This window comes from Lampetra fluviatilis, chromosome 2 (assembly GCF_964198595.1).
Source record: "Lampetra fluviatilis chromosome 2, kcLamFluv1.1, whole genome shotgun sequence".
Classification (NCBI taxonomy): domain Eukaryota; kingdom Metazoa; phylum Chordata; class Hyperoartia; order Petromyzontiformes; family Petromyzontidae; genus Lampetra; species Lampetra fluviatilis.
In genome coordinates, this window is record NC_136276.1 from 18,226,366 (window position 1) to 18,370,544 (window position 144,179).

The 144,179-nt window shown below is 44.6% G+C and overlaps 1 protein-coding gene across 1 annotated transcript; it reads right to left on the reverse strand.

The window, feature by feature from the left end:
* Positions 1-16,031: 16,031 nt before the first annotated feature.
* On the reverse strand, positions 16,032-104,745 carry LOC144943750 (zinc finger protein 385D-like). Its single transcript, XM_078871548.1, has 9 exons — positions 104,359-104,745; positions 84,910-85,043; positions 46,150-46,275; positions 40,048-40,186; positions 22,726-22,900; positions 21,796-22,004; positions 19,150-19,337; positions 17,611-17,712; positions 16,032-16,601 (listed from the first exon to the last, which is right to left on the reverse strand). The coding sequence occupies exons 1-9, from the start codon at positions 104,366-104,368 to the stop codon at positions 16,398-16,400; spliced, it is 1,287 nt and encodes a 428-aa protein (XP_078727674.1). The 5' UTR covers positions 104,369-104,745; the 3' UTR covers positions 16,032-16,397.
* Positions 104,746-144,179: the final 39,434 nt, after the last annotated feature.

Genomic DNA, 144,179 nt, shown 5'->3' on the forward strand with positions numbered 1-144,179 from the left:
CAGAGGCAATCATATAGGCCTGCTGGACTTTTTTTTTATTCTTCGACATCTCAATCATCACCATCACTGCTGGCTGAAGGCCTGCCCAAGAGACCTGTCTCCAGCACAGATCTGCAGGTGATGATGTCGATGGTTCCTTTAAAGAACTCTCCAGGTTTTTTTTGGGTCTTTCGGTGAAGTCACGTAGATAGGTTGAAGAAAATAACAAAAAATAACAAAAGACTCCAACGTTTCGGTCACAACACAAGCGATCGCCATCAGGAGGAGAAAAGAGAGGAAAGCTGCTGAGGTGTAGCCCAAGGGTCATAATAAACCTTTAAAACAGTGCCTCAGCAGATTTACTTTTTTTTTATCTCATATTCTCTCTTGATCAATGAGATAAGCGTATAACTCAAGTTTTACTTGCTCACTATGCACCATAGGGATTTGTGCCACATTTGATCAAATACATTTTTGAAGTCCGCAGTTGTATGATGGATCTTTTTTGTATGATTTATTTTAAATGCATTATATATCCGTGGTATTTTTACGTTTAAACTGTGTTCTATAGTGCTTAATTTGTATCTGAAATACACTTCCTCTTTTGCTAGTATGTCTTCCAATGGAATATTGGTTTCAATCTGTAAAAAAAGATAGTTTAAAGGCTAAGATGTATTTCTGTAGTTTGAATTACGGTCTTCAATTATATTTACTTAGTGATGAAATTATTTTAGATTCGGTACATTTTTCTGGCTAATTTCATGTTTTCGTAGAGTGTTGAGATTTTCCAGAGCAATATTGTAATTTTTTCATGTTTGCTCATGGGGTTGGCTGGCATGCTATTTATTCCTGCTGCTTTGTCAGTCTTTAAATATCTTAGTTTTTATCCCTCCTGATTTTGGAATGGGGCGTCATCACTGGTGTATTAAGTCTGCTCAGTGTTTGTTCGGCACCACGGTGGGGAGATGTTAACTACCTCGCCTGGTATACAGGAGGTCGTGGCTTCGATCCAGAACCTGACGCCTGTGCGGTAATTCTAGATTTGAAGCTTTCGTGACTGCAAGGAATCATCTTCTTAGGTTTTTTCGGTAAAGTCACGTAGAAAGTAAAATAAAATAAAAACAAAAATCACGACGTTTCGGAGGCAACACAAGTCTCCGTCATCAGGTGGGACCGTCACAGCCAGATTAGCTGTATCAAGTGAGGCAATGATTCAAGATGTAATCCCTTAAAAGCGAGTTGAGGGGGGAGGGAGAGGGAGGGGGGAGCTCATCAGACTATGGTACATTTTTGAAGTCCGCCTGTGCGGTATATTTAGAGTTTGGATGTTCTCCAAGTGGTCGCGTGGATTTTACTCCCTCAACATTTATAATCATGCGTTCAAAGTATTGGGCTGCTATAAATGCAGCTCGGACAGTACATTTCATTAAAACGTTTTTTTTTAAAGTATTTTAAAATATTTTATTCCTTCCCACATAGCGAATGTTTTAATGCAAAATAAACTACTTGGCTGATATAGCAATGCTTACGCAATTCTCTCTTAACTGCCCTCTTGTAACACTGTGTAAAAGTAGCTCCTACATAGTGGGCATTTATTACGGCAATGTAAAAGGTGTCGTATAAGTTGTGCTTCAGAATCTGGGTGTTCTGTCGTGACTGTTGGCATATTTATTCACGTTATAAATGTTAAAATCTGCTCCCGGGTGGGTCAGTTGAAGAACATCTTCTTGACAATAGTTGCTTTAAGGCTGATACCGCTTCCTTGCCTCGTCCCCGGCTATTAATATTCTCCTGATGTGTTAGTGTCACGTGGGAGCAAGGTCCACATGGCCTCTCGCCACTTGTAGCGACAGAAAGACGTGAACGAGACATGACAGGGCCTTACAAGTGACCTTAGAAATGCTTATTTGTTGGCCTGAATCAATTGGTCATGTTGTTTTTTTTGTCAAAACATGTGCAAAGGTTGGGAGTGTATCCCAGTCCAGATGTTTTGCAGATATACTAATGTCTAATACACACACAATTGATGTTTGCCACGAAGTGGTGGTGCTATCATAATTGCATTTTCGTCAGGCTTGGTGCACTCTGAGGCCTTGTCAAGTGTAGGCTTGCTGGCGCCACAAGAAAGACCCAAATTCAGTCTTTATTGGAAGTGTAAACATTTTACAAGTTGTAGGAGGTGTGTTCGAAGATTGGCGAGGGGGCCGGTGGATGGGCGTCAAGGGAGTGTAGCTGAGGTGTTGACAGATCTTATGGAGAAAAAACATTAACCGCATCTACCACGGAAGCTGCTGTAGATGAAGACAAGAATGCATTTAGATTATTTGACTGCTATACATTTCCACGTGATAAGCCACTTTGTTAAACTCTCATGTGTGGTCAGGTCGCTTCTGAAAAGGAACTAATAGCTCAGTGGGCTATACCTGGTAAATTAAATATAGTTGAGTAAAAATGATTTATTTTAGTGATGTGCTTACCTTGCCTATACTTTCCACTACTATCGTTGTTTTGTATTGTTTGCTGTGGTAACTTTCTGACCCGCCCCTACTGGACATCTGAGCAAAAGAGCTTCACAGCTCATCGCATGTCTCCAGGAAATATATTCTGATAAGGCGGCTGAGTGTAACCCATGATCAACATGGGTTTAAATATTTGGAACAAAAGCTGAAAAGTGTCGAAAGAGGTTCAAACGGATGCATACATTACACTGAGAGACCACGGCAGACATGGGTCGATGAGATCCCTCCAGGTGCAGGACTGAGCATTATGACGTTCCAGGACCATGAGGAATCGCAATGGCGAGGGGAGGCCTCGATCCAGCAGTGGACAGACAGTGACATGACGATGAATTGTATTCAAGATGTTTTACAAATTGCTTTGTACACATTGCATGCTGCTGCTCCCACGCCATCTCGTGTAGAAAGCACACCAAATTATGCAAAGAACAAAGCCATTAAAATCCTTGAACTTCAACATACACCATGAAGACAACTCATATCTGTCAATCCCTTATCAGTGCCTACCCTATTCAGACCAATTCAGACCTTATTGGTCACCCCGTATAAATCTCAACGTTCATCCTACAAAGTCCCATCACAAGGGAGAAACATAAACAAATATTTGTTTTACCCTTCTTGAAACGGCTGTATGACGTATGGACCTGAAAGCTCAATTTACATGTTCAAGAATACGGGTACACCGTATGGGTTGACACGTATAGGCCTCGGCAAGGTAAGGTAAATTACCTTTATTACTGGGTAAAAGGGTAAAGGTAAAGGGTAAAGGTTTCGACATGCCAAGGGGTAAGGTAAAGAGTAGGGTAAAGATAGCTCAGAAGAATTACCCGGTAGGGTAAGGGTAGGGCGAATAATTACCCGGTAAATACAGTACCTTGTTTACCGCTAGTCCGTGGCCTCCATTTTAAAGTGATGGCGGAGCACATGGAGACGGTCCACGTTCTTGAGGTCGAGGTACTAGAGGACGAGGATGCCAGCAACGGCTTTTTTGGGGTTGCTGCGAACAGCAATCGAAAGAGGCAGCGGTATGCGTTCCCGTGGGAGCACACACACGATTGGATGGAGGGTCATCCGCATGCACAGCAAGGGAAGTGGCAGTGCATGCACTGCCGCAAGTGGTTTTCCACCCACACGAACGTGTCGGGGTGGAAAGCCCACCTCAAGAAACACAACGTGCTCGCCCCAGGCAGCGAGGTCGGGACGTCGGCGTCGGCGAGCCGCCTAATACAGCAAACGCTGAGCCAGCCAGCAATCCCGGATCTCCTCCTGGTAAAGTTTGAGAACGCGGTGGTGGATTTTGTTATCCAAGGTGCAATCTCTTTGCGAGCCGCCGGCAGCGACAAGTTCAAGACCTTGGTCAACACATTGACGCAGGGATACGAGGGTCCATCGACCTACACCATCATTCGCAGGATTGTCGAGCATCACGCCATCATGCTGCCCATCGTCGGGGCGTTCTTCTCCAACCTGGACGTCGCCATCTCGCTCACCATCGACGGGTGGTCGAACCGCAACCTGAGGGATTTTGGATGGTCACGGTGCACTGGATCGACAGCAAATCTGGTGCGTCAAAATCCATGCTGCTGACAATCCTCGATGTGCAGTCCGGAAGGGGTGTCGGCAAGCGCATTGGGGCCGCTCTGTTTGAGCACCTCCAAAGCCTCGGGCACAATATCTCGACCAAGCTGCTCGCTGTCACCAGCGACAATGGCTCCGATGCGAACAGTGCTGTCAAGACGTTGTTCGCCCTGGTCAACGTGGACGCCGGATATGAGCAGTTGCGGGCTTGCCACCATATTCGATGTGCGGATCATTCCGTCCAGATCGGTGTCGTCCAAGTTCTAAAACTGATCAAGTCAACAAATGCCGAACTGCGCAAGGCGCTCGTCAATATCAGGTGCAGCAAGGTCGTCCGGCAGTCGTACCGCCACGAGGCTGAGATCACCAAGCTCACCAGCAAGGAGCCGACGCACCAGGACTCGCCGACCAGGTGGCATTCGACGTTTGACATGGGCGATGACGCCATCAAGAAGCGTGTCTCATTGGACATTATCATGGCGCGCTTCCAGGATGTGATCAGTGTCGGTGCTTTATCTGAACTGCAGTGGGCAAACATCGAGGGCGTGACAGCATTCCTGCGAATGCCGCGCCAGGTCATGGCCTCGTTGTCGGCGGACCACAATTCGACATTGGATCTCGTGCCGGTGACGATGGAGCACCTCGTCCGTCATTGCGATCACGGTGAAGCCGCCCTTAGAGCGATCGATGAGCCCTTGACTGCGACGGGGATGAAGGCCGAACTGGTGCGGTACCACCACCTACTGGTTCAGGAACCCGCCATCGTGGCATCCTACTTGAATCCACAGCTGCCAAAAACGACAGACCAAGACGAGCTGGCTACACTGAAGGCCACAATACGCTCTGTCCTGCAGCATCGCGACGTGCTCACGATCTCGCCGACGGCAGTTGCTGCCCATATGGAGGAGCGGTCACTGTTCAGCACCCTGTTCAGCAACGTCGGCAACTCCATAGACGACGGCGATGAAGTCGATCGTTTTCTGAGCATGGGCGTCACGACCGCCAGCGCCTTCATTGACGTAATGCAGTGGTGGTTTCTCCACAAAGAGCTGCTCCCCGCCCACTACAAGATGGCCTGCGACTACTTGGGAGCGCCGGCGACGTCAACTCCCTGTGAACGTGTGAATAGCGGAGCCGGGCGGGAGTTCACATGCGTTCGCCAGTCGCTGTCAACGACGCTCTTCATAAAGTCCATGTGCTTGCGCTCATGGATCACGGCCGGCTGCCTGAAGGTTCCGTCTAACTGGGCTGGAGCGGCGCAGGATCTTATTGCCTGTCGTCCGTCCAAGGATGATGACAATGACGAACTTGATCAGGTTGTTGATGAGATCGCCATCGACCAAGACGACTGGGACGAGGAGGTTATGGAGGACGGTGTCATCGACAGCCTAAACGCCCGATTTGAGAGTATTCTATATGAATAAAGCGTCTTCTTGGTTCTTTCGGTAAAGCCACGTAGAATGGAAATAATAAAAGAATAATAATAAAACATAATAAAATAACTCTCACGACGTTTCGGCCACAACGCAAGCAGCCATCCTCAGGTGAAGACCAGGTCTGTCGGGGAGACAGCGTCTGAATGAAACAGCACCATGCTTGGAGCGTATATTTAATCTGGGTTGGAAGGGGGGGAAAGGGCGCCTTGACAAAATAATTTGCATATCAAGAGGAATTTAGCATATTTATGGTAAATGCAGGTATGTGATTAGTACTACTTTTGCCCGTGCATTATGCAGGATTAGCAGCATCAAAGGGAGGGGATATGGGAAATGCAGGTATGTGATTAGTACTACTTATGCCCGTGCATTATGCAGGATTAGCAGCATCAAAGGGAGGGGATATGGGAAATGCAGGTATGTGATTAATACTACTTATGCCCGTGCATTATGCAGGATTAGCAGCATCAAAGGGAGGGGTATGGGAAATGCAGGTATGTGATTAGTACTACTTATGCCCGTGCATTATGCAGGATTAGCAACATTAAAAAAGGAGGGGATATGAGAAATGCAGGTATGTGATTAGTACTACTTATGCCCGTGCATTATGCAGGATTAGCAGCATCAAAGGGAGGGGATATGGGAAATGCAGGTATGTAATTAATACTACTTATGCCCGTGCATTATGCAGGATTAGCAACATCAAAAGGAGGGGATAGGGGTAGCATTAATAAAGGGAAGGAGTGTTAATAGTATGTAGCTGCAGTAACTAAAACCACCACGTAAACAACTAAAGTATAAACTACATAGTATCATGAGTATACTAAATATACTCTACAATAAGCTGAGTTACTAACAGTAAGTAATGCATTACAATTCTACGTCGTAAAAAATATAATATGTTTCCATCTAAAATTTATTCTCTTACATCACACGAGTCTACACCGTACTATATACTGCCATAGACAAACTCAACTTTAAATTATATACTGTATTGCTATAAACCACACAAACTCCACTCAACATCCTGGCACCAGACAAACTCCACTCTACATCCTGGCACCAGACAAACTCCACTCTACATCCTGGCACCAGACAAACTCCACACTACATCCTGGCACCAGACAAACTCCACTCTACATCCTGGCACCAGACAAACTCCACTCTACATCCTGGCACCAGACAAACTCCACTCTACATCCAGGCACCAGGCAAACTCCACTCAACATCCTGGCACCAGACAAACTCCACTGTACATCCTGGCACCAGACAAACTCCACTCTACATCCTGGCACCAGACAAACTCCACTCTACATCCTGGCACCAGACAAACTCCACACTACATCCTGGCACCAGACAAACTCCACTCAACATCCTGGCACCAGACAAACTCTACTCTACATCCTGGCACCAGACAAACTCCACTCTACATCAGGGCACCAGACAAACTCCACACTACATCCTGGCACCAGACAAACTCCACTCTACATCCTGGCACCAGACAAACTCCACTCTACATCCTGGCACCAGACAAACTCCACTCTACATCCTGTCACCAGGCAAACTCCACACTACATCCTGGCACTAGACAAACTCCACTCTACATCCTGGCAACAGACAAACTCCACTCTACATCCTGGCACCAGACAAACTCCACACTACATCCTGGCACCAGACAAACTCCACACTACATCCTGGAACCAGACAAACTCCACTCAACATCCTGGCACCAGACAAACTTCACTCAACATCCTGGCACCAGACAAACTCCACACTACATCCTGGCACCAGACAAACTCCACTCTACATCCTGGCACCAGACAAACTCCACTCAACACCCTGGCACCAGACAAAATCCACTCTACATCCTGGCACCAGACAAACTCCACTCTACATCCTGGCACCAGACAAAGTCCACTCTACATCCTGGCACCAGACAAACTCCACACTACATCCTGGCACCAGACAAACTCCACTCTACATCCTGGCACCAGACAAACTCCACACAACATCCTGGCACCAGACAAACTCCACTCTACAGCCTGGCACCAGACAAACTCCACTCTACATCCTGGCACCAGACAAACTCCACTCTACATCCTGGCACCAGACAAACTCCACTCTACATCCTGGCACCAGACAAACTCCACTCAACATTCTGGCACCAGACAAACTCCACTCAACATCCTGGCACCAGACAAACTCCACTCTACATCCTGGCACCAGACAAACTCCACACTACATCCTGGCACCAGACAAACTCCACTCTACATCCTGGCACCAGACAAACTCCACACTACATCCTGGCACCAGACAAACTCCACTCTACATCCTGGCACCAGACAAACTCCACTCTACATCCTGGCACCAAACAAACTCAACTCTACATCCTGGCACCAGACAAACTCCACTCAACATCCTGGCACCAGACAAACTCCACTCTACATCCTGGCACCAGACAAACTCCACTCGACATTCTGGCACCAGACAAACTCCACTCAACATCCTGGCACCAGACAAACTCCACTCTACATCCTGGCACCAGACAAACTCCACACTACATCCTGGCACCAGACAAACTCCACTCTATATCCTGGCACCAGACAAACTCCACTCTACATCCTGGCACCAGACAAACTCCACACAACATCCTGGCACCAGACAAACTCCACTCAACATCCTGGCACCAGACAAACTCCACTCAACATCCTGGCACCAGACAAACTCCACACTACATCCTGGCACCAGACAAACTCCACTCTACATCCTGGCACCAGACAAACTCCACTCAACATCCTGGCACCAGACAAACTCCACTCTACATCCTGGCACCAGACAATCTCCACTCTACATCCTGGCACCAGACAAACTCCACTCTACATCCTGGCACCAGACAAACTCCACTCAACATCCTGGCACCAGACAAACTCCACTCTACATCCTGGCACCAGACAAACTCCACACTACATCCTGGCACCAGACAAACTCAACTCTACATCCTGGCACCACACAAACTCCACTCTACATACTGGCACCAGACAAACTGCACTCTACATCCTTCACTATACAATTACGATACTATATATTACTTTGTACATTGTATTAAGCATATGAATTTTATACTATTTGTTTTTATACACTGTACCATATACAGCAGTGTGATATACATTAGGGTTGGTAGAATAATACATAGTGTAATATTACAATGTATAAGGTATAGGGTAGTTTATAGCAATACAGTATATAATTTAATGTTGGGTTTGTCTATGGCAGTATTTAGTACGGTGTAGACTCGTGTGATGTAAGAGAATAAAGTTTAGATGGAAGCATATTATATTTTTTACGACGTAGAATTGTAATGTATTACTTACTGTTAGTAACTCAGCTTATTGTAGAGTATATTTAGTATACTGATGATACTATGTAGTTTATACTTTAGTTGTTTACGTGGTGGTTTTAGTTACTGCAGCTACATACTATTAACACTCCTTCGCTTTATTAATGCTACCCCTATCCCCTCCATTTTATGCTGCTAATCCTGCATAATGCACGGGCATAAGTAGTACTAATCACATACCTGCATTTCCCATATCCCCTCCCTTTGATGCTGCTAATCCTGCATAATGCACGGGCATAAGTAGTACTAATCACATACCTGTATTTCCCATATCCCCTCCTTTTGATGCTGCTAATCCTGCATAATGCACGGGCATAAGTAGTACTAATCACATACCTGCATTTCCAATATCCCCTCCCTTTGATGCTGCTAATCCTGCATAATGCACGGGCATAAATAGTACTAATCACATACCTGCATTTCCCATATCCCCTCCCTTTGATGCTGCTAATCCTGCATCATGCACGGGCATAAGTAGTACTAATCGCATACCTGCAGTTCCCATATCACCTCCCTTTGATGCTAATAATCCTGCATAATGCACGGGCATAAGTAGTACTAATCACATACCTGCATTTCCCATAAATATGCGAATTTTTTCTTGATTTGCAAATTATTTGTCAAGGCGCCCTTTCCCCGCCTTCCAACCCAGATTAAATATACGCTCCAAGCATGGTGCTGTTTCATTCATTCCATTCTACATGACTTTACCGAAAGAACCAAGAAGATGAATCCCTGCAGTCACGAAAGCTTTAAATCGAAAAATGAATAAAGTGCTCTAACTAGCATTTATCGAAAAAAAAAATGTCCATGTTTTTACCCCAATAATTACCCTGTAATCGCGAAATTTGTATGGGATAAGAGTAAAAGGTAAGGTAAAGGTAGGCTCGTTCTTTTTTTACCTTTTACCTTACCTGCTAAAGGGTAAAAGTTAGGGTAACGCGATTGTATTGTGGTAAGGTAAAAGGTAGGGTAAAGTTTGTCTTGTTTTTTTTACCGTTTAACTTTTACCTTACCTTGCCGAGGCCTAGACACGTATGACAACTCTTGAAATTGTTCTAAAGCTCCATGAATAGTTTAGCTTAACGTTTATGGGAATTTTAATTTTAAGTTTCGAGAGATGTCATGACAATTTAATCTGAGTAATAGTTTCCTGTCCTCCAACACAATTTTGTCACACGATAAATTAGAGCGAGGAGATTTCCCCATTGTGCTTTCAAGCAAATTACAGTAAGCCATGTTCGGAGCAGTTGGGAAAACAGCCATCAAGTTCAGCGTTTCCAACTGAACTGACCCACACGTGACCTGTAATTAAAAGCCAATGGCAGAGCAATGCCCAATGGACATTGTCGACTGCAAAGGCCAATCGCTCATCACTCCGTTCAACGGATTACCTTTCAAAACTTTCCTTTACAAACGTGGGCATGGGTAGTGCACGGGATGTCATATAAGTGCGTGGGAAAAAAAAACTACAACCCTGCCGTGTCCCCGCTGCGATATTCTAGTTTTGTAAGGCAAATATGGAAAAGAAAACACGCAGCCTAAGTTATTATCTGCCCAAGTTGTGCTGCAGCAGAGCACGTGGCTCGGAATTAGAAGGTTGCAAATACAAATTTGAGGGGTGGGAAATCGACAGTGGCTGTCCGAGAAAGAGACTGGCCCCTACCATGAATGTGGAATATTCCAACCGATGGCTTTTGGCTGCCACGAGTGATGAGTCCGGCTCTGTGCTCGTTTCAGCATGAATAGAAAGTGGATAAATTTTAAATGAAGTAAATTTGTAAAAGTGACGTTTTCGTTAACGCTGGCAGTGTTTGATTATTTTTGTGCTATAAATGTCCAAATGATGGGCAACTTTATTGAGCTATCATTTGTGGCCAGGCCGCTTCTGAAAAATAAGTGAATACCTCAGTGGGTTTTGCCTGGTAGGATGGGGATGGTTTAGATTTATTTATACTAGAATTTCGTCGGCTCCTGCCTACAAAAGAAACGTGGATTCTATTGTATGTAGCAGAGGTGTGGACTCGAGTCATGTGACTTGGACTCGAGTCAGACTCGAGTCATGAATTTGATGACTTGCGACTCGACTTGGACTTGCATAACAATGACTTTGTCCCACCTATGAGATGTGGACTCGAGTCATGTGACTTGGACTCGAGTCAGACTCGAATCATGAATTTGATGACTTGCGACTCGACTTGGACTTGCATAACAATGACTTTGTCCCACCTCTGGTATGTAGGGTGTGTAGGCATAAATGCCTACTAAAAAAGCAATTTGGGGGGGTCGACAATTGTTGTAAAACTTTAAAATAAACTTTTAACCGCCATATCTGGGGGTCCATTTTCTATACATTTCATTCAGGCCTTCTGAAAGGCTCTTATAATGTAGTTGACGGATAAACGGAACGCCGGGATTTTACAATAGATGTGATTTGAAGCTTTCGTGACTGCAGGAATCCATACTCTTTGGTTCTTTCGGTAAAGTTACGTAGTTAGAAATAAAATTAAACAAAAACATTGCTGAAGTGGGCGAGAGAGCTGCTCTCTCGCTTCAGCAATTTTTTTTCTTGCTGTGGTTGTCCCACTTCATGAAGATTGCTTGTGTTGCAATCGAAACGTCGTGATTTGTTTTATTTTATTTCTAACAACGTGACTTTACAGAAAGAACCAAAGAGTATGAATAGATGTGATGTTTACCTTGTATCTTGCACCACGATCATGTTTTTGTATTGTTTGTTGTTGTAACATTCTCACCCGTCCCTACTGACATCTATGATAAACAGCTTAATATCTCCGCCATTATAAATACAGATTCTGCTTCCGAGTGTGCTTTTTCTCCGCGTGTAAATTTGTCAAAGAGCAATGCATTTCTCATGAGGGTATGGGGGTGTGAGACATCTCCTTCCCCTCCCCCAGTGTTGCCTCGGGGTTTACAATGGGATAAGCATGGTTTGCGCATTTTATGCAATTATGTATGTTGTGCTTCTTTCTGAACGTACGTAGCCAACCGTGCTAATTGGAGGTTGGCTTTGAAGTCAACAATTTTTTGGGAGGGTATTTTGGCGAGGCTGACATTGAAGGCGATGCAGTGGAGGGCTCTTTTACACGCTTTCTAATAACTCACTGTCTGTTGTCATATCCTCAAATCTCGTAACGCAATTTTAACCCACTTTCCAATGTGGTATCGACTGCACACTTGCTATACTTATGTCATACTGATGACAATACTATATTATATCATTAAAAATTTAAAATAAATATTTTTTAACATTCATTTTTATATGTTATGTTTCGGCTTAGGTCTAATTGTCCATGCTCAACTGACGTTGGCTGTAAATCACCACGGCCACTTACGTTGTGGCAAGCTTTGTGGCCACTTCCTGGAGTCGTGGAGTTTTGCCATTACGAGTAGGGTACATTTCATTAAAGCGTGTTTAAAAAATAAAGTATTTTTAAATATTACTTATTCCCACTTCTGTTTGTTAGAGACCGAGTATGAATCATCAGTAACCTCTTGGCCCTCCGTGTTATGCCATCTGCGTGCTTGTTTCCATCCGCCATCCTCGTTGCTGTCCGCTGTGCAGACTCCACATAAGTTAAAGTTGCCACGTTGTTCATTTGCTGGCAACATTTTTCTCAAAACTGCTCTCTTGAATGGGATGGGGGGGGGGAAACCGCTCTGCAGCGTGATCAACAAAACAATGGAAATCGCTCCCTTAACGAACCTGGCCAATAGCATTCACCGCACAAACAATTAACCAATATGCTCAATGGGAAAATAAAGCCAAACAAGGTACCCACAATAATTTACACTGTACAATACATATATATTTAAATTTTATTTTAAATACATTTTCTAGTCATATATACGTGTACACCGTCGATAGAATACATGAATATTCGGGATGACTTTCAGATTCAACAATTTTGGGATTTCAGATATATTTAACGACAATTAAGCTCTTTTTTATCTCTCTCTCACATCTTTACATAATTATTTTACTCGTCTTCGTGCTGACAAAAGCGATGCCATGTGCGATACCACGACATGACACCACTTTTGGTGCAGAAAGCGTGAAGGTCATCACTTGCCATCACATTTTCTATGCGGGGGTGAGAATCGGATCCAGGCCCATTTTTTGTTATGCACCAATATTGGTAAATATAACATTTGCATAAAAAAGCATGTCTTTAAGAACCAAAACGTGTTCGGGAGCGTAATTGTAAATTACAATAGTTACATAACACATCGTTTAATTCTACTCGTCATTAAGCACACATTTAAACATAATTTACACCGATATAATTACATTTCGCTCGTGTGTGACAAACACGACATGAGTGATTTTTTTTTGGAACAGATGCTAGTCTTAATAAAAGTCCCACACTCATAAAAAAATGTGAGCCTGGCAGGACTGCCATGGGGTGAGCCACAGTGTTATATTGCACTGTACGTGCAAGACACTGCTTCCTCTCTGTTGACACCAGACCAGGTTTTTTTTTTCGGTTGAAACACATTCCTGCGGAGGGAGCTGGTAGGAACGTTGGGTTGCTCGGTCAATGGCCAGGGTCAACGGCGGCGTGGTGTATTCCGCAAATATTCCCGAATGTGAGGGCGGGCACAAGCCGGCGTGAGTAGGTTAAACGTTGAGTTTTATAAGGGCACCACGGGGTGACCAGCTCCTCCCCACCCAGCCCCACCCCACCCTCCCCACCCAGCCCTTCCCCACCCTCCCCACCCAGCCCCTCCCCACCCTCCCCTCCCCACCCAGCCCCTCCCTGCACGACGGACGGACGGACACAATAATCCCCTGTGGGCTGGTGTAACCAGGAGGTTCCTACCAGTAAAATCCACATTTATAAACTGCTTCATCAGTGATGGAAGAAAGCAATCGCCTGGAAATCATTTGTGGTTCTTGCCCTAGCAATTGATGTCGTAGGAACATGGCAACCGAATCGGAATAAATTTTAATCTGCCACGATTGTGGGTAAGATAAATGAATCCAAATGACATACATTTGATCGAATAATGTCTTAGCGTATGTTTGAATTGGCTATAAATTAGCTTCATACAAAAGTGTTGGATTATAAACATTTAGACTGAAATGATGGTAGCCGACAATGTGACGGGAGTTTGCAAGTGGCAACACACCGTCAGAAGGTTGTGTTTTAACAAGTCATTCAGGGATCGACTCTGTTTGATATTATTACGGGGTCAATGACGTAAGTGCCATGCTGTTGATTGTCAAGAGACTGGCTGTCTTTTGAAAATAAGTTGTCTTTGCAATTAAAATTTAGACATTCCACCATCAACTCTGTTGGACAGGGGGTCAGCAACGTCCACCCCAAGAGCCGCATGTGCCTCTTTAAGGACTGCCGCTTCGTGACGTCATTTATTAAGGACCCACCATCTCGTATTCACCACACCAAGGCCGTAATTATAATATATATTGGGGGGGGGGGTGGGGATACACCCCACCCCCCCCCCCCCCAATATTCAAAGATGCTCAAAATGTCCCCCCCAATATATAGCTATAAAATAGATTTCTGTTTATATGATTGTGGTTATGGTTGTACTTTCTTAATCCCTAATCTCTGCCAATACATACAATGAAACAAGAAAAAGTAAAAAAAGCAATGTATTACAATACACTATTAGACATTGTAAAAAATAAAATAAAAGTCCATCCCATGTTAGTGAATTTTTTTATATTTTAGGCAGGAAATTCGTTTTCAAATCTAGATTTTTTTTTCTGGGGGGGGGGACCCCCAGACCCCCTGGAAGAGTTGGTCCCCCCCCCAATGTTGACTCCATAGCTACGGCCTTGCACCACACGATGCATTGCGACTCTTGAAATATTGAGGGGTTTCCCTCCACCACCACCAAATTCTAAATAAATTGCTCTTTCTGTTATTTTTGGTTGCTGACCGCTGGTGTTGGAGAATGAAGACGAGTCGTGCCCAACGTTCATTTAGCATGACGACTTCTTTGTTCCGAATTAATGCACAGCTTGTGTTTCACATAGTAACTCCCATCAATTCGCCAGACGATCTCCGCACCTCTGATTCGCACGGTTGGATATGTACGGTGCGACAGAAGTGCAACATACATACGTCCATACAGACGAAATGGGTGAAGCACCATTACAGTCATAAGGTAGTTAAGGAGCAAGGTTGTTCTACCCCTGGCACTCTGCACGCAGACAGAGCTGACCAATCAGGCTGTGTGTGGGGAGCGGTAGTGTAGCAGTTTGCGAGCTGCTGCGCTACGAACCCGGCAACCCAAGTGATGATTATCTGAACCGGGCCTGGGCCTCGCCTAGGTCGACTCGGCCTCAAATGAGTACCTGGTGCGGTGTGTAAATTCATCGTCACTGGGGAGAAAAAGCGGTCAGGCATGGTGCTGGCCACCCACCCCCTTGTGTACCGTGCCGGCCTTCATAGGTGCTCGCTAACAGCACAAGCCTCAACAGTCTGTCAAGCCTATACGGAGGATCTTTTTCAAAGATGTGGAATCATATTTGAACACAAAGGAGCAAGTAAGACAAATATAACACACGTTAAAACATATATAACGATGACAGTGAAGATAAATATACAATAAAAAAGATGGAATAACATTATAAATAATATAATAAAGATTTAAAAACGGTTACTATTAATTTTCAGGTTTTATTTCTTCTCTTATTTTGTGTGTTTTTGCTTTATTATTTTGATGTCTGCTGTAATGTAAATTTTGAATGACATTATGGTAGCCTACATATGTCTATGAAATACCTTGTTTGTTTGCTTGTATTATCTCCATTTACGTGTATGGCCACCTTGACCAGGTCGAACGCATTAAGGAGCCCATGTAGGCTCAAGTAGAAAACAATATATCACTGACTGACCCTGATGTCACTTCTCAGAGTGATTACATGGCAGGGGTATAAGGGCATCTGAGCAGGAACGTCACATCATAGTTGTCTACAATTGGTCCATCGACGAGGCCACAACAAGCCATCACTACAGCGCATTGTTATCACCATTGACACTATGGGTGGGGGGGGGAAACCCAAAGCAATGATAGGCAATTACGATTGCCTGTAATCACTGTTGCTCTGTAAAAACCACAACACGTGTACTGTGCTTTACAACACCGATGTGGTTGCTTCACGGGCATAGTTTAAATAAAGTTTCCACTTGTCCTGGTTGTCCCAGGATCACCCTCTCTGTCGAGGTAACTGTCTTGGGCAATACGCAAGTCTTCCCCAGGGCATTAAAAGTCCAGCTTTTTGCCAGTTGCATAATAGTAATAATACACCACTCAAGACAAAGCATTGACATGTAGTTCTCCCGTCCTCTAGTATTTTCACATATTCTTCTTTCCATTGACATGTCCTGGATTTTTTTTGTTACGTAGTTTTGTACTTGAGGAGGTTGGCCACCCAAAGGTTTAAAACGAATTTTGACCGTTCGCAGCCCGCTTCCAGAAGGCGGCAGGGGGGGTTCAGTAGGGCGTGAACAGCATGGACCGGTGAGAGCTGCGGATTGGCCCTGGGGCGGCACGCAACAGCTGCGGAGGAGCCGCTGCCGCCACGTGGAACGTCAGGGTCGAGGCTGGTGGAGCCGCGGCTCCAAGAGCCCCGTGCAGGCCCAGTGGATCCCTCACGCCCGCGAGGGACGTCGGCAGAAATCCTGGAGGCAGTTTTCCCTGCAGGGAAATGGGGGGGGGGGGGTTGTGCAATGAAGTGCCGAATATTTTCAATGTATGTGTGTATATATAAACTCGAGGGCCTGTACTAGACGGAGCTCAAAAGAGCAGCTCTGCTGGAGGGTATTTGGCCTACTCTTCCATCCTAGCCAGACATCTTGAAAGAGGTGCAAGTACCCACACTTTTTATACTAAACTATAAAACATGTTTTTACTTTAGCAGGTAAAGCCCACGGAGCTATATAGCTCTTTTTTTAGATGCAACATGGCCACAAATGATAGCTCAACGAAGTGGCTTATCACGTGGAAATGTACAGCAGCCAAATACAGTATTGCCAACCGCATGTTTTTAAAATCTGGAGGGAAAAACCGGATGACCCGGAGAAAAATCCAAGCGACCACAGGGAGAACGTGCAGACTCCAAATATACAGCAGGCGTCAGGGTCGGGATCTTTCCTCCAAAACTTGTGACCTGTCGATCGACTCGTGTACTCATTTATTCTTCTGGGTTTACCAAGGCGATGGGAGTTGAATGCATGGCGTCAGTTTTATAATTGGGTAGAGGATTGCTTCTGCCGTTTCGCAGCTCAATAAAGAGACTTTAGCCTCTTGAGGGCTCAGTCAGGAAAGTTGAACGGCACGAGAACATTTTAATTGGTCAACCAGCCGATGAATGGCAATCATTTTAAAACGCAATTATATACTGAAGTTAAAATTATCAAGATGCAATCATGGCTGAAGCTGTTGATGTGGTTAACATTGTAATAATATTAAATGCAACAGATTAATCATTGGGGGTTGTTATTTTTTTTATTCAAATTTCAAATGACACGTTAAATTACACACATACAATTTTGCACACTACAAGACATTGAATTTGGCAAGAGCCACATACTTTCCTCTCATTGTTCCTCATTAATGCTAGTATATATTAGGAAGTGTATAATGATGAACAAGCCGTACTGTGATTTTGTTCTGTTCTATGTATAGAAAATGTTGGTGGACTTACCCCCACTGAGCTGGAATGTCCTTGAATCTTGTTGTAAGGAGAGAATTTTGGCTTAATGGGCTTGCCTGCTATTCGGTCTTTGTGTCTTCGGCTTGTAATATGCTTTGCACAGACACATTAAACGTATTTCTTTTGAGCGTTTACATCAAAAGGCTCATATTTATTCGACTAAAAACATGTACAATGTTTTGATCGTAAAGATAATATTTTTTAAACGTCTTAACTCCACAACACGTAGTTCAGTCATTTACATGCTTTATTTGGGAGCGATAGGGAAATGTCCGGTGATAACCTTATTGTTTCCAGTTTTCTGTGGAAGATGGATTATGATGAGAAATATAGGAACACACTATAGATTAAAAACTACACGATAGACAACGATTTCCTTAAAACAGTGTTTAACTGTACAATCTCGGTACGTGCTGAGATGTAACATCCTAATCTCAAGTTACAAGATTACCTGGAGCAAAGCCTATTCGAGCTGCGTCAACGCACTCTTATCTATTAGGCCTTGTGGCATTACCGCCTAACCCACTATCACAAAGCTAAACCAACTCCTCTTCAGTTAAAGAGTCTGCACTGCGTATCTGCCAGGTTTGACACCCAACCTTATGAAGTGAAAAGTAGTTATAGAAAAAAAGGAAATGTGAACGTTATGGCGGTACCCCAGGGTACCATAGTACCCCGGCTCTCACAATGTCCGTGATGCAGTCATTTTTAGTCTGTTGATAGTCGGCGATGCGGCAATCGACTCATCTCTACAAGCTGTACACGATGCACCACTATGGTGCATACGAGTGTTCAGGGTGTCAGCGCAATCGTCCTCGCTGCGTTTCGACATCACAGAGTGGCACCGATTTCGGATTTATTGGTACCCCAGTCGCGGAGTTAAGTACACCCCTGGAAAAAATATAGTGTCCCAGAAATAAAATATTTATTTGCCTCGGCCAGTTTGTATTATTTGAACCCCGGGGTACCGCCATAAGGATCATGCCATGTTTCCTCTTCGATCTAATTAATTAATTATTAAACAAAGGTCGGTCTATGTACCCATGCTCAAATGAGCCATTGGTGGTTTCTCATATAACAATCACGATCTGGATTCAATCGTGGAAAATGCAGTCCTATTCCAGGGACCAGTCGCCTCTCCATTGGATAATAGGTCCGACAAAGTGGTAGAGAATTAACTTTATTGACCACACCTGAAGGATGCTGAGCTTAGTCGACCCTTGACCAGAATGTGAACTTGCAACCTTAGAATGGGTGCCCTAGCACAGAGTGAACCGACTAACTTTTTTGAATGGTGTCCTAGGATCAATAAGTTTGCCTTAATAGGAGAAACATACATAATTAGCAACATTTCCGGCCCATGGCTCTTCTTCGTACAACAATAACAAGGTTCACGCCAGTGAGTTAAGTTACACAAACTAAAACACTTTTGAAAAACAATCATTGGATGTGGGCTAATGGAGTAAACGAAGAGCACACAAAGCAGTCCGAGCACTCGCCCATCTGACGAGTGAACGTTGAGCGACTGACCTGTTTGAGCTGCGTCTCCGAATTGACGTGGACATCGCAGATCTCGCAGTAGAAGGTTTTATCCTGGAGGCCTGAGCCCTTCGGAGTGTTGTCCTGTGCAGAGGAGGCGGGCCGAGAGCCCAGCCTGGGGAAAGCCTTGATGGCACCCCCGCCATTACGAGCCTCCATCATCATCTTGTGCTTAGAACCTAACGTGAACAATAAGGCAATGATTGTTTTTGGCTAATGTATTGCAGTTCATCTAAAATATTCAATCGAAAATAATGACCTGCTCATGATTATTAATGAGGGGGTGGGGGTGGGGTCCACATGAGTGGCGTCATCAACTCATGATTATTGATTAGGGGGGGAGCTCCATGTGGAGGGACATCATCTGCTCATGATTATTCATGATGGGGTTACCCAATGTGGAGTGACGTCACCTACTAATGATAATTAAATAGGGGGGTGCATGTGGAGTGACGTCATGCGCGGAACACACATTCTTGGCTGTGGGCTCACATGAAATAGATTTTTCCAAGACGAAGGTACTATGCAAACCCACTGGCTATCATCAAAGATTTGTCCATGAAGCCATCCAGATATATGAACACAGACACAACTTCAACTGAGAAGATGGGTACAAATTGAGCAATCATTTGAAGGACGTGATTAACCAGGTAAAGTCTTAACCTACTGTGATGTTTCCATCCTTCCTGCCGATGTTAGCTGACTCTGAGTTGCATTACTCGGTTGGAAGTCTTTGTATTGACAGGCTGGATGTCCGACTCGATCTGCCACCGAAACATCATTGACATGCTAATCTCTCACAATACAATGGCCACTTCCACAGCCTCAGGGAGACCATCTCTAGCCCCGCCCTCTTACCCTGAGGGGACTCCCATCTCAGGCCTACATAAGACCTTGTTTCAGTAGCTTTCTCTCTCACCTGAAGACGATTGCCTGTGTTGCGATCGAAACGTCGTGATCTATTATTTTTCCATCTACGTGACTTTACCGAAAGACCCAAAGAGTATTATATTAGTAATAATAAAAATACAAAATTGGCATGAACTGTCTGGTTTTTTTTTGTTCAAGGCTGATACGCACGTTTTGAATTTAGAGCAGTTTTGCAAAAGTGTCTCTAACCAAATAGGCACCCGTGGGCTGAAAAGGCACATAGCGTCATTATAGCAGCCTGTGTGGCATCGCCAAGAGCCCACTGGGTCGGCTACGGTGCAGTGGGCAGTGTTGTCGAGGGTAAACGTGGGTACACATACTTTTACACCCACTTCTCACTTGGGTCGAGGACAAGAGCATAGAACTCACCCGCTCTGTTGCTTACAACGACATCGTTTCTTACGATGTATTTAACACACCTCAAGCACAATCGTCGCACATGAGGCTGGACCACTTAACACCCAATGAACATGAATGATGGCATCGCCAGGCTCCATGAGACACACAATTATTTCTGTTGTTGCTCCTATTATTCTTGCTTCTGTTGTTTTAGTCTTCACGTCTCTCCTTGGCTTAGCTTTCTTGATGTTTTCTGTATCCATCTGTCGGTGGACCTCTGCTTCTGTCTGTCCCACATCTACTCTGTTATCTATGTGCATTCTCTATCCCTGTACTCGACTGCTATCAGAGATAACAGAGAATAAAACAGCAGTCTAGCTTCACCCTCTAATAAAGAATATCGAGATCATCATCAGCAGTCATGATCTATCCACTGATGAATGATGTCCTGCACAAGCTGTGGCCATCGCATGGTCTTGTGATGTAACAATCCATCTAGTTCCTGCACACGAGTTGATTTCATTGTTTCATCTCCTCTCAGGCACGTCCCCACATCACTGGTTATAGCCAACAGCCATCAGCCCCTCATGACGATGCATTCTGCCCAAGCCCGCTCGTCTTAAATCAATACGATGTCTAATCACGCTTGTTTCTTATCGATGCGTTTTATCCTCGTGTCTTTCAGTGCAATTCCAAACATGCACCTGTCTGTGTTACTCTGCACACCAATTCAGCTTTTGTTCCATGTTCATGATTTGTTACTGAATCTCCCACATGGTGTCTAGTGGCCGGTGCTGTTTGACTTGTGTGACGTTGCCACTCTCTCTGGGCGATGTCCAGAGAGAGTGGCAGTGACTGGTGATCACGAAGGTGATGAATGATGACCATTATACCCTTCACCAATTATCACGGAGAGTGGTGGCGTTAGCGGTGATGGCAATGGATGATGACAAAGAACAATGTAATGGAGCAGGGATGATGGTTATCACAAATTTTTGTCGTCATCTTCATCATTATTTATATTATTCGTGGATGGTCGGATTAATCTAACACCTCATTGTATGTGCTCTTCCTATCCTTTAGTAATCCGGGAACAATCCCAGATTGCCCAGGCCTTTCGGACATTTGGAGCTACAGATCAGGCCACTTCTATTGTATGGATTTGCCGAGCCATCATAAACCAATGTCAATACGTTTTAAATCCAGTTGACGGCTTCATGTACGAGCAAACGTACTTGCAAAGGCGACTGATAACAATCGTTGTGCTGCACCTGACACAAACATCGAAACACCCGGCGTCCTCAAGCACCCGCTCGCTAAAGGCATCATTTCGGCATGGGTGCGCGTGTCTTTCCCGAGCGTCTCCACCTTTGTTGTGGGCATCGAGCTGCGACTGGGAGTTGACGGCCACCTTGCACAGCGAGCAGTAGAGGAGCCGCTTGGCACGCTCTTCCTCCGACTCCCCGTCGTGGCCCTGGCCGTTGACTGCGCCGGTGGCCGCTCTCTCTCTCCGCTGAACCGCTCTGGGTGGAAACTCGCCTGGACCGGTGTCCTTGTCCACGGTGCCGTCGCTGGAGCTAAGACGTGGAGGTCAAAATAAAATTTGTTTCTCAGTGTCAGTCAATTAAAAAATGTATCCGTGCTCATATGTTGTTCATCTCTATCGGTGTCCATGCAGTATCTGTGGACTTTCAATATTCTGATGGAAGAGGCCAACCTATCGGACAACCTCTGTTAGCAATTATTGGGCAAATGCTGTGGATTAATGTCCACGGGAGTTTCAATGTTTCTCGACTAATTTAATATTCTGGTGTGGCTGTGAATGTGTATACCTAACGTTTTGTTTGTTGATTTGTTCCAAAGAACCTTTCCTAACTAATGGTGTGTTAATTAAAACAAGAAATAGAAAAAAGAGACCTTGCTATATGTTGGTACATTATTTGTATAAAGGGGAGGGCTCACCATAGCGTGTCCATGTACAACACAACAAAATGCAATTATGATTAATAAAACATCTCAATACATGTATATCTAAAACAACTATAACACGAACAGAAAACACGTAAGTATATAAATAATATGTTGCCAGCAATTGAACAGTTGAAACTTCTATCCTGTTACAATTGTTTAATAATGGGTGATGAATTTATATTTGAAGGTAGTGCATTGGTGGTGGTTGGAATAAATGGGCTGGTAGCCAGCGTTTGTCAAGAACGATGACGGTAATGTTTTTGAATAAATGTTTTACATTTACCGCTGTGGTTGTGTAATGCGAGTATAAAACAGAGTTCTGCACACCTTAGTCCAGCTGCTTGAGAAGCGCTGCTGTTCGAGGCATCGGCGAGGTGCGACAGCTGCTCGGGGAAAGGGCAGCCACTGCCGATTCCATTCGCATTGGCTAGTGGAACAGGGCTACTGCCATCAGCGATGTCACCTTCTGCAGAAATCGTAGACCGCGTGCCTTCTATACGCACTGTGAAAACAGGGGGAGGATTCATTTGAGCACGTGCAAAAACACATTCCTGCGGAGGGAGCTGGTAGGAACGTTGGGTTGCTCGCTCAATGGCCAGGGTCAACGGCGGCGTGGTGTATTCCGCAAATATGGCCGACTGTGAGGGTGGGCACAAGCCGGCGTGAGTAGGTTAAACGTTGAGTTTTATAAGGGCACCACGGGGTGACCAGCCCCTCCCCACCCAGCCCCACCCAGACCTACCCCTCCCACCACCCACACCCACCCCTCCCACCACCCATCACCCACCCAGCCCCACCCTCCCCACCCTCCCCACCCTCCCCTCTCCACCCAGCCCGACCCCTCCCATTTTTGGATGCACGACGGATGGATGGACAATAATCCCCTGTGGGCTGGTGGAACCAGGTGGTTCCTACCAGTAACAGTCCCAACTGATGATCATAACGCGTAGCCATCTCAGTGCAAGTCGAAATGAATATTCATTTACATGGTATAAAATGCCATATTCTTATCGTGGGAGCATCCATATGACGAGCATTGTAGACTTGTATTTGATTAACCGCAGTATTAACCCTGACCGAGATATTGATCTCACTACCTGGTTATGAGACAAGCACTCTGCCACCAGTGCTATCCAAGCCAAGTATGTATAAGAATCTGAAACATTACATTCTGTGCATGATCTGCAATTATTATTTTAAGTATAATAATTCACTTTCCAAATATTAAGCAAAATGCAATCCATTCTTCTCGCATTTTAACTAATGACGTTAAAAGGTTTTGAAGGATTATACTCATCCTCTGAAAAGTGGAAGTAGATCGTGATGTTATTTTTTCTCTTAATTAGTGAAGGTGAACCACATGATTCAGAAACTTTGTGTTAATCATGGCAAGCTGCGAGGCAGCTTTGCTCACATTGTGAGAGTACTGCTGCATTTCTCAGAGCTTATTTAATTTTCCATCTCACTCTAACACACTTTAAAAGACTGGAAAACGGCCAAAGCTATATAAACGCTTGTGAAGGTGAATAATTGGGTCGAGCAAATTTTTTAATCACACTTTTGGCTTTCGATGTCTTGAGGCATCGCAAAAAATGAGGTCTTTGTGAACACGAAGTATATTTAAAAATGCTGTAAATTTTACTTTCAGAGCAATAAATATATTCCAAAGCGATATTTTACTCTGTGTAGCTCTGATAATTTGGTTGTCTCACGTAGGTTTCACCACTCTGTGATCCACCCACAATGCTCTAGTAACTGATATAAGCATTGTTCAAATCGACCTCTGTTGTAGCATGGATCACAAAAGGGGTATATTTGAGTCATGTAATTCTGTGGGTTAATTCGCACATAGCCTAAAATACATAACGCACTCGATACTATAAAACCATCAAATTAAATACTGTAATGAAATGTCCTGATAATAAAAAAAATGTCGGTAAACACGTTAATGCATGCAATCAGGAGTCATGTTTCAACGTCTTATGGTTTGCATCACATACGTTGTTCACGATTACATAATTTCTATAAAGCCTGTGTGTGGATTAAAAAAAGTTTTTTGTCATTGAAATATAGTTTTGTTTATTATTAAAAAGATCGAATGTAAGCTTTAAAACCCTGATGTTTTCAAAGCCTTTCTGATCCGTATGTTAATTTTATATCAGAATTGTTTCGCGCCAAATATAAAAGTCTTTTAAAAATGTGCCTGTTTGTCTACAGTAGCATTCTACTTTATAACAATTTAAGTTCAAAGTAATATTGAGTACATTAGATGTCAACTTGAAAGTGCATCATTTTTACATGCTGTAAAGCACACATTTTGCATCTGTGGAGACAATCACAATACAATTTTGAGCTGTGCTGCAGAGAATCTACAGACTACGTATGCAACAAAAGCACACTGACATCCTAGATATCTTTCCTGTGCAGGTACACTGCACTCAATTTATGTCACTTACAATATATTTGACTAGGTACAGTACTAACAAAGTCAAGGAAGGGCCTCAAATTACTACCTGCAAATTGCACACAAAGATTGCTTCCAGATAGGTCACATGTACTCACCTCCATATATAAATGAATTACGTTTTTTTAAATCAAATACATTGTGTGTTTTGTAAGGTCACTTTGTTAAACCCTACACATTGCCATATACTTTATTTTTGCCTCACAGGTAACAGGCCTCATCTATAAAGAATATATTGGTCACAATGCTCACTAGTTTTGGTAGACATGAAACCGTGTTCTTACCTACAGCAGAGCCAATTCTTAACGACTTAACACAATTAAAGGATTAACTAGCTTAAATAGCAATTATGATCAAAGGCCTAAGCATTAGGGACAAATGTAGGTCCCATGTGTCTGGCTTACTGGAGTAAGCTCATGTATCTAACACCTTGGTTCAAATAATTGTTAAATGCCAAGTGCCCGTTAAGGTTGCTTGCAATAATAAGATGCAAGTACATATGTAGAGGAGTAGTGCGAGCAACCATGAGAGGGCATACAGAGGGAGGTGCGAGCACGTTGACAGCGGAGGATGACGTCATGCCACGGGTGCTGTAAGGGGGTACCTTCGGGAACAAAGGCGGGTCCGAGTTAGGGGGAGGAGCCGCCCAAGGGGTAATTAAGGGGGACCCCGTGACGAGGGCGTGGCCGTTGTGGGAGCCCAAGAGTAAGGATCGGCTGCAGGAGGCCTCTACCGCTCGTCGCCAGACGGTGTTGGCTGAACCCCCATCCGGGGCAGACGAGTGGGAGAGCCAAGGGGATAGCCGAGAGTAGGGCTCCAAGTATTCAGTGAGGATCGGCTGAGAGGGAGTGGGTTCTTCACTCCTCGTTGCCGGGCGGTGTTGGACGAGCCCCGGCCCGAGTGAGAGAGCCCACGGGACAGCCAAAGGTAGGACGACAGTGTTCGGGGGTCCAGGGTAAAGACCAAGAATAGAGAGCACCTACCCCTGGTGTGAGCTTGAGTGCTGAATGTAAGTGTTTAATAAACGAAAACAGCCCTAATAGTAATTTCCATCTCCACGTGGTTCTCCTATACAACACATGTACATTTTGATTTAAAGCTTTCGTGACTGCAGGGATTCATATTCTTGGTTCTTTCGGTAAAGTCACGTAGAAGGGAAATAATACGTGACTTTACCGAAAGAACCAAGAATATGAACACATATGTAGTGTACCAATTCACAGACACTAGTAGGAGGTACTCTTAAATTCCGGCCTTTACAGCCTTGGGGGATAACTACATACCGGGTCATGGCAGCCAAAATGCTGCCAGACCCACAGCTTGAAGAGGGCAAAGACAACGATAATGACAACGACGGAACACCGGATTCCCCTCCAGATCGCAGCAGCCCCGACTGTGAGTCGGAGCTCGCCTTTTATCCTGCCCAGCGTGGCCAGGCTCCGCCCTCGGCCCCCGCACCCCTCTGGATCCCCCAGAGGGCTCCGTGCCTTGCCTACAGGTCCAACTGGTAGAACTGGCTGCTACCCCCAATCCCATTGTCTACCAATCTCCCAGCAGCACACGCGACAGTGACTCATTCAATGTCACTACACATACAAAGCACCATGGCACAGCTGAATACACTCTGCTACGAATGTGTGCATATCACCAGTGACTTAACAAATAGAGTTTATCATGCTGGTGACGCTTAAATAGCTACGCTAAATGTAATGCCTCCTTTTGTGATGTGATGTCCCACAAGAAATATGATGCGAACACGCAACACCACCAATATCAATGCAGGACTTGTAATGCACCAAATCATACATCTGCAAAGCAACGCATCTGGACGCGCATTCAAGAACCTCTTCAATGAAGACAAAACAGACTCTAACAATAGGGCAATTATCTGATGTTTGATTAAACGTGATGAGTAGTACAGCACTGCTGCAAAGGGCAGACAAACGGTAAATGCTGTGCCAACACAACACGAGCTGGCACAACTGCTTCCTCGTGTGAGTGTAACTTAATAGCTCGAAATAATGAGGATCAAAACAGCAGCATAACCCCTTTCATGCCTACCTACTTGAATTGTCGGGGCGCCTTGCACACGCTGTTTCGCAAATATTCTCGATGCGTACTCGCTGTCAGAGAGCGAGCGTCTGCCTGCTGAAACTAACAGTGGAGTGGGGTTCATCTCCATTGGGGGTCTTTAATAATAATACAATTTTATATCGCATAACTCATGCTAATTGCATCCCACAACGCTGTACATTAATTATTTAAGGGCCAAAACCCTATAGATATAGCTACTACCAAGCAAATTACAAGCCTCAGAAAATAAAAAGAATAAACAATTAAAAAAATTTCACCAAAAACAAAAGGCACTACAGAACAACAAAAGTTATCACAACAGAGAAATGAATCCAGTCACATCCCTGACCATGTATGTATGTTGAACTTCTTTTTTACCGTACATAGCCAACCGCGCTGATCGAAGGTGTGGACCAGTCCTCCGTTGTAATCACCCATTCCCATGGCAGATCTCGTACACCTACCTGCCTTTCACTCTCTGTGGCCCTGCATATGACTACCACTGCTAAACACCCATGAAGTAGGTTTTCACATTTTTTCTGGAAACAAAACAGGTGTTGAGATGTTAAAACACCAAACTGAATAGAATAGGAATAGGTTTTCCCCAGAAAAAAGGGGAAAACCTATTCTCATATTTTGGTACTGGCAAAGGAGGTCCCATGATGACCCATGAAGTAGTACTGCACAGTAATACTTTTGTTTACCCTGGAGGAATGGTGGGCTGAGTAAGACCCATAACTAGCATTTGAACTTTTCAATACTCCGATTGTGAGTGTCACACTCTAGCCAACGTGTCACGTTCGTTCGATCAATGGGATGCAGTGACTTTCACATAAATAATTAAAAAGCTCAATATGATTCGCCATATTATTCGGAATAAAACAATATGTATATATATAAAAACAGGTGAAATATATGCGACGGTCCATGAAATGCACATTTAGAAATGTTAAAAGTATAAATTGTTTGAAGCCATTCTCAGAGCTAAGTCTGTGGTTTGCACGAGTAAAGGTCCAAAGTAAGATGTGGAGATGGCGTGTTATGCTTATAAATACATCCTGCCGAACTGGTGGTGCAAATCTGACAACGTTGGACTCCATGGTAACAAAGCAAGACTGGAGGGCAATATCTGGCCCATGACTTCTTAACAAATTAATCATGACAGCAGCCTATGCTTATGGAAAAATTCATGCTTTCGAGTGTAATTTTATCATTACTTTAAAACAAAACTACAGTATATTGCATTTGATGTGATGCCTTCACATGTGGATGACACGTTTGAATATACTGCAACAAAGGACTTTCATTGTATGCTCTTTACTTTTAAATTTGCTGTCCATATTTTGTTTAATGTAGGTGACCAGCATGGCATGAAATCCAATTCTAAGGATCCCCTTTGAATTACAGTGATTGCCCAAGGCTTAGGCAAAACTACAATAAAATATATTGGAGCGCTGAATGCGTACTATGAAAATATTATCCATATATCTACTCTCAAGCTGTAATATACTGGCGATACGATACCATTACCAGATCACATGGTACATTCTACAATAGGGCAGCAAAAAACACTCATAGAATGTGACATCAAAAAAAAATTACACTGAACACTCTTTGATACGAAATTATTCAACAGATAATTTTAAATGGTGGGCGTCTGGCAGCTTCTGCTGTTTGCATTCCCCCAGCACCACTAACTGCCCTTAGCAACTTTTTATTTAACAGAGCTTCTGCTCTTCAGATAGATGTTTGTGTTATCTAAGAACTTGTCCACTGTTTATAATGAATATTGAACTATTTACAAAGAGCATGTTTGTCGAAATGTAATCAGAAACTTTTAAATTATACCACTTCAATTTTCCTATTTTGTCATCCTTGCTATGCTGCTTCATTACCATGAAGTATAACAATGCATGATAATATGTGTACACAGTTGCTCTAATTAGAAAAAACCGCATTGCTACTACAAGGTTAATAAGGGTCTTCAAATTGTTGATTTAATACGTATTTAAATATCTTGTACAATAATATAATTCATGCGAATGTTTAATCTGATTTTAATGTAAAAAAAAATCAAACCCATATGGTAATCACGCATGCTAAGAACACGTAACATGCAATGGAACAATGACATATCGAGTTACGTGTAATGGCAAGGAATATCAGCTATTTTAATCGTAATGAACAAGAGACGCTTCCAAAGTGATCACGCATGTGTTAAAAACACGTGAGTCTACAACTGAGGCTCAATCACTGCTGACCTTTCAGTTCTATCACAGTCAACCATCTCGTTATTTCTTTACTCCAACAGGGGAAGTGATCATTAAGCTACGCTGACGACCCATTTGGCATTTCCTTAGCTCCAAGGCTCAGTAGCCACCAGTGCTGCATTTTAAATACCTCTACCATCCTCATCGGGAATGAAAGTTTGCATAAAAATACAATTCTGAGTACGCGAGTGAACAAGTGAATGACGTGAATTGTAATAGTGTTATAGAAGGGTAAGAAAACTGACATTTGGCACAATCCAAAAAAAAAAATTGCTTTTGGGTACCCCAAAATGGGGGTGAGGCAACATTTGGGACTTGTTTTGAGCCTAGGCTTACAAATGTTTGTATGCCGAGGTACTGAAGAGTGCTACATTAAAATATAATACTAGGTTTTTAAATATTGTAGGTTAAACAAGACAAGCGCTGGATCAGCTTCAACTCACTACCAAATCATGTTTAGTTTGTTGTCCTTCCCCCGCACCTCCGATTAGCACGATCGGTGATGTACGGTGCAAAAGAAGTTCAACATGCATTAATCTTTGTTGGCAAACGGTGTCATTATGCCTGTAATATACACATAACAGTAATGTATATAACCGGTTTTTTCGTGTTCGTTTTATGTTTTCGTGTATTAACTTTACATTAATATTGTTTATTTCACCGGTATATTATATACCGTATGGTTTATTCTTGCGGGTATGCATACCTTGCGTAGACCACCCCATCATAAGGACTGGCACTAGTGTGGCATCTTAAACCAATTCTAACGAGCGGCCTGATGATATGAGCAATAGCCATCCGTGCACACTGAAAGACATAAAAAAATATATATTACCGTGTATGTTCCAAATATTTTAATCAAGAAGCGTGGTTGAGGGATATCACGTCATTTACACAGCGGTCCTAATGGTTTACATGGGTGCAGGTCATGCATATTTTCAGAATTGGCTAGTAGCTCCCAATGGAGACATATAGAATGTACTATAATGGGATTTAGCTTCATCGAATGCAATTCTGAAAGGAAGGCTGACGTTTTTGATAGGTCACTCAAGGCATGTTCCATATTTTTATCAGGTCATGAGTCTGAATTTCACAACATATACAATAAATACCGAAATTTTTTTTTTTTTAAACCTCTTCATGTCAAAGAGTGGTAACCAATATTTGTTGTGTGGATAACATCATGCTACTGTGAGATTATTTTTCTTGTTTTATTTCTCATGGATTTGCCTTGAAAACACTTATACACATTTTTTATAACACTGTTCAATCACATTTACGGGTGTATTGCACCACACACAATTTAGAATATTTTTTTCACCATATAGAAAACCCATTTGATATATTTTTTTATATGACAAATGGTTACTCGTTTTGAGAACGGGCAAATTTCTGTCAACCCAATTGCGTGACTTCACGTCCTCAATAATTAAAGTGGCCCAGAAAGTGCAACTGGTTACGTAACGAAGCCATCTGCTTTCACTGGTACCCATTCCCTGTGACTTGTGAGGAATCACCCTGAGCAGAAGCGAATATTTGGGCCCAACGCAGGTCTCCACCGATTCCCTTTGCATGTTGTCTTTTAGGAAGCTTCAAGAGTGCGACACCATTGCCCCGTTGCTCCGTCTACCGCCCACTTGCATGCCAACAAATCTCGCGGTAGCATTTTCTTTTTCTCTACAGTGAATCCAAAAAGTCGACGGGAAGCCGAAGAAGCCCCACTGTAATTGAAGTTTTGGAGTGTAGCGGTGATAAAATGTAGGCCGTGAAGCTTATTAAAAACGAATATTGTCATTTTCTACTCTCAGCATGGCCAGATGTCAGCTCGGTCAGCCTCTGAAGTAATGTACACCTCGGGCTCTTTAATGAAAAAAGTGTCTGAAGAGACGACAAATGATGGTATTACACTTGCAATCACAGTCAGCATTATAGCCAAACAGATTATCTCAAGCTTTCAGCATATGCTGTTTAGGCCATTTAATTTTCACTGTCGTGTCAGCGACTAGCTTAATTACCGAGCCATTGTTTAAACTAGCAGCCTAGATGCTGCATAGAAAAGACATTTTTATATCTCAAGTAACTGAAATGAAATCACATTCATTTTAACAAAGAGAACATTCATTTTAAAATATTGTAGATAATACTTCATTGAATAACCAATTAGACAATTGCACTCACACAATAGGCATTACAAATTAACTATATATGGTTGCTGCAAATGTACTGTTCATTATTGTACAATTTGCTGATCTGACTGAGAAATAAAGCAATGTATTGGAAAATGCCGGCACAGTGAAATTAACGTCAAACAGGGACAACGAACGAATAATCGAAAAAACAATATAAAAAAAAAGTTACACAGCACTATTTTAAAGCTGTGGATTCAAATCCCAGTCAGGGATTAACTCAGGTCGTAATTCACCCAAGGCTAAATTAACACCTTATGGAAAAATCACCTGCTTTGGTAGTCCTATAGAGAGACCAGCATACAGTATAGAGTAAACAACTTTAAAGTTCAGGATAGAACACGGCAAGCATTGCGTACGTATTAAAGAAGAGGAGGATGTGATGAGTGCTTTATATTTAGGATTGTGGAGGTCAGGTTCCCGAGATGGTCACTGAGTGGGGACATGGAATTAATTGACCAAATGAAAGACATAAAGCCAGATGGTGGGATACAGAAACAACAGATCTTTGATGATGAGTATCGAATTTGGAATGGTTTTGGGATATATACTTAAAGGAAGTGAAGGTGATGTTTGGTGGCAGAGATGCAGAGACAAACGGAAAGACAAACTTAGAATGTGGATAGACAAAAGGAGGTGCAGGGAGAAACTGAGGTACACTACAGAACACACATGCATGTGTAGTAACGCTTATGACTCGTTCACACCGGAGTTGGAGGCACACTTGTTTATTTAACACCACACGTTGTGACATACGCACTGAGGGGGTATCGGCCCCCTCACCCGTCTATCTGAGGACACACCTCTAGGCTAACCCTAGCCTGCCTCTGAGTCTTCCTCTAATGGGCTAGGGGAGGCTATCTTGGCCCGACACTGGTCAGTCGGGCCCGGTACCCAGAGTCCAGACCAGCACTGGCTCTGGCTCTGGTACCACGCCACTGGCTCGAGCCTGCGCGGTCCTGATAAGGACGGCGTGCCAGGGGGAGACCAGGGCTCTATCTAGGACGTCTTCCGTCTCCTCTTCTTAGCTAACACAACACTCCCGAGCCCCTCGATACATTCCCCTTTTATACCCAACCCCTCCCTGAGGGGTGGGGCCCCGGGGGATCATAATGACCGAATCGACCCCCCAGGGTGTCTGGCGCGGACGTCGCAGAGGGCACCTGCTCGTGCACACATGTAGCCCCGCCTACTGTGTTTGTTTACCATAGGCTGCCATGCATAACGGGCTCTCTCTCTAACACCCCTACATCACTCCCCCCCGCATAGCATGCAGCCGTCCCGGCTGCCAACATACAAAAATTTGACAATAAAGGTGCCTTCACCCCCTGACCGCGCGTGTGCCTCACTATTTTTGAACAATAACAGGAACCAGAACAAGAACGCAACAGCAAGATGAGAAAACAACCCGTCGCACCCCCCCCGAATAAATACGAATTCCGTAAAAAAAACAGCCTATATACAATCAGCAGGGAACCCACCACGCACACACAACACACGGTGAAGCCAACATATGTACATCCGAGGAGTGGGGAACACACCACCCACACAACATCCAATGAACACAACAGCTATGTACACATTTTCCGGCCTCACAACAGTTTGCGCATTTTAGCGCGCGTCCTTGCAGCGGGCCCCTCACACGGGGTAACCGCGTGTGGCGGACCATCAGGTGGCAATTGTCCGTCTTGGGGTGAGCATTCATCCGACTCCGCGTGACCCTCGGTATCCGCAGGAGGGGTGATTGGGCGTGAGCCCGTCACTCCTGATGCACCTGAAGGTGGCACAGCCGGCAAGGCATTAGGTGAGAGCGACGGAGACGGACCCAGCGAGTCGGCCGACCCCCCACATGCTTGGCCACGCGCGTGTGAAGTGTGATTGTGTACCGCAGAGAAGGGTTTTAACCTAGAGGGGTGCACGAACCATCGCCGCTTCCCCCACTTGATGCGCACGCACTGCGGTCGTAACACCTCCACCACTTCCACAGGGCCCCGCCACGGCCGCACCAGTTTAGAGGAGGTTGCCAGTGGCACCTGGGGGCAGTGCAGCCATGCCTTGTCCCCCGGCTTCCACTGCAGCATGTGCGCTCGACTCAATCTGAGGCGCTCATTCGCCTTCTGACGGAGGTCAGAGTTTTGCATTGCAGCATCCCGTGCCTCGGTCAATTTGTCCAGATTAAATTTAACGTGGTCAGCCAGATTAGTTTTTCCCTGCGGCACGGGGATCTGCAACTGGGCACGAACAGGCGGGTCTGGTTCTCGGCCGTACATGAGGTAAAAGGGAGAAAACCCCGTAGCTGCATGGGGTGCCATCCGGTACGCCGCCAAGACCCCCTGAATTTGTAGGTCCCAATCCGTTTGCGAGTCCGAAACTTGTTGTGATAACATGGACGTGATGGTGCGATGCAACCGTTCGACCATCCCGTCAGTTTGTGGGTGATATGGGGAGGTCCGAATTTTCTTTGTGCCCAGGAGATCACAGACTTGTCTGAGTAGTTTACCGGAAAAATTTCTGCCCTGGTCGGTCAGCAGCCTCTCCGGAGCACCTTTGTCCAGGACATAACCCTGAACAAAGGCCTCCACGATGGCTGCTGCCGACTGGTTGGCCAGAGGCCAGGCCATAGGCCAGCGTGTAAAATACTCGACACCAGTCAACAAATATCTATTCCCCCTGGGGGTGGCGGGGAATGGTCCCAAAATGTCCAGAGCGACCAGCTCGTTTATCCTGGACACTTTGATCGATTGCAAGGGCGGGTTAGACTCCCGTGCCGGCGGTTTGCGTTGTGCACATCGAGGGCATGATCCCAACAAATCCCCAACATCCCTCGTCATGCCAGGCCAATAAAAATCAAGTTGCAGCAAGGCGAGAGTCTTTTGGGTCCCCAGGTGTAGGAGGCGCTCATGAGCGGCCCATACCACCCTGCCCCGCAACCCAGTAGGGACCACCAGCCGATGTCGACGCGACTTCCCGTCCCAATGCATCAGCAGGCCTTGGCACATTTCCCATGCGTCGGAACCACCTCTTTTTCCCCCCGCCGCACCGCCAACGCGACGTCGCCACCCGAGGAGGGACACATCCTCCATCTGGAGGCGCCCCCAGTCAATGACGGGCAACCCCAACAGGGAATCTTTGCCCTGTTGTTCGATCGAATTAGTAACTACTGTATCGTCGTCGTTGGCGGCCGCCAAGACAGGAACCGATGTGTCCCCTGGAGGTCTGCAACGTCCAGACCCCAGGAGGCATGCACACTCGGAGGTGGTTGGCAAGCGCGACAGAGCGTCCGCGTTGGTGTGGCGAACGCCCTTACGGTATGTGGTTTGGAAATCGTAATCCTGGAGGACCTCCAACCATCGGGACAATTGTCCCGATGGCTGTTGAACCCTCAGGGCGTACTGCAGTGCCGCATGATCTGTGCGGACGGTGAAATGCCGACCGTACAGATATGGGCGATACTGTTGGATGAAATGGACAATTGCCAACAGTTCCCTACGGGTGACACAATATCGTTGCTCCGCTGGAGACAACACCCGACTGCCGTACGCAACCACACGTTCCACGCCGTCAACCACCTGGGAGAGCACGCCCCCAATACCCGTGTTGCTCGCATCGGTGTCGAGCAAGAATGGTTTTGAAAAATCAGGGTAAATCAGGGGAGGAGCGTTTACCAAAGCGTCCCGAAGGGAGCAAAAAGCAGCTTCCTCCTCCTGACCCCAGCAGAACCGAACCCCTTTTGATGTTAAAGCGTGTAGGGGTTTTGCTATAGTCGCAAAATTAGCGACGAAGCGTCTATAATACGACGCAAACCCAATAAAACTCCTAACCTCTCCCACTGAGGTGGGAGTCGGCCAGGAGCTTACACACTGCGTTTTGGCGGGATCGGTAGAAATACCTGAGCGTCCCACGATGTGCCCCAAATAACGCACCGACTCGCGTAACAAATGGCATTTTTGGGGCTTAAATTTCAAATTAGCAGCCCGCATCTTTAGGAAAACCGCCCGCAACCTCTGGAGATGTTCATCAAAAGTTTTGCCAAAGACAATAACGTCATCCAAATAAATCAGGCACGACTCCCATTGCAATCCAGCCAAAACCAATTCCATCAACCGCTGGAAAGTTGCCGGCGCTGAGTGTAAGCCCATCGGCAACCGGTTGAATTGAAACAGGCCGTGCGGAGTACGGAAAGCAGTTTTAGGCTTTGAATCATCGTCCAGAGGAAGCTGCCAGAATCCCGAAAGTAAGTCCAATGTGGAGAAGAATCGCGCTCCCGCCAAGGCGTCAAGCGATTCGTCCATCCGTGGGAGCGGGTATGCGTCGGCAACCGTAATTTTGTTAAGGCGCCGAAAGTCAACGCAAAACCGCAACGAACCGTCCTGCTTCTTAACCAGGACGATCGGCGCTCCCCAAGGGCTGTTGGAGGGAGAAATGATGTCGGCGGCTAGCATGTCATCAACAGCCGATTTGACATGGTCCTTTTCGGCGGGACTCAACCGAAAAGGATTCTGGCGTATTGGCGCGCTGTCACCCGTATCAATATGGTGACGCAGCAGATTAGTGCAGCCCAAATCGTATTTATCCCGACTGAAAACGTCGGAAAATTCCCTTAGTAGTGTCTTAAGACGTTGACGCTCTAAATTTGACAGGTCCGTCGATCCCGCACAAAGCGCCTCGAGCCACCCTTCATCGCTGTCCGAATGTGGTCGCGGTGCAGGGACAGCGCCGACATGACTCGCGACGGGTTCCTCACAGGGCACCGGCGTTGCGTGAGCAAGCACGGTCCCCTGTGGGACCACCACCGTCTGCGAGCCCACATTGAGGACCGCGATGAAGGGTTCTCCTTCCCCTCTCACTATGGTCTGGGCCGGGAGTAAATCAGGTCCACTGACCCCGGCCCTAGACGGTCCCAACAGAACCCCTTGAGCCCCAATGCCCTTAGCGAAGGGCCGCCGAAGTTTCAAGGGAATCAACATTTGCGCCCCCGGAGGAACGCGCACCGTTCTATCTACGAACGCCGGCACCGTCGCGAACGCCGTCCGGCTCGTAGCGGGGGATGGCAGAAACGCCATGCGTCGGCCCGATGGGAGCTCAATGCATCCCTGGTCGATTAATATCCTAATCGGCATTTTGGCCAGGAAGTCCGTCCCCAGCAGGCACGGAACCGCCAGCGAGGAGGAAACAAAAATCGGCCCAGACAATTTAATATCCCCGACACAAATTTGGGCACGAATTTGTCCGATGATGCCAAGTGAACCCCCGTTAGCAGCAAAGAATGGCACGTTAACAGGCATCAAAGGACGGCTTTGGGCAGGGAGAATGTTATAAATCAACTCCGAAATAATGGTCGCCGATGCTCCTGTATCGACCAGGATGCGCACCTCGACCCCATCGATGTGGCCCACAACGGCCGACGACCCTGACGACGCGGCTACAACCCGATGGGCCAACACGGACCACTGGCTGGGTTCAATCTGAGTACCCAGAGCGGTGCGTGTTGGTGCCATGGTACGCGATATTGGCCCCCCCTTCGCTGCGGTGTTTGAGTGTGTGACGGGCGTGTGCGTGGGCCAAGCATGAGGGGTGCCGCGACTCGCCGGATTATGATGGTGGAGCTTGTGACGAGGGCCAGCGTCCCGTTGAGGTGTCGTCCTGCGCTGCCCAGGAGAGCGGCACCCCGAGGCGACGTGGCCCCGGATGCCGCAGTTGTAACAGCGTGGAAGCGCTGGTGACGACGATGGATGTTGTAGACGGCTTGAACCGGCCCGGTCCTCCCGTACTCCCGCTCCATGCTGCCGTTGATGGTCGATGGCGCAAACCTCTTCCGCCGGGAGGGTGGCTTCAGCGACGGCACGCCCGCTCGCCGCCTTGCTGGCCTTCCGTCGTTGAGAGGACAGGTTTGCGTGGAGAAGACGGGCCGCTTGGAGGGAGCACATCTCTGCATCGTCCTGTGCGACAATGACGATGTCTAAGTCGTCCGCCAGCAAAAGTATCTTCTCTGTCACCATGGCGTCGACACCCTCGTCATCCATTCGTGGAAAGGCCTCCTTCGCCAGTGCCAGGAGGCTTGTGCGGTACGCCAGGGGCGACTCCTTCGTCCCTCGCTGGCGATCGTAAAAGAGTTGGCGACAGTCCGATGGTGGACCATATACCGCCGACAGCACCTGCATCGCCTTCTGCAGCGTGGAGCGCCTCTCCTTCGAAGCCGATGTTAGAGTGGCGAGGGCGTCGCTGTCGAGAAGTGCTGGCAGCGCGCGGAGAGCCTCGGCGTCTGTCCACTGTGCCATCTCCTGGTGAGCGAGGAAGCGCCGCTGGAAGCCGCCCCAGTCGCCATCCTCGCCCACAAATTCCTTGAGTGGAGGTAGCCGCTGATGTAAGGCAGCGGCTGCAGAGGAAGAACGCACTCCCTCGTCCGCCTCACTCAAGTCAGCGTCGGCACGAACCAGCGATGGCATCGCCGGTCGCACCCGTGGTGACGTTCCGCCCGTTGGTGGTGACGCGGCAGGTACTGTACTCCCGCCGTTGGACGCGATGCTTAGAGCGGCCACGCCCTCAACAGCAGCTGCGGCGATGGCGGGAGTTTCAAAATGTTGCTCCGTGGAAATGGCGGGAAGGCGCTGTGATCGTCGGCTGCCGTTGCCCCGTGGCGGTCCCGCAGCCCCCAGCTGCGTGATGGTGTCGAGCATGGCGGCTGCGGCGTACAGCAGCTCGGTCAGCTTCGCGTGCGCCTCCCTCAGCCCCTCCATCGACGGCTCCCCTTCCTCCAGCTGCTGTGGCGTGGATGCGCCCAGCCCCGGCTGGTCGATGGCATCTTCAGCCGTCTCGGGCCCTCCGACTGCAGTGGTGTCTTCTGCCTCTGGTACCCCGACTCGAGTCGTCCGGCGTGTATCCATGTTCGTACTTTGTTTCACTTCTGACGCCAGATGTAGTAACGCTTATGACTCGTTCACACCGGAGTTGGAGGCACACTTGTTTATTTAACACCACACGTTGTGACATACGCACTGAGGGGGTATCGGCCCCCTCACCCGTCTATCTGAGGACACACCTCTAGGCTAACCCTAGCCTGCCTCTGAGTCTTCCTCTAATGGGCTAGGGGAGGCTATCTTGGCCCGACACTGGTCAGTCGGGCCCGGTACCCAGAGTCCAGACCAGCACTGGCTCTGGCTCTGGTACCACGCCACTGGCTCGAGCCTGCGCGGTCCTGATAAGGACGGCGTGCCAGGGGGAGACCAGGGCTCTATCTAGGACGTCTTCCGTCTCCTCTTCTTAGCTAACACAACACTCCCGAGCCCCTCGATACATTCCCCTTTTATACCCAACCCCTCCCTGAGGGGTGGGGCCCCGGGGGATCATAATGACCGAATCGACCCCCCAGGGTGTCTGGCGCGGACGTCGCAGAGGGCACCTGCTCGTGCACACATGTAGCCCCGCCTACTGTGTTTGTTTACCATAGGCTGCCATGCATAACGGGCTCTCTCTCTAACACCCCTACACATGCAAGAAGACGGGAGGAGTTAATTATACTTTTTTTAGACTTGAATACTGATTATCCAACCGAAATTCAAACCGCCAAACAAAGGTGGTTACTGGTATAAACTAAAAATTGTATTCGACAATCCGCACTGAGCAGTGTGGTGAAGTCTGTTCAAACAATCCCCATAACCAACACAGTATAGGGATGCCTTTATCCAGCAGTGAACTGATAAAGGGCTAAATCTTGACTTAAAGCTTTCGTGACTGCAGGAATTCATACTCTATGGGTCCTTCGGTAAAGTTACATAGATATTCAAAATATATTTAAAAAAAAATCACGACGTTTCGATCGCAACACAAGCCATCGTCTTCAGGTGTGGCCGTGGCTCTCGTTTTTTCATAATACAATGGCTCCCTTCACACCCTCAGGGCGCCCTCCCATCTTACATATACATGCAAATACTATCTCTAGCCCCGCCCATTTACCCTTGGGCTGCACCCATCTCAGGCCTATATAACATCCTGCTTCAGCAGCTCTCTCACTGTATTTTTACACGCTTTTATTTAACTCACTATGTCTGTTGTTGTTGTTGTCGTATCCTCAAATCCTGTAATGCAATTTTAACCCACTTCCCAATGTGGTATCGACTACAAACTTTATATACTTATGTCATACTGATGACAATACTATATTCTATCAAACAAAATAATTTTTTTTTTTAAACATTCATTTTTACATGTTATGTTTCGGCTTGGGTCTTATTGTCCATGCTCAACTAACGTTGGCTGTAAATCACCATTGTCCCTTACATTATGGAAAGCTTTGCGGCCACTTCCTGGAGTTGTAGAGTTCTGCCATTACGAGTAGGGTATATTTCATTAAAGCGTGTTTAAAAAAAGTCTTTAATTATTACTTATATCACCTGAAGACGACTGCTTGTGTTGCGATCGAAACGTCATGATTTTTTTCTATCTACATGACTTTACCGAAAGACCCAAAGAGTATGATAAAGGGCTGTTCATTTTTTGTGTTACAAATCACCGGCTTAGGATCTCTAACATATGAACACTATCCAATGATCACGCAAGTAGAGGGGTAGTTTGATAAGAACCTTTTAATTAACCTTGATGTTAGCTGAATGGTGGGCATGGGTATGATTATATTATTACTACCGGGGTTATCTCTTACCAGCAGGACGAGGTGGGCTGCTGAGTTGGCGGCCATTTTTGTTGTCCTCGGCGGAGCTGCCGGTTGCCTCTTTGCCACCCTCCAGGGCCTGGAGCCTCCTCGAGTGCTTGGTGCCCTTGTAGTGAGCCACTGACTGGCTCTGCACACACAACAAGTGATGGGGCATATTCTTGGTTCTTTCGGTAAAGTCACGTAGAAGGAAAATAACAAGATAATAAATATTAAACATAATACAAATTCTCACGATGTTTCGGCCACAACGCAAGCAGCCGTCCTCAGGTGAAGAACAGAGCTGTCAGAAAGACAGCGTCCTAGTGAACATTGCTAAGCTTGGCAGCGTAGTTTAAGCTGGGTGGGAGGAGGAGAGCTCCTTGACAAAGGAGTTTACATATGCACAGAGGAATTTAGCAAGTTGATGACAAATGCAGATTTGGGGTTAGTCACTCCTTGTGGAATGTGTAGGCGGTGGGGGGTCTGAAAGTTATATTATGCAAGTATATTATGTAGGATTAGCAGTAATAAAGGAAAGGACTTTATCGAAAGAACCAAGAATATGAATCCCTGCAGTCACGAAAGCTTTAAAACGAAGTGATGGGGCACCTTGGAAAAGTAGCAGACCATGAGAATAGGCTTTTCCCCTTTTATCTGGCAACAAAACAGGTTTTAAGTTGTTAAAACACCAAACTGAAAACTTTTACAAGGAATCATGTCTGCATTAACCACAATACTTTTGGTCAAAATGCAAACAGACAAAATACTCTGATAATAAATGCATTGTCTTTGAAACTGATTGGTCCACACCAGAGAGAGCTTTCTTTTGATCCTCGTTTCAAATGGTGTTAGACCAGAGAACGCCAAAAGGCGTCCTCTATTATCAGAGTAAGTTTTCTGTTTGCATTTCGACCAAAAGTATTGTGGTTAATGCAGACATGATTCCTTGTAAAAGGTTTCAGTTTGGTGTTTTAACAACTTAACACAGCTGTTTCGTTGCCAGAAAAGAGGGGAACAACCTATTCTCATGTTTTGGTACTGGCAAAGGAGGTCCCATGAGTAGCACACCAGTGATGGTGCACCTTGTAAATGGTCATATCTGTGTTTTCCCCAAACGTGCTTATTACATGTTCTGCAAGTGATAGGGCCCATTTCATTTATAATTTATAATTGTGTATTTGCTCAATTTAGCATGCTCACCCCACTGTCTGGCCGAACTAACCAATCAGACTCTGATCATTTCGCACACACGTACACTTGATGATATTCGTGTGTCTGCGTGTTGTTCCACTGTCTCACGAGGTGCGGAATTGTTATGCTATGCTGTCTTTTTGTAGCGCTTAAGCTGTCTTTGATAAATGAAACATGATGATGATGACAAAAAATCTTATTATGACAGCGATTCTTATTTTTCCATACTTTGATACTGGCACCTATATCAATGCCCTGATAGTGGCATTGTCTTTGTACTTGTCGCCGTTTGGCGTTCTCTGGTCTGACACTGGTGAGACTAGGCCCTCAAGAAGGCTGTCTCTGGTGTAGACCAATCCGTTTAAAAGACAATCCATATATAGTTATCAGAGCATGTTTTGTTTACATGTTCACTACAAGTACATGTGGTTAATGCAGACATGATTCCTTGCAAAAGCTTTATATTTGATGTTTGAATATCTTAACACTTATTGTATTACCAGAAAGGCTAAAACCTATTCTTATTTTGTCAATGATGATGATAATGATGTTGGTAATGATGGCAATGATGATTATCATGACAATGGAGCCAACAATACTGATATAGCCAATGAAAATCCACCAACAGCCATATCTTCATGATCCACCAAATCCATCAACCCCTGTTTCTTGACAAGCCACTAACCTCCACTTCCAAAGCCCTGGATTACAGGTGTGCAGTATTGCTAATGTGTACACTGTACCACGAACCATTTTAATGCTGAATTGACCTGAGAAGTCTTGGAATAGGTGCCACTGATATTTGCTGTGGCTGAGAATTTAATTTAGGTCACCGAGTTGATAGCGCAGTGCGGTTCCCTGTGAATTATGTCAATTGCCTCGCAGGCTATATAGGTGATTGGTGTCATCACGTTGGTGTCTTTGTATTTTTTGTGTGTATGTGTGTATCCTCTAAATATGCGATCAGATGAAACAAAAAGGCCAACCAACAATGTTTGTAAGGTGAATTTGGAAGCGTGTTTTCGATATTGAGCACATATATACAACCAATATATTTTAGGAAGGACAAATGATATTAAATACCACTGTGCATGGCTTTTGTAAATATTTGCATCAGTTAAAATGGATGTGCCTGTGTGCATGCATATGTCTACACGTTTGTTTGTGTATATGTGCCACTCTACGTTGGTCTTTGTGTGTTAGTCTGTGTGTATCTGAAGGTGCGCATCTGTTAATCTTTCCTAAGTGTCTAAGGGCCTAATTCACTTGGCTATTTTTGGCCATCTTTCTGCCAAAAAGTGGTGAAATGGTACAGTAAGTGTTTTCACATGAATGGAATTCATGCAGCACTTCCAAATCCACGTGTGAAAAATTCCACTAAAAAAAAATGCAAGCATTCCCCTACTACCCTTGCAAAAATATATATATATTATGAGTGACAATGTGGTTGGATTAGGACGTTGTTGGGGTGGAGCCAATGGTGGACAAACGTTTTCACAAATTTGCAGTACGACCACAATTTTTTGTCAGAAAATCGGCCACATTTCCACAATTTTCAATTCAGCATGGACATATGTTGTGCCAAAAAGACCTCATTCCACTGCTCTGCATTGTTAAATTGAGGAATGCCCAGAACGGGTGGGCATTAAGGCAGAGTGGTAGACATTCTGCAAATTTGTGAAAACACTTGCCCAATAATTGTCTCCACCCCAACAACGCCCTAAAGGCAGTGTTCTTCACTAACTTTCAGAGGGGGGCCACTTTCGTCAATAAGACATCGGTGTGAGGGCCGCCAAACATTTGAAACCATTGGGTTTGACAGCATGATGGGGTGTTTTCACATGTGTGTTTTGTCTGGAACCGCATGTCAGGGGCCGCTCAAAAAAAAACCAGAGGCTGCCAGTGGCCCAAGGGCCTTGAAATGAAGAACACCGCCACACTCTATTAGCATAGGTAGTAGGGATATGGTTGCATTTTTGCGTGGTATTGGCCACACATGGATTTGGGAAAGCTTTTGGCCATCATGTAAAATCTCGTATATTACGCTTTGGTGTACGGTTTTGTGAGAAAACTACTTGAGTCCATAGCGACCCATTATTCCCCAAATTCACTAAGCAGTTATCTGCTTCCATTCCACAATGAGTCGCATAAAATAATAATTTCACCGTATCTTTTAAAATGAATATTAGGCCGGAAGCTGTGAATAAAAAACATTTGACAACATTGCCATTTTTAAAGGTCCTAATGGGAACCTGAATACACGGTAATGCCTTTGTCGGGGTTACTATAGGTCTTTTAGGACAAATTACATTAGAGTGTTAACATAAAATAGCATTCAAATTAAATATACTTCATTACTTTACACCGGTGTGCACTTTGCGTTAATATGTTCCAGGTCTGCAGGTCCATTAAGGTTGGCAGATTCTGGAAAAATATACTCGAGCAACTGCTCTTATTGACTCGAGTTTGGCAGCCTTGGGAGCCGTTCCTGTGATTATTTTTACATTGTGGCAATAACAACTCACACTTGGGGGAATATTGTGGTGAAAGAAGTAATGACTAAAATGTTATTATAATATAGCTAATGACCATTTTGCACATTCACATGAGTCAATAAGCTGACTGCTTCACATGCCTATTAATGGATTTATTTACAACTTTGAACATTTTAAATGCCTTTTTTACCATTGGGATGATGTATGAACGATTTCTCATGCTACATATAAACGTAGTTCACTACCTTAACTATATGACAAGATCATTACATTTAACTTCGTTAAAGAATGGAGCGTGTGTATAATTCCAAACCCATTGGAAGAGTATTTCGGTATAGAATTGTTACTTCGGGTAAATCCCAGTACGATTGATATACTTACGCATTCATGAAATTCAGTTGACACAGTTGATCTCTGTTTTAGGACATACGGTATAATACACGTTACAGTATTAAACGTGCAGTATCATGAACATTCCAATTAGATGATGGGCTGAGCCACTTCCCGACTGCAATTCGAAATTGCTACCTTCTTATTTTCTGCTCACATGCTCTAACGATTGCACAAGCTGACCAAATTAATAATTCAGTAAATCGCCTTTTAATTAGCCAAGTTGTTCTGTCTTACGGCAGGTACGGGGGTGTGAGTACACAGGAATTTCCTGATATGGTGTTGAATTTGGTCACGTGACCAGGAAGTTACGATTTAAGATGCTTTAAGCCATGAGGCAGGGTGTCAGCCATTACACAGAATACAAATGGAGGCACAAATAGAGTCTACGTGAAGACAGGTGCATCTGTTCATTGTGGAACTTTAAGAAGCATTGTCTGTAAGTTCGTTTATGTTCTTATAATACTGGAAATGTTGTTATAATGTTAGGATTGCCGTTATAATGCTGTAAATGCCTTTACAATGCTGTCAAATTGTTATGATAAATATGAGGCCTAGTTAACAACGAAGCCTGCCACTTGCATTATTGTGAATGTTATTTGTAATTGGATAAGTCGAGTCAGACTTGTACCCATGTAACTTTAATGCAATCTTGAGAGCAATGATGAAGAATTATCTCATCCACAGTTCAGTGTTATGTGCAGCGCTGTACATTTAGGCTGCAGTAGAGTGATTACACGATGTGACCTTATTCAACAGTGTAGCTTATTCTCTTGTATAGCTATTCAGTGCTATGTAGGTGCCTGGTCCATCCAGGACCTATTGTTGAGTTGCATGTTATCTAAGACAATGTTATGATGCTCCTTGCGTTCATTCATTGTATCGATATTGCAAGTATTAACAGATACTGCATTTTGTGCTGTGTTTATCCATCAGTTTTACCTCGTTCTATTAATTAAATACGTTTTGAGTCGGGTGTTTACCCTGGCTATGAAGGTTTATTGACTGTGAGGTTAACGACTCGGGTAGTGGTGCAACGCAGCACACAGCGAGGCCGAGACACAAGTATATCCCCACACTGAGTCTCTCCTGGCCACGCCTGCCGCCGGCTGATCATGCTGCTTATGTTCGCTCCTCCCATTGTCCCCGTTCTTAAAAATGTAGTGTGGTATTCGTTCGTTATTCACGAACTTGCTATCTGCGAATTTGGCTATCCGCGAATCGCATTTAGAACTATACACAACTTAATCGAGAGAGAGAGGAGAAAAAGAGAGAGAAAGCAAGTGATGAGATAAAGTGATGAGAGTGAATGTGATGTGAAAAAGTGATGAGATAAAGTGATGAGAATGTGATGAGAGATGAAGCGATGAGATACTTTAATATATTTAGAGTATGAAAAGTTTATTTCACGTACCATTAGTTTGTATTATGATAATTTTCATGATTTGATAGCTTATTTATGTATTTATTTAAGGTGATTAATTTCCGAGGCCAATATCATTATCTGCGAAACGTACCATTCGCAATTGTGTTCGGAAATGTACACCTCGCGAATAACGAGGAAATCCTGTACATTGCAAAAATAATCCTCTCTACTTTGTCATACCCCACACTCCTCCCATCATACCCTCGTGAGTCATGCATTTGCTCTCCATGTACAGCATATTGATGTAGCCGTATTTAGAGGCTTTAGACATCCAAGCCAGGAAAACTTACCATGTTCATCTCGAGCACTTTCTCATCACACAATGCACTCTCTGAGGAAAGGTCAACTGGCCTAAATGTTAACCTGAATCACAGTGTGCTCTGTAGTTAAGCTTAACCTTAATTAGCTAGTCAAAATTTTATAACATTACATTTTGTTTCGGTACTCTTTCGAAAAGTTCGGGAGTGGAGTGTTAGGCAGATTTATTATTCTATAACAAGCTGGACCTATCTACACCAACTTCCATTTCAACTGTGAGTATACATTTTAGGTAAAGCCCCATATGCCCAACAGTTTCACACGTGGCACTCAGGAGGGTGAGAGGTGGACCTCAGAGTTGAAGCGGATCTGGCAGATGTTGCAGCACAGCACGTGTCTTCTCCTGGGTGCAGACGCAGTGGCAGAACTTGGGACTCCAAAGGAATGGGTGAGGACAGCCTTTTGCATGGGGTCCATCTTCAACAAGGAAAGGAAAGGGCACAGTCATCAGCAAAAGCATTTATTTTTCACTCTGCTCTCTCTGAAGCCACATTTGTAAGACTGCAAGGTAAGGACTGGGTAGCAACTGAGAGAGTGCTGAACTTGGACTCGGAGGATATAGCCCAGCGCTGTGGAGGCAAGGGTTGGTGAATCACACAATGTCGTGAAACTCCCTTCTCACTCATGGACTTTGAGGTTTCCATACTCTGGCTTTCCAGGAGATGGCAGTACAGCAAGTGTTTCATCTGTATGAGGTACTTACAGCATTGTCCCGCGCATGCGTGGGTTTTTTGTTACAGGAACTCTGACTTTCTCCCACGTATGAACACTAATCGATTGGCCGATAGCACCTTGATACGTGGAGGACTGCAGAGCTTGGGAGTGGAATTTTGCACTGGCTCACCGCCTCCAAGTTATCCTCCCTCTTCGAGAGCGAGCGAATACCGTGCGGCGTGTTACAAGTTGATATTATTCTTATTACTGACCACAGACAAATGGTGGGCTGAGTTGGCCTCAGACGAAATTCCAATTGTGAATCATGCACTCTTACCGCACGGCCACATGCTCGGATTCTGATAGACAGAGAATAAGTATTCCGTTCTGGTTACCATAAGTTGGTCATCGCTGATTGTATGCTGAACGTGGTTGTTTTGTTTGAGAATTGCTTAATGTATGCAGAGTTTACATATACAAGAAAATCTAAAATTTCAGAATGGATGCTTTTAGAATGGACGTTTGTGACTGAAAGTTGACTTTAGAGGCTGCTGATATTGAGCTAAAGGCAACAGTTAGGTTATCGTGTGTGGAATTAATCATTTGGAACGTGGTTTGGTTTTTTAGAATGTGAGGCCAAGCATTGCATCCGTTAAGATGATGGTAAAGGTCACAGCTGAAAATATTCACACTGGTGCCACTGATAAAGTGTAGTCTTTAAACACTTCCAATTATCTTTTAAATAACAACAGTGATTACCTGTGTAATAACAGCCATAGAGGGTTCACGTGGGGATTGGCTTGCCGGTCCTGCTTGTAGCCAATAAGGGTTGAGATAGGGACCATGGCCCATGCGTCATCACGACAGGTCATCAGGAGTGATTAGCCTAGCCATTCGGGGCCCCAGCCAATGGGGAGCCGGATGAGGGGCGTGGTCCCGGGATTGACAGGGAACCATCGAGAATGGTCGAAGCTGTCCATGTACGATTGGCTGGGGGAACCACGTGACGAAGGGATTAAGAGCGAGTGGAGGGGAACGATCGTGAGCAGACTGGAACTAACGAGAGCAGGGTCACGCGCGGACGGGGGCTGGGGTTGCCACGTGCGCGGTGGGGACTTAGTGCGTGGTCTGTCCTCTCTCCGTTGTCTGCCAGCAACGGAGAGTGAGTGAGCAAAGTGTATTGTGGAGTGGAAATAAAAGGACCGATTCCGAAGCCGTCTCTGGAAGGATTATTACACTGGTGTCAGAAGTAATTCTGCGACTGTTTGGACGATCGTCAAGATGTCTAAACACCTCAGAAAAAAGAACCTGCCCGTGCCTCTGTCGGAGGAAGAGGCCGAGACGGAGGAGGATGAGCTGTTGGGAGCTACAGCCCTGGTGCTGCCGACTGACGACGCTCGCCTCGACGCCTCTCAGCGTCGACCGCGGGAAGATGCGACCACCGCAGGACCGAGAGATGAATGGCGGCTGATGGCGGAGCAGATTGAGTCGTTGCGCGCAATTCTGCTAAGCCTGGTGACCGCGGTGGCGTCCTCACCAGCCGTGGGTCGCCAGATCGCCGATCAGCTGGACGCCGCGGGAAGGGGTCCTGCTATAGAAGCGGCACCCGCCATTGCTCCTGCCACGAGGGAGGACGCCGTCGTCTTGGGTGGGGCGGCTGCGCCGGAGTCGTCGGCCGCCATTTTGGGCGCGCCTGCTACCACGCGGACGCCGGACGCCATTTTGTCTGTACCGAGCGGAGAGCGGGAACGGCGTCCGGAGACGCCCGCGGCACGCGCCTGCAACCGCGGACATCGCCTTCCACAAATAAAATAATTTATCGCCGGGGGCGATTGGAGTGCTTTTACGTGGCGCTTCGAGTCGGCTTTTAGATCTGTCAACTGGACGGAGGAAGAAGCGCTGGGAGCGCTACCTACGCTGCTCGATGATGTGTCTCTGGGAGTCTTCCGCTCCATTCCGGCGTCCAAGAAGAAGACACTGCAGGATGCGTTCACAGAGATGGCGGAATTTTACGACCCGCCGACATCGGCCACCAGAAAATTTATGTCGCGTCGCCGGGCACCGGAGGAATCGCCGTTGGCCTATCGGGGGGCATTGATGGCGATTGCCATGGCCGCTTACCCCGACGCAACGGCCGAGCATTTGGATCCACTCATCCTTTCCCGCATGCTGGAGTTGTCTCAGGAGCTCAACATCTCTCTTCCAGTGTGCGGCCACGAACCGCTTTCATCGCGGTGGGTGGCGTGCTGCCTGGACGCTAAGTTTAATCTCAAGCGGTGGGACCAGATGGCGGCGTGGACGGGGAAACCCGAGATCGACGGGCCGCCTCTGGGGTGGTCTCCGCGACTGGTTGTCCACTGCTCCGACGACTCGGGCGACGACGACATGCTGGCTGCTGCTGTCCCGCGTAGGATTCCGGGCCGGCGGCTGCGTGACCAGCGGGACGACTACACGGCCCGACCGCGTGCGAGGGCCGGGTCGTCCGACCATCGGCCGACGTCGGCCGTGTGTTTTAAGTGCGGCAGACGGGGCCACTTCGCCCGTGACTGCCGCTGCCGACCTCTGCTGTCGCCTCCTCCGCCAAGGGGACATCCATCTCCTCTACCTGCCGCGGAACTGCAACAACCTCGGGCGAGTCGGCACAAATCGGACACCCGGCAGGTCATGTCACATCACTCATCCACTCGCACTCATTCTTACACTCCTAAGGCCGATTTTACTTCTCCTGCTCCATTGACACGCTCTGCTACACAGTGGAAGAAATTGGCTCGCAGGATTGTGGCTGCGGCGTCGGGCTCGTCGACGGTACGTGGTACCATCGACGGCGTTGACGTCCGTATCTTGGTGGACACTGGCGCATCGGCTACCATCATTTCGGATGTATTTTTTCATTTGTTGTCCATTCCTGCGTCGAGAATACGCAAGGTTAATGATGCGTGTGTTGCCGCCAATGGGGGGAGCATGGGTATCTGCGGACAGGTGGATGTGCGCATCGCTATCGAAAATATTACCGCCGCAGGACCTGTGTTAATTTCTCGCTCGCTAGCTGTTCCATGCTTGTTGGGGACGGATTTCTTGCGCCGGATGCCGTTGCGAATACGGGTCGACCAGGACTGTTTGGAAATGCCGGGGGGTCGTAGGATGGCGTTCCTGCCTTCCCTGCTGGCCAAGGCGCCTACAGGTAACGCAGTTACTGCTGTAGTTGCGGCTACGGTGGAAGTTCCATCGGGAGCGCAAATGCTCATTCCGCTACGTTACCGAAAACCGCTTCAAATGGGAAGGGGTGCGAAAGGCGTGCTATTATCCCCATCGAATTCCGTATCGAAATCCTTTTCTTCGGCGGCGGCACAAACGATTGTGCGCCCAGGTCAGGCACCTTTCATACAGGTCTTGAATGGGGGACCTGATCGCGTTGTTGTTCCGGAGGGATCGGTGCTGGCTCACGCCACTACCGATTTCGCCTCTTGTGAAAAACCGCCGCGCGCTCGGATGCCGGCTGATGGGTCTCCGCATGATCGTTCACAAGAACGCTGGATCACGGATTTATGCGGAGAGAATTCTTCCTTGTCAAATGAACATAGGAACGCCTTGCGTTCGCTGTTGCTGCAGTACGCTGATGTGTTCAGCAGGAATGATTTGGACCTCGGACGCACATCGCTTTTGTCGCACCATATTGAAACCGGTGCATCGCCACCTGACTGTATGCACCCTCACCGCATGAGCCCGGCGGAAAGGGAACACGTGCGTGGGGCGGTAGATGAATTGCTGGCGGCAGATATTATCTCGCCATCCAACAGTCCTTGGGGCGCGCCCGTCGTTTTGGTTAAGAAAAAAGATGGTGGTACGAGATTTTGCATTGATTTCCGCCGGTTGAACAAAATCTCGGTAGCGGACGCGTACCCCTTACCGAGGATGGATGACTCATTGGATGCTTTATCGGGTGCTAAATTCTTTTCCACCCTTGACCTGTCCTCGGGCTTCTGGCAGCTTCCCCTCGATGACGAGTCAAAACCCAAAACGGCATTCCGCACGCCGCAAGGCCTCTTTGAATTTAATCGGTTGCCGATGGGCCTGAACGTGGCTCCGGCCACGTTTCAGCGGCTCATGGAGTTGGTGTTGGCGGGACTGCAGTGGGAAACGTGCCTCATATATCTAGACGATATAATTGTCTTTAGCCGCACGTTCGAGGAACACCTCCAACGCCTTGAGACAGTTTTTCAAAGAATGCGGGCGGCTGACCTTAAGTTTAAACTGAAGAAATGCCACCTCCTGCAACACTCTGTCCGTTATCTGGGTCATATTGTCAGTTCGGACGGCGTATCCACTGACCCTCTGAAAACGAAGTGTGTACGTGAGTGGCCCACACCCACCTCAGTGGGTGATGTTCGGCGGTTTATTGGATTCGCTTCCTATCATCGCCGCTTCGTTAAGAACTTTGCGACGTTGGCAAAACCATTACACGTTCTGACTGGCAAAAATCAAAGGTTTAAATGGGGGGCGGAGGAAGAAAGTTCCTTTATGGCACTTCGGGACCACCTCGCCACGGCGCCTACGTTAGATTACCCAGATTTTTCACAGCCGTTCATCCTTGATACGGATGCTAGTGATATCGGCATTGGGGCCGTTTTGTCGCAACGTAAGGATGGGGTTGAGAGAGTGGTGGCGTATGGCAGCAGGGTTCTGTCCCCTGCGGAAACGCGATATTGCGTGACAAGGCGGGAACTTTTGGCAATTGTCCATTTTGTTCGATTGTACCGACCGTACCTGTATGGACGGAAATTCCTGGTCCGCACTGATCATGCGGCTTTGCAATATTCCCTCAAGTTGGATCAGCCGTCAGGCCAATTGGCCCGGTGGTTGGAATCGTTACAGGAATTTTCCTTCGATATAACGTACCGAAAGGGAGCCCGTCATGCGAACGCTGATGCGCTCTCAAGGCTGCCGCCCGTTCCTCCGTGCACTTGCCTGACGGGCACGCACTGCTGCGCCGCACCGCCCACGTCGCCCTGCCCGGTTATGGGGGCGATAGCGAATGAGGACGACGCAGGGGCGAAAGCGAAAGAGGAGGACCAGCAAGTGTCGGTGGACACCGATGACACCTTACGGCTGCCGCACGCGGTCTGGTTGCGCGAGCAGGAGGCCGATGCCTCGCTGTCTCCACTACGTAAATTGGTTGGGAAACAGAAATCGCAATTGGCGGGCTTGGAAGTGGCAGATGTTCCGGGGTAAGTCGGGATTGCTAATGTGTACCGACGGGGTGTCTGACCGACCACGCTTGGTGGTGCCTACTTCGCTTCGCTACGACCTGCTCCGTGCTCTGCACGCTGATAAGTTGATGCACCTTGGCGTCCAAAAGACTGTGGCCGCGATGCAAAAGGATTTTTTCTGGGCCGGTATGACGGCGGACATCAATGATTTTGTCCGCTCGTGCCATGACTGTGCGAAAAGGAAGCCGCCTCGGAACCACTATGTACCACCGTTGCGTTCCATTGAAGTGTCCCGTATTAACGAATTAGTGGCTCTCGACATTCTGGGGCCGTTTCCCCCGTCGGCTAGGGGCAATAAATACCTTCTGGTCGGGGTGGAATATTTTTATCGATGGCCGATGGCCTGGCCTCTGCCCGACCAAACGGCAGCGTCCATCACCGACGCTTTCTTGAACGGGTATGTCATGGACAAGGGGGCACCTGAACAGCTGCTCACAGATCAAGGCCGGAATTTCTCCTCTAAATTGCTTAGGGAAGTTTGTGACGCGCTAGGTACAAAGAAAGTTCGCACCTCCCCATACCATCCACAAACAGATGGTATGGTGGAACGATTCAATCGTACCCTTTCCGCTATGCTTTGTCACACGGTCAGTGAAAAGCAAACCGATTTGGACTTGCACATACCAGGCGTTTTGGCGGCATACCGCATGGTTCCGCACACGTCCACGGGATACTCACCGTTTTTTTTTATGTATGGCCGTGAAAATGTTCCACCCATCGATGTGCAACTGGATACGCCGAGTAAACAACCATCCCGCTCCCTGCCTGACCACGTGCGTGACTCGCTTGAACGAGTAACGGAAGCGCGAGAGGCTGCCCGGTGTGTGACGGCCCGTGCTCAGGCAAGGAACGAGCGGTACGCACGTCGATCGCATACTCGCATGCCTTGGTCAGTGGGAGACCTGGCGTGGCTCCACTGCCCCCAGGTACCAGCGGGCACATCCCCTAAACTGCACAGGCCATGGCGGGGGCCTGTGACGCTCGTAGACGTTCGGAACTCGCAAAGTATCCGCGTTCAATACGGCAAACGTCGGTGGTATGTTCATTCCTCGCGACTTAAACCCTATGTTGACGCGCGTGTCGGTCCTTCATCCCCAATAGCTGACCTGCCGGGTTCTGCTGGGTCGACTACACCGCTGGACACGCCCGTTGATCCCAGGGGGGATTGTGTTGTGCCTCCTGCAGATGAACAGGTTCTGAGGGCTGGGGAAGCCCCCGCTGCCCCCCCTCCAACGGGGCCCGCCCTGGACGTGACCAAGCACCAACAACCGACTTCTTCTTCGAGCCTGCCACCTCCTGTCCATCCGGAAGCAAAGCGACCTTGCGCTGGGAGCGGAGAGGGTCCCGCGTCGCGTACGCGGTCGAAATCTCTTCCGTTTCGTTAACGTTTGATCGTTTCGCTCATTCCCTGTCGTTACCGCGCTGCAGGGGCGCCCTAATGTATGTTGTGATTTTTTTTTATTTTTTTTTATTATTATGGGTGACTGTTTTGAATGTTGTTAGGCGCGGGAACGCCGGTTCACCCTCAAATTGTTAAACGCACCTTGGTGCCCTAATAAGATGTTGCGGAATTGGTTCTTCACCCTTTTCCCAGCCGAGACGGCTAAATTTTTTCACCGGGGGGGGGGGGGGGGTGATGTAATAACAGCCATAGAGGGTGCCGGTCCTGCTTGTAGCCAATAAGGGTTGAGATAGGGACCATGGCCCATGCGTCATCACGACAGGTCATCAGGAGTAATTGGCCTAGCCATTCGGGGCCCCAGCCAATGGGGAGCCGGATGAGGGGCGTGGTCCCGGGATTGACAGGGAACCATCGAGAATGGTCGAAGCTGTCCATGTACGATTGGCTGGGGGAACCACGTGACGAAGGGATTAAGAGCGAGTGGAGGGGAACGATCGTGAGCAGACTGGAACTAACGAGAGCAGGGTCACACTCGGACGGGGGCTGGGGTTGCCACGTGCGCGGTGGGGACTTAGTGCGTGGTCTGTCCTCTCTCCGTTGTCTGCCAGCAACGGAGAGTGAGTGAGCAAAGTGTATTGTGGAGTGGAAATAAAAGGACCGATTCCGAAGCCGTCTCTGGAAGGATTATTACACCTGTACATGTTTCGTCCTTTTTTAAGTGACACATTGGTTGCACAAGTGACACTATTTCACAGCACAAATAATTGGAACAAAAAAGTAAACATCCCACAAGAACACAATTACAGTGATACATAAACACCATGGAAATAGTTCTGTCCGATACCTTTTAACACAATGTCGGTGTAAATTTTAATGTATGGTCATATTTTCTAGATTAAATTGAAATACAATATCAGATTATACAAAAGCATTATCTGACTGGATGGTGCTGTGTAAAGCCCTCAACTCACAATTTTAAAGTTGCACGTTCCAATCCCCGTTTGGGGGGTAATTTAAATGTATTATTAGTCTTCTGGAGTTCGTAAATACGAGTAACACTTTGTGAAAACTTAACAGTGGTGAACCTATGGGCAGACTGGCCCCTACCATAGGCATGTGGAATTTCCATTCTTCAGATCTGTCAAAATATATTAGCACTGTGACATAGCCAGGAGCAGGTAGACGATTCAAATGTTTGCTTTCGCATATTCTGCAATAAACTGTATACTGGAATACTTTATAACAACAAATGTAATATGTGGAATTTGCATATCATTACAATGGTGCTAAGCTAACAAAATTCAATTAGTGTGCTTTAGAAACTAAAGTAGAATTCCCCGACTCTAGCTTCCCAGATGTCATGTCCAGTCAACGCATGGCATTATGGAACTTAATGCAACATATTCACTATCTAGGAGGAGCAGTGCCATCAATTCGGAGTACACTGCACTATGTACCTTTTGACCCGAGTTTTATTACCAACCATGGTTAACATCAATGGAGGGTAATATTTAAACTGGTCCTGAAGTCCCCTTTACCAAAGAACACCGACCCGCATGGTGAAGTATGGTTAAACACCCCCGCAAATTGCCAACACTGTGCTGCGCATTTCCATACAGCAGTTGATTGAGAAAGGACTGCAAATAATTGCTACTCTACTCTTATAATTATTTATCATCTTCATTGTAATGGCGACCTAAACTCTCCATTTTCACTGTTGTAGCCTTGTGCACGATGTGATGACTACATGCATCTGCAGCACCTGCATGCTTACTGACAATGCAATCGGTTTGTGACCGGAATCAATGGCTGTGGACCTCTTTTCTCGACTCCAATTGATATCCTCACCATGTTGCTGCCTAAAAACACATTTGCATGCAGGATCCGTTGAATTTCCAAGTTGAAATTGGAATAGACTGCACTTGTAAACAGGACGTTGGAGCCAAATGTGGCCATTTGGAGTGTGGTTTATTACCAGTATGAAAGTGATATACATCTTTTTTTTAGACATTGCTATGAGTTTTTATTATATTATGCTACGTGGTAATTTTAAGTTTGTAAGACAAAATAACCATTACTTGTACACATAAAACGCTAACATTTGTATTTCCATCGGACAATAACAGCCCTTACAATTTTAATCACACACCTCTGAGAGTACGATACCTGTAAAAGCATTTACGTAACAACATTAGCAGCTACATTTTCATTTTATCATACATATTCCACCATACAATGCTGTTGTAGCAATTACTTGAGTAGTGGACTCAGTGTGGCTTTATTGTGAAATAACTAATTATTAATAAACAATTTTATCGTGAAATAACTAATTATTAAGAAACATTTTTTTTTATTTACTATTTTTATTTAGCTAGGTAAGGCCCACATACAGTAGTTCTTTTTCAGAAACGACCTGACCACACATGATAGCTCAACGAAGTGGCTTATCATGTGGAAATGTATCGCAGCCAAATACTCTAAAACGCATGATTCTAAATGTGGAGGGAAAAACGGGAGGACCCGGAGACAAATCCACATGACCACAGGGTGAACATGTAAACTCCAAATATACAGGCATCAGGGTTGTGATTGAACCCACCACCTCTTTTATACCAGCCAAGGTAGTTAACATCTCGCCACCGTGGCACCTACATATTTTGATCAGGGCCAGTTCTATGAATGTTTTTATTTCTTGAAATTGAAATTGTTTACCTTAAATTTTCACTCCATGCCTGGTGTGGAAATTATTTGATTTGGGGTTAATATGGCATTTCTGGAACATTAAACACGGCTCTTTCCCTACTTATTCTGGCATGCCTTCAAAGGAAGAAACAACCAAAACCCCATTTTGGTGCTGTTGCGTCACTTTAAAACAATATTGATCCAGAGTACCATGACAGTTGAATTTTAAAAAGGCTGCCCACTGTCGCACGTCTCTCTCTCTCTCGTCCAAACTGCAGAATAGCGTGCCATCATTCGAATGCACCTCGAACTGAACATTAAGCGACTCCAACAACGTATATAGCACTTGGTGACATTGCCAGGATGACAGGACTCCCACATTATGATTGGATGAGACACGACTCCATGATAGCTGTGACATCGCCGCAGTACATTACACAAACCATGGCAGATGCAGATACCTGATGCACAAGTGGAAAATTTAAAACTCTGCAGTGTGCGAATGTGGTCATTCAGAACAAACCGTACAACGTTTAACGACGCAATGGCCGATCCACAAATACGGAGGAGACATCACAGCCACCCGACTGAAGGATCGTAACCTTATTGTGGTGGTGGGAATTGTGCGTTTCGATGACCCCCAGAGCTATGTCGCCTACAGTCTTGTACTCCTGGTAGGGTCTCCCTTGGGGGGAATTTCCAGACAAATGACGGTCCAAACAAAAGCCCCTTATGAATGGTTCTGAAATATAAAAATCAGAGAACCTCACCCGGACAAGGTATACCAGGACACCCCCCTGGAGCCAGGTCTGGGGGTGGTGTTCACTGGCAAGTGCCTGGTGGATGGGTGGCCCCCCACGTAACCCGGTCAGGCCCAGCCTGAAATGGCTACGTGGCACCATCCTGTGGGCCCACAATCCGCAGTATGAAGGATGAGGGGCGGGTGCGATGCCACTATGGCAGGGAGAGGACCTTGGAAATGGACACTCGCTATTGGGATGTGGAATGTCACGTCGCTCGGGGGGAAGGAGCCGGAGCCGGTGGAGGTGGAATGGTATTGACTCAACATAGTCGGTCTCACCTCCACACACAGAAATGGCACTGGAACCAAACTTAGCGATTGGAGGTGGTCCCTCCTATTCCAGAGTCACCCCTGGTGAGAGGCCCCGGGCGGATGTGGGGATACTCACAAGCCCCCTGGCTGGGGGCTGTTCAGTTGGAGTTTGTCCCAGTAGATGAGAGGATCGCCTCAATGAGACTTCGGGTCTCAGAAAGGAAAACTCTGACTGTTGTGTGCACTTATGCACCAAACAGCAGTTCAGAGTATTCGGCCTTCTTGGAGATGGTGGGTGCAGTGCTCAGCAGAGTGCCGCCTACTGACTCCATAGTCTTACTGGGCGACTTCAATGCTCACGTAGGAAAATATGGAGATACCTGGAGAGGCATCATTGGGAGGAATGACCCTCCTGATCTGAACCCGAACGGTGAGATGTAATTTGAATGATGCGCTAGTCACGGAATGTCAATAACAAACATCATATTCGAACACGAGGATGCTCATAAGTGTATTTGGTAACCAGAGCACCTTGGGCCGAAGGTCAATGATTGACTTTAAAGTTGTATAATTAATCGGACCTAAGGCCATATGTTCTGGATATTCGGGTGTCAACTGATCACCAACTGGTGGTAAGTTGTATCCGACGCTTGGGACACCGACCAGATAGACGTGGAAGGCCCAAACGAATAGTGTGGGTTTTCTGGGAACGTCTGGCAGAAGACCCAGTGCAGAAAGATTTCAACTGCCACCTCCGGGAAAACTTCTCCTACACTCCAGGGGATGTCACGGACATTTAGTCCAGGTAGACGATGTTCAGGATCTCGATTGTCGATGCAGCTGCGAAAAGCTGTGGCCTGAAGGCAGTTGGTGCCTGTCATGGCGGCAACCCTAGGACTTGAGTTATGCTCGGCGCGGCGTCCGCAGTGATGCGGGTGCTGTACCGTCCCATGGTAGTGAAACGGGAGCTGAGTTCTCGAACAAAGCTTTCAGTTTACCAGTCGATCTACGTTCCCACCCTCACCTGTGGTCATAAGCTTTGGGTAATGCCTGAAAGGATGAGATCGCGGGTACAAGGGGCTGAAATGAGGTTTCTCCGCAAGGTTTGCCTCAGAGTCGAGCCGCTGATCCTCCAGATCGAGAGGAGCCAGTTGAGGTGCGGATGCCCCCCGGTAGACTCCTCTTGGAACTCTACCAGGCACATCCCACTGGGCAAAGACCTCGGGGCCGACCCAGGGCATGCTGGCAAGACTATGTCACTCGGCTGGCCTGGGAATGCCTGGGAATTACTCAAGAAGAGCTGGAGTCGATCGCCAGGGAAAGGGAGGTCTGGACCGCCCTACCAAAATATGCTGCCGCCGCGACCCTCACCAGGACAAGCAGATTGAGGAACGAACATCGCAGCGAGGATGACACACTCCGCTGCTCCTGACGCAGTTGCCTGGCTTGACCACCTGAATGTGAAATTGTAGTTGTTGCTCTGCATCTACATCATCAGCCATACGAATGGAGAAGTACTCTATTGCACACATTCAATTATTTGTTCTCATTATTGCCACTTTAATCCCATGTCAGTTGAGATACACAGCCGAGATGCGTAACTTTTTTTCATTTATATAATGTAAACACATTTATCTTTCCCACTCGATATATAAGCAGCCATGAGCCACTTTAATTACCATACGATGACTCGCCATAGAAGTGAAATACTAAGCGGGCGAATGTGAGAAATATTATCTTACGTCGAGAAATTCTAACAGTAGTTCCACAGCAGCATTATCTCGTTGCAGAAATAAAGCACGTTGTAACGTAGTTAAACATGAACTACGAATTAGTGTGACATGAGAAAACTCCGAGAGGCGATGCTCTCTAATATGCTAAAGCAAATCTATGGAAACTGGTCTCGAAGGGATGGGTTCAGGCTCTATATAACTCGGCATGGAATAATCAGTGACACGAGAACCACCATTTATAAATCAATCATCGACATGCTTGTATGGACAAAATGAGGATGGAATTGTGCCGGGGCATGAATGCTCTTGTATATGTCAGTGTAGTGATGTATTCACGCTTGGGTGATTTTTCTGGTTTAGGAATAAAACATGGATTTTATTTTGATTTAAAGTTTTCGTGACTGCAGGGATTCATCTTCTTGGTTCTTTCGGTTAAGTCACGTAGAATGGAAATAATAAAATAATACAAATAAAACATTATAACGGCTGCTTGCGTTGTGGCCGCAATGTCGTGAGAATTATTTTATTATGTTTTATTTTTATTATTTCATTATTTCCATTCTACGTGACTTAACCGAAAGAACCAAGAAGAATAAAACATGGATTATAAATGAATTACTGTACTATCAGTACAGTATTATTGTTCTAATCAACCTAGCCTCTTCGTATATCAACCAATTCAACTTGGCTCATTACCAAAATAAAGCCTTAATTGGAGGACAAATACTTGCTACAGATTACAATACAAGTGGGATTTAAATAAATCTCAATGTATCTGCATTTAAAGATGCGTCATAGAAGTGGGACATGAGTATTCTGTGGAAAAATCCATTTATTTTATTTCAAAATAAAGTTTTTGTTTGTTAGATCGCCTAAATATAAATGTTGTTAAATCCGCCACCACCCCACACAGCCAATGAGTAAGGTTAGTCACGTAAACAATAAATGCCATTTGGTTACTACTACTTCAGCACACCGGTGTGTTGGAGAGTAACCCCACAACATTTATAATTCCAGTACGACGTTTCTTTGTTAATTACAATTTGCATCATCAGGCGACAGCCATAATTGTGAAGAAGTCTTCCGGTTTCGATCTTAAATAGTTAAGGTGATTTCAAGTTCAAGTTCATTTATTAGGTATAGCCCTGTGAGCCATTCGGCTCTTGAATCGGGTGCAACCGCAACAAACAAAAAACTAAAACATGAACAAAAAACATCTTAAAGTGAATATGTGACTGAGTGCAAACAGAAAATCCAAGAAAAGACAGCAGTGATGTCATCACTGTGAGCCTATCAGGTGCGTAGACCAGAGGGGGGGTCAATGTAGTTATATTTATTACAATGGATCATGTTCATCTGAGAATATGCAGTAACTATAATTGGCTGGGTTATTCACAGATAGTCAAATACATAATTCATTTATTTATTCCACTAGCCTTCAACTGGGGCAGTCAGCACCGACAGTGGGGAGAAAGAGTTCCTGAAATTGGGGGCAGCAGAGGAAGATGAGCGATCTCTCAATGAGACTAAATATTGTACAGAACAGAATACAGATTACCATGGTGTAATCATGTCTGCTCACTGGTGAAAATTGCAAACGTGTAATTCTTTAATCAGTGAAGTATATATTTGGTAAGTTCCTGTGCAGTAAACGAGTTTGCACTTATGTGCAGACCTTTTTTAAAGTGCTGGAGAATATATTAGTTATCTAAATTGAGCAGAGCGGTTCATTTGGAAATGGCATAGCGTATGGTGACCTACTCTTGTGAGCAAGGTCACAAACCGTGAATGCTCGCAGTACACAAGAAAAGCATTGAAATTGCAGGTGGTAAGATTTTCATCATTATGATCATCACTGTCTCCCGTAATGTTGCTTCATGCTCTTCGTGCCCTTTTATTACGGCGTCATTGTGTGCATTGCCTTCTAAGAAATTGTTGCATTATGCGTGTGAATAAAACCTGTGGGTAAAAAAAATTGATACGCAGCTGGATTAAGTCACGAATAGGACCGTGCATGTGCATGAACACAGATAGATATGACTTTTATGATGTATAAATCCGACAAGGCAGAGCCATTTAACCAGCTTAAATGTGCCACGATACTTAAATTTACAACCCACGAATGAGATAATACGCCGCAATGCATGGTGTGGCACTGTCGCATTTAAACACATGCAGCTACGCATACATGAGCTTGTTTTTATGTCCAGATGAATGGGTCTTTATACAAAGACTGTTACGTTTGCCTGATTCAAAATCAAATAATTTCACGTCCTTTACATAAAAGCTATATTATTTCCATAAAAGAAAACGCCTGTTCACAATTTTCTGCATTATGCAAATAAGTACCTGAATACGCCATGTCCTCTGCACCCTTATGTATAATGGCGCACGGATACTTGTGGTGGAGGTGCACACTGTGGTCCAATGCAGCAGACACCTTCCTGGCAGGTACAATGTTGTGAAATGCACACTCTGACAGAAGCCACCATGTCCACCCTAGCACTCATTGCAGTGGGCAAGCCGCCTGAAAATTGAATTGTAAAAGATATTATTTCATTTTAAGCCAGGCCACACTTGGACCGTTCCGCCGAAATTGACTGGGACACGGCGCCTTGCAATCCACAAGTGGAATTAAACGGGGCTGTTCGCAAATATATCAAAGTGCGTGATTGTAACTCTGTCTGCAAAAAAAGAAACCCCCACCAAAATAAATGACAGCAAACAGAAAAAATCCACGCGAACCATGCCCCCAATAAGCTCATAGGACAGACTCCCAGTTACCACATTTGCACCATAAATATAGTTGACTCGCTTATAGTTGTCCTTTACTGCCTATGGCAGACAAACACACTCTTCATTCGCAGAACCTGCGTGAGTATTCAACAAATAATGTTCCACACTCGTAGAGATCGTCAAGTCGAGGCAACATTGTGTCACCTAATGTGTGGAGGTGCAAAGTAAAACTGTACAGGTATCCCTCGATTTACACAAGGGGTGCGTTTAAAAAAGAAAAACGCGTAACATGAAACTTCGTATATCCGAATGGCTTATCCCATTGATTTGTTACTAAAACATTAGAGATGTGTTTGGGACAGTCATTCCAACTCTACACCTAACCTAAAAAATATACACACCTACATCACTTTTCACAATACAAGAAATAATATTGAAGATAAATATTAAAATGATTGAATAATAATGAATTAAAAACTTCAATAAATTACCTTTACAGGGAACTCGCCAATATATCTGCATGTTGGAAAGCCTGGAAAGGTGATGCGGAGGCATTACTGTTGCATTGTGGGGAGACCGTGACGTTGCCGAGGATGCTTCTTGTTTGACGATCTCATGGCACTTGCCGTGTGAAATTTTGTTTACGCGGGAATTCGGCTTCGTTAATCAAAAAGTGTCTATAATTTGCCAATTGTGTCAACGCGAAATGTCACGATCAGAACATTTGTAAATGGAGTTTATTAGCAGGTGTAATGGATGTATTTTGAGAAATCGATTATAAATCACATTCAAGCTACTTTTTATCTTATTTATATAAAAAATAAAAAGTTACGTTTCCTCTCTTACGTTGCTGTGTTTACATGGTTACTTCCTGCCTGTGTAACTCCACAATGTCACCAACACAATACAGTATATGTCTCACTACCTCTGGCACTTCAACGCCGTGCGAACTGTTTGATGAGCAAGAGAATCTCCCCTCGACTCAAACATCGAACCATTGCTTCTGTGACGAGAATTGTACTTCCCTGTAATGTTCAAAGCATACAAATTAGCAGAGCAACCTTGCAGCACACCCAAACATATCTCATGACGAAACATAAACAACTCTACGTACTCGGTGATAAAAAGGTAACTTTAGTTAACCGTATTAATAAAAAATGTTAAAACTGTATCGCAGATGATTGCATATTGCACAATGTTACATATGAATGCCCCTATGAGACAGCGTAACTGGTATAATAAATGTCATCAGCTGTGGAATTGATATGAATATAATTTTTTAGAAACGAAAAAAAACCCAACTTGTCGATTGAGTGCCCGTCAAATCTTACCATGCCATGGCAAGTCCTTCTCGATGGGGATACGGGCCAGTGATGGACGAGCAATTGCCGATCGCGACGGGTGGCGATTTCCCCGCGCCTAATCGGCATGCGCGTGGTGCGCACGAGAGAAAACACTGCGGCAAAAGGGGCCACGACACGTCGAACAGAGAGAGAGAGAAGGAGCGTTCTCTGTGCACAGACCTTGGCCGAAAGGGCTCTCTGGTTACACAATGTAACACAATTTTTGTTCCTGGGTAGTAAGTGTTATTTCGTAATTATTTCGTAATTGCTTAGGCCAAAATATCACTGTCCTGTGACTAGAAGAGTGATAGTTTTAAATTTACCTATTTTCAATGAGAAAACTGGCGAATTTGTGTCTTTTCGATCACATTAAGTCAGAAAAAACAGCATGAATAATGACTACAAAAGATTTAGAAGTGAGTCGTTTTTCGAGATTTACGATTATACTGTAAATCACTTTCACGAATCAGCCCCCAAATGTAGTCTCCCATCATGTTCTCGTTATACTGTCCTTAGTAGCGGCGTTCAAAGTCCAGTATATCCTGGTGGAAGCGCTCGCCTTGCTCCTCTGAGTACGCTCCCATGTTCCCCTTAAATGTATAAAGATGAGCATCAAGGATATTAACTTTGAGGGATATCCTACAGCCTATTGTGCCGTAGTTCTTCGCAAGTCTCAACCAGCTCCACATAGTTTTCGACCTTGTGATTGCCCAGGAAGCCACACACCACTGTGACAAAGCTGTTCCAAGCCGCTTTCTCCTTGCTAGTGAGCTTCTTGGGGAATTCATTGCACTCCAGGATCTTCGTCCGACGAAGACACCGGCTTTGACCTTTGCCTCAGACAGCTTAGGGAAAAAGTCTTGAAGGTACTTGAAGGCTGCCGACTCCTTATCTACAGCTCTGACAAATTGTTTCATAAGGCCCAATTTCATGTTCAGTGGTGGCATCAGCACCTTCCGGGGGTCCACCAGTGGCGCTCAATTGACATTGTTCCTCCCCACAGAGAACTCGGTCTGTTGTGGCCAGTCCCGCCTGTGGTAGTGCGCCTTGGTGTCCCTGCTGTCCCAAAGGCAAAGATAGCAGGGAAACTTGGTAAAACCGCCATGGAGACCCATCAGGAATGCCACCATTTTGAAGTCTCTGATGACCTCCCAGCCATACTCATCATACTTCAAGGGTGTCCACAGCAAGGTCTTGATGCTGTTGTAATCCTCTTTGAGGTGCACCGAGTGTCAGGGGAATAGACGGGTACTTGTTACCATTATGGAGCAGCACGGCTTTGAGGCTCCTGGATGAGCTGTCAATGAAGAGGCGCCACTCATTCTGGTTACAGGCGATTCCGATTGCCTCAAACAGATTGGTCACATTGTGGCAGAAGCAGAGCCCATCTTGACGGACGAAGAAGCTGCAAAAAGGTTGGTGACACTTCCTCTGATCCGCTACTTATCCAACAAGTTCCACTGCTTGAGCCTAGGCGTCAAAAGCTCGGCATTGGACTTCGTGAGACCAAGTTCTCTGATCAAGTCGTTGAGGTCTTTTTGGTTGGGGTAGTATGAGTTTCTCTCCTTAGCTCCACCTCTGAAATTGTCATCTGGATCTACAATGTCTTCCTCGCTCTCTGACTTGGTGCTCTCTTCGAAAGACGGCTGCTCTCTCTCCAGAGGAGTGTGTACGGGGAGATCATGGCAGTGTGGCACCAGGGTGATGGATGAAGGAAAGTCCGGATACGTGATAGCAGGTGCATTCTTGTCAGTCCGACGTTTGGAAGGGTCCACCATGCAGAAGTAGCAGTTGCTTGAGTGGTCAGTGGGTTCCCGCCAAATTCTTGGGACAGCAAACTTCATGGCTCTCTTTTCCCCTTTGTACCATCCTACAAAAATACATTTATTTCACTCATGACTAATGTGTAAGAGATTCTCACAACATTTTTCATGTATGATATATTTTTTCAATAGCATTGAAAATTGTAAAACATTTTAAACTTTTACAATTTTACAATTTTTTACTAATTTGATAACATAACATTCAGAGCAACAATTGTCCATCTTACCTTCCAGAGTTCTTTTGCATTGCTCGCAGGTGAAATGAGGTGCCCAGGGTTTGTTTTGATCCCCGACAGGCATGCCGAAATATGCCTTGTAGGCCTCACACATCTTAGCAGATGCTTCCACAGAATACTTTTTCACTCTTGTCTTGATAAATCGGCCGCAGACATAGTAACATGCATCTGCCGGATGCTTGCAGCCTTTTGATGCCATCTCAGAAAAATGCAGATATGTATCCACTTAGGCAGCTGGAACTAAACTGAACTGGTGGGCTTAAGCCCCCTGTATTTATACTGCTAGTTATATTACTGGAAAGTTCTACAATGTTCTAGAAGTTACTCCAAATTTACTCAGCACTAAAGCTATCTGCAATGTTCTGGAAAAGAGGTAAATTTCAAAATATCATTGTCCTGGTCACAAAAGCAAAGTTTGTGGGGGATAATATCCATTTTCTGTACTTTTGAGGCATAACCAATTAGGAAATAACACTTAAAATCCAGGAACAAAAAAAAGGAATTACACAGTATTATCGATGGAGAGTTCGTGTGGATTAATAATTGAATGTGGGGGGAGGGCAGGGGGTCACGCAAAGGACAAGGGACCAGGCCCATAAATACTATGAAGGAAGAGTGCTATGCTGGCAAGGAAGGTGGGAAAAGGGGGACGGGGGTTTGAGGGGAGGGAACCGAGAAATATACAGATTGGTGGGAAGAGGAGAGATGCATAAAAATAACTAAACTAAACTATTTTTTTTATTTTACCAGCTAATGCCCACTGAGCTATATAGCTCTTTTTCAGAAGCGACCTGGCCACAAATGATAGCTCTACCTAGTGGCTTAAAATGTGCAAATTTCTAGAAGCCAAATACTCCAAACGCATATTTCTAAATGTGGAGGGAAAAACCAGAGGACCCGGAGAAACATCCACACGACCATGGGGAGAGAAACACGCAAACTCCAAATATACAGACGCCAGGGTCGTATGCAGGAGGTCGAGCACACAACCTCCTCCATACCTGGTGAGGGAGTTAACATTTCACCACTGTGGCGCCAAAAGGGGAGACAACGCGGAGGGGCTCCAAGAAAGAAAACGTTGGTCGTCAGCGACAGTGCTTGGGCCCTGCAAGTGGTCGTGTTGACGTTGATGGAACAATAAAGTTGCCTTACCAGGGCGACTCGATTGGACTCTCTTTCACCAGCAGTCTTCTCATGTATAACACTGGTCAACACACTTTTTCTGGCATAAGGTATTCCAACGGCTTTAAGGTAATTTTGGGGTGCTGATTCCAAATCTGGCATCAGTTTTTGTCTATCACATCCGGTTTTTGAGATATCAAATATTGCATTTTCAATAAAAACTGCAGAAGAAAAATATTAAATAAATGTGGAGATCTACATAAAATGATATTATAAACACACTATCCTAAATATGCAGCACCATATTTAACACTAAAGCAGTCACTAACTCGCAACAACTTGCAATCATAAGTGACAGAGTTAATTTCAGTTCAAATCAATTAAAATGGGGTATGCCGATAGCATAAAAATGAGATGTGATAGAGCAAATCTGAGATCAGATTTGGAATCAGCACCCTGAAATTAGTCTAAAACAGCTGCAAAAGTCCAGGCCAGAAAAAATTGGTTTTTTTTGTTGACCAGTGTAATTCACCCTCACCCTGGAAATGCTGTGGAGCAGCAATATAGCTGCTTGCACGAATGCAGATACAGGAGGGTTCATGAAAAGGTATGTAGCCTGACATAAACCAATGACCTTGGAAAAAAAACTCTTATGTCAACATACCCACTGTTGGAGTTCATTGAACTTGGGTCACTTGTGTTTTAAGACTTTCAACCCTACCCTAAATAACTTTTCCTCTGCTCCTAAAAGCACATTTTTAACAGTACATATCACTGTTGTCACCAGGGGTTCGATATTTACTTTGAATTTAAATCCAGCTGATTTTTTCCCTCACAATTTGGATCCAGCCAAATAGGAAACAGTAAAAAAAAGTTAGAAGCAAGTTCGTGAAATATTTATCTTTACTCAAAGTTAACAGTCTTGAACAGCGTGTATCTTTTGTCTTCATTGGTTATGTTACGCTTGTGTAAAGCTCCTCTAAAGATGTGATGTGAAAACTGCACTATAACTGGCGGCATTTGTGAATGAGAATAACACATTCCTGCAGAGGGAGCTGGTAGGAATATTGGGTTGCTCGGTCAATGGCCAGGGTCAACGGCGGCGTGGTGTATTCTGCAAATATGCCCGACTGTGAGGGCGGGCACAAGCCGGCGTGAGTAGGTTAAACGTTGAGTTTTATAAGGGCACCACAGGGTGACCAGCCCCTCCACACCCAGCCCCTCCCCACCCTCCGCTCCCCACCCAGCCCCACCTTCCCCACCCAGCCCCTCCCACCCCACCCAGCCCCTCCCCGCACGACGGACACAATAATCCCCTGTGGGCTGGTGTAACCAGGAGGTTCCTACCAATATCAGCCGTTTGTGCAATGGCCAGAAATATCAATACAAAATGCATCATATTATAATTTTCTATAAACCTGCAGCTAATATTGATTCATTTTCTCGTAGACATAATGTGGATCATAGTTTTGCATACTCTGGAGAATTATTTCTAGACGAAAATAAAATAAATTAATACCAATGGACAAATCACCCAAAATGTGCCCGACCTTGACCAAATATTGGAAGCTAGGCAGGAATTAGCCTGGATAGATCTTGTGATGGGTAACCACCAAGCATATAACAGGTGTTCTAGACTGCTGCGGGCCTATATTGTCAGCAGAGGTCAGTCGAGCAAAATTCATGATTAAGGTTTTTTGGGTAAGAGCGCACGTAAATGTCATAAACCCACCTCCACCCGAAACAGCCAATTAGTAAGGCTTGTCACGTAAACAAAACGTGGCAATTGGTTACTATCTTATTGGTTCTTTCGGTAAAGTCACGTAGAAGGGAAATAATAAAATAATAAAAATAAAACATAATAAAATAATTCTCACGACGTTTCGGCCACAACGCAAGCAGCCGTCCTTGGGTTGTGGCCGAAACGTCGTGAGAATTATTTTATTGTTTTATTTTTATTATTTTATTGTTTCCCTTCTACGTGACTTTACCGAAAGAACCAAGAAGATGAATCCCTGCAGTCACGAAAGCTTTAACTCGAAATTGGTTACTACTTCAGCACACCGGTTGTGTCTCCCAAGTGGCTCATCGCGGGTCCCAGGCCATGCAGTGTCCGCAGCCTCCAGTGAGGAGGCAGTGAGGTTCAGCCACACGATTTATCTTCCAGTAGTGTACAATATACTACATATACATTTTAAATTCTGTACAATAGCTGTACAAATTATATTTAACACTAGAAAATATAAATCATATTTACATTCAAAATACAAAGAATATAAAAAAACTTTATGTTTCATGTTTGGGTTCATGATTATGAACCAACCCATAGTTTTCCATTTGCCTTTGAGTTTTCAGATTGCGGATTTGATAATTGTGGCTAAAAGTATATTTGCTGTATTCTATAAGCTCATTCAGCAGTGGTGGTTAAAAATTATTCCATTTTCACTTTTAAACGGTCCACCAAAGTTTAAAGCTGCGGTCTTTTGTGGCGTTTTGTAATTGTACTGAGTGCTTTAACTTCGTGAATAAAGCCGAAATGTATGAAATCTCAATTGCTAAGTTTCCCATACGTTTTCCTTCGCTCTAAATGCGTATCATGTGGGAATATTTAAATATATTCTGGTGCCAGTTTATTAACTTTTGGAGTTGAAACACACTCCCTTGGTGCTATATTTTATCACCGTGGTGCCAGATTTAGATCCGCACTTGCCAACAGCATTTACAATCTGCGAAATATCATCTCCTGGTATAAAACATGGCTGCTCCTCCATCTGTTTGGGAAAATGTATACATACACCATGCTCAGCTTTGCAGAATGACATATATATACACACACACAGATATAAAGATAAAATAAAACATATCGCTTCCAAAAACTCAAGCTATTGTTGAAAAAAATAAAACAAAAGATTATTGAGATAATTACTGCATAGAACATCAATATATTTGGATTAAGTTTGTCTTGCGGCGAATGCATCAGAAGGAATCGAAGTCACACATATCTGAGCCATGTGCCCCTCAACCTCCAATTGAGGCACTGGTCTGAGGGAAATTCTGTGGCCAATACATCACTGACAAATACCAACACTTCTCTATTAAGTCAGGTGTGGTGGGTTGCACATGTAAAACGAAAGTTTCTAAGGTGAGGGTTGGATGGATTATATTCATTTGTGAAACTCCCAAAGCTGATGGGCTCTGAAGTGGACAGGAGGTAGGAGTATAGCAAATAAGTTGTGAACCATCCATGTCTTCAGGTTCATGGACACGTCTGCGTGAATCTCTGAATGTTACCCACTCAGATGCAAGTTTTCTGTGGGTATGTCAATTTCCTCCAAGGTGAAAAATAGTCATTCATGGAATTGACCAAATATACAAAAGCAGCACCCTCCTGAAAATGCCTTGAGATTCAATCAGGCTTTCACGGATCAAGAGGCACAACAACACGACTCAAGAAGGGGCATGCTTGTCATTCCACATTGTTTTGGCAGGATGAAGGCCAATTTTCTGGAAGAGTGGAATTATTACTAGTATTATGTTATTACAAATATTCCGTCCCTCTCATTCTGTGAGGTAAAAAGTTGTTGAAATTGTACTTTGAATGCAGAAAGTTTGCCATGCCAGAAATGTTCCTTTCTCCGTAGCCTAATGAACTCCATATATGAATGTTGCACATAGTCTATGGGGCATTGTAATGGTTTAACACCTACATCTAATGTGTCATTTTCTTGAAGAGTAATATCTACCGTGGTCAATTATAAACAAGCACATTCTGGCATTTGTTAATGTGAATATTAAGCCGTGCTCGCAAAATATTCAATTGAAACTGTTATGTATATATATTTTTGCATTCACACCAATGATAGCAATATTATTGCAATTGCAGCAATGTGACAAAATAATATAGACCATTTGCAGTATTGATTGCCAAAGTAAAAATATATGTAAAATATACTGATAACTATTCAAGGGATATATTATATACTTATATATATTGCTTGCTATTATATATGGATTAGGAACACGGACATTGAACCAAAGCTGATGAGTGCACAACGAAGCGAGGAGAGGTGCACGCTTGGAATTACGTTGAGAGACAAAAAGAGGAGCACGTGCATTAGAGAACTTAAAAACATCATATTTATTAGTCGTGAAAAATTAGTGGGATTGGATCGGGCGTGTCGCGAGGAGCGACGATGAGCGGTCGCTAAGACTAACGTCAGAGTCGCAGGGATAGGAGGGTAGTGTGCCCACGATTAATGCAGCTCGTACTGTGCGTGGATTGCTCCGTCACAGGACCGAGATAGATGGTGACAACTTTGAAAGGCCTTCCTCTAGCAGTGGGTTGAACATAGATGACAATGATGTTGATGAGATCTGGCCAGATGAAAAAAATATATGTCAAATAGTAATGTTTCATTAAGATCCATCTTGTATGAATCATCCAGCTGCACCCTCCAGCATACACCATTTCTACAAACATCCCACATCACTCATCCCTTCCGTAAAAATCCCTGCCACTATTGGCCACACACATTGCCACTCTCGTGACACACCTCTCACCACACACCCTGCCACCTCTGTATGAATGTATGCTTGTTGAACGTCTTTCGCACCGTACGTAGTCAACCGCACTAATCGGAGGTGCGGGGGTACGACAACAAACTAAACACAAAAATAAGGTCTAAAGAAATGATTTTGTCAATCCAGATTAAAGTGCATAGCTCCAGTGGCTTCCTAATATCGGAAGGTAGAGCGTTCCAGAAGCACATTTGAAAGCGCGTGATGCAGTGATCGTCTTTATTCGATGGTTAGCCAAAAGCCGCTGCGAGGATGATCGGAGTTTGCGTGATGGTTAATGCTCCTTGATGAGATCATCAAGGTTTTGTGGTTCATATCCCTCATTTTAAGAACCCCAGTGGGATGATGGGGTGGGGGAGGTATCGACTCTTAACCAACATTGTGAACTAGAACCCTTATATTTGTGAGTTGAGTGCTTTAACCAGTATGTTATCTTGCTATTTAGACGTCGTGTGTGTTGGGCAACAGTCTAGAGTCTAATGTTTTCTGAAATCACAGCTCATTTTAGTTATTTACGGTGGAGAGATCTTAACTCCCTCGACCGGTATGCAGGAGGTAGTGGGTTCGATCCCTATCCTGACGCCTGTATATGTGGAGTTTGCATGTCTCTCTCCCCGTTGTCCCATGGATTTTTCTCAGGGTCCTTCGCTTTTTCTCTCCACGTTTAGAAACATGCGTTTAGAAAATATCTATATAGCTCAGTGGCCTTTACCTGGTAAAATTATTTTTTGAAATAAAAATAGTAATAATTGCTCAGTGCTTCATCACGTGGTCATCATGGCCAGTGCTGTTGTTGGTTGTTTTGTAGTGACTGACTCAGAGACACTAAGAGTAGGAGGCACTCTGTTTATTAACACGGCCTTAACAGTTCACACTTTAGCAACTACGGTTCGCAGTCAGGACAGCTGGCAGACTGCCTGACTGGCGACGGCGGGACGGTGAAGACGGTGACGAAGACTCCAGCAGCAGCACGACGGAGATCCCACTCCAACCGACAGCCCCGAGGTCCCCTCCCTGGGCCCCTCTTGTACTGCCAGCGTGGCCTGGCTCTGCCCCCATCCACGCCTCCCTACCGTAACCTTTCCCCGACATCCCTCTCCCTGGTCTATCACGTGACCTGCTGTCAGTCAGGGCTGCTGTAACTACAGAGATCCCCTTTCCCTGCCAGCAACAAGCGCTATGCTGCTAAGTGACCGATTATATGTCACTACACTTTTAAAAAATTGCAAGTTTATTACCCTATCCGACTGTTCAATTCCGAGCGTCCTCCATATGGAACTGGGTCGCCGGTACATCACAAAGTGAATTCACACGCAAGATTAATGCCCTCGGAAGATATTTAAGATATACAGTACTGCACTGCATACCCCTATTAGCCGAGGCAAGTTACCACCTACAAAGCATTTCAAATGTTAGTTGAACACCTTAGGCTCCAGCGCAGCAGCACGGTACAGCTTTAATATATTATTCATGTTTTCTTTTTCTAGTGACATGTTCACTAACTGATTTGGAGGCCGATCCCTTTACCGGAAACAGTCCTATACCAAGCGTCCTCAGTGCGCTTTCAACACAGCATGGCAGGTGGTTGCATGAGTCACTTGGTGTTGCTTTCTTGAAAGTGTGGCATATGTCGAGGGTTTTGGCAATTCGTTTTGAAATCGTAAAAGCCAAAATACTCTTTTACTGAAAAAAAATTCTGACAAGAGCAATTGAGAGTATGTATGTTTCAAAAGTAATGCTCCATCTGTTCTATAATTCATAAGCATGACAAGAGCATATCGTCATAGCATAGTCTCCCAAATATTGTAATTTTTCCTCACTTTAATGAAAAAGACAACATGCATAAACATACATATGAGATCAGGGCATGTGTCAAAAAAATCAAAGCACAGGATAGCTTAGTCAATCGTGTTGGTTTATGACTGAACTTCAGAGTGAATAATATATTGAATACATAACCGTATATGTAATTATTGTATGAATACATCACGTATATTTGTACGAATATATCACGTATTAATAATGCAACAACAATGCGAAAGAAAGATATTGCCCGAATACACCAGCCAGACTCGTGTGTAAAATAAATCTATGTATTTGGTCACAGTGAACTGCCAGCGATGCACAGGCAATAACACTTTTCGACGAATGAATTTAGCTTTCTTGTAAAATATATCAGTCAGAATGTATAATGTGTGCAGTTACAACGGTCGCTGAAAGCACAAGATAGCTTGGCAAAAAACACCCGATTTGAGCAGCACACTTGGTAAAAGCGTGTAATGTAAAAGCGTGTAATGTAAAAGCGTGTAATGTAAGCAATTACAACCGGGGCTTAATTCAGCTGGAAGCTGTCTCAGCACGTGCCAGCACTAGTTTCTTTTCACCCTTTCTAATACGTACAGCGACCATAATTTCAACTTGCAACACGCCGCAACGCAATTCGCTCACTCTCAAAGAGACAGAACGACTCAGAGGCGTGAAATACCACGGGCAAGTTGGGAAGGCAACCACCAGGCAGTAGGCCGGACACCAACAACAGACCAAGCACTGCCTGTGCCCTATCCAACACACCCACCCAAGTTCTCATGTTTATGACTCAGGCTGGTATTAAAGTAATAAAATGTGACTTTATTCGGTGGGGTTACTTTTGCCAACACCTAAAGCTCGGGTTTATTGAAAGCATATGACTCGTTAGCTTTGCTCGTTCATGGATATTCATATTCTTTGGGGATATAAAGAACCACTGCCAACATTCCTTACCTTATGTTCATAGCCACGAATACACAACCCTCCAAATATCAACTGCATACTCTGCCCCCTGACGTTTGATGTTATCCTTCTCAGAGTACAGGAGCTAGAACCAGTCCACAAGACCTCCTGTATTCCACAAAGGTCCAACTCTGCACCTCCGATTAGCACAGTTGGCTACGTGCAATGCAAAATAAGTTCAACATACATACATACATAGAGAGGAATAGCAACAGCCTTTCCTATCCAGCAGACATTACCTTGTTGATACCCATGGAATTTTCCTATACTTTCTGGAGGTTCTCTGAGTGGGGAATTTCAATTCCCTGGCTCTGCCAAAAGGGCTTGGGCTAGGGGCTGTTACGGACACCGATCTCCACAGGACCTCTGGCACGTGCCTATTTACATTTTCAGTATTTTGTTCTTTGGCAAAATCACATTGAAGGCAGAAAAAACACACTAATCCTCACTTTCCTGTTGCGCCAGATGGCAACACTGGTGGGTTGTGTGAGCATTTCCCTCTGGGAAACGCTTGCAATCGTTGGCTGATTACCCTCGTGGCAAGCCCACGTGGTTTACAGGGCCTCTGCTGTGGAGCGAAGAACCGGTGAACCCTCCATCCTAAATTATCTCAACAAAAACCGCATGGACGCAATGATACTCACGATAACAAAAGCAAAAGCCGCCCCCCCCCCGCCCCCATATAGTCTTGACAGGCTGTTCAGGCAAGTGCTCCTAGTGGTTACACGTTAAGGCCAGCATGGCTCACACGTGCGTGGTGTGATCAGCAACTATGCTGTGCTGCCTTTGTCTCCCTAGTTGCTGACATTGCCGCACCAAACCGGGTACCTATTTGAGGTTGACAAGGATCGGTTCGTTAACGCTGGTCTGCAGTCGAACTTGGATCCGCAGGGTTTCGTAGCGCAGGGCTCTAACCACATCACCGCCGCACCGATGAACCACAGAGGAGCGGTAAGGCAGCAAAAGCACCCAGCCAGTAAACCAGGAACCGTTTTCAGAATCGGCAGTCAGAAACTAGTAAGCGTTTCCAGCGAAATGTTAGTTATGAACGCAGTGATTTGCACTGTATGCAGACATATAAACCGCACGGCAGCATGAAGGTAAAGGTGCAGCCCTGCAAAAGTGTGCACTCATACCTCTGCAATCGGAGGAACCTCCACTAGAGGCTGCTCTAGAGAGTGTATTTGGCCTACTCTTCCATGCTGACCAGACGTCTTGGAAGACATGGCACATGTACACTCTACATCACCACACTAATACAAAAACAGTGATCCCCATATAGCCTTAACAAACTGTTGGGGCAAGTGCTATTTAACGAGCACCTAAGAAGGCCGGCACGGCACACTAGGGGGTGGGTCGACAGCACCATGCCCGGCCGCCTTTGTTTCCCCAGTGGTGATGTTTACACATAGCACCAAGTACTCATTTAAGGCTGAGTCGACCTAGGGGAGGCCCAGAACCAGTTCAGATACTCGTCACTGGTGTTGGCCATGAGCGGGAATCGACGACCGCTCGAAACATCGTAGTTTTTTGTTATTTTGTTATTTTCTTTGAACTTATTTACGTGACTTTACCGAAAGACCCAAGAATATGAATTCCTGCAGTCACGAAAGCTTTAAGTCAAGGTCACCAACTCTTCTCGATGTACACACTCCTAGATTATGAGTTTGTACATTTTTGTGAACTTGTTGTACGTGACATTAGTTTGTTCCTAATGTTCTCGAGCCTCACTTTGTATTTTCCTTCGTGAAGTTCTTCAATAATTTAGGTCATTTCGATTAGTTGTGGTAATGAATGTCATGCATACCTGAAATGGTTAATATTGTATCAATTTATATTATGATTTATTCTCAGACGTGGTTACAATGAGGCATGAATTTCTCCATGAAAACATTTATGAATGTGAAAGTGTCTGGAATATATTTATACAAAAAAAAATCCCTATTGGTTCTATACGATTAAATAAGATATATAGTTTTAATAGTAACATAAATCCCCTTGTCTATTTTCCAAGTCACTTGTTTCATTGTGGAAGCTATTTACATCGACTTTAGCATTGGGTATCATCCACAGGGATGCTGAGCCCCAACACAGAACAAACAAAAAGTCAAATTTTAACTTTTGTCTTTAGGGCGTTTTACACAAGAGGAAAGTGAATGCGTTTAAAAGACCCGGGTTTGTCTAAACCCGTCATGCTAAAACCAGGCTGCTTCGATTTGTTTTTGATCTTTGTGTGTAAACCTGCTTGGGGTTAAATCGACTCGCATTAACTTGTATACATCTCTTGGTTATTTCGGTAAAGTCACGTAGAATGGAAATAATAAAATAATAAAAATAAAACATAATAAAATAATTCTCCCGACGTTTCGACCATAACGCAAGCAGCCGTCCTCAGGTGAAGAACAGTCTGAATGTCTTCTCGACAGAAACTTGTATACAATCAATCGACTCGCATTAACTTGTATACAATAAACGGGCTGTTGTGAGGAATTGTTCAAAAACTTGTAGACTTGGACAGTCATCATCTAACTGGTTTGTTATCTTCCTCGCCGGGTACGCAGGAGGTCGTGGGGGTTCGATCCCGACACTGACGACTGAATATTTGGAGTTTGCATGTCTCTCTCGCCGTGGTCGCGTGGATTTTTTTCTCCGGGTCCTCCGGTGTTTCGCTCCACATTTAGAAACACGCGTTGAGACTATTTCGATTATTTTGCTGCTATAAATGTCCAAATGATAAGCTACTTTGTTGAGCTATCATTTGTGGCCTGGTGAGCTTTGCTTGGTAGGATGGGGATGTCAAGGCGCTCTTCCCCCTCCAACCCAGCTTAAATATACGCTGCCAAGCTTGGTGGTGTTCATTCAGACGCTGTCTTTCCGACAGACCTGTTCTTCACCTGAGGATGGCTGCTTGCGTTGTGGCCGAAACGTCGTGAGAATTGTATTTTATTATGTTTTCTTTTTATTATTTTATTGTTTCCCTTCTACGTGACTTTACCGAAAGAACCAAGAAGACGAGGATGGGGATGGTTTAGTATTTGTTTGTGTTTGGGTGATTTGTTTACCTTTCCTGTACTTGGCACTCCTGTCGTGTTTTTGTGTTGTTTGTTGTTGGAACGTTCTTACCCACCCCTACTGGACATCTGCGAGCTTCATAGCTCATCAGATACCTCCAGGATAAATACATATTTTTGGCAAGTATTTTCAGCCAAACAAGTGTGGGCTCGCTCGGTAACGAGCAGGCTAACCGGCAAATTCCTCGACATCACGGTAATAGCATAATTCATGGAATAGAGATCATTTAGCAGGCTGTGGTGGGTTTTATGCAGCGTTTTTCATTCTGCATTTCTGGACAGTTGCTGCATATTTCACGTTGTTACAGTCGCCCGTAACACTAATAAGCAAACACGCTTATGAAAACCAATGTATCTTGTATATTGCTCGCTGATTATTATTGAAAATAATAAATTCCGTATTTCCATAACAAGAATCGCTCTCAAGAGCCTGACAATTAGGAACGTAATCAAAAACAAATAAACGTATAATGTGTGGTGGATAATGTAGACAGCAAATGCAATGACTGTTCATTTAGACAATTCATTGTTCAAGGCAATTAAATATTTAGGCAGGGAAATGTCTTTACCTGTCCAAATGTTCACAAATCATCAAGATTAATGTCTTTGCATCCAATTGGATTTATTAAAAAATTATTTTACTTAAGACCTATTTTGTAATGTGAATGAAGATGATGTTTTTTTATATACTGAAGCAAAATACATTATTTATACTCATCATTTGTATGTATATATCCTAAACAGATGGAGATGTTTCAAAGGGTAATTGAAACTTTCATTATTCTTTAACTTACATTTAAGATTTTGGTAAAAAAAAAAAACATATAGAGTGAATAAGCCTGAACTCTGGTGCAGGACCTGCAAATGTTGCTTCTAAAGAAATTAGTTTTCAGTCTAGATTTAAAAGTGCATAATTCGTGACTGACTTAGGATGCGAGCACTCATGGGTGGAGTTTAGGGGGGGTGGCGTCATGGGGGGGGGGCGGGCAATGCCCCCCAAACTGGGCACCTTAATTAATTTATTTTCAGTAGTTTACCGTTAACATAAAAAATACATGAATTACTTATAAGCACCCACGATTCCTAATGCAATGGACAAAGCGAACCCCTGCCCGCCCCAAATATAGAAGTCAAACTCCGCCTATGCGAGCACTGAATCTCAGCAACACTGCCTTGCTGCTTGACCACGGTCAGTGCGGTCTCCTCGAGCCGCATAGCAGAGGTCACAAACGGGTTTTGATTCCTTACTCGTACCCGGCCGCACCAGGGTCGCAAACGGGTACCCGTACCCGACCGTACCCGTACCCTACCCGTACCCGGCTGGGTACGGGTAGGGTACGGGTATCGGGTACCTGATTGCGACCTCTGGGATGAAGCCATGTTGCAGGAGCGGGTGGGTTGATTCTAGGAACTTGAATTGTGAGAAGAGACGAGACGTTGGGAAATGAGTGACAAACAGTTACTCGCCAGTGACTCACGGCCTGCCCGTACCCGGCCGCACCAGGGTCGCAAACGGGTACCCGTACCCAGCCGGGTACGGGTACGGGTATTGGGTACCCGGTTGCAACCTCTGCCGCATAGTCACGCGATAAAAGGTGAACATTTTCAGTGTGTATATTCCGAGAGACAAACGTTTCCTACCGAGAAGTACGCAAAAAAAAATGGAAAGAAGCGAGTTTTTGTTTCAAACTTTGAAGCAACGGCAGTTTGGTCTTGATAATTAATTAAAATCAACCCGCAGGGTCCATTGGAAATCCACGCCAGAGACAATGGCGCAGTAACCACAGCTTGATGCAATTGTGCCCCTCTTAAGATTTCGCTGCAGCCCTGAAGCTAAAACATTTACAATCAATAGATCCAAGATTTGTAATGCACATGCCAAATTTAGAAACAAAAGGCTGAGATGGAAGCGCGGATGGGGTTGAGAATATTTAACTAAATCAAGTTATATTATTGGTTCTTTCGGTAAAGTCACGTAGAAGGGAAACAATAAAATAATAAAAATATAAAACAATAAAATGATCACGACGTTTCGATTGAAACGCAAGCAATCGTCATCAGATGTGAAAACCACAGCAAGAAAATTTGAAAAAAGTGGCGTTTTTTTCTTAACGTTAAGAAAAAACCGCCACTTTTTTCAAATTTTAACGTTAAGAAAAAACCGCCACTTTTTTTAAATTTTCTTGCTGTAGTTTTTACACCTGATGATGATTGCTTGTGTTGCAATCGAAACGTCGTGAGAATTTTATTGTTTTATATTTTTATTATTTTATTGTTTCCTTTCTACGTGACTTTACCGAAAGAACCAAGAATATGAATCCCTGCAGTCACGAAAGTTTTCAATAAAAATTTTAATCAAGTTAATGAGAACAGAAACTAATTATTTTAAGGTCAGCTCTTAAAAGCGCCGATCGTCAGGACTGAGCAGACGTCATGTGGAAAAAACTGTTCCAGACCACCGGGGCTGCAGATGAAAAATAATAATAAGTTACTCAATCCCTGTTAGATTTGCCAATCCATAAATAGACTGAGATGATAGGTACAATAAAATAAATTAAGCTTAAGAAAAGTTATCCAAATGTATAAACATTAAATTATGAAGCTGTGATACATCACCTTTTAAATACCACACCATGTGTTACCGAGATGCATATTATATATGAGTTTCACTGCACGAGTCAATTATGGCTACGACAACGATGGCAAAAAAGGTAAAAACATAGATAGGGGGAAAAATCCAATATGAGAAACTTTAAACGAAGTTAAGAAAGAAATAAAGCGATTTTTGGTGGAGCAATATCTTCAAGCTTATAAGTTGTCCATAAGAGATTTCAGTGGTGACATTTCACACCTTTCACAACAAATTGTGAAATGTACAGTATAGAAAAAGTATTGCACCTGCGTATTTTATGCAATGCTTGTATCCCGTGTTATTAAAAAAAAAAAAATTATGTTCACATTTGTTGTTTAGCAAGCAGTAACACTTTAACATTGTCACACATATTACAACCGTTACCATGCATTCACGTTCTTTTGTTGTTGTTGTTGTTCTAAATTCACTTGCAGGGAATGATTAAATAATCTAATAGAGAAGCCTGCAAAGTTGGGCTAAAGATGTTACACGAGTGACGATAACGTGATGTACCAAAAACGTGACAAATTTGCTGAACAACAGGAATTCATTGTTGGAGGGACAATGCAACACATCCCTATGTCTTGGGACATTATTTTACTCTGGACTGGGATAAAATAATAATATTAATGACAACATGAAGATAGGGGTATGAGAGTGCAGCTTGGAGCACATTCTAAAAATGTAATTTGAGACTGAAAAGCAACATTGCTATGTGCCTAAAGAGGGATGGTTTCAATAAGTGCATATTACCTGCTTTGAAATATGAATTGAAAACATGGGCACCGACAAAGAAATACAGAACAAGCGCTGAAAAAGTATACAAAGCAGTGCTCATGGAAAACATGAATGCTGGGAATTACTTCTTTAAGAGGAGAATGCGGTTACGGAACCAATAGAAAAAAATTAGACCTCATTTGCTATTAAGGGCGGTATTGTGCACAGGCAGGACACACACATAGCTGTAATTGATAATAGTGGTTTTCCCCTTTTTCTGGCGACAAAACTGAAACCTTTTTACGAGGAATCATGTGTGCATTAACCACAATACTTGTGGTCAAAATGCAAACAAAAACACACTCTGATAATAAATGCATTGTCCTTGAAACTGATTGGTCCACACCAGAGATGGCTTTCTTTTGAGCCTCGTTCTCTGGTCTAGCACCAATTGAGACGAGGCTCAAAAGAAAGCTGTCTCTGGTGTGGACCAATCAGTTTCAAGGACAATGCATATATTATCAGTGTTTTTTTTGCATTTTGACCACAAGTATTGTGGTTAATGCAGACATGATTCCTTGTAAAAAGGTTTCAGTTTTGTGGCCAGAAAAAAGGGGAAAAACCCTATTATTATATTTTGGTACTGGCAAAGGAGGTATAATGATAGAGCTGTAATTGCTTTATTTATTTTCTTACAAATTAAAACCTTTCGCCTGGAGATGGAGCATCTTCGTTTGCAAGGGTGTCCAGGGTGTCGAGTGATACGTACGTAGCAAAGACGTAATGACACAGAAACATGTTTTAAACTCACGGGAATAAAAAAAAAACAACGAGCTAATGTTTCTCATGATTGCTTGCCACGCTGTGTGTGCAGTACAATGAATGCACCACGCTTCCGTGAGATTCTCTAAGTGTGCCCGGAAGACAGCAGCTGCATTTATAGTTTCTACCCAATTCATATCTATACGGAGGAGAATACGTGAAGTCGAAGACTCTCCGTGATGAGTAACCATGATGCATCGACATCAGAGGCAAACATCACACGTTGTCTCCCGTCAATCACGTGCATGGCACACGAATTATTCAACAACAAATACCTCTTCAAATCAAAGTGCAATGTCCTCGCAACGCTGAGGAGTTGCAGGATTACAATTTCACGAAAAATACGCAATTATGCACTTGGGACAACGTCGTGAACGGCTGTAAGCAACATCATTTCCGTCATTGCTTGATACACACCGCGACATCACGTCCTTGGCAGTTCCCACTTGAAGTGTATGAAGCAGCGGCAATATGGCCAATGGGGATGGCCAAGAGAAGCAGTCCATGGAGTGGGGATTGGGGCGTGAGTCTGATGGCTTCGCTGGGCAACGTCGGCTTTTCTTTCCTCTCTCCTCCAGCGTAATCTTCCAACAACATCCCGCTGCTTGTGTTAACAAGACTCATGAAGACACATCCCCGGGTCGTAATCTCCGTTTTGAAACATAAATCACGCAATATATGCGTACTGTGTGTATATATTTTGCTCTCGGTGAAGGAGCATAAATCATCACGTGAACTCCGGTCCTCGAACAAATGCGGTGGTCACTGCATCGCGCGCTGTCAGATGCGCTTCTGCGGCTGTCTGGAACGCTCTTCCTTCAGATATTAGGAAGCCACTGGAGCTATGCACTTTTAAATCACCTAGATTGAAAACTAATTTCTTTTGAACTGTTTTTTGTGGTTAGTTTGTTGTCCTTCCCCAGCACCTATGAATGAATAGTATCATTGATTATGTACGGTGCGAAAGAAGTTCAAAATACATACATTCCGGTATTACTTACTAAAGTGTGTATTGCATTAAATAATGTTTTGTTAGCATTTAAATGTTACATGATACATACGTGTAGACAAATCAAATAAAGTTAAATATTATATATTTCTCCCGGGACACATGTTAAGTCTTTCTTGAGGCTCATGGTTCTTTCACAATGTTAAGCATCTCATGGGCATGCTATCGATTCTCACAGTGTTTGTTGTTATTGTTTACCTGTTGTGAATAACTCACTCGGCCCCTATTTGCCGCAGTGCACCAGCGGCTGTTGCGGAAAAGTGCTGTCTTTACTCACAACCTTTCTATGAGACAAAAGCAGGAAAACTAAACAAAAAAACTAAACTATTTTTTATTTTACCAAGTAAGGGCTCACTGAGCTACGTAGCTCTTTTTCACAAGCGGCCTGGCCACAAATGATAGCTCAACGAAGTGGCTTATTACGTGGAAATTCACAGCAGCCAAATACTCTGAATGCACGTTGATTATAAATGTGGAGGGGAAAACCGGAGGACCCGGAGAAAAATCCACGCGACCACGGGGAAGAGAGACATGCAAACTTCAAATATACATGCGTCAGGGTCTGGATCGAACCTACGACTTCCTGTATACCGGGCGAGGTAGTTAACATACAAACTACCCAAGGTTATTGTGGGGGTTTCTCTAAGTGGTGTGCATTCACCTATTGCTGCTGAGCAAACTCATTTAGTAACCTCACCCCCCTTTTCTCAAAAAGTGAACTCCCCCTTACCTGTCTGACAGTTTGTGCCACAATATCTTGGAATTTACTCTCAGTTTCTTGGGGGTTTTTTGTCTCAGGTTCCTGCCTTTTTTTCTCCAAGTGTTTTTTTAACAGGAAGGGTCTCATTGATTTGACCCCTTTGGGATTGACATGTGTACCGCTGTATCAGAATTGGGGTGACATCATGTGTAGGACATTTGCTGCTGCAAGGTTAACTAACGTCTGACACCATGTGTGTGTTTTTTTATCTAAAGAAATACCCCAGTTTTTACTTCCGGGATGCGTTCCTGAAAGGCGCGACGACGAATATCGAAACAACGTAAATCGAAGCGATTTGCAGGGCAGTACGTGGAGGTGAAGGTTGAGAGGCAACGGATAACGAGACAGGACGGACGATGCTGTCAGCGACGTAATTGTGGGGATTGAGGCAACGCAAATTAGGTAGCGGTGTTAATAATAAAGTGACGACGTATTTGCGAAACGACTTAAAAGGGGAGACGTAAATCGGGGTATTGCTGTGTTTATATTTTGGGGCCTCAATGTTTCAGAGGTCTGTGTCCAATGTTTAGCTCTCAACATTAAAAATTTTAAATCAAAGGCATCACAGCGTAAGAAATGCACGAACATCCAAGGGAAACTTTGTTACAGTATTACCGTTACTGTTTACAGGCTCCTTATATAACAAGCAGCATCGTGAGCATTTGTAAACCAACGTTTAATTGAAAGCAATTGGAACACGATGAAATCGCACAATTATATCTATGTGAACCTATAATAAATTGTGTGTGCATGCGCTAATGAGCAGGTTTGCATTATTGTATGACAATTATACAAAACCATAGGCGAGCGTGTGTGTCTGTGCAATGGTGGTGTCATGGTTAACGCACTGCGACATGAACCCGGTGATCCGATTCGACTCCCGCTCACAGCCAGCATCAGTGGCGAATATCTAAAGCGGTCCTGGGCCTCCCCTAGGTCGACTCGGCCTTAAACGAGTATTTGCTGCAGTGCATAAACATCAGCACTGGAGAGGCAGGTGGATGGGCGTGGTGTTGGTCACCCAGCGCCTTGTGTGCCGTGGTGATCTTCACTTCCTCCAGCAGTCTGCTAAAGGCTATGCGGGGGAGTCTGTCTCTTTTGTGTATGTATGTATGTGAATGTGCGAATGTGCAGAGTCGTCGTGAATACTAGGCACGGTGCAGAAGAAGTTCAATATAAATACATACATGCACATTCTTGTAAATCAGGATAGTGAACCTTATTCTGGGTATGCTTTCTGTTGACATGGATTAACACATTCCTGCGGAGGAAGCTGGTAGGAACGTTGAGTTGCTCGGTCAATGGCCAGGGTCAACGGCGGCGTGGTGTTTCCGCAAATATGGCCGACTGTGAGGGCGGGCACAAGCCGGCGTGAGTAGGTTAAACGTTGAGTTTAATAAGGGCACCACGGGGTGACCAGCCCCTCCCCACCCAGCCCCACCCCTCCCACCCCCCACCCAGTCCCACCCTCCCCACCCAGCCCCTCCCCACCCTCCCCACCCAGCCCTTCCCCACCCCTCCCCACCCAGCCCCTCCCCACCCCTCCCCACCCAGCCCCTCCCCACCCTCCCCTCCCCACCCAGCCCCACACCACCCTCCCCTCCCCACCCAGCCCCTCCCTCCCCACCCAGCCCCTCCTTGCACGACGGATGAACACAATAATCCCCTGTGGGCTGGTGTAACCAGGAGGTTTCTACCAGTAAAATGAGCATCTGTGAAGACAAAGGTTGCCTGGTGTGATGCAGGCAATACCAATCTCTCAGAGGAAGCACTCTCCTTCATTTATGAAGTTGAATGACGGTATTTCATTGTGTTTATAGGTGTTTATATGTGTGTACATGTGTGTGTTCGTGTGTGTGTGTCCAGGTTGACTTAGCCTCAAATGAGTACCTGGTGAGGAGTGTAAACATCGCCACTGGGGAGACAAAGGCGGCCGGGCGTAATGCTGGCCACCCACTCCCTCGTGTGCCACAGTTCCGGCCTTCACAGGTGCTCTCTAACAGCACTTGCCCCAACAGTCTGTTACAGCTATATGGGGAATCTTTGTCTTTGTTTTGTTTGCGGCAATGCTAATGAACAAACAATCATTTACGCGGCTCGTGTTGGCAGCTGCGAACCCCCACATGCGCTCAACATGCACTCTGTTCTGCTATAACGGCAGTTTGTGCTCCTGAAGAACACCGAGTTATGGAAACATCGCGTTATAAGCAATAATTAATAATATAGGGTAAAGCGCAGTCCGCGATAACACGGCAGATGCATATGCAGGCTGAATAAAGACTGAAACGCTTGGGTAGCATCTACAAGCATCCAGCAGCATCCCGCCTTGTAGTAATGATGCGTCGCCCAGACAGCCGTACAACCGCTTATTCCTGCTCAGTGTGACGTGATTCTGTTCGCTCAATCGCGTTATATCCAATTCACATCGGCGTTATGAAAAAAATTGTTCTCTAATAAATTCATCCCGTTTCTATCCAATTCGCGTTATGAAAACCACACGCATTATGGGAGAACGGACTGCGCATGTAGCCGTTGGTGCAATGCACGCACGCACGGGTGTACACGCGCATTGATTCGCGTCACCGCCACTTAGTGGCGAATGCCGGTCGCGGTTGTTGTTGTTGACTGGCGTGCGACTCACGGCGTGGAAGTTGCTGTAAAATCCCAGGGACGCAAGCGGGAAGTTGAAGAAGGGCTTCATCGCGAGGCCGGAGCGCAGCATTGGCGCGTGAGCCCGCACCACCGCGGGCATCCCGCCTGGCTGGTACGCCCCAGCTAGGGCAGGAGTGGGGCAGATGAACACAATGCAATTGTAAGCGACTGTCGTTGTTCAAGCTTCATGATGCTGTACTGCACATTACCCTGGCAAAGAGGCATCTCCTGAGTTGCCAAGAGATGCACAGCAAGCGGAATGAATTCCGTCAGCAGGGGGATTGTGGGTTACCATCCCCACCCCACCCAACGCCCCTTCGCATGCGTTGGCTTTGTCAGGGTACTCCGGTTTCCTCCCATGTGAATAAACGCTGAATAATGGAGATGGACAAATATCCCAATATAGGACCGCAGAGCTCGGGCAATTGTTGAAAGCAATTCTGCCTGCTTTAAAACTTGTCTTTGGTTTGCTGCACCTCTGAAATAATTATCTCTCTGAGAGAATGAAAACTGCACGTTAGAAATTATAAACTATTATTTATCTTTTTGTCAGAAATACACTTTGACTTGATGCTCATATTCCCATTTTCTATCTGGGTATACATATATATACACCATAGTTGCAAATACAATTTTATATTAGTGTTGTCCAAATGTTTTTTCTTTTTACAATGTCAATATTATGGATGGCATTAAAACCGCTAACACACTACTTTTCATGACCGTGTTTCTCTCTCTCTCTCTCCGGGCAGGCAAGGCTATAGCCCACACACCATTTGGCCAGCCGGGCAGACTGCCCAGAACTCCGTTGGCAGCTGAGAATGGGAGGCAGTAAAATGAATGTTGGGGACGTGTGAGCGCTGCAAGCGTCGGTGTGCGTGTCTGTGCGCGCAAGCAGGCCCATGCAATTCACCGTGGGCACGTGCCGACACATACATATTTTTACTGTGCACTTGGTCCGTGCCCTCATTAACGTGTAACTGCATTCATACGTTCCTACCTGCATCGCTAAAAGATCGTGTAGGCTTGCGTGTGTTAATGCGTACATTTATGTATGCACATTTGCTAGCATGCATGTGGATTAAATGCACGCATGTACATATGCTTGTGTATATAATTGCGTGTTGCATTAATTGCTGTGTATTTCAGCATTTAGAAATAATTATTCCGTATGTGCCTGGATGCAAGGTTTTTTTTTTATTACTTGTGTGTGTAGTGGTTACCACGCTGCGCTATGAACCCAGTAACCCGGATTCGATTCCCATTCACAGCCACCATCAGTGACTGTTATCTGAACCGGTCCTGGGCCTCCCCTAGGTCGACTCGGCCTCAACATGAGTACCTGCTGTAGTGCGTAAATATGGACACTGGGGAGACAAAGGTGACCGGTGTGGTGCTGGCCACCCACCCCCTCATGTGCTGTGCCGGCTTTCATAGGTGCTCACTAACAGCACTTGCCCCAACATTCTGTTAAGACTAAACGGGGGGAGGGGGGGTCTTTGTCTTTTGTATCTTGTATATGTGTTTTTGAGTTTGTGTCAATGTGTCAGCACCTATACTCGTGGTTTTGGTGTTCATGTAATGCCCAAAAACAACATGCTCTTATAGCATAATTCTAGCATATGGCTGAAATCGTGTATGCCACCTATTTTTGTTTTTGCATCTACGAATTACATGCGCAGAACTCTGCATCTCCATGTGTGGCTGGTCTGTTTGGGACGTTGGAGCTGGCACCACACTTAAAACATTGTTCCTTAGAGAAATGTAATATTTAACAAAAGAAATCCAGTAGTTAAAAAACATCTGTTATGAAAACACAAGTAGCAAATTCCAATAGAATCGATTAAATAAATCGACGAGAATTGATTTGGGACACTTCTTGTCATCTAAATGGCCGATTCAAGCCACTCACCCATTTACAAATACAGGCAGTCCTCGACTTACAAACACCCGTGCTTATAGGCTCCCCCACTTACGAACCGTTCAACTTACGAACTGTCTCAAGAACTAATCGTCTTCGTAAGTCGAGGACTGCCCGTACGGGATTGGCCTCGTGGAGAGAACGGTCGATCGTCTCTTGGCGAATTACAATGTGGTGTTTCAAAGATATTTGCACAAGGACAATGATGATGTAAATGACTTCTTCTCTCCCCAATACTGAGCCCGTGACGTTAAAATATTAATTCCGATGGTGGCGGAGAATATATTTATCATGATAGCGATTATAGGCATTGGCTGATGATGATCAGGGTGATGCACCTTGATAGACGCAGGACGACGATGATTACAGTGTAGACATTGGCTGGCTGGCTGGTGGTAACGAAGATGGATGACTCCACTCGTTATTAAAAATTGCACCAGAAATGGACACCGTTTCCCGTCTTTCGAAACTGGGAATCGATCCAGAAAACGGTTGCCGTGTGTCGTTTGACAACCCTAGTTTGATGCAGTGTTTTGATTTGTGCTAAACGTACCCTGCAGCGTTGGCGAACGGCTCCTACTTATAACATCTGGCATAATATAGCAACATTGGTTTAGAAAGCCTGGCTCCGGTGATGAGACCCAGAAGGTTGAAGCCAGTCCAGAATGTGCCTGCCGAAAACAAATGCTCTGATGAATCATTGATCTTAGCGGAAACTCGGGATTAAAGAGAAGGCTTTTGTTCACTTGTGTATTGCTGACAGTGCTTCACGACCAGCGCATCTTCAGTTTTGATGCAGGGGTTAACTCGGGCTGTCATCCCTCCGTCGAATTCCAATGGTAGTATTAAAAAGAGAAAAACTGGCTCACGCCATGGAACTTCCCGAGTTCGATCTACCCAACCCGAAACAGCTGCAGAACAGGGCAACGGAAGATGCGGTCACCTCCATCATTGATGGAAAATGAGAAACATTCGGCAATGTGACTGCTGCGGTTAACCAGAGCCAGACCATGGGTCACGTGATCCCACACTCTGACCCCTGCGCTGCCGGTTTGTTGTCCTTCCCCCGCATCTCCGATTAGCACAGTGGGAAAGAAATTCAACATACATACACACATACATGATCCAGCACTGCCATCCCCTCGCTGCCGATTCAATATCATCGTCAACCATCAAGGCTCTACAAAGGCTAATGCATGGCCCTATAACCTCAATATACACATTCTTCATTGCAAATTGCACCTTACCATACAAAATAATAACCATAGAAATGAAGAATGTGTTCCACCACTGGCTCAATGCCAGCAATGAAACCGAATGCTGCAAAATGTCTCTCTTGAGTACAGAGAGATGCTTCGACTATAAGTTTTGTAAATACTGTAGGCCGCTTTCAGAGTTATTGCCATACCACTCGAAAAAAAGGCAGGTCAATGCAACTGAGTTTCGTGCTGAATTATTCCCGAGAAAGGAAGGGGAGGTGGGAGATGCAATAAACCTGAACAGCACCTCAGTGATCCTGCAACTTTCGCCTCACGGGATGTGTGAAGCGTGAAACGCATTTACTCAATCGTCACTGACCCTCTTCAATCAACGGCAAAATTCTATTCACAACATTCATTTCTGACTTGTGACCAGTCATCACCGTCATCATCATATGTTGCGACGCTCGTGCACATTGCATACGCTATATTGTATACGTGCACACTACAAAAAAAAACATGAATTTGATCTCAACGGCATTTTATATTTTTCTACAAACTACAAAGATGTGTAAAGAATTCAGCTTTCGTAACGAAGAAGCTCATAACGGAAAAAGTACTGTGTATGTTACAATTTCCAACGGGGATGTTCAATTTGCAACTATAAAACAAATGTGGAGATGCTATGTAAGCCATACGTGTGCCTCAAATTAGATTGTTGTGTCTAAATGTAAATTAGATCTTAGAACTATAGTAGTAGCTCCATTGCAGGTCAATACCAGGTAGCACTGCTGCTGCTGTCATGCGTGCCACATTAGCTGCGCTTTATTTGTTCCAAACTTAATTTAGAGTCGAGCAAAGTTTGGAACTTGCCCTGTATCCGTCTCGGCGAGACCACGACTGCTGTGTTATGACAGGAAAGTGTGTCCCTACCCTGTAAATCCCATGCATGGAATATTCATTGAATGAGGACTGGGTTCGCAAGCAGCCAAATGAGCACGTCCAGTGTCTTTTTAATTAAAAGACATAAACAAGCAAGATGCTATTAGCATCTTGGCCAAGTGATTCCCGCTTTTGGGTCACATCCAAAAGGCGTTGAGCTGTTCCCAGGCAATTTATCAGCCCCAATGGCGGGCAGTGAGTGCTTCAATGCAGCAAACGTTCCATGGTGCTGAGTACGCGTTAATATGATAAGAAAAACAGCATGCAAGATGTACCGTAACACATGCATTACTCACACTACACTTTAATAACCATTCACGGCAATTAAAGAGTTTAAGTGCGCCCATCCACGAATGAGCGATGAGCATAACTCGATTCCATTGGAGGTTCCGAGATATGTTGGTGGACATTTCACAGGCCTACAGAGGGTGTCGTGGCCAGCACTGTGGACTTCCAATCCAGAGGTCACCGGTTCTAGTCAATATCCCAGGGCGGCAGTTAAAATAATGTGGCACCTTCCTGGAATATTCCCGCCACTGTCCACCCAGCGTAATAAACAGGTACAACATCACAGTCTCGACTTAAAGCTTTCGTGACTGCAGGAATTCATATTCTTGAGTCTTTCGGTAAAGTCACGTAGATAGGTTAAAAGAAAATAACAAAAAAAACTACGACGTTTCGATGGCAACACACGCAATCGTCATCAGGAGAAAAAAGAGCGGAAAAACTGCTGAGGCAGCCTGTTTTGAAACCTCCAATCTTTTAAAACAGCCTGCCTCAGCAGCTTTTCCGCTTCATTTCGAGTGTGCAACATAATTAACTGCATGTAAACCAAAGTAGTCTCAATTTAGATCAGTGGTTCTTAACATTTACTGCAGCCTTGCACCCCTTGGGTTCTCAATCGTAAAAACACGAATGTTAATAAACACAGGGTTTGATGAAACAAAGTAGTTGTACTTACGTGCCCATGCTTAATTTGTGTTACAATAATTTACCTTTCGATTTAAAGCTTTCGTGACTGCAGGGATTCATCTTCTTGGTTCTTTCGGTAAAGTCACGTAGAAGGGAAAAAAAAAAACATCATTAAATTATTCTCACGACGTTTCGGCCACAACGCAAGCAGCCGTCCTCAGACAGCGTCTAAATGACGCTGTCTTTCCGACAGACCTGTTCTTCACCTAAGGATGGCTGCTTGCGTTGTGGCCGAAACGTCGTGAGAATTATTTTATTATGTTTTATTTTTATTATTTTATTATTTCCCTTCTACGTGACTTTACCGAAAGAACCAAGAAGATGATTTACATTCTAAAAAAAATCTGCCCCATGTCTCACACCCCCAGAAAGGGCATCTCGCAACCCCAGGGAGGTGGTGCACCCCAGGTTAAGAAGAAGAACCACTCATTTAAATTACAAGGGACAATTCAAGATAAAATACCCTGCAAAGTAAAATAATCACTATCCATGTAAAAAGCAGGCAAAAAAATATACCCATAAACTATGTACTTACAAAATCTAAAATCTCCATGGCAGTAGGCAGTGAATAGTGCTAAAAGATTATTATTACATTGGAGAGTTACGTGTTAGCACACATTGCCTATGGGAGCGTTCAATTACAAGCACGGTCTGTACCGTGGTTTGTTTGTCACTGGTATTCAAAGAGGTTTGGTTAAACGCACAACGTAAGCAGATGCTTTATTATGATCTGCATCTGACATTTACTCACAGCACTTATTTCAAGTGAAAATAAATGTCAGTCATATTTCCATAACTGTAGTGCTTCTAATTGTAAAATATATTAAACATAGGTATTGCGAAATTACTGCAACTAAATCAGCTGCAAAGGTTATTGCTCATTAAAATTACGTTTTATTTAAACCCACAAGCAATGGATTTGACCTTTTAGCTACTTTATAATGAATCTTAAAAGAAATGTGAGTTATGCATCGCAAACAAATATTTTACGGTATTTGCCTTGTACAAAGTAGTAACTAAAATTGCTCCGATTAAAATCTACATTGCATGCATAATACTGTATCGCATCGACTCATTATATCCATTCGGGACCTGACTTCAATAGCAAGACATCATCATCATGGCCAAAGGCATCGATGCCACCACACCTCGCCAAAGGCGTTATATCCTCTGTCAGACCCGGCAGATCCGTTCTCTCCGGCAGATCCGTCCTACCAGATCGTTCTATCCTCTGCCAGATTCGGCAGCTGCTGCACAGAAGACAGTCGACCTCCTCGAAGATCGGCCCGAACAGTCTCCCACAATCTGGTCTGAGGTCTTCCCCTTGGGCACCAGACTCATGGCGATCATTCTAATGCCCGTATTGGCGATCGGCCCTCCTCCATCCTACACAGACGTCCAACCCGGCGCAATGTTGTTTGTATCATCCCATCTTCAATTCTGACCTGCCATGTTTTTGCCTGGACTTCTTCATTGCTGTATCATGTCTTGCTATGAAATTCCCAGCATCCATCTCAGACACCTGTGCTCAAATGGCAACAACTTATTTTTGGCATACGTAGGGTCAAGCACTTTGGTCCGTATAGACTCAACTTCTCTTTCAGAGTGCTTTCCATAGTCCATCAAAGAACCTGCACTGCTAAAGTAATGCGCCTTTTCCCCCCCTCCTCACAATCCCTGATGGGCATTGCTGCCTCATGACATAAAGTCCCTACGTTGTGGAGTAAGCAAGAGAGAGGGCCCGCGACTTAGTTTTGCCACGGCAAGAGAGAGGGGCCGCTAGAGTGCGGCAAAACAATTTCAGGTGAGAGCATCGGAGGCAGGTTTTGCAGTCCTTGTGAACCTTATAAAAGAAGAGGGACGTCATAGCCAGAAGGAGATACACTCTTGGATGGCTTTCACACAGAGTTGAGAGAGCAGCAGAGGTTCTAGGCCCTGCTAGTACGGAGGAAGGATGAGTGAATAAGTTTTTAAACAAGAAAAGACATAGACACGGCTAAGGAAGTTAATCAAAAGCTGTGTGTCAAGCACAATAGGGAAGAGCAGAGTAGGAAGCAGGCTAAGTTGAAGGGGTCCACGTCTACTTATTGGTAGAAGCAAGCAGAGCAGATGGAACATGCTTATAAATTACCGCTGCATTTTGAGCCACCTAAACGTGACTTCCCCAAGAGAGAGGGGAGGGAGCCAGTTTTGAGGGTGCGTGGGGAGCAGGGGGTGAGGTGGCCAGGCGTGGTGCTGGCCACCCACCCCCTCGTGTGCTGTGCCGGGCTTTATATGCGTTCGCTAACAGCACTTGCCTCAACAGTCTGTTACAGGCTATACGGGGGATCTTTGTTTTTGAGGTGTGACCGAGCTTCAGATAAGACCGACACTTGGTAACCTGGAATCAGGAGGAACTGCGTGGACTGGACATTGAAGTGGTGTACACTCATTGTCAACATGACCAACAATGTGCTCTCAAGGTCCTGCTCTGAAACAAATGGGTGGTTCTTCAGCCACATGAATGCATGATGGTGTGGCAAGAATCCGCTCACATCCAATGCTATGTCATGTCACTGCTGTATATAAAAAGAAACACCTCTTTAACCCTCACTCACATAACCAACTGTTGGCTTGACAGTTGGATATGGTCACTGCCTGGTCTACTTTAAATCCTTAGGTATATGTATTAAATACAGTTTAAAAAACACACGCACACACCCTAAAAACTATAATAAATGATCGACAAAATCCATCGTTCATTCAATATTGGAAAAACGAATTCATCACAGAAGCCAGGGCCTCACAATAAAAACAAATATCTCAATACTGCGCGCATTTCAACAACCCAGAAATCTACTCACAAACCAAATTGGAACTGCCAAATTATTGCATTTCAGAATGGTAATCGAGAACTCAAATAAGACCCAAGAAAAATTGGCCTACAATTAATTCCAGAAGACATCTCACAAAGCTCACTTTCTCTCTCTCTCAAAGAATGATGAAGACATTGCAAGTAAAAATAATAATTTTCTACGCCTTTAATTTTTTATTATGCGTCTGCAACAGATGCTTTAGAAAAATAAAGTTAATTTTATTTCTAGATTTGAAGCTTTTGTGACTGCAGGGATTCATACGCTTAGTTCTTTCGGTAAAGTCACGTAGGTAAAAAATGAAATAAAAATTAATAAAAATAAAATAAAATATTGTTTTTTATTTTTATTAATTTAACATTTCTTTGTCTTATTTTCATGACACAATGAAACGTTAAAGTGGATGTCTACCGTCTTCTACTTCAAGTCTTTAATCCACCAGGAACTTTAAAATCTCTTCTCATTAAATCCTCGCTCAGCTGTTCCTGTTGGCATGCCATTGTTATTGTAATTAGCTCTGCTTTCTCTAAATATCCTTGTGAGCTATTTGCCATGAGCTTCAATCTCATTGCATTCCCTTGTGAATCCTAGACATTCGCCAGAAAAAAATGCAGCAATTAGCTTTGAATTGTTGATTACTCAAAAACACTTGTATAAACGAATTATAATTACAAAGTAAAATTATTTCAGGATGGTAATTGATCATTCGTGCAATCACATCTCCAAAGCTCCCTCCCGCGTCCACCCCATCTCTCCCATTGAGCCTCGCTGTAGATGATGAAGGCATGGTGGGTAAAACAAATACCTTCATGCATGCTTTGAATACACACTATTGTATTTACAGTGAATTCTTTTGGAAACAGTAGCTTATCACGTAAGTTACATTTATACACAGTCAAGATCAATCAAACTACAAACGCTTGACTGTTTCCTTTCTACTCGGAATCTTTCAGCAACGAGATTTGAAAAAGACCTTGCGTTGTTATTTTCACGACTCAGCTAGTTATAATGGCATGCTACCATTATTTTTGACCTCCCTCACTTTCCGTGCAAGACAGATTTTTTTTTTCTCCACCTCTTCCAACTCGGAACAGAAAGCAAGCATTTGTGTGTCCTCTAATTTAAAGCCGTGATGGCATCTTATTGGCCCAGAGCTGCTGGTCTTTGTGTTGGCTAAAAGGAGATGGATAACAGCTACAACATCTCCCCTGCCGAATAGCAAGAGTCCTTGGCAGAGACGAGACACTGGCGTGCAGTATTACTGGGTCTTCTTTGCACGAATAACACAGTACTGTACTGTTATAATACACAGTGTATATTGGAGAAGTCAGTTTTAATATCTGCCACACCACCACACAGGCTAATGTTTGTGTTCCTCGTTGTGTATTGCCTTACAGTTTCATAATACATTAGAGAGGTTTAATAATTATTATACAGGGTATAGGGGCCGTCCATAAATGACGTCACTCACCTGGGGGGGGGAGGGAGTCAGACATTTGTGACAATGTGTGACGAGGTGGGGGGGGGGGGTCAAAAATCGTCCAAAATCGCGTGACGTCATTTATGGACGGCCCCATAGAGAGCTACACATCAATCAGGCTGGGTGGCGCTGTGGCACCGACCACGACTCATAATTAATTGGAAGATTGTAAAATAAAATACTAGCCGGCAATCGCATCAGCCAATCATGCGTTCGGGATTATTGAAATGTGTATCACTGTTCTGAGAAGTCCACAATAATCCTGTCTATCTACAAGACTGAGCCGTATTTGGAACGTTTGCCCTACGATGTAGGGCTGCCAATAACCATTCTCATTTGAGCATGGATATTTGTTTTGGCGCACAATATAAATCAGTGACGGTGTACATGCTGATCCATTTGTAGATGCGCAACGGATTTCCAACGACTCAATTACTTTCTTCTCAACAGGTGATTTCGTGCTGTGAAAATGACGGCTCATTAACTTACAGAAAATACATTTTAAAGAAAAAAATACGTTTTGTGCCGATATTTCCCCCTGTGATGTTAGGGGGGTAACTATGCATGTATCAGCCTGTATGTAATCTTAACTTTAGAACGTGTCTCTGTGGGTGCAACATACCCGCTGAGCTGCACGGCCTCCGGTTGCTGGATGAATACATTACAAAGTGCTTGCACACAAATGAACCGCAAAATCTTGCTGATCTCGTCAAGGAGCATAAACCATCATCACGCGAGCTCCGGTCATCCTCGCAGCGGCTTTTGGCTGGCCATCGAACGAAGGCGTTCATATGCGCTTCTGCGGCCGTCTGGAACGCTCTTCGTTCCTAGGAAGCCACTGGAGCAATGCACTTTTAAGTCATCTAGCTTGAAAACTCATTTCATTAGAACTACTTTTTGCATTTAGTTTGCTGTCCATCCCCCCGGCACCTCCGATTAGCACGGTTGGCTACATGAGGTGCAAACGAAGTTTAACGTACAAAACGTCCAAAACTCATCCGAAATGTGTTGTCTCACGCGCCGCACGGCGTGAGCCTTGTGACACGGAGCGCTCACCACGACGACACGTTTTGGCCTGGGTGACCAGCGTGCCAACATCACACATGAGCTGTCACCAGGATATTTCATTACAAAGGACTCAAGCGTTATATTGCACAGGATGCATGTCCTAACTCACGTTGAGCTGCCTGGCAACAATTTTAGACAGGCAATGTTATTGCGCCGCGGCTTCATTATAGTTCACAGGATTACAGGGTCCAGAGCAAATTATTATTAGTGCAGTGATATTATCTTTATGCCGTATTGTCTACACTACAGGAGAAAGCAAACGCATTAGCCGAGATCAACGGCGTAGGACGTTTTTTTCATTTCTGACGGTATTCTATCATCACCATTGTTACCTCATTATATTTTTTTATCCTTTCATTTTTGTTGTTTCTAAAAATTGTACCGTCGTATATGTGCAGTTTGTTTACTCGATTAGCCTTAATGTAGCATTAGCTTGTCCATGTATAACCTAAATCTTGACTTAAAGCTTTCGCGACTGCAGGAATTCATATTCTTGGGTCTTTCGGTAAAGTCACGTAGATCGGTTCAAAGAAAATAACAAATAAATAACTAAAAACTACGTTTCCATCACAACACAAGCGATCGTCATCTTTCCCCCTATTTATTCCTCCTGATGACGATCGCTGCTGCTGTGATCGAAACGTCGTAGTTTTTCGTTGTTATTTTTTGTTATTTTCTTTGAACCTATCTACATGTATAGCTTGTTTTTGTCAATCCGCTGCTGCGACTATATGACGGGCCTCATCATGCCTTGTGAGCCCTGAGGGATATTTGGAGATACTTCAGACAAAAGGGCCGTCCATAAATGACGTCACGCTATTTGGGACGATTTTTGATCCCCTCCTCGTCACACTGCGTCACAAAAGTCAGACCCCCCCTCAAATATGACGTCACATCGCTTTAAACTATTGTCATTGTCGTGCGTATTTAATGTGGCGCTGCACTCTGATGTTGTAGGAGAAAACATTTATAAAAAAGAAAGTCTATGTAATTAAGTAGAACGTGTTGTCTATATTTATTTAAATTTGCGCATTTTCATGTGACGTCACAAATGTCTGACCCCCCCCCCCCCAGGTGCGTGACGTCATTTATGGACGGCCCCAAAGGTGGCCGGGCATGGTGCTGGCTACCCACCCCCCTCGTGTTCCACAGTGCTGGCCTTCATAGGTGCTCGCAAACAGCACTTTCCCCGACAGTCTGTTAAGGCTACACGGGGGGTCTTTGTCTTGGTGACAGAATGGCAGTGCAACAGTCAGTTTTCCTGCACTGCCCTCTACTGCCAAAAATGCCAATCACGCCTGCCCTGTGCCCACGGTGGGCAGCCACGCTGAGCTTCCCAGGTCTGACCTTATTGGGTACATTATGGATGATTTGGTCACGCGCATTAGATTACTGCATGTAAATAATGTACAAACATCATACATAATTGATTCCACACGCAGAATTCAATGCATATATCATGAGCGTCAACATCTATATTAACATATCAATGGGTGCATACAAAAAACAATGCGTATGAGCTAAAAAAACGATCGTGCAATATTAATGTGGAAGGTAAAATACCAATGATAATGGTCGTGAAATATACGCAGACGTCAAATGGAATACAATGCATCGCATATTTATGCTCAACAATAACAATGCACATGGGAGAAGGTTTACCCCTCCACCACCCGACACGGCCAATCAGCAAAAAAGTGTCACGTTGACAAAAGACAAATAGTTCACTGCTTTAGCCCACCGGTGTGCTGAAGCGTGAAACCACAACATTTACAATTTTTGAGTACGACGTTTTGCTGGTAATTGCATCCAGCATCATCAGGCAATTCGTCAGTAGTCTATTTGCTGTCCTGTCATCTGTGAGCCGCCTCATAACACCTCCGAGGTGTGTACCATATACACAAGACTGAAATATGGATTTTTACTTTACCAGGACAGCTCAAAGCTAATTAAGACACATTTATAAATAACGCGATCTAACCCAAAAACGTTGATTATGAATAATATTGGTCGCGAAAGCCTACGTGTTAATCAGACTACTGACCTGTCTGTACAGTTTTGTAGTGTTGCATTCATGTTTCCCCTCACTACCAAAAAAAAATACTCGACAAAGAATTGCCAAAACATCCTGGGAACCTTCCAAACAAAGAGATTTGACACTCGCGTTTTCCTCGATCATTGCATTATAGCGAATTTGAGCTGCACGTAAATAAGTCTGCCGACTTAAAGTGGAGAAATTGAGGCAGAAACGATAACAGGTCGTTCATTCACTACTGCAGACAAGGCCGGATCAAGGTTCTTGTCGGCCCCTAGGCACTTCTGTTTCGTAGGCCTTCAGTGATATCTGCTGCTGCTGCTGCCCCGTGTTGCTACTGCCGCCTCCACTCCGCTTGATTCATGCCTACGTCGTCCAGCTGCTGGACAGATGTCGTTACTGATACATTCATTATTCAGTCCGGGCCTTAATTCGACGGGAGTGCGCCGTGTGCCGCAGATAAGCAGATTTAATTTGAAACACTCTGCCTATCCTTGCTATATACATACATTTCTTCAAGAAAATATATTGCTTATATTTTTGTATCATACATCCAAAAAAACACGGTCACATTTTTTCCCCGAGGCACTTTACTTCTCGTAGGCGCTATAGGATAATGCGGCCTCATGTGCAGTAGCTTATTGCAGCACACTTCACCGCTGAACTGGAATATAAATGTGGGCCACAAATCCATCACTGTCCAACTGTTTGAGGCCACGAGGCAGGACAGGTCACTTGCGTGCTTTGAGGCAGGGTTCTCTAATTATACTCGGGGAAACACCCTGCCGAGTGGAGCCGATCGGTAAGGTCTGGGGGGGAAGGCTGGCAGACAGGCAGACAGACACGTGAGACGACAAGACGATTGGGATGATGGGCAGCGGGAGGGCACGTGGTGGTGGTGGTGGGGAGATGTGGGAATGCGGTGAGGCGGCTGTTCTATGCAAGGCTTGGACTCGGGATCAACTCAGGGATTGATACATGTCACGCTCGATCACACCGTAAGCGTGGGCTCGTCAGTTGTTGTATGGTTCTCGCCAAACATCTCCTCGATAGGCCTCTGTCAATCGGCTGGCGGATGAAAGCCTCTCTAAGCCGTGCCGATCATCGGGGGGGAGGGGTGTTTGATGATACTTCACCGTGATGGCTTAGTTACAGGTTGGTTGAAAAGGGGGCGGCCCAGGACTGGTTGTAGATATCACTCGCCACTGACGATTCCTGTGGCCTGAAACACGCATCGTTGGGTTGCTCCTGTAATGTGCTCACCACTGCGATGGCGTTTAGAAGCGTATAACACAATATGCCACAATGCAAGACACATTTTAGTGTCTAATAATTATCACTGTTGATCTAACCTGTAAAGCCTCGTTGAGTTCCCATGATCTCCCCCCCCCCCCCCGAGTGTGTTGCTTGAGATGTTTGACTGATCAAGTATTTTTTTGGCTATTAGAGGAAAGTGGAGTGCCTTGAACAAACAAAATCATGCAAACAGAATGCACTGACTTCGCACAGCAAGGCCTGGAACCTACTTGCAGTACTACATCCTGCAGCCGCCTTATTGTGGTGATGTTTACACATCTCCGTTTCATTAAACAACCCCAAATCCACGTCTATAATGGGGTAACATGCAGTGTATGTAAATACCAATTACGTAGACACACTTCTAGATTTGAAGTTTTCGTGACTGCAATAATTCATACTCTTTGGATTTTTCGGTAAAGTCACGTGTTTTATTTTTATTATTTTATTATTTCCATTCTACGTGACTTTACCGAAAGAACCAAGAAGATGAATCCCTGCAGTCACGAAAGCTTTAAATCGAAATTTCACGTAGGTACATTTTGTTGTTGTGACGGTTCCACCTGAAGATGGAAGCTTGTGTTGCCTCCGAAACGTCGTGATTTAATCCAGTTGTTTTTTGTTTTCTTTTCTTTTTTTAACTACGTGACTTTACCGAAAAAAACTAAAAATAAGACACACACTTGATAAATGATGACTGTTATATTGCTGATTGTTAACTATACTCTATAACCATGCATTCGCTAACTTACAATGTGGTTTTTCACAGCCATTACTGTATTATTATTAATAATTTATTGTTTAGGTAGGTAAGAAAGTGAAACTGCCCAAGTTTTGTCATGTAAACCCTCCACCACCCTACACAGCCAAACAAATTAAATTGTCATCGGTGAAAGCATTTAAGGCAACGGCAATTATGAACGTTTCATTAACGTTGTTTGATAAACTGGTAAAAATATTGCAACGCAGAAATGTGAATGATATAGTAAAGTACATACGACGCAGCTGACACTGGTTAGGCTATTTCACTCACATATTGGAAGGTACCAACGGAGTACCATTTTGTGAAAAGTAAAAAAAAAAGGTAATCTCGTAGGTGGACTGACCACCGTTATGAGAATTCGATTTTATTATCATTGCCCAAGGGTCTCACCATACATGTCTGAGTAGGGTGCGAAATAAGTTCAACATACAGACGAGCAGGGAGACACTTTAACCAAGAGGTGGACACAGCATGAACTAGCCAAGCAGGTGCCCCACCTATATGTTTTGAGCCCGACTGCCCTCATAAACGTACGAATGTATGATTTGAAGCTTTCGTGACTGCAGGAATCTATACTCTTTGGTTCTTTCGGTAAAGTCTCGTAGGTAGACAAATTAAACAAAATGAAAATAATATATCACGACGTTTCGATCGCAACACAAGCGGTCGTCCTCAGGCGGAAAAAATCACCCGGCAGTGGAACTGCTGAATCAGCGAGAGATCTGTTACAACAAGAGGTTATATATGTGTTTTTCTACCTACTTGACTTTACCGAAAGAATAAAAGAGTTTGTACGAATGTATGTTGACATTTTTTTGCACCCTACGTAGCCAACAAACTACACACTAAAAGCAATTCTAACGAAATGAGTTTTCAATCTAGATTTAAAAGTGCATAGCTCCAGTGGCTTCCTAATATCGTTAGGAAGAGCGTTCCAGACAGCCACAGAAGCACATCTGAAAGCGCGTGATGCAGTGACCGTCTTTGTTCAATGGCTAGCCAAAAGCCGCTGCGAGGATGACCAGAGTTCGTGTGATGGTTTATGCTTCTTGACGAGGTCAGCAAGGTATCGTGGTTCATTTATGATAAGCACTTTGTGTGTAATGAGTGCAACGTAAATGAATTCGTTTTAATTTACAATATCGCGGTTAATTTTCAACAATGTTGCCGAGATGGAGTCCTGTAATGGAGTCACTATCTCACGTCTCGTGCGAGCGCCACATGTTTTGTACCATCGTCACGAACAGGAAGCTAAGACTCATGGCCACAACACCATCTTTGTCGCACAACGCTTTGCCTGGGGTTTGTGAGTGAATGCAGATTTTTTTTGGTTCCCGGCGAACTGTTGCAGTGGACAGAGTGAAGGCGAGGCACACAAACGATACTGCAGACAAGCCGTGGGTGTATCAAGTGGTATACTCACAGCCTAATGAGTCCCAATGTGGTTATGCCAGGCATGGGAGGTTAAGGAGCCACGGTCCTCATTCAATTCCACACTTGTCCTACATACTAAAATACAGCGCTCGTTAACACGGCCTTTCTTGTCGGTGCTACAATGAGCCAGATAGACTCGTATCTACGGCCGGCAAATATTTCCTGTGCAAATAAATTGCAGCAATAATTGACTTTTCATAAATTAAGCCAAATTATTTACACGGATAATTATTTTAAAAAAACATGTTTCAAATATAAATCTGACCAACCACACAACTTAATTAGCATATATATGTAACTGAACTATGGCGTGTAATTTGAAAGTCTACTTAATCCATACATAAACTCAATTTAACTGAAACTGGGCCAATAATCTACACATTTTGCCACGACCATGAAACCTCGCTGCAATTATACGCTTTGCTGGCGGAAATTTCACACATGCGAGACCTAATCCCTGCTGTAGTAGTGATGAAATATATAATGTATACGGATTACCCTTAGAGTGGTATGGAAAATTTGTTTCTAATGCTCGTATGTTTATTTCCCTTCTTAACAAGAGCAATGGGAGAATGGCTTCAATGTCTTGAATGTAGGCTCAATGGCTGATGATCCTCATTGTCATCAGGCATGGTCAATCCACTGCTGGATGAAGGCCTCACCGAGCCGTCGCCATCCCTCACGAACCTGGGATGTGGTGATCCAACTAGCACATGCGCAATGAGCTCATTTAATAGCTTCATCTCCTTTGTGGACGTGATTCTCTTTCGGACGCATTCCATTCCTTGGCTTCTACTCCATCATTAGGCTTGACCATCGGCCATCGTGTCTTCTGCGACGCATCCTACCCAAGCCCTCTTACTTTTCTATATGTCACAAACAAATACTGTGTGGTGTTAGCAAACGCTACATTAAGGATGGACACTACAATTGTAAACACATATACAGTACATTTATCCGCGTGTGTGTAATTATTGTGTAGATGAGAAGTGCCAATACTCCATATGAACATATTTACAACCATTTAGCAATTTTATTTTTATTAAACTGACACATGGCCGTTTATGCAAATTATTCATCAGCTACAAAATGGGACCATTTTTGCCAGTATCAAAGTATGAAACTTTTTGCAAGGAAACATGCCTTGCAAAAGGTATCTATTTGGTGTTTAAACATCTTAACACCTGTTTTATTGCCAGAAAGGGCAACATCTATTTTCATACATTCATCAGCTGCGCGTTCCGAACTGTTTTTCATGCACACACGATAGAGTGGTAGCTCGTGTGCATTGAAACTTCTGGCCACGCAAACGGTACATTGGCGATTTAAGTCGTCCAAGTCTGAATACCACATCAATGTAAATATCTGCACACCCGCAGTGCTTCTTTACCACATGATCGTGTCTAGTTTTTTCCAGTTATATCCATTTTGCATGTGGAGCACACAAAAGACAGACTCGATAATGCCAGAGGCTTTGTATAGATGTGTGTGCATGTGTCGATGACATGTGAGAATTGTACCCTTTGGAATCCCCATTAAAACAGGTTTAAAAGGTTTAAAACTAGGAAAGGTTCATTTTTTATAGATTCCAAATCAACGTATGCATGTGCTTAAGTACGTTGACGATCGCTCCTAATGTTTAAGTCAAATGTAAGTCCATCAAAGGCAGAAACAAATGCATATTCACAGGAATTTAGTTGAAAACTTGCACTTTGTACACTTAGGAATGTGGCTGCTTGATGTGTACATTTGCAACACACGTTTGTAAAGCCAACTTCAGTATCTTGTCTAACATGTACCTATGGTGAAAGTATATACAATCTTGATTTGAAGCTTTCGTGACTGCAGGCATCCATACTCTCGGGTTCTTTCGGTAAAGTCACGCAGATAGAAAAAAATAATAAAATAAAACACGTTTCAGTCGCAGACGGACACTTGTGTTGCGGCCGAAACGTCGTAATTATTTTTCTATCTACGTGACTTTACCGAAATAACCAGAGAGTATGTAAAGTATATATACATATCACACGTCAGTGTAATTTTTGGCAAAATAAAACATGTGCATATTTTAACTGTTGACTATTTTTATTCTACCAGGTGAGGCGCACTGAGCTATGTAGCTCTTTTTCAGAAGCCACCTGGCCACAAACGATAGCCCGACGGAAGTGGCTTATCGCGTGGACATTGAAAGCAGCCAAATACTCTAAACACGCGTTTCTAAATGTGGAGGGAAAACCGGAACAGCCAGTGAAAAATCCACGCAACCACGGCGAGAACATGCAAACTTCGATTTAAAGCTTTCGTGACTGCAGGGATTCATCTTCTTGGTTCTTTTGGTAAAGTCACGTAGAAGGGAAATAATAAAATAATAAAAATAAAACATATTAGAAACGTCGTGAGAATTATCTTATTATGTTTTATTTTTATTATTTTATTATTTCCCTTATACGTGACTTTACCGAAAGAACCAAGAAGAACATGCAAACTCTAAATGTACAGCAGGCGTCGGGGTCGGGATCGAACCCACAGACCTCCTACACACTCGGCGAGGTAGTTAACATCTCGCCAACGCGGCGCATATAATATACACGATGTGTGTACGCACAAAAAGTAGTGTTTTAAATGCAGTGTAATGTTGCGGAATTACATTGTATATTGGTCAGCTTAGATCCACCATTAACTCCTATGTCATTACAAATTACGAGGGTTAAATTTACTTCAACAACAAAAAACGCAGCAATTTAAATTGCTTCTAAATACTTTCCGTGGTTTTGCAGTCATCCAGAACGGGTGTGTACCGTGTCTCCTGTTCTACATTAAAGTGGCACGCCTTCCACAGTTTGTCCTTTTCCATGCTCCACTAAAAAGCCACAGATCAAGAATGTTTCAAATTATAAACAGCTGTCCCCACAAGCATATTTGTGTTAAAGAAACTTCGGCATATCAAGTTAGATCTCGCCACTTTTACGTCTGTGTGTATACAATTATACTGTACATGGCTCATATTCAATAGAGCGTGCCTTGCATTGACTCAACTCTGCAAGATTATTTTATATATCTCATATCTATATGAATATCGTGTATTTGATGACAGATATATTCCGATTTACACAATGATGTAAACCAGCAATAAGGAAACCATTCTATGAACCATTATGTTTTGCAACGTTATAATCCTTTATTTGACAACGCTGACGAAGCAACACTTCGCTTAGTTTAACACGTAGGTTTTCGTGACCAATATCATTAATAATATTTACGCGTTCTAATCCAAAAATATCTGTATTATTCTGGGTTAAATCGCGAAAATATTAACGCCATCTAACCCAATATTCAAGCTAAATAACACAAAACAACCTGTATTATGAACACTTCACTTTACAACGCCGTCTCCGATGCTGTTGCCCGGAGTATCTTCACGGTGCCACACACACAAAGAAAAAACGACATTTGACGATGAAAGTTGTCATACTCACTCAAGATCATTGTTAGAGAAGACGCGGCGAGCTGGTTTCACTTCACACCCGTGCCACGGACCGGCCGGTCTGTGCTGCGATGGTGCTGTCCTCTGCCTCCTGCCGCTGTTGCTGCCACTTGCCCTCCCTGCCGCTGCTGCTGCTACTGCTACACCTGCACGCTGCTCCGTGTGGCCGAAAGCGCGTTCACGTTGCACGCGCACGCACGCGCGCGCATGCACCGGGCGTGCGGGGTTGGACGGCTGGGCACCTCCACTCGTTCACGACGTTGACGAGACAAAAGCTCCCCCCCAAACCATCACCACCACCGCTGTCGGGGAAGCGTGGGTGCCTCGCTTGCAATTGGCTTGGCGTGAGAGACGCTGCCAAGTCACTCGCTGAATGCGCTGTGCGGGAGCGAGGAGGAGTGGTGGTTGTGGTGGTGCGGGGGGGTGGTGGTGCGGGGGGGTGGTGGGCGGTGGTGTGGCGGTTAGCGCGCTGCGCTACGAATTTGAGCCAGTGCTGGGCACCCCCTAAGTCGACTCAGCCTCAAACGAGTGTGTGAACGTCGCCACTGGTGGGGAGACAAAGGCGGCCGAGCGTGGTGTTGGCCACTCGCCCCCCCTCGTGTGCCGTGCCGGCCTTCACGGGCTCGTTAACAGCACTTGCACCAGCAGTCTGTCAAGGCTGTGCGGGGAATCTTTGTGTTTGCGCGTGTGTGTGCATGTGTGTTTTATTATGGCGGGCAATAATAGTGGGAGTGAGTGAGGTTTGAATTACAATGCTCCTGAGACTAATAATCTTCCCGTCCTTGGGAGAGATTTCATTTTCGCAAAATCTGTTAGCCAAATTCATTAGAAAACACATATTTCACGTATAGTCTTTTCATCCATAATGTATATTGCTCTGTAGAATTCTCGGCACAATATACCACAACAATCCTTTGCCCAGGAACAGCTCTCGCAATGGGCTTATTGTAATAAAATCTCACAGGGAGCGTAATTCAGACTGCATATGAGTCCATGCGCTCCATTCGCGGCCACGCTAAATACAATTTCTCGTGCCATATTCCACCATCTGGTGGCAGTTAATAAAAAAAACACACGCACACTTTCAACTTTTAAAAACGATTCAATCAAAAATGTATACACAACACTCCACATGCTTGTACACACTTTCTTTGTAATGTTTATTTGAGTAAATCCACGATTAGCTGCCATTTATGCGAGATGCAAGGTAGCAAGCCCCCAACCATTACAGTATTCGTAACGAAGGCACAGGAGACATTAAATCAGCGAGCAAGGAAGGGATGCTGTAAAATCCCCCGAGGGAAAATGGCTCGCATTTTATATCCAGGATACAAATTTCAAATAAACCTGTCCCGAGAAGCCACGGAACGCTGTCCTTTTCAAAGAGCATTTCTCCCCAGCACGAACCCCGGGGGACCACACAATGGATCATGGCATCTCCCTGTTGGCCCCTCGTGCTTTCACTGCAAAGGGATTGATTGGCTGATATTGCCACTGGAGTTTATTTACGTGCGCGTTTATTTATTTGTTTATTTTTCTCAGCTTTTTCTTACCTTTGGTTTATGCCACAATAGGAAAACACAGTCGTGTTGTGCCAGTACTCCCATTAAAAAACACTTTTTTCAGAACAATTAGGAAGTTACGAGTTACAGTCGTGGTGGTATTCAACTCAACCCGTCATCACGTATGCAGTCAACGAAATTACTCAAAATTTGGGAAGTAGTGGTTGTTTTACAATTGGTTCAGGAACACCAGTATAAGGACAAACAAAAGCTTTAATTGTTGCTCATACTTTTGTATTAAAGTCAGTTCTGAATACCCTGTATATAACTATAACTTTTCGTGGAGTTTTAATGACCATTTGTTTGTTTTTCCCATGAGGCAATAACGAATGTATTTGTTCCTGTGTATATACGGTATATAGATTCCGTCTCAATAAGTTATGCAGCCATGAGACACGATCAATGATTTCAAACTTTGGAGTAAGTCATCTTTGGTGTCACGCAATGGGTTAGTCACGATCGTCTTGCATGTGCATGCAGCAATGAGTATGGGTTCAATATCGACGCAAGATTACAGTCTATATTTTACTGGTTGGAACCTCCTGGTTACACCAGCCCACAGGGGATTATTCTGTCCGTCCGTCTGTCGTGCAGGGAGGGGCTGGGTGGGGAGGGGAGGGTGGGGAGGGGCTGGGTGGGGAGGGTGGGGAGGGGCTGGGTGGGGAGGGTGGGGCTGGGTGGGGGGTGGGAGGGGTGGGGCTGGGTGGGGAGGAGCTGGTCACCCCGTGGTGCCCTTATAAAACTCAACATTTAACCTACTCACGCCGGCTTGTGCCCGCCCTCACAGTCGGGCAAATTTGGGGAATACACCACGCCGCCGTTGACCCTGGCTATTGACCGAGCAACCCAACGTTCCTACCAGCTCCCTCAACAGGAATGTGTTGTGTCGAACTAGGACTCATATTTCAAGGAGAGGGTCCTTGCCTGTGACATCTATCAGTGTGTCAGCGTTGGTTCATGCAGCCCTGACTCTGCTGTTGAGACAATGCATGTTGAAACCGACCCACGTTTACTTGTGTACTTACGGAAGGCCAATGTAGGTTCATGAAAAGTGTGAAAGATATTAATTTTATTTTCTGTGTGGATGTCCAGATATTTGAAGGAGATATATTGCCTGCTTGATTTTGTTCCATATATTCTCCACAGCGACGCTAATGATTGTTTTGTGTTAACTAAGAATAGATTGTAGTTATGTTTAATGAGACATAAAGCTGCACGTTCTCTCAATTGAACCGTGTATTTTTAATGATTTGGAGCCATTATACAACTTCGGGGCCATGGCTGAGGATTGTGAGATTTGGACTGCTGCTACAGTTACAATTAAACCAGGAGAAGAATACTAACAAGGGGAGGTGGTAGTGCCAGGCTTGGGGGGGGGGGGCTAATGTCTCAATTAAAACAATGAGCCATCACCTCACAGAGATGCTGAGCATCAGCCCCAAGCCTGCGCCCGAAGCACAACGGTTATCAGATATGGTGAGTTTGATCTCAGCCAGATCGCTGATGGCTCCATTAAAACTTAACAAAGTTTGCATGTAATGTCTTTGGGAGTGCTGCTCTAAGCATTTTCAAACAACGTCAAATTACAAATATCCTCATCAGAGCAGTGGTGTGGGGGGGGCTATATAAGTGAAATTAATGACACAGCTTCCTTGTTCGCACTTTCTTTGGAAACTGGCAGCCAAAACCTTAACGAGCAGCTCGAATGCTCAATGAATATCGAAGCTCCATGGACTCAGCCCGTGCTAAAAAAAATACGTGAGCCTTCCGTTTCAATCAATACAATGTTAGTAACACGGCAGAAGAGAAACAGAAAAGAGATATGTAATTGAAGCGAGAAGAGAAATGGAGACAAAAATATAGATGTAGTGAGATGAGCAAAAAAAGATGCAGGCAAGAGAGATGTGTTGCCTTTTGTATGTCAGCTTACGTTTATTTTTTATTTCAATTTGATGTTTGAAGCCCTGCAATTTTTTCATAAAATCGAGGCCCCTTGAGCTACTTGTGGCCCTAAGCTTTCGCTTGGGTTGCTCATGGCAACTTCTGCTGGGTCATCCCTGCTTAACCCCTCTCCCTTACTGTACACAAGCTCGTGATGGTGGCCAAGACACAATGTTGGAAAAAAAGTTTTTTCAATATTTCTTGATTAACATTTCCAATGGACGGTACATTCCAACAAAATACCCACACATGCCCGCCGTTACAGTTCGTCCACATCATTATTTGCAGGGCTCGGTTTGGAGATTTTACAGGATTGGCCGTTCCTTTCTTAAAATGAAACATGCGAGGAGTGTCTTCTTGGCTCTTTCGGTAAAGTCACGTAGAAGGGAAGTAATAAAATAATAAAAATAAAACGTAATAAAAGAATATAATTCTCACGACGTTTCGGCCACAACGCAAGCAGACACAACGCAAGCAGCAGGACGGCTGCTTGCGTTGTGGCCGAAACGTCGTGAGAATTATATTATTTTATTACGTTTTGTTTTTATTATTTTATTACTTCCCTTCTACGTGACTTTACCGAAAGAACCAAGAAGATGAATCCCTGCAGTCACGAAAGCTTTAAATCGAAAAATGCGAGGAGTGATACAAAGGAGAGGGTGGGTGGGGGGGGTTAGTTTTAAATACAATTTAAAGCAAGCATATGTTCGGATAAACTAGGTGATATGTTAAATTATCTTATTTAAGTACATTTCTGGTATGTACTCTGTGGGTCTTTTGGTAAAGTCACGTAGATAGAAAACTAATTTTAATAAGTATAACCCGTAAAAACAAAGTTTTTCACTATAAATCCTTTATATGCGTGGCAGCGAACTTAACATAAAGGATTTAAAACATATATTCGCCTGTGGAGGACGCGGGGGATCGATCCCGCGACCTTTGGCATGGGAAGCGAGGGTGCTACCAACTGCGCTACTCCGCCACGGCCTGTGGAGGGGTTACGCTCTGGGCTCTTATACTGTGACGTTCAGCCAAAGGCAGGAATGAGTTCTATTTGAATATATGTAAAATAATTTGTTTTTGCCTAAAAAGTGTCAAATTTTGGGAATTTCTTTTCACGAACATTAATTGTCTGGCACAACGAGTCTGTGTGGAAAATGTCAGCTCGATTGGATCACGGGAAGTGGGTTAAAAAACGACCGAAAGATTTGCACGGTCGTAAGCAAGCAAGCACGCAAGCAAGCAAGCACGCAAGCAAGCAAGCACGCAAGCAAGCACGCAAGCAAGCGAACTTAATATAAGTATAACCCGTAAAAACAAAGTTTTCACTAACAGGACCCTGCGGGGTGGGCTGGTAGGAATAATACTTAGTACCGGTACAGGGATATCGACCGGGTATAGAGGAGTTAAAGAAAAAATTACTGTATTCTAGTGTAACGTTAATTAAAAGTGTTTGTTTTGACAAGAAACGCTGTGAAATTTAAAGACTCGTAGTCTTTCATTTCCAAACGATCACATCTGAGATTAATTGACCTTAGATGGGGAAACTCGAATGCATTTACTAGTATAAAGGTGAAATAAAATAGAGGGAATAAACGGCACCTTGGTGCATTTTATGTCGTCTACATAGAGTTGAATAAACGGGCGTTTGGCATATTCATATAACAGTACTACATTGAGCAGTGTTTGTTTGGCACTTCGAGTTTTTATTCGCGCGCACGACATGGATACCGAAAACAACCACGACTTTGAAGACCCCAATGGTTGTCTGGACGCCCACGTTGAAAAGATGCTTGCTGAAACAGAGACCGCATTTGCTGCTGGAACCCTTTACAAACTCGCAGTGAAAAGCGTCGTTTCCATGGACCCAGAACCAACCGCAGTTGGTGCTGCTATAACGGTAGCATCGCCACCAAACATGCAGCCAGCAGCTAAATAATCAAAGATTGCAGCACAAGTAGAAATACTTGCGTGTGAATACGATGTAGTGAACACGACAGAGATGTGGTGAACACGGCAGAGATGTGGTGAACACGGCAGAGATGTGGTGAACACGGCAGAGATGTAGTGAACACGGCAGAGATGTAGTGAACACGGCAGATGTAGTGAACACAGCAGATGTAGTGAACACAACAGATGTAGTGAACACGGCAGAGATGTAGTGAACACGGCAGAGATGTAGTGAACACGACAGAGATGTAGTGAACACAGCAGATGTAGTGAACACAACAGATGTAGTGAACACGGCAGAGATGTAGTGAACACGGCAGAGATGTAGTGCACACGACAGAGATGTAGTGAACACGACAGAGATGTAGAGATGATAGTGAACACGGCAGAGATGTAGTGAACACAGCAGATGTAGTGAACACGGCAGAGATGTAGTGAACACGGCAGAGATGTGGTGAACACGACAGAGATGTGGTGAACACGGCAGAGATGTGGTGAACACGGCAGAGATGTAGTGAACACGACAGATGTAGAGATGATAGTGAACACGACAGAGATATAGTGAACACGACAGAGATGTAGAGATGATAGTGAACACGACAGAGATGTAGTGAACATGACAGAGATGTAGAGATGATAGTGAACACGACAGAGATGTAGAGATGATAGTGAACACGGCAGAGATGTAGTGAACACAGCAGATGTAGTGAACACGACAGAGATGTAGTGAACACGGTAGAACTATAAGCGAGTGAATAGCAGCAGCGACGAGGCCTCTCGCTGCCTCTGCTCTGCCGCTGCCGGGCAGCAGATTCAGCCGAGTCAGGCACCACTGCCAATATGCACAACAACAACAATAAACGTGCTGCGTTTCATCTCTGTGTTAATAAGCCTCCCGCACTAGGCCTCGCGAAGCCTGCCGCACTAGGCCTCGCGCCGTGCTTTTCGTGCACAAATAAGGCGATTAAATGTATCTCGTCTCTGTGTTAATAAATGTTTCTTGTCTCTGTGTTAAAAAAACGTGCTGCGTTTCAGTAAAGTATTTTTTTTTTTAATAAACGTGCTGCGTTTCATCTCTGTGTTAATAAGCCTGCCGCACTAGGCCTCGCGAAGCCTGCCGCACTAGGCCTCGCACCGTGCTTTTCGTGCACAAATAAGGCGATTAAATGTATCTCGTCTCTGTGTTAATACATGTTTCTTGTCTCTGTGTTATAAAAACGTGCTGCGTTTCAGTAAAGTATTTTTTTTTAAATAAACGAGCTGCGTTTCATCTCTGTGTTAATAAGCCTGCCGCACTAGGCCTCGCGAAGCCTGCCACACTAGGCCTCGTGCCATGCTTTTCGTGCACAAATAAGGCGATTAAATGTATCTCGTCTCTGTGTTAATAAATGTTTCTTGTCTCTGTGTTAAAAAAACCTGCTGCGTTTCAGTAAAGTAATTTTTAAAATAAACGTGCTGCGTTTCAGTAAAGTAATTTTGAAGCGAAGTTTAAAGTTTTGCCGTGATGCGCCGGAAGCGACGGCCATCTTGTTTAATTCACAGATCGCAGGGGGAGCGGGCGGCCATCTTGTCGGACAGGGTCATGCCAAGTGTTTGCAGTAGGGGGCGATGTTGATACACGGACGGACGGACGGACAAACGCAGACGGACACATTAATCTATTGGTGGTCTGGTCCACTTCGTTCCTACCAGTATAAATCCTTTATATGCATGGCAGCGAACTTAATATAAAGGATTTAAAAATATATTCGCCTGTGGAGGACACGGGGATCGATCCCGCGACCTTTGGCATGGGAAGCGAGGGCGCTACCAACTGCGCTACTCCGCCACGGCCTGTGGAGGGGTTATGCTCTGGGCTCTTATACTGTGACGTTCAACCAAAGCCAAGAATGAGTTCTATTTGAATATATGTAAAATAATTTGTTTTTGCCTAAAAAGTGTCAAATTTTGGGAATTTTTTTTTTTCACAAACATTAATTGTCTGGCACAACGAGTCTGTGTGGAAAATGTCAGCTCGATTGGATCACGGGAAGTGGGTTAAAAAACGACCGAAAGATTTGCACGGTCGTATGCAAGCAAGCACGCAAGCACGCAAGCAAGCAAGCAAGCATGCGAACTTAATATAAAGGATTTCATAAAGGATTTAATAATCACGACGTTTCGATCGCAACACAAGCAATCGATCTACGTGACTTCACCGAAAGACCCAAGAATATGAATTCCTGCAGTCACGAAAGCTTATAGTCGAGACTGTGATGTTGTACCTGTTTATTACGCTGGGTGGACAGCTGCGGGAAAATTTCAGGAAGGTGCCACATTATTTTAACTGCCACACTGGGATATTGACTAGAACCGGTGACCTCTGGATTGGAAGTCCAGAGTGCTGACCACAACACCGTATGAATTCCTGCAGTCACGAAAGTCAAGATTTCTGGTATGTAGTTTTAACACAGTACATAATAATTGTGTTGCCCGTATTTATCTTGGGCATGAGTTTGCAGTCTGCATTATGGAGTTCTTTGTGCATTTGCCACCATTCAATCTCACGGGCAACATAATGCCGACGACTTCAGCACATCTGGGGTGGGTAACGTTTTCTCCATAAAAATAAAAAAATACGTCTTGGTTTTCCCAATCTGATTTTGGGAAAACATCTTCGAATTGCACTTTGAATTATCGTATTGAGAGCGTGGCACCTCGTACCCTAGTAGCATGTTTGCTAAAAAAATTGGTTAAATCAAGATTTAAAGAATTGGTGATTTCCATTGGAGATACACAATTGAGAAAAATAAAAACCAAGAATACGTGTACCCCAGCACATTTATTGGATTTAGACCGCGATCGAGCGTGGTGAAGTGCTTTTTTAAAACTGAACATGATCGTGAAAAGTAAGGTACCAATACATTACAATACAATGTGAACAAAAAACAACATGAATGCAATAGAGACACAAGGACATAGTGTACGGAAATAGAAACATCCTAAATCCAAACGTGATTGACTTTTGTGTCTGAACAGATGTTCGCCTACACTGATTTAACTTAAAACTGCATAGACACACAAACTCCCTTCACTCTGAACTTTAGATTTCTTTCGATAACCTTACATTATTTGCAATTGCATTAGACGTAGATTCTTGTTTGTTTACATTTTAGTAATACTAGTTCATGAAGCCTGCCTTTGCCAGGCAAAAGTTTTCAATAAATATAATAATGGACCTGATATTCTTTATTTACAATTTATATTTACGAGCAGACACGAACAACTACTCAAAAAATTTGTTTTTCTGCCAAAAAAAATCCCAAAATAGCTGACAGCTTGACTTAACACCATTGGAACCTCATTTGCCAGTAAAAATATAATTGTTTTTTTACCCTTCTATCTATTTAAAGACGTATCCATCGGAAAACGCTCAATTTAACGATTCCATTCTTTTTTTTATGAGAAAGAAAAACATGTTTTAACTTAATAGTCTGTGAGGGGAAATTCTTATATTTCACCGTTTTGTAATTATTCTGATTTGAACATAAAATGCGTATTTTTTCGTTCATAACCGCTTGAATTCCTTCAGAATGTACTATTTCTCCTTTGAAAGTTTATTCACTGTCAACCATTTTTTTTTTACATTTTTCTTATTTAGTATTGAAGATTTAACTTGGTTTTAAAATGGAGTTGCCAGTGATAGCTTCTGTTCCCGTATCTTGGCAATACCTTCAATGTGGTCCAACTGACAACCGCCTGTGCAAGGTCAATGTCATTGGCCTCTGATGCCCTTACAGGCAGTACCTCTGTGCACAGTGTGGGAGCCCAAGAAGCATCCCCTGATGGACAAAGCATTGTTGCTGTGTGGAGCAGCCCACGGAAGAATCATGTTGAGCCGCAGTGACTAAAGTGTGAGTGCTAACTTCTGCTTGTATGTACTGCATGTATATTTGAACTTCTTTCGCACCGTACGTAACCAACCGTGCTAATCGGAGGTGCTGGGGAGAAGGACAACAAAATAAACGCAAAAGGCAGTTCTAAAAAAATTAGTGTTCTATTCAGATTAAAAAGTGCATAGCTCCAGTGGCATCCAAATATCGGAAGGAAGAGCGTTCCAGATGGCCGCAGAAGCGCATCAGAAAGCGCCGCGCGATGCGGTGGCCGTCTTTGTTCGATGGTTAGCAAAGCCGGTCACTGCATCGCGCTTCTGGCTCACCGAGCAACTTGTTATGAATGTCTAAGCACGTGGGTGTATGTGAAACCAATACTAAGCCAAGCAGCGTTTTGTCCATATTGCAATTGGCCACTTCTGCAATAAATGCCCCTCCTGGAATTTCAACCAATGGCTGCCGATGGCTAAGAACACTACATCGTTCTTCGTGTGAACACGAGAACAATGTATACAATAAAAAAAACACGTTTAGAGTGCACAGCACTTGTATTTATACCGATTGTTTTGTTGGCACTAATGTTATTCACTCGTCTTTCTTGCTAATGAATACACACTAAATTTCGATTTAAAGCTTTCGTGACTGCAGGGATTCATCTTATTGGTTCTTTCGGTAAAGTCACGTAGAAGGGAAATAATAGATAAGACCTCAGCTAGTTCTAGACACTCACCTCTGCTGCTGTAACTTCTTCTAATGCGAAACGAATTCTGTCTAGAACTAGCTTACCTCTTATCTATTATTTCCCTTCTACGTGACTTTACCGAATAAATACTAATTTACTGAAAACATCTTAATATATATATGCCCCTGCGTGTGTCGGGGATTGTGCAGTGGTGTGAAATGCAGTGAGCATGAAATTTAAAAACAGGGATGATAATTTTTTATCTTAAGAAACTCAGCAACAACATATCCAACTGCGGATACACAGAGGTCGGTGGAATAGGGTGTGCCATGTCAGATCTATGTGTCATCATGCGGTCACTCGTATTACACACGAAACCCACATCAGTGGAGTCACGGTAAATACACGGACGGGGGTGGGGGGGGGGTAACGCGCACAGACTCAAGCTACCCAAACAGACCTAAGGGGAGAGGAGCCTTTAATGAGTGTTTACAGTGTAATGGGATACCTGTGGTGTGTTATTACCTCTTCTACGGCTGCTCTTTGCTACTGTTTAGATGTTATCTGTTTTACCCCTCCTTCATACTGTATACGCAATTTGTTGTGCTGTTCCCAATGTTTATTTTCACAATTCGAAAGGCAGCTCGTGTCGAATTCCATTCGGGCTCCAGCTCAGCCCAGGGTCAATAAAATGAGCACTCTACTTTTGCCCGGCAGTTGTCCTGCGGAGAAGATGATCCTTCCCAAAAAAAAACCACACAATTTACATTTCCACCACTGGCTCATGTCAATCAAAGAAGATGAACACAGCCCTCCGCGAGTTTAAACACGTAGACAATCATATTATATCAATGCCCTATTAAACGTCTTAATAACCGAAACGCTTATTGCCAGTGTTAATTAACCCAGAAACACAACATTCCAGCCAGGAATGTATCAGCTTCTTCAAGGGAACAGCGATGTCTTGATGTGGTAGATTGACTTGGAGATGAAGAACTGCACTCTACAGGAGCCCCCAAAGTGATGGAATGATGAATAATTTCATCAACCAATTCATCCCGATTCCGAGGCTTGTAATCCACCCAACTGATCGACTAAGAACCAACGTCTTTGTCGCTCGGCGTGTGTTGTTTGTAATGCTCTCAAGTAGCTCCCGTATCCACTGGATGCACTACCATTCGCCACAATCGGAATGTAAGTTTGAGCTTGTGGCTCTGTCACCTGCCGGCACCGACCGGCGGCAAGGTCGTTACCGCTGGTCCGTGCGACACTCAAGCACACGCGGTTGGTTAGAAACTATTATTTTTCTGCTATAAACTTCCACATGATGAGCCACTTCATTGAGCTATCATTTGCGGCCAGGTCGCTTCTGAAAAAAGAAGCTAATATCTCAGTGGGCTTTCCCTGGTAAGCTCAAAATATATAGTATCTTTTAATTTGTGTATTCTTTTTTAAGTCGTTTGTTTACCTTTCCTATACTTTACACTCCTGTCGTATTGTTGTTTTGTTTGTTGTTGTAACGTTCTGATACACCCCTACTGGACATCTGTGAAAAAGAGCTTTATAGCTCATCTGATTCCTTCAGCATAAATACAGATTGTGATTCTATCTGTGTTAACGGCTGCTCTGCCTCAAGAGCCTCTCTGCAATGGCAGAGTCATTGTGCAAAGCCTTGGGTGGCCTTGCACCTTTTCTAAAGCCACTGTGCAGCTTGCGTAGGAGGTTGAGAGAGCTGCAGAGAGATCTGCAGTAGTGGCATGCAACTGCACTCCCGATCACATACAACATGCGTGATTGCAGCCCTTCGTCAATCCACTGCCGAGTGAAGGTGCGTGTCTGTGCACTTGGATAAATACAGCGAAGTCAAGAGGTCAATAAAGCCCAAGAAGCCAGCACAGCCAATGTCGTCACGCCTCACTATTGCTTCTTTTTAAATCCTTTATATTAAGTTCGCTTGCTTGCTTGCTTGCGTGCTTGCTTGCTTGCTTACGACCGTGCAAATCTTTCGGTCGTTTTTTAATCCACTTCCCGTGATCCAATCGAGCTGACATTTTCCACACAGACTCGTTGTGCGAGACCATTAATGTTCGTGAAAAAAAATTCCCAAAATTTTACACTTTTTAGTCAAATTTTTTTTATTTTACATATATTCAAATAGAACTCATTCATGGCTTTGGCTGAACGTCACAGTGTAAGAGCCCAGAGCGTAACCCCTCCACAGGCCGTGGCGGAGTAGCGCAGTTGGTAGCGCCCTCGCTTCCCATGCCAAAGGTCGCGGGATCGATCCCCGCGTCCTCCACAAGCGAATATATTTTTAAATCCTTTATATTAAGTTCGCTTGCTTGCTTAGGACCGTGCAAATCTTTCGCTCGTTTTTTAACCCACTTCCCGTGATCCAATCGAGCTGACATTTTCCACACAGACTCGTTGTGTGTGACAATTAATTTTCGTGAAAAAAAATTCCTAAATTTTACACTGTTTAGGGAAAACAAATTAAATATTTAATTACCAATTGCTTAATGGTGGCAGACAATCATCTGACCCATAGGTGGCAGCCATCTCAAGCCAGAGGACGAGAGGACTCTAGCCGCCACGCATATAAAGGATTTATAGTGAAAAACTTTGTTTTTACGGGTTTACTTGTTTCCTTCCTGATGTTGCAATTGTGGCACAATTCACCATTTGACCTCCAAGTACAGCGATTACAGCGTTCATGACCACCGTGCTCGGCCACACTTTGGTGTCACTTTAATGCCTGCTTTGGTGACTTGTCAAATCTTAAAAACCTGCACACAACCGCCAAGCAACACAACCATCTGATCCCACAGGATGTCACACAAAGTGGTGTTATATACTTTATCGACTGCATGTATGAGTGTTGGACTTATTTCGCGTAGCCAACCGTGCTAATCGGGGATGCGACTGTAACCGGATAGTGACAATAATGATGATATTGATGGTGGACCAACTTGACCCCTGACTGGGATTTGACCCCTGACCATAAACTGACCAAACTTGTCAGAACCTTTGTAGCAATTCCAGAATGGGCATATTGCATCATTATACGTTTTTGGACGATACTACTTGGCATAATTCTATTGCATTTTTCTGACACGTGACAGTTTGCTACTCCCACTCTGCAAACCCTTGACTACTCATGCCTCAAAGTGTAGAATTATATCCTGGGCGCGACGATGGCGAGATGTTAACTACCTCACCTGGTATGCAAGATGTCTTGGGTTCGATCTTGACCTTGATGCCTACTGTATATTTGGAGTTTGCATGTCTCTCTCCCTGTGGTCGCGTGGATTTTTCTCCGGGTCCTTAAGTCTTTCCCTACACATTTAATAATCAAAGTGCGTTCAGAGTATTTGGCTGCTATGAATTTCTACATGATAAGCCACTTCCTTAAGCTATCAATTGTGACCAGGTCGCTTCTGAAAAAGAGCAATATAGCTCAGTGAGCCTTACCTGGGAAAAAAATTTGTATTATTCCGCCACTGGAGTGCTCAATTCTTTGGCTTTGATCCGTTCCGTGGTAGGAGAGAGGGGCATGGCACAACAAGGATCACTCCTGGAAGAAACAGCCTTTCATGAATTGAAATTCATAATCGGAATCTTTATTTATTGTGGAGGACTCCGATGAGCTATGAAACTCGTTGTCACAGATGTCCATTAAGGGTGGAATTGGGGTGACTTTCCAGCCACAAAGAGCGAGCCTGATGGGGAGAAAACGAGTCATTTCTGTCAGGAGACTTCAATTGACAGAAATCCATCAAAAAATTCTGATGCGTATAAAAGTAGCGCAAAAACACAATTTGTGAAAAAAACCCGAGAGAAAATGTTCACACATAGGCTTTATACGTGTGAACATATACTCTTGTGCACAATGTGGGGGGGGGGGATTTCTGAGGCAACGTACATTATGCATGTGCATTTTGCGAGCCCTTTCAACTTGTCCTTCCTGTCTATTGTGTTTATTAAAATAGCCCTACCAACGGTAATCCCTATTGAAGTACGCTGCCCTTTGTAGGCATGCATTTAAATAATCTCTTATTTGATTATTCACTTCCACGCAGCACTAAGGCGGTAGCTATCAGAACGGTTAACGTTATTTTGATTTCTTAAAATTTCAATAGATTATCTATCGAAATTTTGTGCAAGAGCGCAGAAGTGTGGTCACCACATCTACGCCTCTATATAAGGAACGAACCAGTAAGACTTCTCTACAAATCTGGCTATCGCCTGATGAAGCTAGTTGTAATTACTGGCGAAACGTCGTACTCAGATTGTAAATGTTGTGGCTTGGCTCTCCAACACACCGGTGTGCTGTACTAGTGACGTATTGGCCACGTTCTGTTTACGTGACAACCCTTACTAGTTGGTTGTGTCGAACGGTGGCGGGTTTTAGCGACACATATATTTACACGATCTAACCCAAAAACCTCTATTATAGAGTCTCTGTTCAAATAATGAGAAAACAGTTGAATGTAAATTAGTATAAGACAGAATACAGTCGTGTATGTTTGGATAAACAAATGCTTAACGAGTTACGTACCTCAAGTTTGTGTTTACTTTTTCTTTATATCTGCATTCTTAATTTACAGACAATAACTAACTGAATATTGACACCAGAGTGCGAGGGACTGCATCAAAATCGTGACGAATCAGCTTTGGTGGCGACTGTGGCACTGTTTGGTTATGGCACCAATTTACGTGGTTCTCATCTATCACCTGCAACACATACAAACGAACCATTTTATTTTGTTACCAGGTAAGGCCCACTGAGCCATATAGCTCTTTTTCAGAAGCGACCTGGCCACAAATGATAGCTCAACGAAGTGGCCCATCACGTGGAATCCAAGTACTCTAAACGCATGTTTTTAATTGTGCAGAGAAAAACCGGTGGACCCGGAGAAAAATCCACGTGACCACGGGGAGAGAGACACGCAAACCCCAAATATACAGCAGCAGGCGTCAGGGTCGGGATCGAACCCACGACCTCCTGTATACCAAGCGTGGCGCCCCAACAGATGGATGATGAACGGCATGCAATCCCCACTCGATAGCTTCACCCTGTCCAAATACGCACAGTTGTACACTCTCTGACACAACATCATCATCAGTCATTGTCTATGGTTGAAGGACTCTCAGCGCCATTGCCATCCCCCATCACAAAAGCATTGTCAAAAGTATTTGCAAGCAGTCTAGTCACGTGCCTCTGCGGTAGAGCGAGTAGCTCACAATCAGAATTGAGTTCAAATCTTGATTGGGAGGTGACTCAGCCCATCATCCACCACCCACCCCCAGGAGCGATAAAATAGGTACCAATTTGTGGGGGAGTCGTGAGTGAGTGTCCTATGTTTCGACTCGCCCCTGACATGATCCACCAACCTTTGCCTCTACGTCGGTGTTTCTCAAACCTGTTTGGCCCACGGACCACTCAGCCCCCCACTCCTGGTGACAAAACGCATTCGCTTCTCTCTAAATGCCACTAATACAGCATGATTCATATTACCGGAACATGAACAAAAATACATGTAAAGTAGTTAAAGGGTTTTTTTTAGGGGGGGGGGGCATTTAGATATTAGGGTTAGGTAGTTTAATCAGGTTAGTTTACCTAACTTATCTTTTTTTTTTACTAAACATCATAAAAGATGAATTACTGTTCGAAACAAAGGTATAAACATTGTCATTATTTTCTAATCACAGCACATGGACTACCTGGAGGTCCGTGGCAGACCACTTGCAGTCCAGAGACCACACTTTGAGAACCACTGCTCCAAAGCAATGAATGGCAGGCGTGGACAAGTGGCATTTTTTCTTAACAACACAAAGATGTGCATTGCATCCACACCGGCCGTTTATTTTCTGTTGTCGTGAGTTTTCTTGTCACTTCCAGATTTCAACAAAGAGCCAATATCCACACAGACCCCCACCAGGCACCCATTTATGGCTGAGCAAACCTAGGGGAGGCCGAGGACGGGTTTTGATCCGCAGTACTTTGCTGGGAATTGGGCACAGGTCACCGAGTTAATTGCCCAGTGCACAAGGCACTACGCTCTCCGCATACAGACATGGAGGACATTCACATCGCCTTCAGGACAAATGGGGGAAAGCGCAGTTAGCAAGCGCCTATTAAGGCAAACTTGGCGTCTTTTCAGCGATATTTTTTTACCCACTGCACCAATGACTCGACTACATGGACGTGTACGACTAATGTAATGACACACACACACATATATACAAAAAGACTGTCGCGGTAAGTGCTGTTCGCAAGCACCTACGAAGACCGGTACAGTGTACAAGGAGATGGGTGGCCAACACCCCACCTGACCGCCTTTGTCTCCCCAGGGGTGATGTTTACACACCACACCAGGTACTCATTTGAGGCTGAGTCGACCTAGGGGATGCCCAGGACCGGTTAAAATAACAATCGTCACTGATGGTGTTGGCAAGTGAGCGGGAATCGAACTCGGGTCGCCGGGTTCGTAGCGCAGCAGCGCGCTAACCGCTACACCACCGCTCCCCACAAAGACAAACACACACACTGAACAACTCCCGGTGGGGATGGGGGTGGGTGGGTGGGGATGGGGTGGGTCACAGCTTCAACTGCAGCAAACATCAGCGGCACCCGTTCTGACCCTTCCCTAGGTCGATTCAGCCTTAAATTGGAGGGTGTGATTTTGCACACGATGTGACTTGTGCGCGCCTGTAATGAAGTGCTATGGAGGCAGTGCCGGATTATACTGGTAGGAACCCACTGGTTCCATCAGCCCACAGGGGATTATTGTGTCCGTCCGTCCGTCGTGCAGGGAGGGGCTGGATGGGGAGGGAGGGGCTGGGTGGGGAGGCGAGGGTGGGGAGAGGCTGGGTGGGTAGGGTGGGGCTAGGTGGGGAGGGGTGGGTGGGGAGGGGCTGGGTGGGAAGAGCTGGGTGGGGAGGGCAGGGTGGGGAGGTGCTGGATGGGGAGGGAGGGGCTGGGTGGGGCTGGGTGGGGAGGGGCTGGGTGGGGAGGGTGGGGCTGGGTGGGGTGTGGGACGGGTGGCTCTGGGTGGGGAGGGGCTGGTCACCCGTGGTGCCCTTATAAAACTCAACGTTTAACCTACTCACGCCGGCTTTTGCCCGCCCTCACAGTCGGGCATATTTGCGGAATACACCACGCCGCCATTGACCCTGGCATTTGACCGAGCAACCCAACGATCCTACCAGCTCCCTCCACAGGAATGTGTTCCTTGTAGCAAAAGTAGCTGCATATGCTACGTCCCCGCACTTTCAAGCACCCCGCGCTAAATGCTTTCAAGCGATCAATTCCGGTTCAGTGATTCTGCACTTGCTCTATATTACGATAGTACTAGACTGCCTTCAACTTTTATGCACGACTGGGTGTTTAAGGTTAGCGATTCGTCGTATTATCTGGTTGTTTCGCAAATGAAAAAATACAATTACTTTACTGTGTAAGTAAAAAATGTGTGTTTTAACATTTACGTAGTTTTCTAGGGCCCCTTTATAACATACTAGCGGGATGTACCCAGCGTTGCCCGGGGGAAAAATATATTTCAAAACTTCTCTTAAAAACATAACACATACATCCACAAGTACTACACTCTTGTGAAAGCCCGGCGTTACGTTTGTCTGTCCATTTGTCCATCAACAAAATTACAAGAGGCTTGAAGAAGTCCTGAAATAAAAAGTAATAGAAATTGGCGGGTAAATAGTTGATCTAAAAGGTTTCCGAAAATTGTCGACCTCCCCCCTCCCCCCTAAAAAATAAGTTTACCCCCTGGTAGGCATATATACCTACACACCCTACATTCAATAGAGTGAGCAGTATCTCGTGACTCTATAGTAGTATCTGGCTCTACAGTAGTATATATTGACTGTATAGTAGTATCTATTGACCCTACAATAATAAACTGTACTAAATTGTGAATTTAACTACTTAAAAGTTGACCAATGTGAAATTGGAAGAGCGCTGGCTCACGGGGCTTATCGCGTGGTACATGGGAACTTTTTCTAACCGTGAACCCCACGGTTCGCGAGTCAAATCCTTCGCAAGCTTCGTCCACACACAGACAGACACACACACAGACAGACAACAATTTACTTTTATAGGTAAATATGCTACAGGCCCCACACTAGTTTCAATCCGGCATTGTATGGAGGCAAGGTCCGCGTCGCAAAGGGGGTTGGATGTCAGATGTTGGTTGGCATTTGGAGATGACAAGGAGAGTGCGGGTTGGTTTGGGATTTGTGTATTGGCGTTTTGTGGATCATCAGCAACAACTGAATTGGCCTCATTGACTTTACAGCCTGAAGCACACAGCACAGGTTACATAAGAAGCTAAAGCCCATTCACTTAATTTTTAAAGAACACAAAATGTCATTAGTTTACTTCTGTACTTTAATTTATGGCCTTATATCCCTACAGGAAAACAAACCGAACAACAGCTTGCCTTTTACGATGCCAAGAAACAGTGGTTGCGATAGAAGTCTTAAGCCCACAGGATGGTGTGAAGCAAGCTCGTAGCCAGCCATGCATGATCAATTGTGGTCACATGAGGTTTTAAGCAAATTAAATGTGTTGTAATAAACAGCAAAAGACAAATAATTTGTTTGAAACCCCATGTGCTCACGTACGCTTGTGTGGGCTTAACTACATTGGCTTGTGTCATCCATCTGTCGTATATGGTGGCGAAGAGCGGCAACTGCGTGCAGCGGCTTCGTAAGCGGTGCGGCGCAAAGGGTGCCGTCGAAGCAACATTTAGCTGTAATGTACGACTCAGTTTCACGATTGTATACACATGTTTTTGTTTATTGTTTGTTGCGGTTGCACCCGATTCAAGAGCCGAATGGTTCACAGGGCTATACCTAATAAATGAACTTTGAACTTTGAGAACTGTTACATATATATATAGGATGCGTGTTTTAGATCGGGTCAAGCCTCCCGTAAACCACGTGACTTTTACGTGCCCCCCCTCCCACTCTAAATCCCTCCCATCTGCATGGCACCGCCCACTGTGACAACACACGCCGCTCGCTCCCCCGAGCAGCGGCGTCGAGGGCCCGATGTCGACTCGTCCGCTCCCATCCTCATCCCTCCTGACCCTATGGACCCCCTTTTGACATTCCTTTCCCATCATTTTGCACTTCTTTCCCATTCTTACTCTCCTATCTTTCCCTGTTATTCCTGTGCTGTGCCATTTGTCAATAGTTGTTCGCTTATGATCTTCTGGTTACACCAGCCCACAGGGGATTATTGTGTCCGTCCATCCGTTGTGCAGGGAGGGGCTGGGTGGGGAGGGTGGGGCTGGGTGGGGAGGGTGGGAAGGGGCTGGGTGGGGTGGGTGGGGCTGGGTGGGGGGTGGGAGGAGTGGGGCTGGGTGGGGAGGGGCTGGTCACCCCGTGGTGCCCTTTTAAAACTCAACGTTTAACCTACTCACGCCGGCTTGTGCCCGCCCTCACAGTCGGCCATATTTGCGGAATACACCACGCCGCCGTTGACCCTGGCCATTGACCGAGCAACCCCACGTTCCTACCAGCTCCCTCCGCAGGAATGTGTAATCGGAAGGCCCATCTCTACCTCTGATGTGTAGGGCAATTGTGCGTGCAAGTAGGTTCAAGGTGGATGTTTTTGCCATTCCTTTCCCATCATTTTCCACATCTTTCCCATTCTTACTCTCCTATCTTCCCCTGTTATTCCTGTGCTGTGCTATCTGTCAATAGTTGTTCGCTTATGAGCTTCAGTCACACAAAAAAGTCAAGGTGTTTTCACATTCAGAGCCTTGGGCAGTGCTCATCTCCATTGGGAGCCCTAAGCCAGTGGTGGAAAATCCACATTCCCATGACGAGGGCCATTTCCTCACAAAAGTGGTTCTCATATTATCCACCACGAGGATAAGAGGATACATCTTCCTCTGACCGTGATTTGAAATTGCACAACTTGTTGTCTTTGGTCTATGCTTAGTTATTATGTAAGCAACGTGTGGATATGAATTAATTCAAAACACTTCCGTTGGAACTACAGTCGTTCAGCTGTTGGTAATGGGGCTTGACAGCGTTAACGATTTTCACCTGTAATTATGTAACTACAAAACACTCAGATTTGTAGTGATTGATTATGACCCCCGACTGATATGGCGTATCTTTGGCAAGGCATGTGCCCTCTGATGCTGCTCTATTACACGCCTTGTAATTCAGCTCACCCAAGTGTCGTTCACTGCTCTGCATGCAGCCCGCAAGCGCATACTACGAATACTGCCTCCTGCCAACATTGTTCACACTAATCTCCTTTTGTGGAATTCATTTATCTTAATAGCAAAGCCGCTCTTTATTCAGCAATCCAATTTGTGATGCGTTGACTCCTTGCCACGCTGCCTATATATTTTTGCAGTGCGAATGACTAAAGTTTGTAATGCATTGCAACTTATTTTTTGCTTCCACAACTCCAAGACAAGTTTTCCTGAACTCAAAACGCGTTTTAACTAAAGCTTTGAAAGTTAAAACATACCGTTGCTAAAAGCCATAGGCACGCACATGAAAGTAGTCTCTGATGTGGCAGAGGCCCTTTACTTTCCATTGGTGTGACATATCACGTTACACTGACATGAAGAGCGCTTGTAAATTATTTAGAGCACCGCCTTTGTTCCCTAACAACGTGATCCCTAATTGGCTGGTGGCTTCTTTGTTCCTGCACTACTAATGACCGTGTTATCGGAAGACATTTCAGGCAGGTGGCTTGCCCGGCAAACCCAGCCACCAAGTCACCATGCCAAAAACACACCCCTCCCCTTCAATCGCCACGCAGTTTCTCCATTCGAGAATATTCTTTCACCATCAGAATACGTATTCATACTGGCGGTATCCGATGAGCTTTGATGATCTGTTTCACAGATTTCCACACGATAAGTCATTTCGTTGAGTTATTATTTGTGGCCAGGTAACTTCTGAAAAAGAGCTGTATTGCTCTGTGCGCATTACCTAGTAAAATTAAAAATGTAAAGTTAGCTTATTATGGCCAATATAAACATGCATTTAAATGTTTCATGCAAATCAGCTAAGTGCCACATTCTACTATTCGAGGAATCTAAAGGAAATGAGGAGTACTTATGCGTTATAAGAGTTTAAATAGGGCCTACTGTGTCTCTATATCCCTCAGGCTAGCTGTCTCTTTTGTGGTTATGTAAGGAGCAGATGGGCATGTTTGTGTATATGTTATATTTTTGTATGCACAGAGGCATGGGAATGAAGATGTAAATACTGTATACCTGTCAAAACCCACGATAAGCAGTAAACGATTGACTTCTCTGGCAATATTCATCATGCCTCTGTGGTTATGTCAGCAACAGAGTAAACGGGCGCAATTCGCAATCTCTCAAAGATAGTCTCACGTTATGAAAACAAAAACCGTATTGTTTTGGTTTTACGAAGCATACTCTTTTATCTGACTGTTATACACAGCGGCGTTCTATTTATGTCATTCATTTTGCAAGATTAAGAGTAATGATCAAATTGCCATTACGTGGCAGTGCCCTACAGTATAGAATATGTAGGGGAAACAAAATGATGTTGTGACGAAAGATGTGTGCAGTTATACATCAAAAGCAGTCGCTCTAGCAAACAGTGGTATCTCACTCCTTGAATTGTCTGTGTTCACTCTCTGTGGATTTGTGTATGTGAACAACTGTGGCACCAGTACAAATGGGTGTTTTTTCCTTCTATTTTCCGATGGCATCCACTTTGTACTGGCAGGACGTATGTGAACACACAACGACTTTGCAGGCATGCATCGTAAGAAAGATACTCATACCTCCGCAGATAAAGAAGACATCTTATGGAGGCTGCTGTGAAAACAGAATGTATGTATATATGTATAAATAATGCGTGTCATGTGAAAAACTCCTTTTATGGTCCAATAACGTACACTTAAGTCCGAGTTGTGCACTAACACGGTACTGCCTTCATGGTTGCATAACAATTTCCACATGAGTAAATGCTACATCCAGTATTATTTTACTTTGGCTATTTTTTTTATACTCTTAGGTTTTTCGGTAAAGTCACGTAGGTAAAAAATAAGTAATACAAATATATTTCGATTTAAAGCTTTCGTGACTGCAGGGATTCATCTTCTTGGTTCTTTCGGTAAAGTCACGTAGAAGGGAAGTAATAAAATAATAAAAATAAAACATAATAAAATAAAATAATTATTTTTATTATTTTATTACTTCCCTTCTACGTGACTTTACCGAAAGAACCAAGAAAATAAAAATATAATTGAAATAATAATAGAAATAAAATAATTATATTATAATTATATTATTAATTCAACGTGACTTTACCGAAAAACCTAAGAGTATGAATCCTTGCAGTCACGAAAGCTTCAAACCTAGAATTATTATTTTTTACCTCCATATCTGACAAATAATTATGAAGGTTAGACTGTTAACATAATAACCGTGTGTTTTTTTTTATATCCAGAAGAGGTAATAATGGCGTTGTGTTGCTATGCAGTATACGGACAACTTCGGCTGTCTGTTATAGTACTTGTACCATGTTAGTGTTTTAGTTTGAAAGTAAAAAAATGTCCTGAAGTATTCTTTAGCAGGAGGCCCTTTCGTGTCAATAAATGTCAGTTTATTGCCTGTACGTGTTTTTTATGATACATCATGCACAAAATGTTTTCGACTTGTAAACTAGTCGCATTTTTAGAATGAATGACGTTTTATTGCGAAAAAAAGACATCATAGTGTGGTCCATATTTGTTTTTGGGTTAGGCCACAATTATTGCTATTAATGGTGCGAATTATGGCATAACATTCTACGTAACCTAACCCAAAAAATACATAAACGTCGATAATTGCATTGACTAGAAAAAAACTACTTTTAAATTAACATTACAGAATAATAATGTATTCATATAATGTAACTCATCTTGTGTTTAACTTCTAATATCTGCGATCGCGGGCCGATCAGCAGCAGTGAAAGATATGCAATTAACCTCTTTCAAACTATTTTTGTGTTATCCAATTACTGGCTCGTTGTGCAACCGAATATCCTGCACAGTAATTGAGTAATTAGTATTGTACTACTTAAATAATACTGGTAGGAACCTCCTGGTTACACCAGCCCACAAGGGATTATTGTGTCCGTCGTGCAGGGAGGGGCTGGGTGGGGAGGGTGGGGCTGGGTGGGAAGGGTGGGGAGGGGCTGGGTGGGGAGAGTGGGGCTGGGTGGGGGGTGGGAGGGGTGGGGCTGGGTGGGGAGGGGCTGGTCACCCCGTGGTGCCCTTATAAAACTCAACGTTTTACCTACTCACGCCGGCTTGTGCCCACCCTCACAGTCGGGCATATTTGTGGAATACACCACGCCGCCGTTGACCCTGGCCATTGACCGAGCAACCCAACGTTCCTACCAGCTCCCTCCGCAGGAATGTGTAATCGGAAGGCCTATCTCTACCTCTGATGTGTAGGGCAATTGTGCGTGCAAGTAGGTTCAAGGTGGATGTTGGCACCACTGACCATGCGGCTACACAGACAAGTGACCGATCCCTCTGACACCCAGCGTTAAGAACTTGCAGTTCTGCCTGAAGCCTTCGCTCACTGACACACGAGCTCCATGCAAGCTTGCTCCTTTACCCAGGGGTCACGCCCGCTGACGGTGACTTTTCCCCTAAAATCCTCACTCATTGAAACGAACCCATTGTGTGGCAGCATTTCTCCACAGCTTCTATCACTTTCCATCTGTGTTTCATTTCCTACCGAACTGCAGTTGTTATCATCACTTTTTGTACAGTGTCCATTTATCATCTCTGACTGGCGGTCAAAAGTCCATTGTTGGGTGCATGTGTGTCTGCTGTGCGATTTCAAACAGTTTAGAACACTCGCAACTTCGTCGAAGCCTTGAGCAAATGGTAGGGGACCTGCAAATCAAGATGTCATCGTGTCCAACGCCGTTGTTGCGACCCATGCCTCATTGCCAATGTTTTTGACCCGCCGCCAGATCTCACACCTGCTGCACAGCAGACGGAAGACTTCCCGGATCTTCCCGAACAGTGTCCCACTGTAAAACATAATAAAATAATTCTGTCTTTCCGACAGACCTGTTCTTCACATGAGGATGGCTGCTTGCGTTGTGGCCGAAACGTCGTGAGAATTATTTTATTATGTCTTTCCGACAGACCTGTTCTTCACATGAGGACGGCTGCTTGCGTTGTGGCCGAAACGTCGTGAGAATTATTTTATTATGTTTTATTTTTTATTTTATTTTATTATTTCCCTTCTACATGACTTTACCGAAAGAACCAAGAAGATGAATCCCTGCAGTCACGAAAGCTTTAAATCGAAAAGTGTCCCACTATTTGGTCTTGGGTCTTTCCCCGTGCTGGCCAGGGCTTGTGGAGGCCACTCCGATGCCTCGCTCGGTGACCAGACTTCCTCCAACCCGCACTTGTCCAACCAGGCGCAATCTTGAAACTTTGTGTCTTCCAGACTTCAGCGTTGATTAGCCTCGACTTCCATGCATGTTTTAGTATTCATATAGAGCTGTCTGAACATACCGTGAATACAGATAACACTGCAGCTTCAATCAACAGTGGTCGTTCGAAGGATAGACTCACCCCTGCCATAGCAACGTGCAGTTTCCACCCATGGCTGTAAACGGGAGATTAGCAACGCCTCTTCGCTCATTTGAGCAAGGAAATCACTTTGACTCCAGCTTCAAATACCATTTTCTTTACACTCAAACTTGCTTCTCTGCCAAAGTGGTTTTCAAAGGCCATCGAACACCTGCCCTGCTAATGCAATACGCCTCCTCGTCTGCCGACAGATGGTAGGTATCTCTCTTGTCACTCACCGGGTCAGTAACATAAGCGGGGGATAAAAGGGATCAGTCACTTGCATCACTTTTATTCACAGATTGGAGAGAAAAAAAGACGTATTCTTTGGGTCTTTCGGTAAAGTCACGTAGATAGGTTCAAAGAAAATAACAAAAAAAGACTTCCTTGGCTAAACACATGTTGGAAAGCGTTACCGAAATAGTACGCATGAAGACATCCACTCAGCGACCACCTCGGATGCTTCGGAATGGTTGACAAAATAAAAAACAGAATCATAGCCCGGTTTCTTTTTTCTCAAACGCCATATGAAAGAAGACGATGAAAACCTTTGTTTGTGAGAGCTTGGATGACCCCATCATTTTCTCCTGAATCAAGTGCCTTTTTCATAATCCACAAAAGGCGCGCATTATGATCTTCGTGTAATAGGAAGCGAATTGATTTTATAATCCTAAACATTTGTTTTGCCTCCCTGTTTTAGACAACACGTGTTATTGCTCATTGCCTCGTTAAATCGTTCTGTACTGCTCATTATTGGCTGTGAAGCTAGTTGGGTGCTGTGGTGGTGTGATGTTAACTACCTCGCCGGGTATACATGAAGATCATAGGTTCAATTCCGACCCGAACGCCTGTACATTTGGAGTTTGCATGTTCAAGGGGATTTTTCCCCGGGTCCCCTGTTTTTTCCATCCACGTTTAGAATCAACATTTAGAGTATTCGGCTTGCAATAAATGTCCACGTGATAAGCCACTTCGTTGGGCTATCATTTGTGATGTCCAGGTCGTTTCTGAAAAAGAGCTACATCGCTCATTGGGCCTTACCTGATAAAATAAAATAAAAATACTTTATATTCTTAGGTTTTTTCGGTAAAGTCACGTAAGTAAAAAATTAAAATTAATAAAAGTAAGATAAAATAAAATAAAAATCACGACGTTTCGGAGGCAACACAAGCTTCCGTCTTCGAAACGTCGTGATTTTCATTTTATTTTATCTTACTTTTATTAATTTTAATTTTTTACCTACGTGACTTTACCGAAAAAACCTAAGAATATGAATCCTTGCAGTCACGAAAGCTTCAAATCTAGAAAATAGTTTAGTTCACCGCCACTTTACCGCCCATAATGGGATGAGCGTTAAAAACAATCGCCCTGGTGACCCCTTGGGCAACGTCGTGGGTGAGGCTCACATTGGTGGCGATGGACCCCCTTGTCAGGAGAGTATCTTCACTGAGCCACACTGATCAGTGTGGCGATATACAGACGTCAGGGTCAGAATCGGATCGACGACCTTCTGCATACTGGGCAAGGTAGTTAACATCTCGCCACCACGGCACCCCCATACACTCCAGTATAAGGCAGTGTTTGGCAATGCTAATGTACCAAATACAAAGTAATATATGTGGTATTATCACCATTAGGTTTTTTCGGTAAAGTCACGTAGGTAAAAAATAAAATTAAAATTAATAAAAGTAAAATTAAAATCACGACGTTTCGGAGGCAACACAAGCTTCCGTCTTCAGGTGGAACCGTCACAGCACGATTGCTGTCACAGCACGATTGCTGTTACTTGATACAGCTATCGTGATGTGACGGTTCCACCTGAAGACAGAAGCTTGTGTTGCCTCCGAAACGTCGTAATTTTAATTTTACTTTTATTAATTTTATTTTTTACCTACGTGACTTTACCGAAAAAACCTAAGAGTATGAATCCTTGCAGTCACGAAAGCTTCAAATCTAGAATTATCACCATTATTATCATAGTACATCACGACGGCACTATGTTTCACAGACGGGTATAGTCTGCCAGCAATGGTTTTACTCGATTTAGTATGGTCTTGCGGTAATTTGTGGGTAAATGTATAATTTGGCCAATTTGAACCCGAGTGCCGGCATACTATGACCTCCTGTTGTTTAAACTACATCACGGGATCTTTAACGTCCACTGTGCAGCGGACGGCACATATTCGTTGATGAATACCCCCGCAGCATTGACCAGGGCGGCCGCTGGGATCGGACCACAAACCTCTACAACAACCGGGTAACACACAACCACTCTGCCAGGTCTTGCCGGCCAAGCCTGGCAGTGGAATGCTAATGGATAATCTGTAACAAGGTAGGCAATAAACAACGCACAACAAAAGCGACTACTAAAATGTAAGGTTCGCATTGTACAAATCAGAGATTTACGGCAACGATAAAAAATAAGAGTAAACAAATATATCCAATATAACTCAAAATAATGGTGGCCCGAAATAATAATTTGCAATAATATTCACAAATCTGTCCAGGGGCATTGTATGTCATATTCCACAATGTATCTCCTAAAATACACAACACGGACAAAATGTTGCTGCAAAGAACACGGTGCAGATTTTACTCTCGCCCGCATGCTTTGGTGCATAAAAAATACCGTACGAGATTTCCCCCCAAGCAACACTGGAGTATGGGTATAAAGCATCTTACTTTATTTACCAATTCTTGCCAACATGCTTTCTCCCTTAATCCCTCCGTTATTTGTTTGTTGGTCTCTCAATCCTCTTTGGTACCTTCTCCGCTATTTATTTTCCACTTTCACCGGAAGTCCACTTGCTGTTGTCCCTTCTCATTATTATCCAATTTAATCGGCCCTCCGTCATTTAACCGCGTCAGTATGCATTAGGTTTCGGGGGTACTTTTATACAAGGCTTAGAGGACATGGAGCTCAATTTAAAGTTTCAATATAATCCCCTTTAGTAACTACCTTATTAAATAGTCCTTGCATGTTACGCATCAAGATTAGTCTGAAAGGATATTTTTACTTTCATTTAATTACAATATAAATCCTCTTATCCATGACAAAGTGAGGCTGCTTGTATTAGATAAGTGACTTTACGCATAATAAGGAGTTTCAACATTAAAATCCATACTTAAAAAGTCAAATTCCTCATCAATATTATTAATTTACCCATCATGTCACTTTTATATATTAAAATAATCAGATAACCATAAGGTTTCCCTGCTATCCAATTGTGTTTCACAGAGTTGGCTTTTTATACGTGTACAACGTACTGGAGAAGCATATGCAATGTGTTAACCCTAACAAACCACTTCCAGATAGGTTGGCTCACATGTGATGAAACAAAGCTTGCAATTATTATGTTTTCAAACCTGTTATTTTTCACGGTAGAAATCCTAACCTAAGCTCTATTATCTGCAAACAAACTCAAATGCTACCATAAAAATAAATGGACAATGGAACATTTTCCCATTATCCATTGTTTACTCCAAGTATTCATGACCCTAATTGATCGTGAAAGCCCAAGTTGTCCTAGTGAATACGTTAAGCCTTACACACGGACTTGCCTTGTTTTAGAGCAACGTGTCTTGCAACAGCATCGATTGCACACTAGTGGCATCGCATGCAACCTCTCTCTCTCTCTCTGGGGCTTGTAAACCTTAGAGAATCATTTTAAAACTACAACTTTTAGCCGATATCCTACGACGTGTACTAGCCTATGCACAATGGATACGATCATGTGCCACACCAGCAGCCTCCTCATGATGCCAATGCAGGGGACAGAGGACACTCGCCACACCTGCATTTGTGGTGGGCTGCCTGCACGACCCAAGGACCCCGTGGCATTTCGCAGAGGAGAGGCCACGTGCCACCCATGCAAACCCAGCATTCAGGGTGCACGTAAACTATCCGGAGCATATTCTCAGGTTTTTTCGGTAAAGTCACGTAGGTAAAACATTAAAAGTAATGAAAGTAAAATAAAATAAAACAAAACAAAAATAAAAATAAAATTCACGACGTTTCGGAGGCAACACAAGTCTCCGTCATCAGGTGGGACCGTCACAGCCAGATTAGCTGCATCAAGTGAAGCAATGATTCAAAATGTAATCCCTTATAAGCAAGTTGAAGGGGGGGAGGAGAGGGGGGGGGAGTTCATCAGAATGTGGTAGCCAATGAATGGAACGTATCGGGAGGGAGGGGGGTGGGAGGGGGAGGGAGCCAACAAAACATTTGGCGACGGCTTGGACGCGGCTGCTGCGCACGCCAACACAATGGGCAGAAAGGGGGGAGGGGAGGTCTGATACACATGATAGAACAAAGGAACGAAAATGCCCATGTTTATACCAATGCAGGCTGAAAAATGAAGAGAGTACTGTTAAAAATAACTGGGGATGTTAACACTCGGTGAAGTAAATTAAAATAGTGCCTGTCAGATAAGATGGTCCAAAAAGTGTAATTAAGTCTTTTTTTGCGTGGTTAATAACATCTTTCCAGTGATTACTGAGTTTTTATCCGGAGCATGCACATGCCAGTTTAAAGGGTGCATATCGCACAAGCAGTGTGAGCCCCTGATCTGTTATCACAGTGCCCCCACAGTGTCTGTCTCTCACCTGTCTCCTTGCACCAAGTAAAAAAAAAGCGGTGGGATTTCCTGCGCTACTCTGAAGCCAGCCCTGAAGTTCGTGTGATGGTGTATGCTCCTTGACGAGATCAACAAGGTATTATCGTTCGTAACCCTCAATTTAAGAACCCCAGAAGTAATTATGTGAATTCTAGATTTGAAATTTTCGTGACTGCAAGGATTCATACTCTTATGAAAATTTTAATAAATTAAATCACGACGTTTCGGGCACAACACAAGCGTCCTTTTTCAGGTGAGGACAAATTAGCGAAAGTACACCGATTAAATGTGGCGTGCTTTCGTGCGGTGTGCTTTCGCTAAGTTGGTGTTTAAAGAAGGATGCTTGTGTTGCGCCCGAAACGTCGTGATTGAATTTATTTTCAATTTGTACCTACGTGACTGCAGCAAAAGAACCAAAGAGTGAACTCGAACCCTTATACTTTGTGAGAAGGTATTCACGGTAAAAAGAAATAATAAAAGATAAATAATAAAAATAATAGAACAAATAATAGAAATATAATAAAAATCACGACGTTTCGGAAACAACACAAGCTTCCGTCTTCAGGTGGAACCGTCACAGCACGATTGCTGTATCACGGAGGCATGGACGTAAAAAAAAAACCTAAGAGTATTAATCCTTGCAGTCACGAAAGCTTCAATTCTAGAAGGTATTCGCGGGTTTGCTAATATCGCAAGGAAGAGCATCCCAGATGGCCGTAGAAGTACATCCGACAGCGAGCGATGGCAGGTATCTCGGCCTCGCTGTGCACTGCGTTGCACCGCTAGTCGAGTAGATAACCTTGCGTTCAATAAACCCTCGGAGCCAGGATGAACGTCCAACTCCAATCGCAATTTATTGATTGTAACAAGGTAAAACTGGTGAGAAAACACAGATACAGCATATGTTATAATCCGGAAACACCAACACAATGAACACCACAGCATCAGAACATTGTCTTAGATAACAATAGATCCTGGACGGACCAGGCCCCTACATTACCACTGAACAACTAGACAAAAGCACAAGCCGGTGCGTTGCATACAGGCACATCGTGTATTCATCCCACTGCACCCCAAATGTACAGCATTACACATAACACTAAACTGTGGATGAGATACTTCGTCATCTTTACTCTCAGGATCGCAACATAGGCACAAGTCTGACTCGACCTACTAAATCACAAGTAACATCCACAATAAGGAAAGTCGCAGGCTTCGTTACTAACTAGGCCTCGTATTTACTACAACAACTTAACGGCACTATAAAGGCATTTACATCACTATAACGGCCATTCCAACATTACAACAGCATTGCCAATATTATAGGAATATAAACAAACTTACAGATAATGCTTCTTAAGCTCCAACAATGGACAAGTGCGACTGTGGTCTCACTGAGATGCGATGCGTGCCGCCATGTTGACTTATCTGTGTAATGGCCGACGCCCGCGTGGTACAGTGGAAATCTAACATCGTCACTTCCTGGTCACGTGACCAAAATTAGCATAAAAAAACAGGAACTTCCTGTGAACGCACGCTCCACATCTGCCGTGAGGCAAGACACTCCCCGTCTGGTATCTAGGAGATACCACCATTTATTTCCTATCTCATAAACAAGTGTATAACAACTTCAACGGGTCGACTTATTTTTACATATCTTTGCGAGAGAGAAGTAGTACTATCTCGACTATGGGCCTGATGAAAGTTCTTGCGACACCTTGCTTCGCAATCATAACCTCGACCTTTCGAACTTTTCCATCGGCACTTGGAATCGACTTGAGGATGCGGCCCATTGGCCACTCATTCCGTTTGGCTTGGTTGTCCTTCAGTAGGACGAGGTCGCCTTCTTCGATGTCTGGTCTGTTAGACTGCCACTTGTTGCGCACTTGGAGTGTCGTAAGGTACTCGTTTTTCCAGCGATGCCAGAACGTGTTTGCAAAGCTCTGCACTTGTCTCCATTGACGTCTGTAGAGGTCTGCAGTGCTGGCCTCCTCGGTAGGTGCCGTGAGCACATCTGTCTTCTGGGTAAGAAGTGTAGCAGGAGTCAAGACGAATGGTGACTCCGGGTCGGTTGAGATGGGGATCAGGGATCTTGAATTAATTATGGCTGATACCTCGGCCATGAGAGTGGTTAAGACCTCGTGAGAGAGCCGTGTGGACCCGACATCACATAGCATGGAGTCGAGAATGCGTCGAGCAATTCCGATCATGCGTTCCCAAGCTCCACCCATATGCGAAGAGTGGAGAGGATTGAAGATCCATATTCAGCCTTGGTCACTAAGGTATTTCCTGACAGAATCATCTTCGACATTCTCCGTATTGATCTTAAGCTCCTTACATGCTCCTATGAAATTGGTTCCACAATCAGAATGGAGTTGCTTGGCTGGCCCTCTGATGGTGAAGAATCTCCGGAGTGCATTTATAAAGCTCGAAGAGTCCATGGACTCGATGACTTCGATGTGCACTGCTCGTGTACTCATACAGGTGAACAGCACTGCCCAACGTTTGCTGTTCGCGAGCCCTCCTCTGGTGCGGCAGGAGATGACTGTCCATGGTCCGAACACGTCGATCCCTACAGAGGTGAAGTGAGGTTCCACACTGAGTCGATCGGCTGGGAGGTCTGCCATTTTCTGTTCTTCCTGTTTTCCACGTAGCTTACGACACCGGATACACTTGTGGATTGTGCTGGCAATGCACCTTTTTGCTCCAACGATCCACAGCCCTGCAGATCGGATTGCTCCTTCTGTGAAGTGCCGACCTTGGTGCTTGACCTTCTCGTGGTAGTGGCGCACAAGTAAGGTTGCGATGTGGCTCTGGCTTGGGATTATGAGAGGGTTTCGTTCATTCTCATCTAATTTTGCATTCCCTAGCCGACCACCGATCCTGAGCAAGTCGTCTTTGTCCATCCTGGGGTTTAGCTTCCTGAGGGTGCTGACCCTAGGAAGGTCTTCTCCCTTGTTGATGGCCTTGATCTCACTTGCATAAGCTGCCTGTTGCACACAGCGGAAGATTGATTTCCTTGCTCTGGAGGCAACACAAGTCTCCGTCATCAGGTGGGACCGTCACAGCCAGATTAGCTGTATCAAGTGAGGCAATGATTCAAGATGTAATCCCTTAAAAGCGAGTTGAGGGGGAGGGAGAGGGAGGGGGGGAGCTCATCAGACTATGGTAGCCAATGAAAGGAACGTATCGGGAGGGAGGGGGGGGCGAGGCCAAAAGGGTGGGCGATGGACGTGGAAGCGCTTGTGCGCAAGCGGCCAATTACTGCACACGCCAACACAATGGAGCGATTGTGCGCAAGCGGCCAGCCACTGCACCCGCCAACACAATGGGCAGAGAGGAGGAGGGGAGGTCTAATACACATGATAGACAAAAGAACGAAAATGATGATGGGTACAAACTTAGGGGGAGCTCATCAGACTATGGTAGCCAATGAATGGAACGTATCGGGAGGGAGGGGGGGGGCGGGGGGGGGGCGAGGCCAAAAGGGTGGGAGACCTGGTAAGTAGGGGTCAGCCTGGGCTGATTCAAGCTCCATCAAAAGATCTCCAAGCTCCCGTAACCTTTTATTGTCTCGACCAGAGATTTTTGGAAAGTTCTGCAACTTCTTGAAGAGAGCGTTCTCAATGGTTTCTGGACTACCATAGCACTCCTCGAGCCTCTCCCACACCGCATGCAGGCTTGAGGTGGGGTCGTCAAAGTTTGCTGACAGGATCCTCTTTGCATACTCTGCAGATTCATTTCCTAACCATTTCACCAACAGGTCAAGTTCTTCACTTGCAGAGATGTCTGCATTTCGGATTGCATTCCTGAAGGTAGATCTCCAGCCTCGATAGTTTTCAGAGTGGTCATCAAACTTAACGAGTCCTGTGTTGATTAGTTCGCGGTGAGCCAGGTACCTAGCAAAGTCCCCTAGTCCTGCTGATCCAGAGTGTGTCCATATTGGCGCTTGTGAGGTGCTATTATTTGCTGCTTTGCCTTGCATGCCGTCATTTGCGATGGCGTTGGAATGTGGGCCCAAAGGGTTTCGATCACGTTGGCTGGATCCCCTTATGTGACTGTCTGGAATGTGGGTCTGACTTGGTGCATCCACGTCTGACCCCACGTGCGCGACGCTGAGTTGGCGGCTAACTGCCAGCGCAGGATATGCATTTCCACCATTCCTGTAGACAGCATTCATGTTCATTCGGAGTGGAGATGGCAATGCCTGAACGTCCACCCTTTGTTCAGTATCGTTTGGTAAAGGAGCATTGATGCATTGTTCAGACCAGTCCAAAATATTTTTTCTGGTGAGTTGATCACGGTCCTTGACAGGTATCTGAGTGCCAAACTCACTCCAATTCTCTTCCTTATCCAGGTTGGCTGCTGCCTCGAGCACCTCTGCCTGGGCCATTGCAGCAGCTGCTTCCCTTTTGAGTTGTAGGGTGCTTAACTTAGCATCCAGCTCAATGTTCTTCCGCGTGGCGGTAGCCACTAATATACTCTCTTGCTCTTCAAGCTCTGCTTTCTTCCGTGCAGCAGTAACCACTAATATACTCTCTTGCTCTCGTGCGGCAGCAGTTGCTAATATACTTTCTTGCTCTGCTTTCCTCCGTGCGGCAGCAGTTGCTATGCTTGCTTCTTCTTGTATGTGGGCCTTTTCAATTAGCATGGCTTCCTCTTCAGCCATGTAGGCAATACGGGCGTTTGCTGCTTCTGCTGCTGCGCGTGCCTGAGCTGCTGCCATACTAGTAGATTATGTCTTTGAGTGTGCTGAGGCTTTAGATTTTGTGGTGGACCTGGATGAGACAGAGTGCTGAGATCGTGTCTCTCTTAAGCCCTCCACACGGTCCATTGCATCTTGTATCACTGCCTGCACATTATCATCGAGCAGTTCGAGGAAGTGCTCTTGTCTGCGCACTCCCTCAATGCCCTCATCTGTTTTCACCTTCATCAGGAGCGAGATGTATTTATTTGCCAGGAGCTTGTAGCTTGAGCTGCTCACATTCACTCGCTGGATGGCCCTCTGAATTGAGGCCACTGTGTCTGAGGCGTTTGGAGCTTCAGATAAATCTGCTTCAACCCGGTTCCATGCCCATTATATCCTGGCATCAAGGTCCTGTTTCTCAGCCTCATAGCTTTCCAAGGCCCGTTGTGTCAACCTGACCTCTCTTTGGGGCCTTGAACTCCCTTGGTCCTCTTGAGGCAGGATGGGAGGTCCTGGATTGCTTAAATCACCTTCTTCAGTATCTCTCCCTGCTGAACTGTGGCTTTCCATGCTGCGATGCTTGCAGCACGATTTTAATGTAGACTCGTTGCAGAGCTCCTTGCTTGCTGCAGGCTGACTGCTTGAGAGCTGGTTGCTTGCTGCAGGCTGACTGCTTGAGAGCTGGTTGCTTGCTGCAGGCTGACTGCTTGAGCTGGTTGCTTGCTGCAGGCTGACTGCTTGAGAGCTCCAAGAAGACTATATTTTTACTTGGCTGCAGAGAGCTGGCTGCAGCACTGGTTGGGAGCTTCAAGAAGAATATCTTTTTACTATCTCGGCCTCACTGTGCGCTGCGTTGCACCGCTAGTTGAGTAGATAACCTTGCGTTCAATAAACCCTCGGAGCCAGGATGAACGTCCAACTCCAATCGTCATTTATTGATTGTAACAAGGTAAAACTGGTGAGAAAACACAGATACAGCATCTGTTATAATCCGGAAACACCAACACAATGAACACCACAGCATCAGAACATTGTCTTAGATAACAATAGATCCTGGACGGACCAGGCCCCTACATTACCACTGAACAACTAGAAAAAAGCACAAGCCGGTGCGTTGCATATAGGCACATCGTGTATTCATCCCACTGCACCCCAAATGTACAGCATTACACATAACACTAAACTGTGGATGAGATACTTCGTCAACTTTACTCTCAGGATCGCAACATAGGCACAAGTCTGACTCGACCTACTAAATCACAAGTAACATCCACAATAAGGAAAGTCGCAGGCTTCGTTACTAACTAGGCCTTGTATTTACTACAACAACTTAACGGCACTATAAAGGCATTTACATCACTATAACGGTCATTCCAACATTACAACAGCATTGCCAATATTATAGGAATATAAACAAACTTACAGATAATGCTTCTTAAGCTCCCACAATGGACAAGTGCGGCTGTGGTCTCACTGAGATGCGATGCGTGCCGCCATCTTGACTTATCTGTGTAATGGCCGACGCCCGCGTGGTACAGTGGAAATCTAACATTGTCACTTCCTGGTCACGTGACCAAAATTAGCATAAAAAACAGGAACTTCCTGTGAACGCACGCTCCACACCTGCCGTGAGGCAAGACAGCAGGTGACCCCCTTTGTTCGATCCCTGACTACAAGTCATCGCCAAGTGGTGCGTGGAAAGCCACGACCTCACGTGACATTGGGCCGCCGATGGGCTTTCGCTCACCACGTGCCACTGCAGAAACGATTGGTACCGTGAATTTACCAAACCGAGGAGTCGTTCACTTTCAAAGGTTGGTGGCAGCTTCAAACTGATATTGCGACAATGGTCACATCGTTTAATTAGACATCCTATCAAAACGTGAAAAATATAATTGCGGCAAACCAATTAATTGTAGGAGATATATTTTAAGCCCTTGTTACATAATCTGAAGAGCATGTTTTCACATCATACGTTTGTATATTCGTGCTCCGTTTTTGGACACAGGCTTGATGTATTTTTCTCTTTTCTTCTAATTTGTTCACAGCATATGAGTGTAGCTGATAGGTTGTCGAGTTGTAGTTTTTAAACTTCAGCTGCAAACAAGACAGCATCAAATACAATTTGTGAAATAATACAACCTATCTACTCGAGCACGGAGGCATGGACGCAAAAAGTTTCAACACAATTTTTTTGGCAGAGTTTATTATAAAGATAAAGCAGACATATCTGCTAATAAATTAGAGCGAGTTTAACACGTAGTAGGCTTTTGCGACTAATATTATCCCTAATAGAGGTTTTTGGGTGAGATCGCATAAATATAAATGCGTCGTTAAACCCGCCACCACCCGACGCAGCCAATTAGTAAGGGTTGTCACATACTAATTGGCAAATCATCATAACTGGCTGCGACAAACCTTTCTAATTGGCTGTGTCAGGTGGTGGCGGGTTTAACGACACATTTATATTCACGCGATCGAACCCAAAAACCTCTATTATAAAAAATATAGAGCTAGCAGAGATATGCAAGTATGTCAGTTGCAGCCGACACAATTACATTACCAGAGCTGCACGGGGATAAAGGCAAACAGTGAAATCCATGAGGTTAAACACTAGACAGACATACAGTAATAAAAAGCGAAAATAACCGACAGAATTGCCTATAGAGGGCAGAGGAATAATTAATAGAATGGAAGTGAACCTAATGGAAAATCGACTTAACTGTTCAATTTGCTGGAAGGGTCAGTAATGCAGCGATGCAATGGTGTTTTAATGAAACAGTTGCCTCATATGCTCCTCAACTTGAGCTCCACGCCTCATACACTTAATTTAAGATTGTCAACAGCTTAACCCAGGAATAGAACGTTTGGAACACACGATTAAACAACACCAGGGCGATATAAACAAACGCTGAGACTACACTCTGTCCTACCGGTCTTCCAACATTCAGTTTAGGTGACTGCAGCAATCAGTTTGTTAGTCAGGAGCAAGCGAGTAAGTCTGCAAGTTGTTTTTGACAAAGAGTGTTCCACACATCAACTTACATCCACTAGAAGCCGAAAAATGAGCTGCAGTCTTAGATATCGACATTAAAAAAAACATCCCCGGCAACCCGAACATTAAAGCTCAGCTCATTTGCCATGCCACTCTATAATTAAATACATCGGCTACGTACGGTGCGAAAGAAATTAAACATACATGTGCACATACAAAACAAACAAGCAAAGAGGAGACAAGAACGCGAATGGTTAAGTGCAGGTTCCAAATTGGGTGAATAAAGAAAGAGAGACTGAATATAAAAATAGGGTTTCCCCTTTTTTCTGGCAACAAAACAAGTATTAAGATGTTAAAACACAAAACTGAAACATTTTGCAAGGAATCATGTTACTGCATTAACCTTTTTGTTGCCAGAAAAAAGGGAAAAACCTATTCTTATATTTTGACACTGGCAAAGGAGGTCCCATATTGTAGCTGCTCACCCCGAGCTCTGATAGTGACATTGTCTTTGTGCTGTCCGCCTTTTGGCGTCCTCTGATCTAACACTGTTTGAAACTAGGCTCTAAAGAAAGCTGTCTCTGGTGTGGTCCAATCAGTTTCAAAGACAATGCATACACTGTCAGAGAATGCTTTTTGTTCGTATTCTCACCACAAGTATATGTGGTTAATGCAGACATGATTCCTTGCAAAAGGTTTCAATTTGGTATTTTAACATCTTAACACCTGTTTTGTTGCCAGAAAAAAGGGGAAAACCTATTTTTATATTTTGACGCTGGCAAAGGAGGTAAAACAGAGACTGACTGAAGATTATTCGCTCTCAACCAACGGTGGGGTTGAGGTGTGATGCCAAACCCTCGCCATCTGCTCATTCTCATGCATCTCCTCTTGCCCCACCCCACCACGCCAACCCCTCGATGCCCTCTGCAACTCTTGACACTCACCAGTGACGGACTAAGCGCTCTACCCCAGTCAGATCAACATGGGAGCCCTGCATACACGCCAGCATACCCTAATAGCCCGCGAGGTAATTCGACCAGACTGTACGTAGCCTTATTTGTGGATCCCGCGGACGAGATCAAAGTTGCTTTGGCTAGAGAAAAAAAAAACGCGTTGCTTGTTATGTGCCCATCGAAATAAAACGTTTGCTCGTGGGAAATGTCAAGTTCGTGGCTCTATTCCTCTTGTCCGTGGACAACAGCAAGGGAGGCCCAATCCACTATTAAGGAGGGGGTGACTCGCAGATTCACCTGACCCCCGTTCAGAATAAGAATTGCAGGCGCGTGGACTGCGGTGGAGGGGTCACGTCGCTGTATGTTGGAATGAAAATAAGTAATATTTTAAAAAAACTTTTTTAAAAACACGCTTAAATAAAATGTACCCTACTAGTAATGGAAGAACTCCACGACTCCAGGAAGTGGCCCCAAAGCTTGCCATAACGTAAGGGACCGTGGCCAATTACAGCCAACGTCAGTTGACCGTGGACAATTAGACCCAAGCCGAAAAATAACATAAAAATTTATGTTTAAAAATATTTTCTTTCATTTTTTATGATAGAATATAGTATTGTCATCAGTATGACATAAGTATACCAAGTTTGCAGTCGATACCACATTGGGAATTGGGTTAAAATTGAGTTACAAGATTTGAGGATACGACAACGACAACAACAACAGACAGAGTGAGTTAAATGAAAGCGTGTAAATAATAATTAGAAAAGCTCATGGCGTACAAGGGACACCATATCCATTGGGAACGCAGCCACCTAATTATGTCATGATCTTCTTTGGAAATGTTTCCGAAGTTGTAAACTTAATCCTTCCTCCTACCCCACAGCGCATTGACTTAAAATGTTGCCATTACAAGCTGTGATCAAATGTCAACACTCAGTCCAGCCCCATGCCACCATAAGTCTGCATGTTCACTGTACCATTTTCAAAACTATTAAACAATTTTTTAGCTTTACCAGGTAAGGCCAGCTGAGCTAAAACGCTCTTTTTTTAGAATCCACCTGGCCACAAATGATAGCCCAATGAAGTGGCTTATCGTGTGGACATTTATAGCAGCCAAATACCCTCAACGCACGTGTCTAAATGTGGAGGGGAAAACCCGGAGGATCCGGAGAAAAATCCACGCGACCACGGAACGAGAGACACGCACACTCCAAATATACAGACGTCAGGGTTGGGATCGAGCCAACGGCCTCCTGTACACCAGGCGAGGTAGTTAACATCTCCTAGCCACCGTGCCGAGATGCTAACGTATGCCTGCCGAGAAAATTGATACGTGACATTTACAATTCACAGACAATACTGCCCTCACAATGCACAGGGGCACACGAGGGTTATGTTTCCGTTGGTGTGGTTATCACTTTAAAAATTAAAGGCAACTTTCTCAGATTACAGGCGGACACTAAATAGGCGATGCTTTGTTACTGTGATGTAATGATGCTATTTAACGCTTGTATAGTAATAAAGATGTCCGCGAGTGAAGCAGTCATTACCGGGAGACTGTTAACTTGACGTCTTTAGTTTTAGATACGGTTACACAGCATACATACGACACTGGAAATTGCATGTTGGAGTCAAACGGGCCCAACTAAAAGAAATATATGTGTAGGTAAGCTCCACAGATGCACACGAATTGGCGTTAGTGTGCACTTAAAACAGTAATCAAATAATTGGCCCCATAGTGAGAAAGTGGTTTCCAGAGGCAGACTCTGCAACAGTTGAGCATTGGTGACTATACTGTACTGATGATTCTTAATCAGAGCGAAACCGGTCTACAGTTATCTATCTCCGTCTCACCGCTCTCTGTTAGTTGGTCACATTTCACTTAAATCTATTAATAGTATTATTATTACTTAAGACTAGAGTACCACAGTGCATTTCTTTAGG

Bases quoted from the DNA above. Each gene is read 5' to 3' on its own strand.
- LOC144943750 (XM_078871548.1), bottom strand. The intron at 17,713-19,149 runs GTCAGTCGCTCA...GTCTGTGCAAAG, and splicing joins CGGAGACGCAGCTCAAACAG to CATATTACAAGCCGAAGACA. The intron at 16,602-17,610 runs GTAAGTCCACCA...ATTTCCCTGCAG, and splicing joins GACATTCCAGCTCAGTGGGG to GGAAAACTGCCTCCAGGATT.